Below are 121,896 nucleotides of genomic sequence, written 5' to 3'. Positions count from 1 at the left end.
GGAGGTGAACAAGGCGTTTGAGGAGTTTTATGAAAGGTTGTACAGATTGGAGTCCCTGGGGTTGAGGCAGGTATGAGGGACTTCTTGTGGGGTGTTGGAGTGTCCTCGAGTAGGTGAGGAGGAGAGGGCAGGACTGGAGGAGTCAGTGGGGATTGAGGAGGTTAGAGCGATGAAAAGGCTTTGAAATGGCTTGGAAAGCTGCACAGTTGTATTCAAGAAAGTGGCTCATCACTGCCTTGTCAAGGGCCATTTGGATGGGCAATAAATGTTGAACCTACCAGCAACATCCTGTGATTGAGTTAAAAAAATGGATCATTATTTTTCAAACTGCAATAATTGACACATTTCTGCGCTCTGTTAACTGGGACCATGCTAATAATCTCCTGCTCCAGTTTTAATATATATGCTATCAGAATATAGCTTATGATTCTTCTTCTTGTGCTTCCTTCGTCCTCTCCAAATTTCAACAGACACCGTAGACCATTTTTTAAACAATCACAGGATGTGGCTGGTAGGTTCAACATTTAGTGCCCATCCCAAATGGCCCTTGACAAGGCAGTGATGAGCCACCTTCTTGAATACAACTGTGCAGCGTTCCAAGCCATTTAAAAGGGTAGTTAAGACTGTTGTGGGTCTGGAGTCACACATAGACCAGACCAGCAGGGCCACAGATTTCCTTCCCTTGTGGATAGTGGTGAGCCGTATGAGTCTTTACAGCAATCTGATAGTTTCATGTCCACCATTACCAAGGTTTTAGATTCTTATTTCAGATTTTATTTCAGTAATTGAATTTAAATCCCCAGCTGCAATGGTGGGATTTGAACTGAAGTCTCTGGACCAATAGTCCAATAGCATAACCATTAGACTACTGTACTTCTGACCAATTGTTCTTCAATTCAAACTGTTAGAATTTTACCTGACTCCTGCACCTCTAACCTCAGAACGAGACAGTAAATTTGACCTACGATCCTGAGATGAGTTTCTGACCTCATATTTGTGCCATTGCCGATTACCACCTCTCTAACATTGCTCAACTTCTCTCTTTCTTAGCTCATCTGCTGCTGAAACCCACATTCTTGCATTTTTACCTTTAGACTTGACTATTTTTATCCTGGCTGGCCTCCCACATTAAACCCTCCAGAAACATGACATCATCCAAACCTCTGCTGCCTGTGTCACAATTGCAGCAAATCGTGTTCCCCTATCACCTCTGTGCTTGCTGACCTAATTGGCTTCATCAGGCAATGTCTGGATTTCAAAATTCTCATACATGTTTTCAAACCCCTCAGTGATCTTGGGCGAAATTCTCCGACCCCCCGCCGGGTCGGAGAATCGCCGGAGGCTGGCGTGAATCCCACCCCCGCCGGTTGCCGAAGTCTCCGGCACCGGATATTCGGCGGGGGCGGGAATCGCGCCGCGCAGTTTGGCGGCCCCCCCCCCCCCCCCCCCCGCGATTCTCCAGCCCGGATGGGCCGAAGTCCCGCCACTAAAATGCCTGTCCCGCCGGCGTAAATTAAATCACCTACCTTACCGGCGGGACAAGGCGGCGCGGGCAGGCTCCGGGATCCTGGGGGGGTCGCGGGGCGATCTGGCCCCGGGGGGTGCCCCCACGGTGGCCTGGCCCGTGATCGGGGCCCACCGATCCCCGGGCGGGCCTGTGCCGTGGGGGCACTCTTTCCCTTCCGCCTCTGCCACGGTCTCCACCATGGTGGAGGCGGAAGAGACTCCCTCCACTGCGCATGCGCGGGAATGCTGTCAGCGGCCGCTGACACTCCCGCGCATGCGCCGCCCGGAGATGTCATTTCCGCGTCAGCTGGCGGGGCACCAAAGGCCTTTTCCGCCAGCTGGCGGGGCGGGAATTCGTCCGGCGCCGACCTAGCCCCTCAATGTTGGGGCTCGGCCCCCAAAGATGCGGAGCATTTCGCACCTTTGGGGCGGCGCGATGCCCGTCTGATTTGCGCTGTTTTGGGCGCCAGTCGGCGGACATCGCGCCGTTTCCAGAGAATTTTGTCCCTTGTTCTTCCCTATCTCTGTAATCTCATCCAACCCCCAGCCCTCCTCTAATGTTGGCCTTATGCATTTCCAATCATTGTGGCCCCAATATTAGTAGTTGCACCTTCAGTTGCCTAGGCAACTAGGCCTAAGTTCCAAGCCCTGGAATTCCCTCCCTACGTCTCTTCATTCTCCACCTCATTTTCCTCCTTTAAGACACTTCTTAAAAGCTACCTCTTTGACCAAGCTTTTGGTCAAGATTGGCCAAGATTCTCTGTTGCAAGTTGCCCCACTAGCGCTGCTAGCGAGCGTGGAGAATTTGGTACTGAGGCAAATCTTCTATTCACTGCAGCGGGACAGGAGAATCCTGCTGTCATGAACGGTTGGAGAATTCCGCCCAATATCTCCTTTTGTGCCCCGGTGTCATATGTTGTTTTAAGTTGCTCCTATGCAGGGACTTGGGATATTTCATTACGTTAAAGGTGCTATGTAAATATAAGTTCTTATCAGAGTAAAGCTAAGTCTCCATCTGTTGTAGGTACAGGGCCAGCGCCAAACTGAGGTTCATACTCAGCAGTTAGCAGCACACTTCTTCCTTCCACTGCAGAATCATTTAGACAGAAGACTGAGGAACAGACATCATACTCTTTTGTAAAGGAGAGTATTAGTCCAACACAATGAGTGGTCAAGCACCTTGCACCATTAAATTAGTTTATTTTATTTCAACTGTGTCCTGCGAATTCAGATGCGAAGGGCGGCAGTGGCACAGTGGTTAGCACTGCTGCCTCACGGCGCCGAGGTCCCAGGTTCGATCCAAGCTCTAGGCCACTGTCCGTGAGGAGTTTGCATATTCTCCCTGTGTTTGCGTAGGTTTCACCCCCACAACCCAAAGATGTGCAGGCGAGGTGGATTGTCCACGCTAAATTGCCCCTTAATTAGAAAAAATGAATTGGGTACTCTAAATTTATTTTTAAAAAGCACTGCTGCCTCACATCGCCGAGGTCCCAGGTTCGATCCCAGCCCCGGGTCACTGTTCGTGTGGAGTTGCACATTCTCCCTGTGTCTCCGTGGGTCTCATCCCTACAACCCAAAAATGTGCTGGGCCAGTGAATTGGCCACGCTAAATTGCCCCTTAATTGTAAAAAAAAATTGGATACTCTAAATTTACTTTGAAAAAATAATTCAGTTGCGATATGGTGGAATAGGATAGGAACAGAGGAGTGATTAGGTGCCTGTGGTAGGGCAGAGGGAAAAGGTGTGAATTGGTCCACTGTATTAGGCCATTTTGTTGGTGCTTTTCATGCTATAGGCACTTGAGTTGCTTAGAACTGACTTTAAGTCAAATCTGGAGTGAAATTCAACTTTGGTTGTAGTGGGAGACAGTCAATAGCAAACCGACAGCCTCTGGTCACTTTCCACCTGATCTGTTCCAGTGAAGTTGGCTGTATTTCATGGGGAAATGAACATAGACGAACATAGAACATACAGTGCAGAAGGAGGCCATTCGGCCCATCTTATCTGCACCGACCCACTTAAGCCCTCACCTCCATCCTATCCCCGTAACCCAATAACCCCATCTAACCGTTTTGGTCACTAAGGGCAATTTATCATAGCCAATCCACCTAACACGCACACACGGGGAGAACGTGCAGACTCCGCACAGACAGTGACCCAGCGGGGAATCAAACCTGGGACGCTGGTGCTGTGAAGCCATAGTGCTATCCACTTGTGCTACCGTGCTGCCCAGTATGATAAGGAACTTGCTGTAGCAAGTGAGCCATGTTTTATTAGTCCTCTGGATGTAGATGATGTGGGTGACATTATCATGGTGAGGATACTCTCACGATGGCCATCGGTTGAGAATTCTGGGATATTAACCTAGGGATGATGAATGAACAGTGACATATGGCTAAGTCAGAATGATGTGTAACTTGGTTACTTTTGTCTTTCTTGATGATAAGATTCACAGGGATTATGTTCTTATCAAAGAAACGTGGGTGAGTTGCTGGAGTGTATTCTGCAGCATGTAAATACTGCAAGCATTGTCCACTAGTGATGGATAGACTAGTTGATGCCTCCAAAGTCAGGGGGTCCCTGTTTAACGAACTGTGAAGTTTCTTTAATGCTGTTGCAGTTACATACATTCAACTGAGTGCAGAGTATGCCTCCACATTCCTCCCTTGTGCCTTTTGGATGAGGAAGAGCGTCTGAGTCAAAAACTGGGCAGATTACACAGTCCCTGCCTTGATCTTGTAGCCATGCTGTTGACATCGCTAGTTCTGTTAAACTCCTGGCCAAGATTCACATTGAAACATGTTAATGTTGGGGCTCAGAAATTACAGATCCAGGAGAGATGACTGGATTAGCTTGCTACCAGATTTGCAAATACGTTATCAGTGGGCATTAGGACCCAGGTGCATCCTAAAGACATAACCCATTCACATATTGCCTTGATCAATTTTAATTTGTTATAATGCCAGGAAAATACATTAATTACTCAATATCAACTTAGCACACAGCTGTCAACCATTTCCTACCAGTCTGGGGGAGGGAGTTGGGGTACTGACCTTTCATCCATAAGTGCCCCAGTAACCATCTCTAAACTTAATCTTATGTAGAATAATTAAAATATGTAACAAAGGGATGACAGAATTTTTTTCTGGTTATTAAGACCTTTCAGAGGCTCCAACTCTAAGCATATTTAACCCTTTGTGCGGTGAGAATCAACATCTCTGCTGCATTTTGGAAAAAGGAAGTTTTGTCATTTCTTTCCATTTTTTAACAGGTGTCAAAGGAGATGGGCAATTGGGAAAATTAGGACATCACCATTTTACCAATCATTCTGCACTTAAAAAATAAACTTTGTTCAAGGACTGTAACACAAATGTAAGTCACACTCCCATGCTTTACAGGGCAGAACTGTTCCCATATCTGGCATGGCAGCTTTGATGTCCCCTTTACAGGGCAAGTTACTCTTGGGTATTCCAAGAGCTGCTCCTACCTGCAAACCCCCATTCGATGTTCGAGCTATTCTGATAACAGCCAATGTTGCTACAGGTGTGGCATTTACCCATTAAATTGCAGCATTGTGTTCCTGGTGAGATTGAGCAGTTGCTGCTTGACGCTGGTACTTCCTAAAACTGCAACTCATTCTGGGATGGATGAATGATTGTATCTACCTGGCCTGTGCCGAGGGGCCCCAGGCAAAAATGCAACTTCTGGTAAAATTCCCTCGATGCAAACAAAACTACATACTGGATCAGTTCCATTTAAGTGCAGTATATACTGATTTGCTCTACTATATCATTAAACCTGCATGTAAATATTTTATGGGCCTGTCTGTTCAAACCATGTGTGTTTAGTGTTTCAATGGGTCATGGTGGTGATGGTGGGAATGGGGGGTGAGGAGGGGATGTGTTTGAGGGAGTGAGAATGCTGGGGAAAAGGAGGGGATTGTGCATGGGGACCCTGTGAAGTGAGATTGTGTTGGAGGGAGCACTATGCGATCAGGACAATCATGCTGGGAAGATGGTGGGGGGAATTGGGAGGCGGTAATTGTGTCGGGGAAGATTTGCAGAGGGATAGTGGTGTGTACGGAGGGACTCCAAACATATTGTGCCCACTGCCACCAAGAAATATTAATCCAGACTTGAACACAGAAACCTTAATCCTCAGTCCCGTGTGATGCTACATGTTGAAGTTTATTTCAATGTTTAAAATTTGGGATGCTCATGAGGTAACAATTCGAGAAGCGCCAAGATTGTGAGGGTTTCAGGACGCAATAGAGATGAGGAGGAATGTGCCACGGAGAGATTTGCGAACAAGGATGAGAAATTTAAAATAGAAGTATTCCTTAACCAGAAGCCAATGTAGGAGCACACTGGTGATGGATGGCTGGGACTTTGTGCAAGTTAGGGCCCCAGCTGCCAAATTTTGGATGCTTTAACAGGAATATGGGAGGCCATCCAGGAGTGCGTTGGAATAAATAAGTCTAGAGATACAGAGGCATGGATAAGGCCTTCAGTTGCAGATAAGCTAAGGCTGGAGTGGAATTGGGTGGTATTATGGAGGTGGAAATAGGCACTCTTGGTGATGGCATGGAGGTATGGCCTGAAACTCGTCTTGGGATCAAATATGATTTCAAGGTTGTGAACTGTCTGGTTCAAAGTTGCCAGGGAGAGGGATGGATTCAGTGCTTAGGGAGTGGAGTTAATAGCAGGGACCCAAAGAAATGGCTTCACTCTTTCCAATATTTTGTTGGTGGAAAATTTCCACTCGTACTGATGTCAGACAAGTCGCATAATAATTTAGAGACAGTGGGTGCAAGTGATGCAGTGGTAGTTGTAAAATTGAACAATTAGCATTGAACACCTCCAAATTAGCTGACTCCTCCGCTTCCAGATCAAGTGAAGTTTTTAAAAATAAATTTAAGTACCCAATTATTTTTTCCAATTAAGGGGCAATCCACTTACCCTGCACATCTTTGGGTTGTGGGGTGAGACCCACACAGACAAGGGGAGAATGTGCAAACTTCACACGGACAGTGACCCGGGGCTGGAATCGAACCCAGGTCCTTGCCGGCATGAGGCAACAGTGCTAACCACTGAGCCGCCCAACCCCCCCCCCCAGATCTAGTGAAATGATGGATTTTCAATGGAATAGGTCCAGACTCCAACTGAATGAAAATGGGTGATTTGTTAACATTGCAGTATTTTTAATCTGATTGCACGTTTATAATAACTGTAGCCATTTTACCAGATTCATTCCCACACTGAGGTCATCTAGCGCAGTGGGTAGTGTCCCTGACTCTGACCCAGAAGCTTTGGGTTCAAATCCCACCCCAAGATGTAATAGCCAAGGGAGGTGTGTTCATAATGTGTTCAAACAGATATCAACTTGTAAACCCTACAAACATACATTTGGGACTCTGCCCTGTCTGTGGTGGGGGCTGTGGCACTGTCTTATTAATATTACATATTTTATCTTCTCTGAGTTAGGTAGCTTCTAAAAACCAGATTGGATTGTGGAGTGTCTGCAGTATTAATGTTTTATTTAAAGGCTTGGGTTGGACCTTCCTTCAGGCAGAGAACCCCCCCCCCCAGAAAATGAGACTCTTAAACTGTTGATAGTAGAATGACAATGACAGTGATTCAAGTATCAATAATTTGAGTTCAGCTTCTTTTAGAAGGCTTTGTGCAACCAAATGAAAAGTTGTATAATTGGATCAATATTAATAGTTCTTGTTAAGAACAAATGTTAAGTTAAATAATACTGAACTTATGTGAAACTGACCTGAAATAAAATACTGTCATAAACTCTTCCAGCTCGTAAAAGGATCAACGAGAGGGCACGGATTTAAAGTGATTTGCAAAAGAAGCAAATATGGGGTGAGATTCCCCACTCCCGCGCCGGTAGGGAGAATCGCCTGGGCCGCCAAAATTTCCCGGGACGCCGGTCCGAAGCCCTCCCGCGATTCTCCCAAGTGGCGGGAACGGCCCGGTCGAGTTCCGCGGGCCGCAGGATGGAGAATCGCCGGAGACACCCAAAATGGCGATTCTCCGGCACCCCCGCTATTCTCAGGCCCGGATGGGCCGAGCGGCCAGGCCAAAACGGCGGGTTCCCTCGGCGCCGTCCACACCTGGCCGCTGCCGTCGGGAACAGCACGCGAACGGTGGGGGGGGGCGGCCTGCGGGGGGGCGAGGGGGGATCCTGCACCGGGGGGTACCTCAAATGTGGGGTGGCCCGCGCGATCAGTGCCCACCGATCGTCGGGCCGTCCTCTCTGAAGGAGGACCTCCTTCCTTCCGCGGCCCCGCAAGATCCGTCCGCCATCTTCTTGCGGGGCGGACTTAGAGAGGACGGCAACCACGCATGCGCGGATGACGCCAGTAATGCGGCGCCGGCCGCGTCATCTATGTGGCGCCACTTTTACGCGGGCGACAAGGCCTGGCGCGTGTAGATGACGCGGCCCCGATCCTAGCCCATTGTCAGGGCCTGAATCGGTCAGGATCGGGGCCGTTTCGCGCCGTCGTGAACCTCGACGGCGTTCACGATGGCACGGCCACTTCGGCGCGGGAGTGGAGAATCCCGCCCTCGGTGTGAGAAAAAAAAACTTTTCACACAGGTAGTTTTTTTGGCTCTGGAATGACCTGCCTGGAAGTGTGGTAGAGGCAGGTTCAATCGAGGTACTCAAGAAGGCATGAGACGCTTATTTGAATAGAAAGTGTGCAGGGGTAAAGGGAAAAGGCAGGAGAATGGCACAATATGTTGCTCATTTGGAGGGCCAGTGGTGACATGATGGGTTGAATGGCCTCATTTTGTGCCGCAACAATTCTGTGATTCAGTGATATTGGGATTCTGAAAATGATATTTTTTATTACACATGGAGTGGGTTCAAGATTCCAGAGAAATAAATAGGGGATGTTAGCGTTTAATAAGTATGCAGTTATAGTCAAATCCTGCAACACAGATTTCTCCTTTAAACTAATTCATGACAATATCCTGAGCAGCAGATTATTATCAAGTCCCAGCGTTGCATCTTGCGTAAGAAATGTTACTGACTCGTTGGAAATACACACCTGACCCACTTTCGTGGTCCAAGTAACTCAGTCCACTGCAGTATTCTTTCAAAAGCTCATTCAATGTTATGGTGACCTATGTTTCGACTTGTGTTTCAATCGTTACATAATCTTTCAATAACTGCTGCTAACCGCAGTTGTTTCTAGTCTCTGTGTGTTTGTGTGTGGGGGGAGGGCACATTTGTTCACCTAGCGCCACATAAAGAGCTGCTGCGCAGACTTCCATCGAGTTCCTTGGGGGGCAGACAGGGCCGCAGGCTCATAGCGCCGATGGGGTAATACCTGCGCGGCGTTGCTCAATTATATCATTGCAGAAACACACATGGGCGGAGTGGGCAGGGGGGCCCGGGGCACTGCCTGTCCCCGGGGAATTAACGCACGATGTTTTCCCCCATAAACTTGCGCCATGGTATATTTTGTTCACTGATGACCATGTCCTCCCACTTCCTTTGTTGTGCGAGGCTGTTTATGTCAATGCATGGAGCCTTTAATTTTTTTCTGCGCAGCTGAGCACGCACGGTGTCTTAAAGGGGACACAGCTTGTCAGGAGCCTGTGTGCTAACTTCATGATGGGCTGTGCAGCCGTGTACGTGTGCAGCATTAGAAGAACGTTGCTGCTGGCCCAACTTTTCACTTAGTCTCACATCCAAGGTTTTGGCCTGATGAGGAATAACGACTATAACTTAAAGCCTTGGAAATAGAACATTAATACTGAAGACATTATTTTAGGAGCTGCCTAACTCAGAAAAGATAAAGAATGTAACATCAATAATTTAAGAAACAGGGGCCCATAAGTTTCTGGGATTCAGAGGTTGTCAAGGTTACATTGCTGATTGTAGGGAAATTATTGGGAAAACTTCTGAGGGACAGAATTAACGGCAGGACACTAGGAAGCACAGAGGACCAGAGCGACCTTGGTGTGCTTGTCCATAGGTCCTTGAAAGCAGGAGGACAGGTAGATGAGGTGGTCAAAAAGCAAGGCAGCACAATGGCACAGTGGTTAGCATTGCTGCCTCACGGTGCCAAGGTTCCAGGTTTGATCCTGGCTCTGGGTCACTGTCCGTGTGGAGTTTGCACATTCTCCCCATGTATGCGTGGGTTTCACCGCCACAACCCAAAGATGTACAGGGTAGGTGAATTGGCCACGCTCAATTGCTCCTTAATTGGAAAAAATTAATTTGGTCCTCTAAATTTATTTTTAAAAAGGCTTGTGGGATCTTGCCTTTATTAGCCGAGGCATAGAATACGAGAGCTGGGTAGTCATGATGGAGCTGTATAAAACATTCACTGGGCCACAGCTACAGTACTGTGTGCAGTTCTGGTCGCCACATTGCAGGAAAGATGTAATTGCACTGGAAAGGGCGCAGAGGAGATTCACCAGGATGTTGCCTGGGCTGGAGATTTTCAGCTATGAAGAGAGGCTGGATAGGCTGGGGTTGTTTTCCTTAGAGCAGAGAAGGCCGAGTAGGGACCTCATCGAGGTTATTAAAATTATGAGGGATACATATAGGGTAGATAGAAATAAACTTTTCTCCTTCGTAGAAGGGTTAATAACCAGGAGACATTTATTTATGTTAAAAGGCAGGATATTTTGAGGGGATTTGAGGAAAAACCTTTTCACCCAGAGGGTGGTGGGAATCTGGAACTCACTGCCCAAAAGGGTGGTAGAGACGAAAACCCTCACAACATTTATGAAGCATTTAGATGAGCACTTGAAATGCCATAGCATACAAGACTATGGACTTAGCGCTGGAGAATGGGATTAAAATAGATAGGTGCTTGATGGCCAGCACAGACACGATGGACCGAAGGGCCATTTTCTGTGCTTTAAAACTCTATGACTCTCCAAATTCGATATTTTTCCTTTTGCTGTGGGTAAGATCATCTTAATCTCCCACAGGAAAATAAACACATTTGGGGAAAAAGTAAGTTTAACTTGTGGGTTTAAAAAATTTAAAAATTGGAAGCAAAATGTTTACGCTTTTTAAAAAAACTATATTTTATGCGTTTTATAAAGATTGAGCAAAATGCTTTCTTCCAATGGCCCTTCAGCTTCACCCCTCCTCGATACTGTCATGTTAAATTCATAATTACAACACCATTGGAAATGCAGTGGCAATACATTTCACCTTAATGTATTCTCATTGTACTGTGCAATCATGTGCTCACCATAGGGTGGGCACATCTTGTGTTCGATTTTACCTTCAAACATCGATGCACGTGTAAGTGATGATGGTGTGTATATTCTTGTGTCTGAAATAGATCCCTTGGTAGATTTCTTTCGATTCAGTCTGCTGGCTTCTGACAATTGTTGCTTCTGTCACAGTGCACACCTACAATTTTCGTTTGGAACTATGAAGTACTTATTTTACTGACTAAACTAATCGGATAAATTATTGCTGTATTTGTACCCCCCACCACCCTTTTCCCCTGTTCCAGTTTCTAACTGCCTTTCAATCTGGTTATGCTTCCTGGCGGAGAGTATGCGTTGATTCATAGCATCACAGCTTTCTCCTGCTTAGAGGGCGGGACTCACTAAGGGGGCGTCATTCTCCGACCCCCCGCCGGGTCGGAGAATGGCCGCTGGCCGCCGTGAATCCCGCCCCCGTCGAAGTCTCCGCTCCCGGAGATTGGGCGGGGGCGGGAATCCGGCCGCGCCGGTTGGCGGGACCCCCCGCTGGATTCTCCGGCCCGGATGGGCCGAAGTCCCGCCCAGGAATTGCCTGTCCCGCCGGCGTAAATCAAACCTGGTATTTACCGGCGGGACCAGGCAGTGTGGGCGGGCTCCGGGGTCCTGGGGGGGGGGGGGGGCGCGGGGCGATCTGACCCCGGGGGGTGCCCCCACGGTGGCCTGGCCCGCGATCGGGGCCCACCGATCCGCGGGCGGGCCTGTGCCGTGGGGGCACTCTTTCCCTTCCGCCTCCGCCACGGCCTCCACCATGGCGGAGGCGGAAGAGACTCTCCCCACTGCGCATGCGCGGGAAACTGACAGCGGCCGCTGACGCTCCCGCGCATGCGCTGTGAAACTGACAGCGGCCGCTGACGCTCCCGCGCATGCGCCGCATTTCCGCGCCAGCTGGCGGGGCTACAAACGCCATTTCCGCCAGCTGGCGGGGCGGAAATCCCTCCGGCGTCGGCCTAGCCCCTCAATGTTGGGGCTAGGCCGCCAAAGATGCGGAGATTTCCGCACCTTTGGGCCAGCGCGATGCCCGTCTGATTGGCGCCGGCTTTGGCGCCAGTCGGCGGGCATCCCGCCGTTGGGGGAGAATTTCGCCCAGGGCTCAAGTAAGTCCAGTGATGAATTTTCTTTAACAGATGATGAGCTCTAAACGTTAGAGGACCAATAACTGGTGAGACCCATTGGCTGACCAATAACTGGTGAGACCCATTGATGGGTAAGCAGCGTTTCTTTGGAGTCAAATTTGCTCCCTGAAGATATGCTTGGAGATGGGAGGTCAGAACTGAATGCCTTCTTTGTGCTCAGACTCAGCAATCTCGCACTTGACCTAGGCAAGTCTACAGTAATACAATGATCCAACCAGCCAAGCTCATCAATGGGGATCAGGAGGTTAGTCCAGGTTTCTTTGCAACGTCACTGGATAATTCTGCAAGGCTAATGCTTTACATGGTAGTATTTGGTCAAGCATCAAATAGCTTACTGGTAAGATGTATGTATTCCAATGGCTAAGTTCCAGTAGTACCCTTGAGAATCCTTTTGCCCATGACTCCTAAGTGCTCTGGCCATAAATACTGTAACAAGAAGAGAAATGGGTAGACAGTATGCATTCTGTAACAGGCTTACACAAACTCAACTCACCAACTTTTCAATGGTTTGGATTAGGAGAGTCTTAAGCACCGAGATGAAGTCCCATATATAATGATAAAAGAGAAACTGCTTTACTGACACTGTGCTGTTGATAAATACAAATTCGCTGATAGTGCCTGGGACATTTAGTGTTAGGAGGCCTCTTTCTACCAACTATTGAATAGAGAAATGAAATGAGATAGAAAGAGGTGAGTGATGTTCAGAGTTTGCAGGTTCCATTTGATTGCTGATGTTCTGGAGCACCAGTTTAATAGTGGATTGACAGTAACATAATCCTTTCGACTGCAATACACAGGATTCATTGCCGCCAACAACACAAATGATCCAAGCTTTGCAAAACTGATGCAATTGGAAACACATATTTTAACACTTCGTGTGAGCTGCGTCAAACTTAACACAACTGGATTCCCTTGCCAAAGAGAAACTGCAGGCCTCTCTGCCATTGATAGGAGGATGGAAGGAGAAAGACAGTGGCTAAGGCACGTCTTCCCTGGGGGTCACTTAATATAAGATGTCTTTTAAAACTGGAATGTCAGGTTTGGAATGATATTTAGACTCGGGCTCACAAGTAACATCCTATCAGAGCTGGATACAGACTAAAACTTCTCAAGGTTTTAGCACAAGGAAGATGGATTCCAAGATACAAGTTTATTCAAGTTCAACTCAAAAATCTCCCCGCCCCCTAGATGTGCTTCTGACGCTGAATTAAGAGATATTTCCATCTTCTTCTGGTGGTAAATCCTAATGGTCAATAGACCGACTAGATCGGGTAGATTCAGAAAGAATGATCCCGATGGTGGGGGAGTCCAGAACTAGGGGTCATAGTTTGAGGTCATAGTGTAAATCCTTTCGATCTAAGGAGAAATGTCTTTACCTAGAGAGTGGTGAATCTGTGGAATTCACTACCACAAAAAGTAGTTGAGGGGAATATATTGTGTAATTCTAAGAAGGAATTAGAAAAAACTCTTGGGACTAAAGGAATCAATGGTTATGGGGAGGGAAAGGCAGGATCAGGGTATTGAACTTGATATCAGCCATGATCATAATGAATGGCGGAACAGGCTCGAAGGGCCAAATGGCCTCCTTTGTTTCTATTTTCTATGAGTGTTTCTATGTATCAGACAATTCATTTGTGAAGTTTGCGAGTGACAGATTATTTTGGAGTGACTGAGAACCTAGATTGTTCAGCGTTTGGTATTCAGCAGATTAGAACTATTCGGCTGCACCCAAGACTTTACTGAGCCGGAATTGACAGATAAGGACTCACATCCAGTCTCCTCTCCAGCAAGTTCCCTGGAGACCCAACATTATCAGCGAAGTAGAATAAGAGAAATTCACAAACTAGAGGGCTTTTAAACAAATATCCGCACAACTTAAAAATAATGACATCTTAGTTCTGTTCTGTGCTTTTTTGTTGTTTTATTCGACAATTGGAATGCCATTTGCATTAAATGTACCATATAGATTAAAAATGATACCAAAATCTAAGCTATCACTCAGGTCCCATTTCTTTCCTGACATCAGATTATTGGCAATTAATCTCTCTGAAGGCAGAAGCTCCTGTAGAGCCTTGATTTGGAAATAAATATGTGGGGGTTTGGAGGAGGTTCCTGTGACAGGGCCGCCAAGAGTGTTGGCAGTGAATGGTGATCTGTGACAGGCCAGGATTACCCTGTCATTCTGTGCTTCATTAAACTGGTAATAATACAGGTATTGTCAATGACCGAGTACCTCTGACCTCGACAATGGGGAGAGGCAGCTGACGGCTGCAGCTGTTTCCAAACACACGCACACCCTATCGAGTTCTAATCTGTCATCAACAATGCTATTTAACTGGAAAACTTCAGCGTTTAGAAAAAGAGGCTAATGCTTCGGGACCCAATGAATTTAATGTGTATAATAGAATTAAGGGACACAGTCACACGAGCGTTTAGTTTGACCATTGAATCATTTAGCCTGGCACTCCCTTAAACCAAGTGCCTTCTCCCGCTCTCCATTAACCTGACCTCGGATTTCCTCATGGTTTGGGAATTAAACATATGGTGCTGATTACAAGAGAAATCGAGGCAGCAAAGGCCAAGTATTACTAGTCGAGAAGAGCTAAATCTTACAAAATGTAAATGATCAGCGCTGTTAACTGTTTGAGAACCGAGGAATGTCTGAAGTCAGTTTACGTCGCTTTATTTTCTCATTGTTCCATTTGTATGGATGCAGTAGAGAAGAAAGAGTTGACGTTTTGGACTGTGGAATAAGAAAGCAATCACTATACAGTACTAGCAGCGAGTAAATATCCCATCTTCCAGTCTCCACTGAGTCAATTAATCATCTTTCAAGACAGCATTTCAGGTGTTACAATTGTCCTCAGAAGCACTGGCTCGAGAAATCATCCAGGGTTCTGACTCTTCATTGCTACTGACGATGCTGACAGCCTCCATAGACAATACCCTGGAGAAGTGAACACTTTCAGAGTCAGTGAGGAGGACACTGGAACAAAATAAGCAACATGCAGCTTTATTGGGCTGAAAATGTTATCCCAGTTGGGGTTGCTTGAAATGAGCAGATGGAATAAGGTCCTTAGGTCGGTACCTACATAACACGGAGACACAATCGATTTTCTTCAGATTGTTACCATAGAATCCCTACAGTGCGGAATGAGTCCATTCGACCCATCGAGTCCGCACCGACCCTCTGAAAAAGCAGCCTGCCCAGGCCCACTCTCCCACCGTAACCCAGTAATCCCACCTAACCTTTGGACACTAAGGGCCATTCAGCATGGCCAATCCACCTAACCTGCACATCTTTGGGCTGTGGGAGGAAACCGGAGCAGACATGAGGACTCCACAAACTTAACAAACCAAAGCAGTGAATATACATGTTAGTCAACATGGAGCATTAATGCAGATCATTCGCCAGTAAATTGCACTGATATAGACCCACTCCATTGTGATTTTAGTAATGACGTTGGATGAACGGTCTTGTCTAAAATAGTTTCATTTCTCCACTTTTATTCATTTTGGCAAATATCTCCTGGGAGATACTTCCAATGTTTCATACTTAGCGGATATAATCTTGGGAGCCATTGAGGAAACTCTTTTGTTTCATTTGAATCGTTTGTCATCTTACCATGAAAAAGACTGAAACATTATGGACATATTCTAGGTTTTTGGAGGCGTACAGTTACCGGGATAGAAGAGAATCCGCTAGTATCGTCCCTGTAATGAAACTTCTCAAGTCAACTGGAAGAAATTTGCCACTGACTCCCACTCTGTAAGATGTGATGCAACGAGAAGGCACCCTGTTTGGTATGAATGTGCAATTTATTAAATGTGAAAACGAATAATGTTGCGAACACGAAAAAAATATTGCTCAAGACATCTGTTGAATAGCGGACTGAGAAATGTTGGGGGAACGCTTTAAGCATTCGTCCATCGCCGGCAGACAGTCCCTGCCTCGTGTATTAACTGACTCCCACAAAAGGTGGATCGTGTTTGCCGGGTGGGGTGCTAACACATCATGGTTTAAAAAAAACCGAGTTGTCAGATTCAATTCGTGTCAGACATTAAGGGATTACATTTTCTGTCTGTTGGAAATTTCGTGGGAATTATTTGCAAATTCAAAAATAGCCAGCATCAGCTACACGCAAATAGATCGGAATATTGACTTTCATGTTTCGCTACTTTAACTCAAAAAAACCTCATCACTTTGTTTCTAAGATTCATTCGACTGGCAACAATAATAATCCAGAGAAGCACACTTTGAACAAAGTCCATCCAGATACAACAGCACTCTTTGTTGTGGGCAACTTCAGGAAAACAAACTGATCGCTGCTTAATATTTGCAACCGCTACTAATATCCTCAAAAGATACACCTTCCTGAAAGGAAGGCAAAATACTGCACATGCTGAAAACCCGAAATAAAAACAGAAAATACTGAAAATAATCAGCAGGTCAGACAGCATCTGTGGAGAGACAGAATTAACATTTCAGGTCTTGAAAACCCTTCAGAAAGCCTCTGAATTGGGTTTCAAGACTATTAGAACAGATGTTCCAATAAGCATAGATACTTTTCAATTGGATGTCAATGTGATAAACTCCTGTTTGCTAAACGTGAGTTGAACTTTAGCGTTAAGCTCCAAATTTCTCTTTCTTTCCAAGATAAGTAAAATGTGATCCTCATGCAGTTTTAGAGGTAAAATGCATTTTGCTCGACCGGTGGTTCAGTATCGCAACGTATGACTTAATATACCTCATGTGATATCGAATCGCACTGGCTACAATCGAGCTCAGTATCAATTCGGGCGAACAACAGTCTCTGAAATATAAAGTTGGAATTCATATTGTAAGGCTATTCGCTTTATTAGTTAGAATGAAATCTTATTTCACATTCGTATCAAAGTTTTAAATTTCTGGGAAAGTTTGTTGTAATCCGTCCATTTTCTGCAAAAACGATTAATGTGTCTCTCTCGCTGGTGGCGTTGTGGCTGTAAAGTCTCCAGACTTTGAACCATAAAAGCAATTTAGTAAGAGAAAACAATGGAATAATATCGTCCTCACTGCCTGAGCAGTAATGTGTTGGGACGAATTGCCTGCCCTTTATAGAATATGCATAATGTGCATCCTATTGATTTTAATGGATGGTGGGTTTTAAAAGGCCATGTTATCCCCCCGCCACATTAGCTCACAGACCATAAAGGTGAAATTTAAACTCCACTCTCGTCTTTATTTAATAATTACGATTGATTTTCGCCATTAAATGCTAACCATCTACACAAACGGCAGCCTTATTTACAGAATTAAATCAGATCAAATCTATAAGCGTCAATTTAGAATGACCAAGTTCTGATGAAAAGTCCTAACGTAATGTCATACATGCTGAATGACCTTGTCTATTTGCATATTTTTTAAACAACGCTCTATACCATAGACCCCCTGCAGTGCAGAAGGAGGCCTTTCGGCCCATCGAGTCTGCACTGGTCCTCCGAAAGAGCACCCGACCAAGGCCCACTTCCCTGCCCTATTCCCGTAACCCCTTAGCATGGTCAATCCACCTAATCTGCACATCTTTAGACTGCGAGAGGAACGAGGAGCATCATGAGGGAACCCAGACATGGCGAGAAAGTGCAAACTCCACACAGTCACCCATGGCCAGAATTGAACCCGTGTCCCTGGCATGTTGAGGCAGCAGTGCTATCCATAGTGCCTCCGTGCTGCCCCAAATTTACATTTTAATCAGTCTCAAAAGATCAAAGACCTTGGGGCTGATTTAATGACAACTTTGTGTAATGCCAACCCATTGAGTGTATCTATCCTGTGCATCAAATTTTTCTCCACAGTGGTATTGCAGTGCATTGGAGTAGGTGACATATATTCAGATTAGTAGGGTTTTTTTTGGATTAGTTTAATCAACAAATGCAGTCAGAAAAGTTAATTTCCTTAATAATGTCTTTATTAAATGACAGGCACACTAGAAAGATCTTAGCTATGAATATAGATCATCAAATTGAGTTGTAAAATACACCTTGTTGGTCAAAGATATGCAATTGATTAAAATTCCATTTATTTCCTGTATTTGCCTGCCAACCAAGAATGCCCTATTCAAAAGTAATTAATAGGTTTTAAGTGTTTTGAGTTCAGAAGGTCCAACTAGGCACTATACAACCTTTTGTCCTCACCATTCAGTTCAACAATTTTAGTTTCCTCCTCTGGTCCTATTTTGCTTTGTGTGATATGAGGAGAACGTGCAGACTCCGCATAGACAGTGACCCAAGCCGGGAATTGAACCTGGGAGACTGGAGCTGTGCAACAACAGTGCGACCGTGATGCCCATGATATTCTATGAGGTTATTCTGAGGAAAGGTTGGCCTGTATCCATTGGCATTTAGGAGGTTGAGAGGTGATCATATTGAAACATATGGGGCGGGATTCTCTAATAATGGGGCTATGTCCCCATGTCGGCGTGAAAAGCGGCGCCAACTACTCTGACATCAACGGTCCCCGATAATGGAGAATGCTCCCCTTCCTAGGGGGCTAGGTCGGCGCCGGAGTGGTCCCTGCAGCTCCAGCCGGCGCAGAACGGTCGGCATATTTCCACGCATGCACGGAACGGCCGGCGTGATTCCGCGCATGTGCGCGGTTTCCCCTCTCTGCGCTGGCCCCCGGGCAATATGGCAGAGCCCTACAGGGGCCCCCACAGAACCAGCCCACCCACCGATTGGTAGGCCCCGATCGCAGGCAGGGCCACGGTGGCCCGCGTCCCCCCCACCCCTCCTCCAGGATGGCCCCGCAGACTCACCTTCCAGGTCCCGCCATGTGGGACCTGAGTAACCCACGCTGGCGGGACTCGGCCAAACCCATCGGCCACTCGGGGCCCATAGAATCGCCGGGGGAGGGGGGCACTTTCAACGGTCCCTGACCGGCACAGCTTGAATTCTGCGGGCACCCGAGAATCGGGAAGCCGGCGTCGGGGCGTGAGAATCGTGCCCCCCGGGGATTCTCTGACCCAGCGCAGGGTCGGAGATTTCCAGCCATGAGATTCTGAGAGGACTTGACAGGATGGTTGACAAAAGAATGTTTCCCCTTGAGGGAAAGACCAGAACTAGGGGACACAGTCTAAAAATAAGGGGTCTCCCATTTCAGATGGAGATGGGGAGAATTTGTTTCTCAAGTGTTGGGAGACTTTAGGACTCTCTTCCCTGGAAAATAGTGGAGGCAGGGGCCATTGAATATTTTAAAGACAGAGCTAGATTCTTGATTCACAAGCGGGTCGAAGGGTGTAGTGGATAGGAAGGAAAGTGGAGTTCCAGTCACAATCAGATCTGCTATGATCTTATGGAATGGTCGGAATTGGCCTGAGGGGCTGAATGGCTCCTAATTCATCCTCCTTCCTGGTCCCATTACCTCTCCCTTGGTCTTTTGTATCATGAAACTATGTCATTAATCGGTCTTGCTCTCCACCCAATCGTAGACCTCCCCCGTTTCACACAAATTTAACTTTCCTAAGCTTTGATGAAAAGTCAAAGACCATTTCCCCACAGATGCTGGCCATTTTCAACATTTTCTGTTCATTTATTGGAATAATAGTCTGTTGCCATGGAGAAGCATGGATCAGAGTTCCTGCATCAGATGGGCTGAGGCTACTGGACTTTGCCAACATACATATGGAAACTGATGCAATGTTTACACATGTTGCCAAGAAGCAGCTTATGAAGAAGAGGGGACCAAAGATGGATCTATGGGGAGCTTCAGAGGCAACCATTGTTACAGATGCTCTGACTACAATTGGATAAGTAAACGGGTGAAACCAAACACGAGGAGTCCGACTAAAATTGGACATGGAAAAAGCATTGGGGGCGGGGTGGGGGGAGAGAAGAGGTTGAGGGTGTAGATTGTATTTCGGGAGAGAAACATGGAAGAACAATGATTTTTCTGCTGGAAGTCCAAGGGGGCAGTGGTAAATGGAGAAATTGGGACTGGAAATAATTAGCTCTCTATACAAAATTAAACTACTGTCATCAGTCTGCATCTTGTGTAAATAAGACAGGGACCATTTTAGGTTGCTTTAGGCTACAATTATTACTGTCCTTTTTGTATCAATGCAAAGTGGTTCTGAGTGCGCATCGGTCCAAACGTGGCAACATAACGCTGGTGTCAGGTTTGCTCTTGACTGCACTAAACATAAGTGATACAAGATCCTATTTGGGTGCTTATCTTGCACTTGAGATTCTTAGCAGGTGGAGTTTTAACTCCACTTCAGTTTGAATACAATTTCAAGTACTCAAAGATCTTTTAGATCCTATGCCAGTTATAAATACTTTGTTCACATTGAGTCAGTGGACATTGAAAATATTAGAGGAGCTGAGTTTTATGCATGTTAAGCCTGAGTACTCCCTCTTGTAGGTATGGTACAAATAATAGCAAGGCACAGCTTGTATCGTAACTCCAGTTCTGCTTGTGTTTCGCATTTTTAAGTTGATAATATACTTTGCAAGACATCTGCTTGCATTGTTGGGTCCCTATGTATAGGTTTCATGCAGCACATTCTTTAAAATTTTTTTTTTTTTTACAGTACCCAATTTTTTTCCAAGGGGCAATTTAGCGTAGTCAATTCACCTACCCTGCACATCTTTTTGGGTTGTGGGGGTGGGACCCACGTAGACACTGGGAGAATGTGCAAACTCCACAGTCAGTGACCCGGGGCCGGGATTGAACCTGGGTCCTCAGCGCCATGAGGCAGCATTGCCAACCACTGTGCCACCCTCATGCAGCATATTCTACCCCAATAACAGATTTGCTTAGCCTGGTGGAGATCTTCACGGTAGATGGCCTAAATGAATCTGGCAGATTTACCTTCAATCACCAAAGCAGAATAGATCAACCTGAAAGGTTAACTGTATCTCTTCACAGATGCTGCCTGACATGCTTAATATTTTAAGCATTTTCTGTTAAGCGAGCTGTGTTAGACCAGTGTCAAAAAAGGTGGTGCTCAGAGGTCTTGCATAGTATGACAACAGCTTTAGTTACCAGATTCATTTCACTAATTTTGTATCTATGTAGCCTGTATGCAAACCAGGTGCATGGACTAAAAATTCTTAAATGTTACATTGGGAACAGGACAATTTATGCCTAGTGTACCTTTAAACATTGCTCCATAACAGTTCTCAGTGGTATAATGTTTCCTTCTTGAATTTTTCAGACATCATTTATAAGTTTCAATAAATAATTCCACATTTAGCTTTGGAGAACTGATCAAAAACGTTGATTACAAAATATACATTTTAGGTGAATATCAATGATATTAAGATTAAATTATTGATGCAAAATAGTGAGTTCAGGTTGAATAGTTTGGTACAGGTATTGGGAACAAGCCATTCAGCCCCTCAGTTGGATCATGATTGATCTGTACCTCACTCCCTTTACCTAAAACACTTATTGTCCCCAGTCTTTAAAGCTTCTATTGACCCAGAATCCACTGTCTTCTGTGGAAGAGCTTAACTTTCACAAACCTTTGTGTGGAGAGGTGCTTTCTGATTTAATTCCGGAGTGGCCTGGCTAATTCTAAGATTATGCCCCCAGCAGCGGAAATATTTTCCTTTCATCTACCCTATCAAATCCTCTTATATTAAACAAGTTCCAAATGTTTTTTTTTTTTTAAAAAAAGCTTTATACAACAAACTCAATCAACATATTTTCTCCATTTCAAGAGTTTGAATGCCATGAAATTCTCAATGAAAGCTGCTGGCTGGTTGTGCGTCTGTGAAGAGTGCAGTAATACCCTTGCTGCCTCGCAGCCTCTCTCAGCGGGGAAGCCGGAGGGTCTGCAGCCTCAGGCGAAACATATGTTACTTTCAAACTGATTAATACGAGTTTATTTTGGAGCAATAATTATCAAATGTCTATTAATCACCTCTGTGCACATGAGCACCACTGAATAAAGATCACCTCATTGAGACAGAGGCACAGAGGCACAAAAAAAAACAAAGGAACAGGTGAACAGCCGAACAGCCAGAGAAGAGAATTTTGTTACATCTCCCGTATCAGCTTCAAGATGTCTCTGCTTGCTGAGCAGTTCAAATAAATGCAATGCAAATATAAACTAGAAAATATAGTTTTTGTTTCACAATTTTTAAATAATTAAAACTTTCGTACTTGTCCACTCCAATTAGCCACGTTAATTGGATACAGTACATTCACACAAGTGACCTTTCCTTTAGTGACAATTTCAAGCCACAAGGTTGGCTGCTAAAGACTCAATTTATAAGAGTAACTTTATAGGAGTTTCAGCATGAAATGGCTGAAATAATGGAGCTTGGTGAAAACCATGTTTCTTACTATCTGAATTAGTTATTGCAAAACCCATTTTCTTAGCAATGGAAGGGGTTATTGAGGGTCATGGGGTTAATGATGAATTATGAAAGCCTATGTTAATAGACAGGACAAAGCAGCAATAAAAGCCTGACTGCTGTTCCTATGGATATGGACAGCTGAAATTATGGTCATTGGTTCAGTTTAAAAATATGGTAAAAATATTATAGCTTCAACAATAAATGAACCTTCATTTATACTGCAGTCGTGTCAACAAACCTCAATTATACAGGATAAAGGAGGATACCAGTGATGAAAATTAATGGGAGATCCAAAATTCCATATTTTCTACTTTCAAAATTATAGTTCACATCAGAAAGCCCCAAATCCCTGAGCTACAAGAATGTTTTCATGATCCAATGAATGTTAGGATTACTCCAGTGATGTAGATTTACACTAAATAATAATCTTCATATCAGTAATGTAGAAAAATCATAATTTATAGATTAGCTTTTGACCCCTCACTCAGGGAATGATTTCACTTTACTACTTACAGGCTACATAAAGCTGCTGAGGTCAACCTCAAGACCCAATGCAAATTAATGGTGAATTGCAGTATTAGCTGATTGAGACTGTGAAAATCTTTCAATAATGACTGATTTTGATAATGGACGTATGTGATGCAATCAGTAGGATTAAATTAATCTTATTCGGATTCATATTCTATTGTAATGACAAGTGACAAGTCACAGCACAGGAGACTACTTGGCCGGGCGTGTCTGTGCTGGCTCTTTGCAATGAATCACTTCATTCAGAAAATAAGAATGAAATAAATTTTATTGGCAAGAATTCTGCACATTTCTATTAATTTCTATGAATTAGCAAAACAAAAACAAAAAAGTGTAACATTTTATGAATTTCAGCTAATAGAAAACAGGTGTTCAGAGCTTCGAAGTGGGTTAGATACATTGCAATACCGGGGAAATGGGGACAGGACAACATCCTTCTATCTAGACACGGAGCTTTGCAAATGTAAATAAAAATTATCTTGCCTAATGTGGTGAATTTCAGTTTCAAAAGCCTTTTTTTAGTAATATGAAAACTGCTTCCAGTTGATTACCTAAATGTTTGCGATAATGTATGCTAACATTTTAAAAATACATGAGTTACATACAAGTCAATGTTCAGCATGAAACATTACTTTTATCCACATCAAATCAAGCAGCATCCATCTGGTATGATTGCATGGATAGATAAAAGGTTCACCTCTTTTTATTGCTGCAACAATACTTATAAACACAAAAAATGCCGATTTGCTCATAAAATGCACTGAAGAAAGCATCCCTCCCTTCTCTTTTTTTTAAAATATAAATTTAGAGTGCCTAATTCATTTTTACCAATTAAGGGGCAATTTAGTATGGCTAATCCACCTACCCTACACAATTTTGGGTTGTGGAGGCGAAACCCACGCAGACACGGGGGAGAATGTGCAAACTCCACACAGTGACCCAGAGCCGGGATCGAACCTGGGACCTCGGTGCCATGAGGCAGCAGTGCTAACCATTGCGCCACTGTGCTGCCCTCTCCCTTCTCTGTTAATTTTATGTGAGCCAGTTTAAATAATTTAGCACATAAAATCAGATAGAAACAATAATCTGCCACACTTAGTTCGGAAACAATTCAGTGCACAGTATTTCAGCAATGTTCAAACTTCATATTTTCTGTAAATTGTTTAAGAATTTTCTACTTTCAAAATTCACATGGCCAATTAACTTATATTTTGTACCAATATAAATTTAAACTGTATGCAAATTTGAGACCACATTTTCAAATAAAGCTTATTAAAAACAGCTCAAAATTGGTGTGAATCTCAGCCTTTATTTGAGCTCATATACACAAATTTCAGAAAGTAACAAAAAAAGATGGCGGAAAGTAAAATTATAAATTTGACACAGAAATCTGCTCCATATCATGAACTCCATTGTTATCAATGATCCGGACAGTAAAGGAGGGAAGATTCAGAATAAATCGTTTTTGAATCTGAGAAAAGAAGAAACAAACATAAGTGAATCTAACAAATTAACATTCTAATTAACAGGGATGACAATTGAAGCATTTGATCCCACACAGGTTCAAGAGGGAAATAATTTAAAAGCAGAAATCGGCTAATTTGGATAAACTCAGCCGATCTGGCAGCATCTGTGGAGAGAAAAACAGAGTTAATTGCATGGGTCTCACTCCCACAACCCAAAAGATGTGCAAAGTAGGTGGAATGGCCATGCTAAATTGCTGTTTCGTTGGGGGGAAAAAAAGAAAAACAGAGTTAAAGTTTAACACCATATGACTCTTGGTAGGAGGGTCATATAGACTCAAAACATTGAATGTTTCTCTCTCCACAGATGCTGGCAGACCTGCCGAGCTCATCCAGCAGTTTCTGTTTTTATTTCAGGTTTCCAACATCTGCAGTCCTTGGCTTTTATTTGAGGGAAATAATTGGCTATTGCAATCTGTAAAGATAGGATGAAGTAGATAAAAGTAAAAGTTGCCAGAGTCCCAGATGACCATAGGCTGCTTTCCCCTTTGGAGGGGTGTGTGTGTGGGAGGGGGGGGGGAAAGCTGACTGGTTGTGATTTAACCTGAGGATCACCACACCACAGGTTGGGAAAGCGAGGCCTTCATGAATAACGTTAGTCAATACAGGAATTAACCTGTGCTTTTGGCCTTGCTCTGCATCACAAACTAGCTGTCCAGCCAACTGAGCTAAACCACCTCATTATAGGAAGGACGTGGAAGCTTTGGAACGGGTGCAGAGGAGATTTACCAGAATGTTGCCTGGTATGGAGGGAAAATCTTATGAGGAAAGGCTGGTGGACTTGAGGTTGTTTTCGTTAGAGAGAAGAAGGTTAAGAGGAGACTTAATAGAGGCATACAAAATGATCAGAGGGTTAGATAGGGTGGACAGTGAGAGCCTTCTCCCGCGGATGGAAATGGCTAGCACGAGGGGACATAGCCTTAAACTGAGGGGTAATAGATATAGGACAGAGGTAGGTTCTTTACGCAAAGAGTGGTGAGGCCGTGGAATGCCCTACCTGCAATAGTAGTGAACTCGCCAACATTGAGGGCATTTAAAAGTTTATTGGATAAGCTTATGGATGATAATGGCATAGTGTAGGTTAGATGGCTTTTGTTTTTTGACTTCCCATGTCGGTGCAACATCGTGGGCCGAAGGGCCTGTACTGCGCTGTATCGTTCTATGTTCTATGTTCTACCCGCAAAACAATGGCGCCCAACATAGAGTAACAGGAGACAAGTTCACGCTTGCTACAGCTGATGTCAGCTGTGATTTAAAAGGTTGAGGATACTGTAAGCATAATTCTGTTAAAGCAAGAACTTTCCTTTTATGCCTTGTTCACATACTTTAGAAAATCTGGCAATAGCAAAATACAGCAATGCTCTGGAGGAAAACGTGCTTCAGGTCAGGTGGAAATCCACATTCCCATTCTATGATGCCAGAGAACACTTACATAAAATTAAGGACGAACACACTGTTCCTTTCTTGGATGCCTATCCACAGAAGATTAATTTCAAAATCCTGTAACTGCCAAGCAGCACTCTTTAAAAGAGAACAAAATCTTGGTCTGTGATGAACATACCTATTGCTGCCTGATTAAAAAGCAGCAAAATACATTAGAAATGCAGGGGCCAGACTATTGTATTCTCATCTGCTGATGTCATGTGTGAAAATATAAACATATGCATCAATTTTCAGAAATCTCACAGCTGAATACTGTTCTTTGTATTGAACAAATCTTCCGAGACAATTTTATTCAGATTTGGACCTCACCTCTTGCAAGCACTTCTTCAGGAGCTCCACTGCCTCTTCGCGTGTGAGATCTGCAAACACACATTGTTTCAATTTTTGAAGTCTTCTCAAATAAAAACAATCCTCCGCTCCACAAAATTAAATAAAGTCCAGACTTGAAAACAGAAGTTATCTGACTCACAGCTGAATATAGTCCATATGTAAAGCAGGGTTTTTAAACAGAGTCAGTCCCACTCAAGCCACAAGCTGGAACGAATCAATTAGTTTTTGGAAATCGAAGCGCATCAGAATCCGCCTCCTTTTCCTGATCCAAACTCAGGAAAAGGACAGGCACCTCAGATTCAATTTATTATAAACAGTGTGAAAATGAGCACCATCTGCAGATGCCGGCTGCAGTTAGAGCACTTCTTTCACCAGCCTCCTGCCGAGCACTAGATTCATCAATTCGAGTGACACGTGCTTTTTACTTCTAAGAGTGCAGCCCTGTGCTTCCTCAACTATTAGTGTCTGTGATACAGTCAATTCCACTTAACACAAGTAAATTTACCACGCACGTAAAAAAGAAACTGCAAAGTTTTTAACCCTGTGAACACTAGCATTAGTTTTAAATGGAGTGTAAAACATGATCTTGGGTAGTTAAAAGTCCAGTAAAAGTACAATTCTTGTGATTCCAGAATTCAGTTTAATTGTACAAAATCCTTTCTGTACATTTTGCTAGCCAATACATTTGTTTTGGTCACATATGGTGTATACATTCACTAATCTAAAAAGTACTATTTATTTTAAAGCTGTTTCAGAAGGATTCACACTCATGAACATTTAAATTAATGGTCACACGTGTTTTGGAATTTACAAAGCAAGATGAAAATCTAATTCTCATGGGATTGGAAACTGTGTACAAGAGTGTACTGCAGCAGAAGAAAAAAATGCTGAGGGTATATTTCAAATTTGGTCTTTCTCTCTTTCTCCCTAAAGAGCAACATCCTAAGCTCCTCAAAGGAAAAAATATTCAAATGTCAGATTCAATTGATCTGTATTTAGGTAAAATTTTTATTCAAACCACTGACTGCAACCAATTCACTAAAACATTAACCAAATGATTCATTTCACCCAGATTTAGGAAACAGTTCAATTCTTAAATTATTTGGTACATAGAAAGTTAATTTCAATCATCTTTTCACAGTTGGCTTCACGAAATGTACATTGCCTGCTCCAGAGGAAAAAGGTTTGCTTCTTCTTGAATGTCTTTGGTCTGGCTCGAAGTTAACAACCATGTCCGAGAGTATTTTGACCACTGAATATTAAAACTGGGAATAAATCTTCAAACATGATTTGTCACGGGCCGACAGTTATTGTCCAACACCAGGAGGCTTTTGAATGTAGTCATGTCACCTGCTTGTGGAGCAGGTGCCGGAGGTAATCATCTCCATGAATGTGGAGAAGGCCTTTGACCGTGTGGAGTAGAGCTACCTCTTTGAGGTCTTGGGGCGATTTGGACCTACTTTTATTTCCTGGGTGAAACTGCTATATAAAGCCCCCACGGCTAGTGTCCGGAACAATGCTGAGAGCTCAGGGTATTTCAGATTGCACAGGTCACGAGATAGGGAAGCCCACTGTCTCCACTATTGTTCGTGCTAACGATTGAACCATTAGCCATGGTGCTTAGATCGTCAGGGGAATAGAAAGGAATGGGGGAGAACATGAGTGTCCCTTTACACGGACAATTTGTTGTTGAATGTTTCTGATCCTCTCACAGGTATGGGAGAAATTATGGAACTGTTGAAAAAATTTGGATCCTTCTCAGGGTTTAGATTTACCATGAGCAAGGGTGAGATGCTCCCGGTAAATTCCCTGGGGAAGAGGACAGATCTGGCGAGGCTGACTTTTAAGCTGGCCAAGACGAAGTTTAGGTATTTGGGGATTCAGGTGGCGCATGATTGGACACTGTTACATAAGCTGAACTTGACCAGTCTGGTGGAAGAGGTGAAGGGGGACCTGAGGAGGTGGAATAAACCTCCCACTAACCTTAGCTGGTAGAGTACATACGGTCAAAATGAACATTTTACCGAGGTTTTGATTCGTGTTCCAGAGTCATCCGACCTTCCTCCCCAAATCTTTTTTCGCAAGGGTTGATAAGACTAATCTCTCCTTTTTGTTTGAATGGGAAAGACTCCTAGGATTAGAAGAGCGTTCGTGCAGAAAGGGCGACAATTAGGTGGATTGGCGCTGTCGAACCTAATGCACGATTAGTGGGCAGCGAACATTGGGAAAGGTAGAAGATGGTTTGAGGAGCCTGGTCCGGGTTGAGGTCAGATGGAGGAGGCCTCTTGCATAGGGTTGTGTCTAAGGGCGTTGGTTACTGCCCCTCTTCCGTTCTCCGCGGCTAAACTCTCGATGAGCCCACTGGTAGTGGCATCGCTAAGAATTTGGAACCAGTTCAGACAACATTTTGGACTGAGGAACATGTCTTTACTGTCACCAGTCAGTGATAATCATAGGTTTGCACCAGCAAGGTGGATACAATATACAGGATATGGAGGAGAAGAGGGGTTGAGTGGTTCAGGGATTTATTTGTGGACGGTAGGTTTGCGAGTCTGGAGGAGATGGAGGAGAATTTTCAACTCCCGAGGGCGAGTGCATTCAGATATTTGCAGGTGAGGAACTTTATTCGTAAAGAGTTGTCCTCGTTCCCCCAGTTGCCGAGATCCACACTGATATTTAGGATGCTTTCACGGGGTGCAATGGGGCAAGAGAAGATCTCCGATATATATCAGTGTTTGCTGGAGACGGGGAAACCAACACTAGAAGTGGTGAGGGGGAACAGGGAATTAGAGCTGGGTCTAGGGCTATAGGGAGGAGTGTGGAATGAGATCTTGCATAGAGTGAACTTTATCTCCTCCTGTGCTAGGTTGAACCTGGTGCAATTTAAAATGGTACATAAAGTGGTACATAGAGTGCACTTAACTAAGACTCTTATGAGTCGGGTTTTCCCTGGGGTGGAGGACAGGTGTGAGCGTTGTTTAGGGGGGCCTGCAAATCAGTCTCACATGTTCTGGTCCTGCCCCAAGTTAGTTGGGTTCTAGGTCTCATTTTTTGAGATCATGGGGTCAAACCAGAGCCATGTCCGCTGGTGGCGATCTTTGGGTGTTAGACTCCCCGGAGCTCCTTGGAGGGGGAGGGGGGGGGGGGTCTGACATCTTGCCCTTTGCCTCCTTGGCGGCTCAGAGGCAGGTCCTGCTTAGGTAGAGATCGGCGGTGCCAGCCAGTGCCTTGGCATGGTTGAGTTGCTTGGCAGAATTCCTGCGATTGGCAAAAGATTAAATATACCCTGAGAGGGTCGGAAGGGCTAGGAGGGGAGGGCATAAGGGAGAGAGGATAGTGGGGTTGAGGGGTTATAGAGGATTTAGGGTGGTTGCTGTTACTTTGTTAAAGTAAAAATGACCAACTGTTTGTATGTTACAGCATGTAAGAATTTGATCACGTTTGGAATAAAATAGTGGAAAAAAAACTGGGAATAAATCTTGAAACAAATCAATAAGCCAAAGAAGAAGTAGATCGATTGTGTTGTTGCATCTAGGAGCCAACATTGACCGAAGAAGTATATGTGAGTGACCAAGACATTGAAGGAATATCAGTGACTGAAAGTGGCAAAATACAAGGCTGCTGGTACAGAGAGAACAATTGTGCATTATTGCAGTGTAAATCTAGGCTTTCACTTGGTCTGAAAAATACTTTCAATCCTGTGACGCAAATTAGCTGGAAAATAGGGCAAGCACATGAGGATCTGCATCACGATGCCAAGTTTCATTTCACCACAAATTACACCCACCTGGTTTATAGTATCGGTCCAAGATACTGAGTGTCAGAAAAGCTCCATATCCATGAGCAGCAAATGGAGCTTTTGCCAGAGCTGCGAGGTAGTCCATATAATACAGTGCAGGGCCCTCATGCTCATCGCAGCCAGCTAAAAGCATATTCACATGGTAGGGTGTCTAAAAAGTAAAATGAGTTAGACTCATGAGGAGGGTAATTACCACTCAAAACAAACTGACAAACTCTTCTGAACAGCAGTTTTTAATTTTATCAATAAACTCTGTATGGATTTGTTGCGTCCTGACTACTGATTGGCACTTGAAAATGGTTTCTTATAAAAGGAAATTCACTAAAATTGAGGATTACTATGATTTATTATCTGACAGATTAAATGTTGGCCACTTTTGTACCAGCAAACAACAACTGAATTAACTTAAGCAGATCAATTAAAACTGTTATACAAGTACCCTGAGCTGGCTTAAAATATCAATGACATTTCTTACATGTGGACATTTTGACATCTATATACTTACCGGTTTTCCAATCCTAATTTTTTTAAATGCTCAGTTCTTCAATATTCTGATACCTTATTGTTGTGGCATAAATAAATAAAATTGAAGCACTGATTTTCCTTTGATTCGTGTCAATGTCTGGCAAACATATACCTGGTTCCCTGTTAATTCATTGATGGGGTTAATCCTTGGCACTGTATTGTGGCTGTCTCAAGTACTTAAAAATAATACAATTAATATGAAGGTTAACAAACAACTAGCATTTAAAACAGTTTGAAACCCTTGGGTTTTGTTGATGGTCACTTCACAGTTTGAGCGTGAATTATGCTTCAATATCTGATCTCTCCAATTTTCTGGAAGGGAGAATATATATATTTTCTATTAAATAGATGGATCAGGAGCAGACTGATAACATGGCTCAGAGTTGTTTTAGACATGTGTATTGATAGATTACACAGCTACTTTTATATTTATTTATAAATTATAAACCAATGATTATGATTAATGGTCTGCTTAAGTTAAACAATCCCATGCATATAGAACTGAGTCTCATACACAGTCATTTTGCATTTGTCTTCAGTATTTTCCCTTCCCTGTCCAAACAGCTGATGGTGGACAACAGGACAGTGAATAACTTTGGTTTGCCAGTAATTAACAGTGAGGTTGTATTGCCAGTAGTTCGAACAATGCATCTCATGCAGAACAATAATTATACTGCATTTAGGAGCGAAGTGGAAAGGGGTGCTTAATTATTTTATTTTTTAGATAAATTTAGAGTACCCAACTCGTTTTTTTCCAATTTAGCGGGGCCAATTCACTTACCCTGCACATCTTGTGTGTTGTGGGGGTAACATCCATGCAGACACGGGGAGAATGTGCAAACTCCACACGGACAGAGACCCGGAGCCGTGATCGAACCAGGGTCCTCGGTGCCGTGAGGCAGCAGTGCTAACCATTGTGCCTCCATGCTGCCTTTAGGGGCTGCTTAATGTGCCACATTGAACAAACCCGTTTAAATGGACTCAAGTCATGGTCCTCAGGCTACACATACCATTGGCTTATTTGGTCACATGGGGTGAAACAACTAATGCCAATCTTAGACAAAAGGAAAGATGTTTCCTCCAAGATGTACCCACGGGTATATTAAATTTATCCCACTTATCAATTTTCAATAAAGACCAGCTCACTTTTCAAAAACGATTCTGGACTAGTTCCTCAATTTTCTATAATTTTAAAATAAATCTGTGATGTTAATTAAAGTTAAGACAGAAAGTTCTATTTCTTGGATGCTGGGATCAGTTGATCACGTGTCCTACTGATCTGGAATCGGCCCTAAATTTAGTGCATCCATATAATAAATGGATGCGGCTTGGGAGAAAACAAGACAGCATGTGAATGATGGTTAACTCAATCGGATGTTCAAGACATCATCAATTGAAACTCAAGCAAAGATTGAAATGATTGCTGTCATATCCAAATCTTATTGGATTATCAATGCATCAGTTTTTGGGCAGTATTATTTCTAATGGATTTATTATTCACAGACAGCTTTAAATAAACAAAAAACTTCATAACTGAGCTGTTGAATGTATTCAGTTTTAAAAAAACACTTTCATAATCAATTCTTCAACAAATCCAAGGATTTGTTAGGCTTGGTTCACGAAAAACAAACACTAGTGATTAAAAGTTAGCAAGTAAACTGTGTGAAATTACACATACGTGGCACTCAAGCTAACAGAGGTTAATAACAAAATTAAAAAAACAAATAGAGAAAAGGAGGCAGTTTACTGACGAGATTCTCTGCGACATCTGGTGAAACAAGCTCACAGTTCGGGCAGAGAGCAGAGAGTGAGGAAGTATCCTACTGAGCAGCGGAGCGGGAGCGTTAATCTCATATTGGACCTCTTCCAACCCCCAGCAGCCATAATTAAATCTTTAGAAACTTGCACCACAGCCGGCACAACTTGAGAAAGAATGAAATACTGAAGGGGGAACCCTAACTGACTGACTTCCTGACCAATCACAGCAAAACAATTCAACGTTGCAACAAACACCCAACCTGTGCCAACCTATTTACGTCCTAATTTATCTAACCCGGTAATCAAATCTTTGTTTGAAACAAAACAAAGGCGCATCAGATATTTATCTTCTGCCTTTTTTGGGGGAGAGGTAGGGAGAAAAAATAAAATCATAAGCTCAGCTTCAGGGAAAAACAAGTGACCAATGACAGATATGTGAAGCTGCTGGTTCACCTTTGAACAGAAGGCAATGAAATGTTTGAGGTATTGGCTCTCCAACATTGATTAATTTTGGTAGAAGAATTAGAATAATTATCTAATGTGTGCAGTGACAAAATTGCCACTTCAATCCAAAGCCCGAGTTACATATCTACATTATTCTTTTTGGTTGAGGCACATATATATTTACCGTTTGGATACAGTATCTCTTGGCTAACTAGCTGGCAAGAATACCCTGATGCAGTATCTAACAAGCCTAGTCTTTAGCCATCAGGGCCAGGCAAACCTATTTCCATGGAGAAGTTTGAGCGAACCTCCTGTTTAAAACCCAGAGGTTTTGCTTCATAATGAGCAAATTCCACATCTTTTGTCCCTCAATCTTTGGTGGGATAAGTGGATGAAAGACAAACTTGATATACTTCAGTTTTTTCCAGATAAATACAAGTAGTTATTAGATTGTTCAAAACCCAAATTAATTCTCAAAATAATGTATCTCCCGTAGTGGACTGGAAGCTCAATACAAAACTGCAGGGAATCGTTAAAGAGCCCCTAAACACAAGTCTTCCTGGCAGCCAGCTTTAACGAGCCCTTGCAGTGTACTATTTGCCTTGCAGCCAACTGCACAAGACTCAAGCTTCTGGGAATCTGTGACACTAGCAAAGGATCTCAAAACAAAGCACCTTCAATTTCAGCAGAGTGTACCAATTATATTGTGCTATTATTGTACAATAATTCTTTCCCAGAAAAGATCTACTCATCACTATTTGAAATTAGCACACAAGTTACAATGGATTTTCTGCACGAGTGACACTGCAGATACAAATGACCTATGTTCCCTGTAACCTGCATGTGCAAACAATTGTTTTTTTAATATAAACTTAGAGTACCCAATTATTTTTTTCCCCAATTAAGAGGCAATTTAGCATGGCAAATCCACCTAACTTACACATCTTTGGGTTGTGGGAGCGAAATCCACGCAGACACGGGGAGAATGTGCAAACTCCACACAGACTGACCCGGGGCCAGGATTGAACCCGGGTCCTCAGCGCTGTGAGGCAGCAGTGTTAACCACTGTGTTGCCCCATGTGCAAACAACTGTGTAGCAACCCGAAAGGTATAACACAGACAGCACAAAAGTTGCCCCATTTAAGATATTGCATGTTCATGTTGTGCAAAACTATTTGAAGACATTGTGACTTCAAGTAAACATGCGGTACACAACAAAACAGGAACATTGGAAATGATCTGTAGAAGCATGATCTTCCTTCAGTCGGAGCACATGGTGACTAACTAGCCATTAATGTGTGAAGAAATCAACCGTTGTAAAATGCTAACAAAGTTTGATGCTATTTATTATTGCATTAGCATCTTTTCCATTCTCCACAGAAGGAACTCACCCACATTTTGTTATAAAAAAAGCAAATTCTGCAGACTTAACAAAAATAAAACCCATTTTTTACCATTAGGGAATCACCTCCAGTCTGTTGGGATGGGGAAATGATAATAAATTGAAAATTCACAGAAACACACTTGCATACAAAAGTTCCGAGAACTGAGAGGATTCCGATAAAGACTGTTTATTCTATTTTGTACAATATATTGTCCTTCAAAAAGAAAATCTTTTGCTCACAGCACAAAATTTATAATAGTTGGGAAAAAATCTTCAAATTGTCATAAACTAAAAATCAATCTCGACAGTGCAGAAAGAGTACCTGATACTGAGTTAATACCTCTATAGCAATGTAACTAACTAACTGTACTCCTAAATAATTAAGCACACGGTAGTACTGACCGAGATCATTCTAAAACACCAGGGGCGAAATTCTCCCCCAACGGCGGGATGTCCGCCGACTGGCGCCAAAGACGGCGGCAATCAGACGGGCATCGCGCCGGCCCAAAGGTGCGGAATGCTCCGCATCTTTGGCGGCCTAGCCCCAACATTGAGGGGCTAGGCCGACGGCGGAGGGATTTCCGCCCCGCCAGCTGGCGGAAATGGCATTTGTTGCCCCACCAGCTGGCGCGGAAATGCGTCGCATGCGCGGGAGCGTCAGCGGCCGCTGTCAGTTTCCCGGCGCATGCGCAGGAGCGTCAGCGGCCGCTGTCAGTTTCCCGCGCCTGCGCAGTGGGGAGAGTCTCTTCCGCCTCCGCCATGGTGGAGGCCGTGGCGGAGGCGGAAGGGAAAGAGTGCCCCCACGGCACAGGCCCGCCCGCAGATCGGTGGGCCCCGATCGCGGGCCAGGCCACCGTGGGGGCACCCCCCGGGGTCAGATCGCCCCGCCCCCCCCCCCCCCCCCAGGACCCTGGAGCCCGCCCACGCCGCCTGGTCCCGCCGGTAAATACCAGGTTTGATTAACGCCGGCGGGACAGGCAATTTCTGGGCGGGACTTCGGCCCATCCGGGCCGGAGAATCCAGCGGGGGTTCCGCCAACCGGCGCGGCCCGATTCCCACCCCCGCCCAATCTCCGGTACCGGAGACTTCGGCGGGGGCGGGATTCACGGCGGCCAACGGCCATTCTCCGACCCGGTGGGGGGTCGGAGAATGACGCCCCAGATGTGTCATAGAACTTGTCCCCTATTGGTGATTTACTAAATATGACAGTTTCAAAATGACAGATTGGAAAGTTTAAACAAAAATCAGAAGTTTCAAATATGTCTCTGGTAGCTGTTAAACAAAGGAGGACTTTAAGAAATTGCATTTGGCTACTGCCAAACAAGTCACATTTTACTAAAAAGTGAATGCAAGTTTTATCTTCTACAATGGAATAGCTGCATTCAAGAAAAAGCAGGAGAAATGGTGCATCAAGCTTTGCAGGTCCAGGAACTCGTATTCTTGCCAAAAGCCATTGCAGCTCGCTCGTGCTGCACCAGTCATAATTTTGTAAACATAAAACAATCAGGGCCATATTTAGTACTGTATCACAAGGTTGGATTCTGAAGGAAGGAAACTGTCCTTCCTAGCCTTTGCAACAAGGTAGCATTTCACCTAGACCTTAGATGCACAAAAGCTCTGGCAGATAAAGTGGGAAGATATCGGTGATGCAGATAATGGATCTTCAAAATAATTTTATTAATGCATTCAATACCTTAATCTTCAAGTTAATTACTGTTAACTATATTGAATGAATAGCCATACAGCATCAAATCACACAGCAGCTGGTGGTGTGACAGTTTCTCCCGCTAAACATTCTTCCACTAACTCTGAACCTTTGTGTCATGGATTAAAGGTGCCTTGTTATCCTGACACTTTACACTTTCCAGTTGCTATGTATATCAAAATGGTTAATTTTAACAGTTTTTCTAAGAGAAAAGAGCCAAGTTAATAAATCTAATTTTATTATATATTATTTCCCAGTAAAGATTACAAAGTAAAGACTAAACATTCAAAGCTTAATCTGTTTCTCACTAAAAGATTTGTTTCTTAGAGGTCGGTTTGCAGGATTGAAGGAGCTGGAAGCGAAGTATGGGCTGGAGCAGGGGGAAAAGTTTAGAGACATGCAGGTTCGAGATTTTGCCAGAAAGGAGATACAGAGCTTCCCGGTGGAGCCTGCCTCCACATTGCTGGAGAAGGTGCTGACGACAGGGGGACTGGAGAAGGAGATAGTGTTTACGGTTTACGGAGCTATTTTGGAAGAGGAGGAGGCACCACTGTAAGGGATCAAAGCAAAGTGGGAGGAAGAGGTGGGAGAGGATATGGAGGAGGGCTTCTGGTGCGAGGTGCTCGGGTGAGTGAATGCCTCCACCTCATGCGCGGTTGGGTCTGATACAGCTGAAGGTGGTATACAGAGCACACCTCACAAGGGCGAGGATGAGCCAATTCTTTGAAGGAGTAGAAGATGTGTGTGAACGTTACGCGGGGGGGGGGGGGGGGGGGGGGGGGGGGGGCTAATCACGTTCATATGTTTTGGTCCTGTCCAAAGCTAGAGGATTACTGGAAGGAGGTTTTTAGGGTAATTTCTAAAGTGGTGCACATGAAACTGGACCGGGGCCCCCGGGACGCCATAATCGGGGTGTCAGACCTGCCAAGGTTGGAAACGGGTGCGGAGGCAGATGTTGTAGCCTTCGCCTGGTTGATCGCCCGAAGGCGGATCCTGATGGGTTGGAGAGCATCCTCTCCACCCTGTGCCCTGGCGTGGCAGGGGGACCTGTTGGAATTCCTGACTCTTGAGAAGGTTAAGTTTGAACTGAGGGGAAGGATGAAGGGGCTCTACAATTCATGGGCATTATTCATTATGCACTTTCAAGAACTGGATAACATCGAACATTAGTTGGGACGTGTGGGTGGGAGGGTTGTGGGGAGGGGGGCTGTATGTGTCAATGGCGACTATGGGTGATCCCTAATTCTTTTTTGTCATTTGTTTGTGTGAACATGCAGGCTAATGTTTGGGGTGTGGATGGGATTGTTGTTATTGAGATGGGGATTGGCATATTTGTTACTGATTATTGTTGGTGGGTGTAAATTTGGGAGAAAATGTGAAAAAGAATAAAAATATATTTTTTTAAAAGGTTCATCTGTTTCTGTAAATTATAGAGTTTATAGTCAGACTTCGAGCCAGATTCAAAATAAGATGAATACAACTGAAGCCTGCTAACGGGGACACAATGTTTGAAATTAAATAAATCTGTATCAGACAGTCATTGTTAAATAAAATCCATCAGTGCTCATTTTTGATTACGTAATTAAATTTGATCATTTTCACAACATTGAAGTTTAATAATTAAGCTACATTTTAAGCTTTGAATCTATTACCTGCTGGAAGCTTTGTAAAATCAGTTGTTCAGACTTTTAAAAACAAATTTTCCCTGGCATTTACTGTAAAACTCAATCGCTTGGAACTTTATGCTGTATTCAAGTGCTTCCTTGGAAGGGTCCAAGTAAAATATTTTACAACATTTTGGAGTCTTAAAAAAACATATCAGAGCTTCTTGCAGAAGCTGCAATGCTTCTCCCATTTGTGCCGTATAAAATAGGCTATTCATACCATCCACCAAGTGTATGAACTGTAAATAGCTCTCATTTTTCCAACCAGTAATATACATTTGGCAGTAGAAATTGGAACACCTTTCCTATATAGTCCTTCAGCTCACATAACTATGCACCCCCCCACCCCCCAGGTCTACTACTGCTGTAATCAAGTAGCCAGAGCGCACAAGGAATTTAAAGCACCAGATTCAATCTGAAAACATGTAGGCACAGTAAATTTGAACCCATCAGTTGCCACAAGGAAAATAAAACCCACGATCACCGCAGTCCGTAGCCACCCATAAAAATAGTACAAATGCTACCAAGTGCCAAATACTGATTTCTTGCACAATTCAACTTACAGCCCCATGCATTCCTAATGCTTTGCCACAGTGGCTGATGGTAGCCTTTAAAATGCATATTTTCTGAACAATCTATTAGCTTAGTGATACTCTGCTGAATGAAGTTCGACGTGGGTCTCAGACTCCCCATGCAACATAATCGTTGCCTTCCATCATGAAAATCTCCTGGCTTGAGCAATCAACTTTGAAGACCCAAAAAGCAGCTCAGAGTCCTTTGCAGTCATATTAATTTGGAAAAACATTAAAAATAGTTCAAAAAACTGGATAGAGCCCAGACTCCACTGGATGAGACCAGACAAAAATGGGAGGACGAACTGGGGACAGAGGTAGGCTGGGGATTCTGGAGCGAAGAACTGAGCAGGGTGAACTCCACCTCTTCCTGCGCAAGGCTAAGCCTAATGCAGCTCAAGGTGGTGCACAGAGCGCACCTGTCCAGAACCCGAATGAGCAGGTTCTTCCCGGAGGTGGAGGACAAATGTGAGAGGTGCCAGAAGGGCCCGGCCAACCAAACCCACATGTTTTGGGCTTGTCCCAAACTTGCTGGGTTCTGGGCAGCCTTCTCCGAGGCAATGTCAAGGGTTGTGGGGGTGAGGGTGAAGCCATGCCCAATAGTGGCAATCTTCGGGGTATCGGAGCAGCCAGAGTTCCACATGGGGAAGGGGGCCAACGCCCTCGCTTTCCTAATCGTACGCCGGAGAATCCTGCTCGGTTGGCGATCGACAGTACCACCCACAGCTGCTGACCTTTCGGAATTTCTCCACCTAGAGAAGATTAAGTATGTCATCCGAGGGTCAGAGGAAGGCTTCCTGGATACTTGGGGGAAATTTGTCGGGCTGTTCCAAAACCTGTTTGAGACCAGCAACGAGGAGTAACCTAATAAGAATCTTTTAAAAAAACACCAAGATAGATGAGGCACCAAAAGACTGCGCAACCCGGAGGGGGGGGGGGGGGCACAGCCGAAGCCAAGGAGGTGGGGGGGGGGGGGCAACAACAACAGGGAAGGGGGAGGAACCATAGACCGATCCAGAGGGCAACAAAATGCACATAGGGTCAGTTAAACAAAGGACAAATTAAACCTCTCTGTATAGTAAACAAAATTAGCGCGGGCGAGAAAAATGTGGCGTGTGTGTGTATATATATATATATATACATACATAACTGCTTTTAAATATGGGAAATGCCAAAATAAAGATTTATAATAAAAATAGTTCAAAAAATATTTAAATATGCTGCAAATCACATGAAAATTGTGTTAATATATCGTAACAAAGTGCTGAATAACTGACATTTTTAATCACAATTATCGTCCATTTCTCCTTAAAGCTGAAAATCTTGTAAAAGATTGAGTCAACTTGATGAATAATGGAAAACTGAAACTACTTTTCAGATGTCATGAAAATCAAGGTTATTTCATATATTGAACCTGCATGCAGAAGAAATCATGTTAAAATTGATCTTAAAGGTTGTCTTCAAATGTATGCTTAGATGCCACGGAGGGTGCATGAAATATAAAAATTAACTGGCATCAAATGTTAAGGGTACAGCCAGAGTAACTGCAGCATCAAGATATCTCAAGAAAGTGAACATGGCATTTGTGCACATAAAGACTGGACAATTTGCGATGAAGTCAATGGGTAATGACTTCTGCTATCTCTAACCATATAAGATTGACTCAAAAACAGCAATCGCATTGAAGGAGACAAACCTTTCTCGTGTAAAATATCGGTACAGTCCCAGAGGACCATAGGCTGCTCTTCCCTTTGAGCTGATGGTGGTGATTTAACCTGAGTGTCATCACACCTCAGGCGAGGACAAGGTTGAGAAGGCCCCAGCCACAATTACAAAGCTGGGAATTCAACTCAGATTGCACATGCATAATTGCTTTAAAGCTACATTCATCATTTCTGAGTAATTATGGTGTTGTCAATTCTGTTCCACGATATGGGGCCATTCGCCAGTGTGAACTTGCACAGGAACAGAACCAGTTTGAAAGAAGTTCCATTTAAATAAAAAACATCTGGTTCACCCTTTCACGAAGGAAATGTAGGTCCTTATATTGCCTAATCCACATGACTCCAGACCCACAGCAATGTGGTTGACTCTTCAACATCCTCTGAAACTGTGGCACAGTGGTTAGCACTGCTGCATCACAGCTCCAGAGACTAGGGTTCAATTCCAGCCTCGTGTGACTATCTGTATGGAGTTTGCACTTTCCCCCGTGTCTACGTGGGTTTCGTCCGGTTTTCTCCCACAGCTGAAAGATGTGCAGGTTAGGTCGATTGGCCATGCTAAATTGCCTCTTAGTGTCCAAAAGGTTAGGTGGGTGACTGGGTTATGGGGATAGGGTGGAGACGTGGGCTTAAGTAGGGTGCTCTTTCCAAGGGCCGGTGTAGACTCGATGGGCCGAATGTCCTACTTCTGCACTGTAGGGATTCTATGAAATGGCCCAGCAAACCACTCTGACCAAGGACAATTAGGGATGGACAATAAATACTGGCCCAGCCAGCGATGCCCACATCCATGCAAGAATGAAAAAAGGGCACTAAAATGACATTCCATTCTCTGAAATGAATGCCAAATCTAAGCTGTAGCATTAGAACAAAAGTTTCCTGCGTAGCCTTATATAACCAGTCCCTCAAATTTTAAATATTCCAGGAGTTAAATGATACCAGAGGAAAAGTGTTGCAAATAAGAAAACTATCCATCTACTTGGAATCAACATTTTCATTAAAAAGGTTCCATACTCCAAAAAGATCATATAGAAAAACGACACGCATGAGTATTAAATATCAGTCATAAAATAATTGGGATAAGTATGTTTTCCCTTTGCAATACATTTGATGATATTATAATTCTTCATATCTTAAATCAAAACATAAGACATTTTGTAGATTTATAAATAGGAGGCAAATGCTTCAATTATTGTCTCGTAAAAGTCAATGTTGCTCTATTATTTAATTTAAAAACTGTATACAGCAGGCAGAGATTACAATTTGTCATTACAAATTAGTGTTCCAGCTTCCAACAAGACATTATTCAAGTTTTACTTGCATCCCAAAGCAGAAGAGTGCTGAATACCACTCAGAAATTAAAGCAATGTGCTTGACTCTTAAATGCCCTCTGGCCTAGCAAACCATTCAGTTGTTTCAAACCATTATGAAGTCTCAAAAGGAATAACAAAACTGAACAGACCACTTGGCATTGACCCAGGAAATGGAAACCACAATGATACACCCAGCTCTGTGGACCCTGCAAGGTCCTCCTTACTAACATCCAGGGGTCTTGTGCCAAAATTGGGAGAGCTATCCCACAGACTAATCAAGCAACAGGCTGACAGTCATACCGTACAAACCATGTCCCAGCCACCACCACCATCCCTTGGTATGCCCTGTCCCACCAGCAGAGGTGGCAGCACAGTGGTATAAATAAAGAGGGGTTACCCTGGGAATGCTCGATGTTGACTCTGGACTTCATGAAGTCTCATGGCATCAGGTCAAAAATGGGCAAGGAAACCTCCCGCTGGTTATCACCTACCGTTTTCCCTCAGCAGATGAATCAGTACTTCTCCATATTGAACACCCTTTGGCGGAACCACGGAGGGTGACAAGGACAACGAATGTACTCTGGATGGGGAACTTCAATGTCTATCACCAAGAGCGGTTCAGTAGTACTACCACAGACTGAGCTGGCCGGGTCCTAAAGAACTGGGTCCGCGGCAGGTGGTGGGGGAACAAAAAAAAAAAAAAAAAGAGGTAAAACCTACTTGAACTCTTCCTCACCAACCTGCCTACCACAGATGCATCTGTCGATGACAGTACTGGTTGGAGTTACCGCCGCACAGTCCCATCGTCACACTGAGAATATCCTCCATCGTGTTGCTTGGCACTATCACCGTGTAAAATGAGATAGATTTCAAACAGATCTAGTAACTCAAAACTGGTCATCCACTAGTAGCAGCAGAACTGTATACAAACACAATCTGTAACCACGTGTCCCTGATATCTCCAACTCTACCGTTACCATCGAGCTGGGGGATCAATCTGGTTCAATGAAGACCGCAGGAGGGCAGGCCAGGAGCAGCACCAAGCAAACCTAACAATGAGGTGTCAACCTGGTGGAGCTACAACACAGTGCTACTTGAACAGCAGTGGAGGCAGCATGTGATCCCATAACGGATCAGATCGAAACTCTGCAGTCCTGCCACATCCAGTTTTGAATGGTGGGGATAATTAAAAACTAACTGGAGGAGGGTCCACAAAATGTCCCCCATCTCAATGCACGTCAGTGCAAAGATAAGGCTGAAGTTTTTGAAGCCATCTTCAGCCAGAAGTGCTAAATGAAAGATCCATCTTGGCCTCTTCCTGAGGTGCCCTACTCCATGTAATATCAAGGAACTGTTGAAGCAATGGATATTACAAAGATTCTGATAACATTCCGGCAATAGTACTGAAGACTTGTGCTCCCTAACTAGCCAAGCTGTTCCAATACACTACAACACTGGCATCTACCTGCAATGTGGAAAATTGCTCAGTTGTGTCCTGTCCACAAAAAGCTGGACAGAACCAAACTGCAATTACCACCCCAGCTGTGTACTCTTGATTATCAGCAAAATGGTGGAAAGTGTTAATCGTGCTATCAAGCAGCACTTAACCAGCTCCATGACGCTTTAGTTTGGGTTCTGTCAGGACCACTCAGCTCCTGACTTCAGTACAGCTAGCGGTGAGATGAGAGTGACTATCCATATCATCAACGCAGCATTTGACTGAATGTGGCCTCAAGGAGCCCTAGCAAAGCTGAAGTCAATTAGAATCAGGAAGATGGTTGGACTCCACTGGTTGGAGTCATACCTAGCATAAAGATGCTGTGGTTTTGGAAGTCAATCATCTGAAAATGAAAAAAATGAAAATCGCTTATTGTCACAAGTAGGCTTCAATGAAGTTACTGTGAAAAGATCCTAGTCGCCATATTCCGGCGCCTGTTCGGGGAGGCTGGTACGGGAATCGAACCGTGCTGCTGGCCTGCTTTAAAAGCCACCGATTTAGCCCAGTGTGCTAAACCAGCCCCAATCTGAGTCTCAGGACACTGCTGCAGGAGTTCCCTAGGGTAGTGGCCTAGGCCCAACTATCTTCAGCTATTTCATGTCACCATCCCGCCACCATAAGGTCATAAATGGGGATATTCACAGATGACTGCACAATGTTCAGCACTATTCACAATTTCTCAGACACTGAAGCAACCCGTGTCCATATGAAAGAAATCATGGATAATATCCAGACTTGAGCTGATAAGTGGCACATAACATTCACGCTACACAAGTGCTAGACATGACCATCTCCAAAGGGAGAATCTAACCACCTCCCCATAACATTCAATGGCACTACCATCACTGAATCCCCAACTATCCACATCCTGGGGGCTTACCATTGACCAGAAACTGAACCTGCCAAATAATTACATTGGCGACAAGAACAGGTCAGGGGCTGGGAATTGTGCAGACTCCCAAAGCTTGCGACTACCTGCAAGGCACAAGTCAGGAGCATGATGGAATACTCTCTACTTGCCTAGATGAATGCAGCTTCAACAACACAAGCTCAAAACCATCCAGGAAAAAGCAGCCTGCTTGATTGGCATTCCATCCACAAACATTCACTCCTTCCACCACCGACAGAGTGGCAGCCGGGTGTGCCATCTACAAGATGTACTGCAGCAACTCAATAAGGCTCCTTTGATAGCATCTTCCAAACTCGAAACTTCTGCTACCTAAAAGGATAAGGGCTGCAGATGTATAGTATTATCACCTACAAGTTCCCTTGCAAGTCACAAACCATTCAGACTTGGAACTATATTGTGTTCCTTCACGGTCACTGGATAGAAATTCTGAACTCCCTTCCTAACAGCATTGTGGGCGTTCCTACACTACATGGACTGCAGGGCTGAAGAAGGCTGCTCACCACCACCTTCTCAAGGGCAATTAGAGATAGGTACGCACATCCCATGAACGAATAATAAGAAAATTAAACATAGCAAATAGTGTAGTAGAAAGGTTCCTGTCATGTTTAAGATTGGTGTTGAAATCAAACACTGCTAAAATTTAGTACTTATTTATATTTAGTAGTCTAAGTTATTAACAATTGGAATTTTGGTCATCCAAATGCAAATCAGAAGTAACCACTTCACTGGTTTAAATTTTGTTCAGCGATGCTACTTAATTCGTACTTTTGAAGTATCTCAAGTTTTTGTTTATTTTGCTGAAGAGGTTTTCGGGAGGGAAACTAGGAAGCAATTAATTCCCCTGCTCACTTTGTTGCCCCAAATGTTCTTTCCTTCCCGATAATAATATGGATCACTGAATTCTCCAGTTCTACCATCACAACTGCATTCCTACCCAGTTGGAAGTTGGTAGGGTTTGTCTATTTTATCATAGAATTTACAGTGCAGAAGGTGGCCATTCGGCCCATCGAATCTGCACCGGCTCCTGGAAAGAGCACCCTACCCAAGGTCAACACCTCCACCCCATCCCCACAACCCAGTAACCCCACCCAACACGACTGGCAATTTTGGACACTAAGGGCAATTTATCATGCCCAATCCACCTAACCTGCACATCTTTGGATTGTGGGAGGAAACCCGGAGGAAACCCACGCACACACAGGGAGGATGTGCAGACTCCACACAGGCAGTGACCCAAGCTGGAATCGAACCTGGAGCTGTGAAGCAATTGTGCTATCCACAATGCTACCGTGCTGCCCTAATTTTCTAGCCTCCTAAAATTAGTTGGCCAGTTAATATGGCATTATATAAACAGAGTTCCAAAAAATCTTTGAGTAGACACAACTTATTTTAAGTAATGACTGAGATTAGAATTTTACATGGCCTCTACATGAAATTTAGCGCTCTACCATTCAACAGCCATTTGCCAATTTGCCGATTTCTCAATAGCACTTGTCTCACGTTTAAATATTCAATGGCAAATACACAATTATCTTTTTGGTCAAAAAAGCTATGATTTTCAGATATGGTCACAAGCATATCAATCACAGGCAAAGGTTTATGGCCAGCTCTGGAACTATTGTTACCTCAAAGCCCTGTTCATATAAGGAAGTGCACAGAACAAGTTTTCCCACCTGGAAGCCTGATGCACAGTTTAAAGTCAAGGTCATTGGAGTTCCAAGAACTTGACTTTACATATGGGAATTTAGAAAAAAAGATTGTAAACTTGTTCATTGCTAAATTTAATATTCCAGCTCCAATAGATGAAGATGAATTTGAATTTTCAGTTACCCATCTTATTAGCAATGGATTTGATTTTAAGGGGAAGGCATAAATTAATTGCAAAAAACACAACATTCTTGACTATTCAGTTCTAAATTGATTAAAAAAAATATTTTCAAGTTATGTTTGATGGAGTGATTTTTATTCCCCACAATATTTCCAATATGACAACTTAAATAAACATATTCACACATTACAACAATTTACTGCTCAAGATTTAGTTTTGACAGTATTATTCAAATTCACCTAAATAAAGTTCTAGAAATCTCTTTCCAAATTCCCCAAAAGCATACCCCAGATATTCTGGCCAGTTTCTGGACTGAGCCTTTGTTGTGTGTTTAACCCGGTTGCCACTGAGGCAAAATAACAAAATGAACAATGACATGTTTTTAACTACAGTGTATTAGCTGGAAGATTGACATATGTATGAACGGAGTAACATAATGTGAACGAGCTGGGACTTGTTCAGCGTGATGTCATCATGTTACTGCTCGCAACTCTGAGTGCACATTTAACGAGTGCCATTCTGTCAACAGATTCATGAAGTCTAAATATTTCACTGTTTGAATAAGGAATGGAATATTTAAATAACTGCCGGTCACCTCCTCAGAAAAATGTTATCACAAAAAGTAACTGAAATATAGATTTCACATAAAACCCACAAAATACTTAACTTGGATAATTGATATACTTCTTGGGGAAAGACTAGTGTTCAGACATTAATAATATTTCAAAAACTGCAAAAATATTAAAGCTTATGGTGCTGTTTCCAATCATGCGTACTATTTCAAAAATACAAATTTAAGACCCCAGAGGTTAAGACCCTGTCAAACATATTAAGCATCATGAATTTTATCACTTGAAGGGGTGGGGTCTGGTTAATAACTCCAGCTGGTTGTGGTGTCTAGAATCCAGGGCAGGCAGCGACCGCAGTTCTGGGAAATAAGTGTCGTTCCATCCTTTAGCTCACTTTAAACACATTCTTCCATTGAGAGCACAGTTCCAATCCACCCGGGAAAATTAAACAGCTGGCTAACTAAAAACGTTAGGTGTCAAGGGAGGGCAAGGTTCAGTGCCAATACAACATCATCAATTATGGATAATTTAATTGGGATGTTTTGCCCACCCTTCTGTGCAAAGTGCAATGGGGGGCTGATGAGACTAGCTGATTAGGTGTCTGACACTGATCATGTGATTAACAACATATGGCACAGGTGAATGCTGCAAATGGTTGAGTCTGTGTTCCCTTGCCAGAGCACTGCAATTGTGACTTGTTACAACTGATTAAAATAAATTCAGTAATAAGGTAATTAACAAGTTTTGGTTAGTGGAGGTCGCAAGGTGCAGCTGAGGTCCCCAGTATTTGATCCCCACAGTCTGTCCATGCCTGGACATGCCCAACAGCCTGCCTACTCCAGATGGACTACACAGCAGGGAGAGAGCTGGCATGGGCAGATGTGCTTTTTTGGAAAGGAGGGGGAGGGGTCACATGTGGTAAAAATACTTAACTCTTGCAGATGGTGACACCTTGAAACCAGTGCTAAAGTCTGCAGTAATAAAACTGGCAGTGACTACATCAAAAACACCAATTATAAAATAAGGGGTCTCCCATTTAAAACAGAGATGGGGAGGCGGGAGTAAGCTTCAATCAGAGGGTTGTTAGTCTTTGGAATTTTCTGCCTGAGAGCACTGGAGGTTCGGTCATTGAATATATATTCAAGGCTGAGTTAAGACAGATTTTTCATCCAGAAGAAAATCAAGAGTTATGGGAGCCAGAGTAATTGGACTTAGGCCAGAAGATAATCAGCCATGATCTAATTGAATGGTGCTGCAAGTTCGAGGGGCCAAATGTCCTACTCCTGCTCCTATTTTTTAGGTTGCCACAAAATTTCAGCATTTAATAAAATTAAAATTTTTGGAAGAGGCATAATAGATTTATTCCATATTTCCATTAGACCACGAAGAGTACTTTAGGATATCAAAATACTTACAATAACTTAATATTTTACAAGTAAATCTAGGCATTGCAATAGTTATTCCTTGAATATAGTCTTGGCACTAAAGAGCACATGAGGAGTCTATTGTCGTTATTTACATGGAGTTTCCCTTCTTCAAATGATAAACATCTGCCATGCACTATGCGAGAGAACCTACCATGATAGGTTCTTTAGAAATCACCTAATGAGCATGAAAATACCATCATGGCATTACAAATAGGCAGTGCAGCATGTGATCTCCTTCCATGTCTGACAAAGCCTTAGGATCAGAGTACAGCTGTGATAGTCCATTTTACCCTGGCAATGGACTGAATTTTATCTAAGCATAATCTTTCTCTCTCCAAAAAGCTAAATGCCTGCAGGGTTGCAAGAGTAAGATTATGTAAGGAGGGTGTACATTTTTCGTAGAATGAAGATGAATCTAATCTTCCTTTCTTTGTATCATAGCATATCGTCAGACAATTTTAAGATTCCAGAAACCACAAAATGTCATAAATGTTTAAACAGTGATACACAAACAGCAGTTCAATGGCTACAGATATATAATCATTTACCAGTAAATTGGCTGATAAAAAAAACTATAGCGAGGTAACACTGGGAAAAACAATTTGGAGTGATATTCAGCAATTCCATGGGATATGGACCAAAATATAACAATAATATATTGACACCCGTAATTTATTTTTGGTTGTTGCAGGGGAATGGAATACAAAAATAAAGTAAGTTGAAGATTTTATTTTAAGAGACTATCCCCCCCCCACCCAAATGCTTCATTCAGGGATGTTCAATGATCCAATCTTGTATCATCACTAGATACGTCAATGTTACTTCTCAGTCAACTCCCAAGGCAGTACATGTTTGAGAAGGACATCTTACACATCAATTTTCACTCATTTCCAATAACAAATCGTGCACCATTACCAAAAGTCAGCTCTCTGGGTAAGTAATCTTATCTGCATTGGGTACTGTAACACTTTATCATCCTCGCTACCAGTCAGACTATGCTGTAGCACTGTAGATAAATAAGGTTGCTCAAGCAATTCTGTGAATTCCCATAGGTTCACACTTAATGACAAAATGGAAATGACTTAAAGGGCTTAACTAGCTACAAGACCGGAAACAGAGAAAGGAGTCTCACACTCGCACATTAATGAACCCAGATCAGCTGATCATGAAAGAATGCTCTATCTACTCCAAACAAAAGTAACATCCCAGAGCAAGATCCTAGAATAAGTTACATAATATCCAAGTATTCTCTTATAACATTTGATTACCCAGGTCTTGTCATACATTATTCCTTTGTTTTTGCAGAATCAAGAGCAGCAATATGACTTCACCAACTTCTAGACAGGCCATGGTGTCACAGCTTCATTTAGAACCAAAGAATTCCTACAGTGCAGGAGGCCATTTGGCCCATCAGGTCTGCACGAGCCTCTGAAAGAGCACTCTACCCAAGCTCTCCCCCTACCCTATTCCCGTTAACCCCACCTAACCTGCACATTTTTGGACACTAGAGGGCAATTTAGCCTCGCAATCCACCTAACCTGCATATCTTTGGACTGTGGGAGGAAAGTGAAGCACCCGGAGAAAACCCACGCAAACACGGGGAAAAAGTGCAAACTCCAGTCACCCAAGGCTGGAATTTAACCCAGTTCCTTAGCGCTGTGAGACAGCAGTGCTAACTACTGTGCCATCATGCTGCCCTTTGCTTGAAAGAGGGAGGTTTTGGCCAGCACGTGGAGGACAGGTCACATTAAAAATTATTTTTATATGCTGAGATTTATAAGAAATGGATCTGAACATACAATGACATACATTATTTGTCTGAGCCTTAGTAGCTGCATGTATATAGAGAAATAAAAACATCCATCATGCAGTGTTTCGGAGGTTAAGTGAATACCTACAACCTTTTACTTGACAAATTCATGAATGCACCAAATAGAAATCAACAGTAGGATTTATGAAGAATCAAGATATAATGCACTGAATGGCACGCACAATTTCTTTCATCATCATCGACAGCTGATGAGGTGGAAAGAGGGCTGTCAATGCAGAAGTCGTGAGTTTAAAAAATTCTGCTTCAAGTCCTGTTTACCCATCGCTCCTGTTCTTGCTGACCTACAATTGCTTCTCGTTATAATAACAATCTAATAATAATCTTTATTAGTGTCACAAGTAGGCTTACATTCCAGTGCCTTTAATAAATTCTCATCCTGGTATTTAAATCATGGCTTTGTTCCTCCCCATCTCTGACTTCCTCCAGTCATAATATGTTACTCAGATTCTTGGCCTCTTTGTTATGGAAATCCCTCCCCACCCCCAACTTTTGGACTAAGCTTTTAGTTACTCCATCCATTGTGTCTATCTTTGGTTTTGCGTCCATTTTTGCCTGATTAAAATAAAGATGTTAAGAAGGCATAAAGGAACTACATATAAGAAAGTAGTTGTTGTTGATGATGATCACGTATCTTAAAAATACTACTGCTTTACCTGCAGTGTGTAGCACATATTGTGAACGGATAAATTTGGCATGTGAAGGCTGCCTGGTATCGAACATGAAAACCACTTGATAACCTAGAATCTATTTTGATGTTTCTCATCTTGTTTTATAAAGTGAACTAAATGATCAAGTGTGCTATTTTTGATCGTGTTCAGCTGACACAAAAATCATTTAATGATAACGTGAAATCTGCTCTATTTTGTGATGTTTTCTATAAAATTTAAAGTGCCCAATTCTTTTTTTCCAATTAAGGTGGCCATCCACCTACCCTGCATATCTTTGGGTTGTGGGGTGAGACCAAAGCAGCCACAGGGAGAATGTGCAAACTCCACATGGACAGTGACCTGGGACCGGGATCGAACACGGGTCCTCGGCGTCATGAGGCAGTGCTAACCACTGCAATGCCGTGCCGCCCTTGTGATAAGTTTTTCGTTATGAGATTGACTCCATAATCTGTAGGTTTAAAAATTAAATTCCTCACAGGAAGGGTACATCACCCTCCTCTTTATGGCCTCTTTTGGAAATGTAAGGGTTTGGGAACAGATTCTCAAATATCAGATATTTTTTCCAATTCCTATGCTGTAAAATGTGTTACTCTAGTTCATTGACCCATAAACGTTTGTCAACAATGTTCTACAATTAGTTGCTAAATGATGCAGAAGGGCGGCCGCAGATAAAATGTGTCGCCTCCTCTTCCTGTTCTCACTCAAGTGTACTTGGGATTCGATTTAGGGCCTTCCTATGGCAGGTTCTCCTACATTGGGAACTCAGTGCTTGGGATGCAAATAACAGGCACATGTCTATGTTTCATTATGTTATGCTACAACACACCATGATCAAAAATAATGCTAAATCTTGGTGCATTAAATTAAACTTAGGAGCTTTACCTTAAGCTATTTTTGTTTTAAATTTAGGGTACCCAATTCTTTTTTTCCAATTAAGGGGCAATTTAACATGGCCAATCCACCTACCTCGCATATCTTTGGGTTGTGGAGGCGAGGCCCACGCAGACACAGGGAGAATGTGCAAACTCCACATGGGCAGTGACTCAGAGCCGAGATCGAACCCGGGTCTTCGGCGTTGTGAGGCAGCAGTGCTAACTACTGCGCCACACCGCCGTCCGAGTTTACTTTAAGCTGGATATTGTGCTTGTGATTTTAACTTCCAGTTTTTGGGAAAGATGGTAAAATAATGTTGGATTTATAATATTTTCCGAGCAGCAATTTAAAAAAATTGATGTATTTTAGATAACCATTGCATCAGATTCTAAATGGGGTTGTGGGGAATCAGGGCTCCTCAGCAGGTATAAGGCAAATCAGAATGAGTACAAAAGACAAGGAGAACGTCTGTAAAATGGGCGCATACAGGAAACAGGCGAAGATTAACTTGGAAAAATAAGAAATGCATTTTGAAAGTAAGAATCGAAAAAAAAAGCATACAATTGTAAGATTTTAAACAAAGCAGAGGACAGGAATCTTGTAACAGTGATACATGGACGCATAAAAGGAGGTAGCAGCTCGAGCAGATCATGCTTGAGAATAAAATTGCACACCATGATATTATATCTAAAATATTGACATAAAAGCAATGCAAAGATTTGGGTACAGATGTTATTAGTGATTGGATAGGGGAAGCGGTTATATTTTGAAGACTTGAGAAATCAGGCTCTTCTATTAGTATTGGCACAATTCAGGGCAATTTGATGGATGTCTTCAAGGTTATGAACTGTTACAGTAGGTTAAGCAGTGATAGAGTGTACTCACTAGCTGACAAAACAGTAATGAGAGGACTCAAATTTAAGCTAGCACAATTCTAATGATCGTTAGAATTTTCTGACACATCGGTTAGAATTGGTATTCTCTGCTCGGAACTTTTAACAGTCCTTTTTTCAAAAATTGAATCTTATAGCTGCTTGTAAAAGGACAATATTAAAGATCATGGGGAACAAGCAGGAGATTAAGATTATAGACCAAGTTCTTCATGGGTAGAAAGACACCGGTACCGATGTGGTAGACCAAATTGTGTGTTTCTGTGCTGTAACATTCTGTTCTATGAATCACTGCAGCTTCAAAGTTGATATTATTATGGATGCATCTCCATTAACAAGAGTCCACATTCATTCTTGTAGGAAGTTTCTAACACCCTGCAAGTTATCCGTTCCAGTCACATTCTGTTCACTTACCCGACTTCGGAGGTACTCTGCCAGGTTTTTGCGAGTGAAGTTGGCAGCTGCTGAAGGGGACAGTTCATAACCTGTAATGATGAAATAACGATGATAAAATGTGCAATGTGGAACAAACTACACATGAAACCGTACTTATTGTAGTATACCCACACACGGTTCCAGTGGCATTCTTCATGGTAAATCAAAAGAGACACCATTTTCACCATGAAAGTAAGGTTATACCATCCAACGAACATTGTTTAATAATAAAGGGAGAATGGTATCTGTACAGCTCAGATGGTAAAACACTCTTGTCTGTTTGTGGGTTCAAGCATTTCTTTTGCACTTGAACATCATCTTGGTTGAAAGTCTCATGCAGCACGTTGTGGTTTGGATGAAATGGTCAACCTATATGTTCAGGTGGATGTAAAGGTTCCATGGCACTATTCAAAAAAGCGTAGTGTCCTGGCCTTCTAACACCCTGGCAAAAATAAGATTATAATTATATTAGAGTAATAGGACAGTGTTAGGACTCAAACCTATAGTTAAAGAGGCAAAATAAGTATTTCAGTCTCAAACAGAATCTGAGCAGAATTCAAGCAATTGGGTGGCCAAGGTAACAATTCATCCACACATAATTTATTAGCTCACAAATCTGAGCAGGAAGTTTACAATCTGAATATACTATGCAGTTTCTATATATAATGTGCTGAAAGGTTTCTACTTAAATCTCATGGAAAGCTACTGGGTGCACTTGATGCTTTATAGAAGCATTCTAAAATGATCACTGAGCAGGTGCAGAAATATGTTTTATTTCGGTAGAAGTGGAATTCATGGAAAAGACTAAATTAAAACAATGCGGCTATTGTACATGTACATTTCAGTTTTAATTTCACCTATCATCAGTAAGACAAGTTCAAGGACAGAGTTGAGAGATTTACCAATAGAGATAAAAACACAAGAAAAGTAACAGAATAGATCACAAAAGCTAGTTTTAATTGATCCTATTCATACTAATCTGTATTTGCGTTCGAACAAAATGATTGCTTGGTTAGAATTATCTTTGATTTCTGCTTGAATACAGATTTGATTTGTTTTCTTGCATCAAAATGATACAGTTGTGGTATTCCATAAAGGAAGTGCATAAAAAAGGTCAATAGGACATTTCAGTGATTAGAATAGCTACCCACCTACCCAGTAGGATCGAGTTATGGATAGCTATTCACTTAATAGAAACTCTCAAAGGCAAACCTGCACTGATACAAAAAGAGACAAAACATGAGACAGGCTGAATTAAGATGGCAATAGAATAACAAAGAGTTGCCACTTAGTTGAATATGGGGTTGAAGAGACTTAATCCAGAAGTTTTCCAAACTAGTTCTATCCAACAGCATGGAAAATAATCAAGTCAAAATTGACTTCACAAAATGTGGGACTATAAAGTGAAATTCAACATTTGCCGAATTGAGTAAAAAAATTATACATGAAAAATAACTTATTCAGCTTCCTTGACAAAGCTCATAAGCAATTTTTATTTCATTAAAAAAATTTTTTTTTAGAGAACCCAAATCATTTTTTCCAATTAAGGGGCAATTTAGCATGTTCAATCCACCTACCTTGCACATCTTTGGGTTGTGGGGGCGAAACCCACGCAACACGGGGAGAATGTGCAAACTCCACACGGACAGTGACCCAGAGCTGGGATCGAACCTGGGACCTCGGCACCGTGAGACTGCAGTGCTACCACTGCGCCACCGTGCTGCCCTGCAATTTTTAGTTCATAACTGTAACATATATTTGAATCAGACTTGATGACTCTAATGCAACCATATCCAGTGAAGGCACATGCTGTATCTACACTCCCCCAAATCACCCGAGTCTTGGCAAGCCTTTATGTGTTAATAAACCTTGAAACAGAATATTGCTAGCAGTTTAAAAAAACCCTCACCTTAAATATTGACAAACCTAACATTCTTTCACGGCAATAAGAACACAATGTGTAAATGCAAAAGAATGCCTGTGATTGTAACATAATTTGACACACTTCATGGCTGAGTTACTTTTCTTTTTATAATGAAATCTTTTTGGATAAAACATATACAAAAATAATTTCCCCATCAGGATAATGAGCCTGGAGGTTATTAAAAAATGTTCAGCCCTGAAAGTCCAGAAAAGGGTTTTGCATCACTGCAGTTGGACTACAATTCAAAGTTTTGACTGTGGTTGAGCACGGAGAAGGGCATGCCTTCCACACGTATATTCCAGATTTGCATAGTTTACTTTGATTCAGAGTTCAGGGGCGAAATTCTCCCCAAATGGCCCGATGTCCGCCGACTGGCGCCCAAAACGGCTCCAATCAGACGGGCATCGCGCCGCCCCAAAGGTGCGGAATGCTCTGCATCTTTGGGGGCCGAGCCCCAACATTGAGGGGCTAGGCCGGTGCCGGAGGGATTTCCGCCCCGCCAGCTGGTGGAAACGGCCTTTGTTGCCCCGCCAGCTGGCGCGGAAATGACATCTCGGGGCGGCGCATGCGCAGGAGCGTCAACGGCCGCTGAGTTTCCCGCGCATGCGCAGTGGGGAGAGTCTCTTCCGCCTCCGCCATGGTGGAGACCGTTGCGGAGGCGGAAGGGAAAGAGTGCCCCCACGGCACAGGCCTGCCCGCGGATCGGTGGGCCGCGATCGCGGGCCAGGTCACCGTGGGGGCACCCCCCGGGGTCAGATCCCCCCGCGCTCCCCCCAGGACCCCGGAGCCCGCCCACGCCGCCTTGTCCCGCTGGTAAATAGCTACTCTAATTTACGCCGGCGGGACAGGCACTTTCTCGGCGGGACTTCGGCCCATCCGGGCCGGAGAATCGAGCGGGGGGGGCCCGCCAACCGGCACGGCCCGATTCCCGCCCCCACCCAATCTCCGGTACCGGAGACTTCGGCAACCGGCGGGATTCATGGCGGCCAACAGCCATTCTCTGACCCGCTGGGGGGTCGGAGAATGGCGCCCCAGATGTCAACTCTGGCCATTTTGACATCCAGCAGCAAACAATGCCCAAAGCCGGCAAGCCAAATGTAAATTCCCCAATATGTTCCTTAATATTGTAAAAGATGGAATATGCTAATTTTTCACAATTAAACAAACCAATCAAGTCAATTCTCTCATTTTTGGGCATGTAGCAAATAACGGATTTGTGAACTACACCTGATTTAAATCTCATATTCCCTTCAGTTGCACATTTGTGGCATAAAAGTACCAGTACATAAGTGAACACTGACAAGGACCAAATCCAAGAGATGTTTCAAAGAACCGCACAAAATGCTGATTAGGAAAAGAAATGGTGAATCATCTCTATCCTATGTAGACCATAGCTCCAGAAATTAAATATTAGTCTGAGTTCACTGAATTTTTAAGTGACTTTTTCCTCATTCATACAAAAGCGAAATACTGCAGCTGCTTGAAATCGGAAATAAAAACAGAATGTTTTGGTCATTCATGTTCTTCTCGCCCTAATTAAATGAGATTATTTGTTAAATTAGTTAAATAGTTCTGAAAAGCAGCCAACAATAGCTGGTAATGGTGTATCACCACAATGTTTAGTTGATGGAAAAGATTGCTCCATGCGGTAAATATGCTAGCACTGTGTTTTTTTTCCAAAAACAAACCGTAGTGTGTAGCTATAGGAATATCTCCCTTCATACAGCCATCCAACAAATGGGCAAACTTTATACTGGAACTTAAGGTTTAAAAGTTTAACAAAAAAAGAACCGATCATAAATCACTAGTGATTACTTATGAATGACCAATTCTGAGGGCAGCACGGTGATGCAATGGTTAGCACTGGGACTGCAGTGCTAAGGACCTGGGTTCGAATCCCGGCCCTGGGTCACTGTCCGTGTGGAGTTTGCACATTCTCGCCCTGTCTGCGTGGGTTTCACCCCCATAACCCAAAAGATGTGCAGGTTAAGTGGATTGACCACGCTAAATTGCCCCTTAATTGGGAAAATAAAATTATTGGGTGCTCTAAATTTATTTTTAAAAATGAATGACCAATTCTGAATGATTGAGATAAAGATGACATTATGTAACAAAAAAGACACACCATGGGCTAGATTTAATGTATCCTGCCTTTGTAGAAACTACAGCGGCCAGGCCTCCATTTTGCAGGAGGGGCCTCACATCTGTCTCCAGGCTGCCCCATAGCTTCCCATGATGAAGTTGGGAGGGTAGAAGGGGTAGATGTGGCAGAGGGAAGTTAATTATGCTCTTGAGCTCAACGCAATTTAGTGGTGGCTCAAGGATTAAATGGGGGGAACCTGTATAGCTTTCCAGCACCACCGGAAGGCTGCCCAGCAACCTCCAATAGGTTTGCCAGTGGCCACTGTAGGGTGGTTTTGGCTTGTAGTCAGACAATCCGTGTCCAATCGAGGGACAAGATATTAAAAAGGTGGCAGGGGTGGCTGTGCTGAGGGCCACACTCCTTCCCTTGGCTTTCATTCTCCCAGCCCCATCCCACCTTTGGTCTGAGGTCCCATGACGATGCTGGCAGCTGCATCAACATCAGCTGCCACCACTTCCGCGGGTGGCATGAGAAGCTGTCAGCCCATGATTTGCCAGCAATGCTTAGCTGGCAGGATGTCAGTCATCGGGGACCTTACTCTGGGTAAGGCCCAATGAAGTGCCCAAAAGGCCCTTGATTCTGCTGGGCCATCCCCATGGAGCTATGGGTCTCTGATTCAATAATCAATTAAATATTCAATGAGTAAGCTAATTGGTTGATTCTGCCTTTATTTCAATTCCTGTGCATAGCAGCAATTCCATTTTGAATACCGTGCAAGTGCTGTGATGAACCCCTTATATTGCTCAGATTAATGTGTCAAATTACATTCTTTCCCTTCTTCCCTCAAACCTAATCTAGGGCAGCACGGTGGTGCAGTGGTTAGCACTTCAGCCTCACGGCGTCGAGGTCCAAGGTTCGATTTCAGCTCTGGGTCACTGTCCGTGTGAAGTTTGCACATTCTCCCCGTGTTTGCATAGGTTTCGCACCCACAACCCAAAAGATGTGCCGGGTAGGTGAATTGGTCACGCTAAATTGCCCCTTTTTTGGAAAAGTGAATTGGGTAATCTAAATTTATTTTTTTTAAAATAGAAACCTAATCTTGCAACTTCAGTTACTGTGCTGCAATGAATAATTGAAACAGACTTTTATTCCATCAACACATTCCTAAACTCGGAGAAAATCTTTATATTTAAGAGCTACAACTAAAAGGAGCAGCAACAAAAATAAATTACCAGAGCTTTGGCATGAAATAGTTTGCTGCACTTTCATCAAGAAAAGAAAAAACATACTGTTTGCATTCTATTACAGCAGGTTAAGACACAAAACATCTCATTGCTAAAATGTATGTATGACCTGAATCAATTTCAGTCCTGGCTGTTAAGATGCTAAATTACAAAATGTCTAAGAATGAACAGGCTTCAATGTAGCTTCAGTAACAGGACACAATTAGATTTGATAATTCTAAGACAGTGGTTAGCTAAAGCTAGTTCAATGACCATGAACAGTGTTTCCTTTGGCTGTTGAGTCTAGAACCAGGGGACAATCTCAGAATAAAGGGCAAGCCATTTAAGGATGAAACGAGGAGGAATTTCATTCACGCAAGGGTGGTGAATCTTTGGAATTTTCTGTCCCAGAGAGCTGTGGAAGCTCAAATATTGAGCCCCAAGTTCAAGACAGAAATTGATAAGATTTCTGGATACTAATGGCGGCAAGGAATATAGGAATAGTGGGGGAAAATAGCACAGAGGTAAGCGATCAGCCATGATCTGTTTGAATGGTGGAGCAGGCTCAACGGACTGACTAGCCTACACCTATGTTTCCAACAAGAGAAAATGTACACCGTAATAGTGTAGCTCAGGAAGTTACTAATGAGGCTTATGAACTCCTGTAGCTTCACAACAGTAGAGGTGGTCAAGAAATAGGTCATCTTGAGTAATAAAATAAGAATTTTTAAATTCTCAACAGAAAAAAGTCAAGCTAATAAATAAAACTATAGCAGATTGAATTGTGACTGGTTATGTGTCTAAAAAGGAGAAGATTGTGCATACAATGTTTCAATGATCCATGCTGATTGACTTGATGGTAATTTGTTGTTGAAGATTTGTTGCGTAAGATGAGCATACTTCATCTTTTACATTATTAAGGAATATATTGGGGAATTTACACTCATTTTGCCTGCTTTGGGCATTGCTGAATGTCAAATGGCCAGAGTTGACACCTGAACTCAGAATCAATGTAAACTGCAAATTTGGAATACACATGTAGAAGGTTACATTGATCAGCTTGTACTCAGACAAAAACATTATCAAAGCTTGCAAATTTGGCCTTTGAAACAGACAGAAACCTTGAAAGAACATACACAGCGATGCTGAACAATGCAAACTTTTTAAAAGTTTGTCTGAAGTTTGACAATAGTACTGATTCCATTGAGGGTAGGTACTATCTAAGAATTTGAAAAAAATCATCATTTTAGCACTCAAAACATTGGACCCAGAATAACTCTAAACAGACCATGCAGTTGCTGGTTAATTACAGAGGCAATACTGGCAACAAAACAAACACTGATCTTTAAATATTTTAGTTGCTCTCTATCAAACAAATACATAACTGCTGCTCATTAAAATGAAAATGTGATTTGAAATGCCATCTTGAAAAGTCCTGAAAGAGGTGAATAAGGCACACTGGCTACCCACCATTTCTCATTTTGTAAAGCTGTACATTTTTCTGAATGTACTCTGCAAATTGGACGGTGTCTCCAGCTTCTCCAACACATAGCAGCATGATCTTCTCACTCAGTTTAAACATTTTATCATAATCTAAATGAAACAAGGAAATGAAGGAATGAAGAAATTAAAACTCACAAAGCAATAAATGAGAACAGAATTTAAAGATCCACCCGTCTAAATCTATCCATTGTAATGAGTAGAGCAACTTTGCCACAGAATGATAAACTATGTGCAGAAAGGACAGAAAGTCTCATCACCATGAAGCCCTCTTCAAATTACAGCAAGTTAGTTATTCATTGCACATGCACACAACGGTTACTGACACTTGCAATGAATTATTCTACCTCCCAATTTTATGGCTACCTATAACGTTCGTTGGAGGTGGTGAGTAGTTAGCCAAATTCTAGGTTAAATTTAATAGTTAAAAAGAAGTCTGAACAATTCTGATTCTCGGGTATGGAGTCTGATTAGGTAGAAATAGCTATTAACACACAGAGATGAAAGGCATCAATAAGCCTTTACCTTTCATTCATTAAACATGTTGATTATGTGTCATGGCACATCACACAATGACTTCCGGAACCATCCCTTGATATTGCAGGGGAGGCAGTGGCACAGTGGTATTGTCACTGGACTAGTAATCCAGAGACACAGGGTAATGCTCTGGGAGTTCGAGACTCGGGTTTGAATCCCACCGTGGCAGATGATGAAATGTGAATTCAATAAAAATCTGGTATTAAAAGACTAATGACCATAATAATAATCTTTATTGTCACAAGGAGGCTTACATTAACACTGCAATGAAGTTACTATGAAAAGACCCTAGTCACCACATTCCGGCGCCATTTCGGGTACAGAGGGAGAATTCAGAATGCCCAAATTATCTAACAGCGCGTCTTTCGGGACTTATGGGAGGAAACCAGAACACCTGGAGGAAACCCACGCACATACGAGGAGAACGTGCAGACTCCACACAAACAGTGACCCAAGCTGGGAGTCAAACCTAGGACCCTAGAGCTGTGAAGCAACAGTGCTACCACCCATGAAACCATTGTTGATTGTCGTGACAACCCATATGGTTCACTGATGTCCTTTAGGGAAGGAAATCTGCCACCCTTTCCTGGTCTACATGTGACTCCACATCCAGAGCAATGTGGTTGACTCTCAACTGCCCTCTGAAATGGCCGAGCAAACTACTCAGTTCAAAGGACAATGAAGGATGGGCATTAAATGTTGGCTGAGCCAGAGATGTCCACATCCCCTGAATGAAGAAAAAAAAGAGATCCATCCCAGAGACAATTTGAATTCTAAACCCAAGGAAATAAGAATCATCAAAAAATGTGGGGTTAACCAGTACTTTTCCCCATCTGATTGGGGACAAGCATCGGGTAGTTTTGATAAAATATGTTCAACTCCATTTTGTCTCTTTGAAATTGGTAGTTCAATACTGCTCACTTATACTTTCACTTTCAGTTTGCTCAATAATGCTGAATAATACTGCTGGCAGGCCTGAAAGAGCAGATTTAAAAAAGGGAACTGTAGCTCTTATTTGAATGCAATGATTCTGGATGCTGTGGGATAATAGTTTGAATGTCTCTCTGAAAATGGTACACTTTGAGGACATTTTGTTGCACAAAGGATTCATCCATTTCTGCACTTAAAACGAGTATAATCTCGCAAGTATAAAACCATATTGTTTTATGTATCATGAACAGTAGTAACTATCCCTGGCAATATTAAAATGTTAGTTTCTTCGCAATGCTCAGATTAATTTTGAATATTATGGGAGAGAGCGCCAAACATGTTGCACTTTTTATTCTGATACATGTGTCCAAAAGGACTTTTAAGAGGGTTTAACAGGACTTATGTTACACTGTAATTGCTAATTAGATGGGAATTAGATTTAAGGTACATTTTAAAGTCACAGTGGATTGATAGCCTGCAGGTAATATTCCAATTTACTTCTCACTGCAGTACAGTAAACAGAACAGAGGATTCTGTATGCCATCACTGTGATTAATATTTTAATCCACTATTGGCAGTGAGAACACCCAGTTACTTAGTGACAGTTACTTTGTGCCTCTTGCGACATCCTCCATGACATGTCTGCAGCTACCCATTTGCTAAATCACAAGCTCACTTCCACCACCAAAATCTGTGCCTATGTTTCCAAATTCCACGTTTTGAATCTCTTCAATCCGGTTTCTGCTGCACAGGTATCAAAGTCACAAATAACCCCCTATGTGATTGTGACCATGATGAACTATCCCTCTTCTTTATTCTCTACCTGTCTGCAGCCTTTGACAGTTGACCGTACCATCCTTCTGCAATGCCCCTAAAGTCCAGTGGACTGAGACTGAACTGATATGGATCCTTTCCTTATCCATCCAGGTCATAGTCAGAGAATCACCTAGATTGATTTCCCACCCTGTTCTTGCAGATCCTTGTTCTCCCCAAGGATCTATATCTTTTTAAAATAAATTTAGCATACACAATTTTTTTGTCCCAATCAAGGGGAAATTTAACATGGCCAATCCACCTACCCTGCACATCTCTGGGTTGTGGGGGTGAGGTCCAAGGATCTATATTTTTAACACCCTCCTATTTCTCATCTACATGCTGCCCCTCGGTGATGTCATCCAAAAACACAGTAGGTTCTACATATATGCCGACGGCATTCGGCTTTCCCTCACCACATCTTTTGACCGCTCCACTATGTACAAACTGCTGGTCTGGCAGCCAGTACTGGGTGAGCAGCAGAAATGTGTCCCACCTAAAAATTATGAAGACTGAAGCCATTATCTACAATCACCACCACAAACCCTTCACCCGTGCCACCAACTCCATCCCAATTCTCTGGGCAGCTGTCGGAATCAGACTGTTCACAATCTTGGTGTCATATATGAATGTTATTTGGTCATGAACACTGTTTATTTCCACCTGTATAATTTTGCCCGACTTCATTATTGCCTCAACTTATCTGCTGCTAAAACTCTAATCTTTGCCTTTATTACCTCCAGACTTGACTATCTGAATGTTTTCCTGCCAGCCTCCCATGTTATACACTCCATAAACTTGAGGTTAGCTACACTTCAGTTGTTTACATCCTACCACAGAGTTTCATTTAGTAGCACCCAAGTACCCACTGGATAACCAATACTTGATTTTAAAATTTCTATCTTTGTTTTTAAATTCCTCCACGATCTCTGCCCTTCTTATCCTTGTAATCTCCAGCCATACAACCTGGAGGTATCAGAGCTGCTGCAATTTTGGCCTCTTGGTTTGATAAAAGCACCAACCTTAACATTCTCTCTCCCATCCCCCAAATCAAATCCCAGAAGAGCAGCTCTTCCAACATTCCTCAGTGCAGTAGGTCTTTCACGACACCTCACCCCCCCAACCAGTGGAGCAGCACTCTCGCCATCACCTGCCCCCAATAAAGCAGCATCCTCTGCAAATCACCCTTTAACAAATTGGAACATCTCTCCCTTCGTTCTCCCAAACCTCACAATGGAGCAGCTCCATCTCCTCTCTCCACCTCCCTAGAATGGGACAGGTCTCTCATATGTCTGCAAACCCCCACCACCCTATCATGGCGCCGTATCATGGGCCACTCTCTATGCATCCCGTCACCACAACAGGAAGCCTCCACCTCACTGGTCCCACAACAGGCCCCGCTGCCCCTCCACCCCACATGGGCTGTCCCCGCCGACTCACTTCCCCCACAATGGACCACCCCTTCCCCCAATAATGGGTTAGTTCCCTCTCCTCCCCCCACAATGGCGGCCCTCTTCTATCCCCCTAAATGAGGGTCCACTTCCCCACAATGGGGGTCCCCCCTGTCCCCCCCACTACAATGCCCCCCCCTCTGACCCCCCACACAATATAGCTCCCCCTCTGCCCCCCCCCAATGGGGGTCCTCCTCTGCCCCCTCAAACACACAATGGCGCACCCACTCTGCCCCCCCCCCAAACACACAATGGAGCTCCCCCTCTGCCCCCCCCCCCACAATGGGGGTCCCCTTCTGCCACCACCACCCCCAGAATAACCCTACCAATCACCCCACAATGGGGTCACCCCCTCCCCATACAATGGTGCCCCTCCATCCCTCACAATAAGCGAGCTCCCTCTCCTCTCCTTCCCCCCAACACCTGGGTCCCTCCGCCTCCCTGCAGTTCCCTTTCTCTCTCCATTCTCCCGGGCAGGGGAGGCCGCAGATCCCGTCTCCTCGGGCCTGCTGCCTCGTTCGGCCACCTCACCGTGTTTCATGGCGACGATGCTGCTGGCCGCCACTCTGTCCGACGACACCAGCACGAAATCTCTGCCCTGTATTCCTATCAAGTACTCCATTGCGGGCAGCTCGATCAAAAACCGGGATTCCCACACAGCAGCACCGGGCCTGAGACAGCAATTCCACACGGCGCCTGCGCGAGAGCTGAGAAAAACCGCGAGAACGCCGGCAGAGGACGTCATCCTAAGGGGCGGGGCTACAGAGTGAATGTCCAGTGAGAGAATGAACAGAGTGAATACACAGAGGGAGAATAAACACAGAGAGAATAAACACAGAGTGAATACACAGGGCAAAATTCTCCGTTAACGCCGCAAATCCGACTTGCGTCACGTCGGAAAAATGGGTCGAAAGTCTCCGGCCCGAATTGGGCTCGCAGCGACGTAACGGGATCCGCGCTTGCGCACGTGGTTCACGCCGTGCAGCGTCATACGCGCCGCACGGCATGACGGCTCATAAGGCCGCGCTGCTCCCCCCCACCCGACCGGAACACCCGACTGGATGGCTGGCCGCCGCTCAGCCCCGAGGTTCGAGTCACGGGATGTGGAGGCGCTCATGGACGCAGTGGAGCAGAGGAGGGACGCCCTGTATCCCGGGCACGGCCGCAGAGTTGCCCCACGCCACAGCCGGCGTCTGGAGGGAAGTGGCAGAGGCCGTCACCGCTGCGGCCCTGACACCACGGACAGGCACCCAGTGCCACAAGAAGGTGAACGACATCGTCAGAGCAGGCAGGGTGAGCCTCCCCCATATCCCCCTCCCCCATATCCCCCCTCCCCCATATCCCCCCGCCCCCATATCCCCCCTCCCCATATCCCCCCTCCCTATATCCCCCCTCCCCATATCCCCCTCCCCCATATCCCCCCTCCCCCATATCCCCCTCCCCCATATCCCCCTCCCCATATCCCCATATCCCTCCTACCCATATCCCCCCTCCCCCATATCCCCCCTCCCCCATATCCCCCTCCCCCATATACCCCTCCCCATATCCCCCATATCCCTCCCTCCCCAATACCCCCCTCCCCCATATCCCCCATTTCCGCCCTCCCCAATAACCCCCCTCCCCATATCCCCCCTCCCCATATCCCCCCTCCCCCATATCCGCCCTCCCCCATATCCCCCTCCTCCATATCCCCCTCCCCATATCCCCCAAATCCTCCCTCCCCCAAATCCCCCATATCCCCCCTCCCCCATATCCCCCCTCCCCATATCCCCCCTCCCCATATCCCCCCTCCCCCATATCCCCCCTCCCCCATATCCCCCTCCCCATATCCCCCATATCCCCCCTCCCCCATATCCCCCCTCCCCAATATCCCCCTCCTCCATATCCCCCCTCCCCCATATCCCCCCTCCCCCATACCTCCATATCCCCAAGTGAATCCAGCCCAAACCTTAACCTCTGCAATGCACGCGCAACCGATGGCGTGCATTCATATACCTGCCTAACAGTGTTGCCTTTTACCCTTGCCACCACCCCCACCCACCCCCCCCACAGGAGAAGCGCGTACACAACAATAGACGTAACGGGATCCACGCTTGAGCACGTGGTTCACGCCGTGCAGCGTCATACGCGCTGCACGGCGTGACGGCTCATAAGGCCGCGCTGCTCCCCCCCACCCGACCGGAACACCCGACTGGATGGCTGGCCGCCGCTCAGCCCCGAGGTTCGAGTCACGGGATGTGGAGGCGCTCATGGACGCAGTGGAGCAGAGGAGGGACGCCCTGTATCCCGGGCACGGCCGCAGAGTTGCCCCACGCCACAGCCGGCGTCTGTGGAGGGAAGTGGCAGAGGCTGTCACCGCTGCGGCCCTGACACCACGGACAGGCACCCAGTGCCACAAGAAGGTGAACGACCTCGTCAGAGCAGGCAGGGTGAGCCTCCCCCATATCCCCCATGACCCATATCCCCCCTCCCCCATATCCCCCTGCCCCCATATCCCCCCTCCCCCATATCCCCCCTCCCCCATATCCCCCTCCCCCATATCCCCATATACCCCTCCCCATATCCCCCATATCCCCCCTCCCCCGTATCCCCCTCCCCCATATCCCCCTCCCCCATATCCCCCTCCCCCATATCCCCCCACCCCCATATCCCCCATATCCCTCCCTCCCCAATAACCCCCTCCCCCATATCCCCCTCCCCAATATCCCCCCACCCCATATCCCCCCTCCCACATATCGCCCCTCCCCATATCCCCCCTCCCCATATCCCCCCTCCCCCATATCCCCCCTCCCCTATATCCCTCTCCCCCATATCCCCCATATCCTCCCTCCCCCAAATCCCCCATAACCCCCTCCCCCATATCCCCCCTCCCCCATAACCCCCCTCCCCCATATCCCCCCTCCCCATATCCCCCCTCCCCCATATCCCCCCTCCCCCATATCCCCCCTCCCCATATCCCCCCTCCCCCATATCCCCCATATCCCCCCTCCCCATACCCCCCTCCCATATCCCCCATAAACACAGAGTGAATACACAGGGCAAAATTCTCCGTTAACGCCGCAAATCCGACTTGCGTCATGTCGGAAAAATGGGTCGAAAGTCTCCGGCCCAAAATGGGCTCGCAGCGACGTAACGGGATCCGCGCTTGCGCACGTGGTTCACGCCGTGCAGCGTCATACGCACCGCACAGCGTAATGGCTCATAAGGCCGCGCTGCTCCCCCCCACCCGACCGGAACACCCGACTGGATGGCTGGCCGCCGCTCAGCCCCGAGGTTCGAGTCACGGGATGTGGAGGCACTCATGGAATCAGTGGAGCAGAGGAGGGAAGCCCTGTGTCCCAGGCACGGCCGCAGAGTTGCCCCACGCCACAGCCGGCGTCTGTGGAGGGAAGTGGCAGAGGCCGTCACCACTGCGGCCCTGACACCACGGACAGGCACCCAGTGCCACAAGAAGGTGAACGACATCGTCAGAGCAGGCAGGGTGAGCCTCCCCCATATCCCCCTCCCCCATATCCCCCTCCCCATATCCCCTCTCCTCCATATCCCCCCTCCCCCATATCCCCCCTCCCCATATCCCCCTCCCCCATATCCCCCATATTCCCTCCCCATATCCCCCCTCCCCCATATCCCCCTCCCCCATATCCCCCTCCCCATATCCCCCATATCCCTCCTACCCATATCCCCCATATCCCCCCTCCCCCATATCCCCCCTCCCCCATATCCCCCTCCCCCATATCCCCCTCCCCATATCCCCCATATACCTCCCTCCCCAATACCCCCTCCCCCATATCCCCCATATCCGCCCTCCCCAATAACCCCCCTCCCCATATCCCCCCTCCCCATATCCCCCCTCCCCCATATCCGCCCTCCCCCATATCCCCCTCCCCATATCCCCCTCCCCCATATCCCCCATATCCTCCCTCCCCCAAATCCCCCATATCCCCCCTCCCCATATCCCCCTCCCCATATACCCCCTCCCCATATCCCCCTCCACATATCCCCCCTCCCCCATATCCCCCCTCGCCCATATCCCCCCTCCCCGATATCCCCCTCCCCCATATCCCCCTCCCCCATATCCCCCATATCCTCCCTCCCCCAAATCCCCCATATCCCCCTCCCCCATATCCCCCCTCCCCCATATACCCCCTCCCCATATCCCCCCTCCCCATATCCCCCTCCACCATATCCCCCCTCGCCCATATCCCCCCTCCCCGATATCCCCCTCCCCATATCCCCCCTCCCCCATATCCCCCATATCCCCCCTCCCCATATCCCCCTCCCCATATCCCCCCTCCCCCATATCCCCCATATCCCCCTCCCCAATATCCCCCTCCCCCATATCCCCCCTCCCCCATATTCCCCCTCCCCCATATCCCCAAGTGAATCCAGCCCAAACCTTAACCTCTGCAATGCACGCGCAACCGATGGCGTGCATTCATATACCTGCCTAACAGTGTTGCCTTTTACCCCTGCCACCACCCCCACCCACCCCCCCCCCCACAGGAGAAGCGCGTACACAACAATAGACGTAACGGGATCCACGCTTGCGCACGTGGTTCACGCCGTACAGCATCATACGCGCCGCACGGCGTGACGGCTCATAAGGCCGCGCTGCTCCCCCCCACCCGACCGGAACACCCGACTGGATGGCTGGCCGCCGCTCAGCACCGAGGTTCGAGTCACGGGATGTGGAGGCGCTCATGGACGCAGTGGTGCAGAGGAGGGACGCCCTGTATCCCGGGCACGGCCGCAGAGTTGCCCCACGCCACAGCCAGCGTCTGTGGAGGGAAGTGGCAGAGGCCGTCACCGCTGCGGCCCTGACACCACGGACAGGCACCCAGTGCCACAAGAAGGTGAACGACCTCGTCAGAGAAGGCAGCAGAGCAGAGCAGTGTGAGCCTCCCCATATCCCCCCTCCCCCATATCCCCCCTCCCCCATATCCCCCATATACCCCTCCCCATATCCCCCATATCCCCCCTCCCCCATATCCCCCTCCCCATATCCCCCTCCCCCATATCCCCCATATCCCTCCTACCCATATCCCCCTCCCCATATCCCCCCTCCCCCATATCCCCCATATCCCCCCTCCCCCATATCCCCCACTTCCCCATATCCCCCTCCCCCATATCCCCCCTCCCCCATATCCCTCCCTCCCCAATAACCCCCTCCCCCATATCCCCCATATCCCCCTCCCCAATATCCCCCCTCCCCATATCCCCCCTCCCACATATCCCCCCTCCCCCATATCCCCCCTCCCCATATCCCCCCTCCCCCATATCCCCCCTCCCCCATATCCCTCTCCCCCATATCCCCCATATCCTCCCTCCCCCAAATCCCCCATATCCCCCCTCCCCCATATCCCCCCTCCCCATATCCCCCCTCCCCATATCCCCCCTCCCCCATATCCCCCCTCCCCCATATCCCCCCTCCCCATATCCCCCCTCCCCCATATCCCCCATATCCTCCCTCCCCATACCCCCCTCGCATATCCCCAATATCCCCCTCCCCCATATCCCTACTCCCCCATATCCCCAAGTGAATCCAGCCCCAAACCTTAACCTCTGCAATGCACGCGCAACCGATGGCGTGCATTCATATACCTGCCTAACAGCGTTGCCTTTTACCCCTGCCACCACCCCCACCCACCCCCCCACCCCCCCACAGGAGAAGCGCGCACACAACAATAGGGAGCATGTGAGGACTGGAGGAGGCCCCGCTGATGAGAGGCCACTGCCCGAACACGAGGAAAGGGCCCTGGAACTGGCTGGCGGACCTGAGGACCGGGAGGTTGCTGATGCAGAGGTCGGGGGCGTACTAGCAAGTGAGCCACCGACAGCCCGTCCCCATATCCCCCCTCCCCTATATCCCCCTCCCCCATATCACCTGATCACTGCCTGATGTCTAACCATGCATGCTTCATTGTGTATCGCAGGACCAAACGTCCAGACACCCATCCCCGCAGATGCAGACCGCCCGCAGGATGCCCCTCGGAGGCCACGGGAGACAGAGAGACCCGGACCCTCCAGCATGCGACACCCGCAGGATGCCCCTCGGAGGCCACAGGAGACAGAGAGACCCGGACCTTCCAGCATGCGACGCCCGCAGGATGCCCCTCGGAGGCCACGGGAGACAGAGAGACCCGGACCCTCCAGCATGCGACGCCCGCAGGATGCCCCTCGCACACCACGGGAGACGGAGAGACCTGGAGCAACAGGGAGACGACACCCCCGTCACGTGCGGGAGCGACCACCCAGCGACGAGGGGGGCAGCCACAGGCCCCCGTCACATCCGACCCAGGACACCACTACCCAGGACACCACTACCCAGGACACCACTACCCGGGACATCACTGCCCAGGACACCCCTACCCGGGACAGCACTACCCAGGAAGACGAAATACCGGACAGTGACTCAGAGTGGATGGGTGGAGACGAACCCCCACCCCAAAGTGCCATGGTCTCAGAGTGGGACGAAGAGCACGACACAACCCTCCACCATCGCAGAAACACTCACCTCGGTTGGGCACTTTAGTGATGAGGCGTCTGGTACACTCACTGGTGCGCACAACACAGCCGTCCCGGTACAGCAGGTGGAGGTAGGAGCAGCAGAGGGGCCTGGCGGTCGGAGGGCAGCCCAGCCCAAGCGAACATCTGCCGCCCAGATGGATCCCGGGTTCCTGGAGTTACCACACCCACACATAGATCCGATGCAACCACCGACCCGGAGACGAGCGAAGAGGGTGACGGGCGGCTTGCGGCGGCTGCAGTCGCAGGTGGAGGAGTCCACCCGCGTCCAGGAGCTGGGAGTGCTGCCGGTCATGCGTGCCACCCAGGCCGACACCGCACGGGTGGCGTCCGCGGTGGAGGCAATAGGTGCGACGGTGTCAGACATGGGGAACGGTTTGCGAGGCCTGTGGCTTTCCGTGCAGGCGGCGTCTGTGGCCCAGGACATGGCTGCCCTCTCACAGGAGGCCATGAGCCAGTGCCAGCGCCAGATGGCAGAGGCGCTCAACACCATAGCCCAGTCTCAGTAGGCCATGGCCCAGTTTCTGCAGGCCATGGCCCAGTCTCTGCAGGCCATCGCTGAGGGCATCGGCGCCAGTGGCCATGTGCGAGCCTGCGTCGCACTGTCACAGACAGGGGGCAAAATTCTCCCCCAACGGCGCGATGTCCGCCGACTGGTGCCAAAAACGGCGCCAATCAGACGGGCATCGCGCCGGCCCAAAGGTGCGGAATGCTCCGCATCTTTGGCGGCCTAGCCCCAACATTGAGGGGCTAGGCCGACGCCGGAGGGATTTCCGCCCCGCCAGCTGGCGGAAATGGCGTTTGTTGCCCCGCCAGCTGGCGCGGAAATGCGGCGCATGCGCGGGAGCGTCAGCGGTCGCTGTCAGTTTCCCGGCGCATGCGCGGGAGCGTCAGCGGCCGCTGTCAGTTTCCCGCGCATGCGCAGTGGGGAGAGTCTCTTCCGCCTCCGCCATGGTGGAGACCGTGGCGGAGGCGGAAGGGAAAGAGTGCCCCCACGGCACAGGCCCGCCCGCGGATCAGTGGGCCCCGATCGCGGGCCAGGCCACCGTGGGGGCACCCTCCGGGGTCAGATCGCCCCGCGCCCCCCCCAGGACTCCGGAGCCCGCCCACGCCGCCTGGTCCCGCCGGTAAATACCAGCTTTGATTTACGCCGGCGGGACAGGCAATTTCTGGGCGGGACTTCGGCCCATCCGGGCCGGAGAATCCAGCGGGGGGTCCCGCCAACCGGCGCGGCCCGATTCCCGCCCCCGCCCAATCTCCGGTACCAGAGACTTCGGCAGGGGCGGGGGCGGGATTCACGGCGGGGGGTCGTAGAATGACGCCCCGGGTTTACCAACCCCCTGGGCTCCATGGCTGCAAACCTGCAGACGCCTGTCGATACCAGCACGGGCCTCCAGGACTGGCAGCGCCAGATGTCAGGGGGGCGTCGGATGGCCAGTCCGTTCGCATCCCCCACCCATGTAGAGGCCTGGGGGCCATCGGGCACCCCGAGGGAGGAGGAGGTGGTGTGGTCCGTCCCGGCTCCCTCTGTAGGGGAGGTCCCGGTACACCGCGACACCTTCCGTCCCAGGTGCATCGGGTGGGCAACGGGCAGGACAGGCTGGCAGCTCGCCATCCCAGTCGCCCGGGCCGCAGCCTGGCCCATCTAGGCCAGGACGCCCCAGGAAACGGCCGCCAAAGGGATCCAGTGTCAGAGGGCAGGAATCACAGGAGTCCACCTCCAGTTCTGCTGTACCGTCTGGGGAACCACGTAGACGTAGTCAAAGGGCCTGTAAGGCCAAACAATTAGACACTGAGTAAGTTGGCACGGGTGCAGGGCACAGATGAGTTTTAGGGGCTAGGGCACGTGCATGAACTCGTTTGGTTATTAAAGTCAATGTTACACCTACAGAAGCTGCCTTTGTGCTCTGTCCAAAGCGTGCGGGGGTGTCATGTACGTTGAGCGCAAGTGTGTGTGTAAGGGGTGGTCTTACCTCAGCCCCAGGTGAGTCTGCCCCCTTCCCCCTGGACCGCCATCAACATCCCCCCGGGCAGAGGACGGGACCGTGCGCTGCAGTGTCACAGCCGCATGCAGGGATGGTCCGGGTGGATGGTGGTACTGTGGCCATGGGTCAGACATAGTCCAACGATGTGGAGCCAGGAGCTCACCGCAGGGCGGGTTGTCATCATCCTCCATGGCCTGCAATAGACACGCGTCCACCCGCAACTGTGTGAGCCCGGCCCGTTGTGCCGCAGGTGGATCGGCAATGGGGGGGGGGGTGGGGGGTGGGTGGTGTGCATGCGGGTGGGGTGGGTGGGGTTGGGGAGGGGGGTGAGCGTGCTGGGTGGGTGGATGGGTGGGGGGTGTGGGTGGTCGGCTGTTGCCATGGTGTGCGGTCTGTGGCCATACTACCCGATTCCCACGCCCATCTAGTCAGTGAAGCGGGCGGCTATCAGCCTGTCCCCTGCCCGCTGGGCCAGCCGGTAACGGTGGACAGCCACCCGCCTGTGTCTAGCCTGTCTGCCCTGACCATTGCCCCCATCCCCCTCATCTGGGGAGGACTGCGCCTCTTCCTGCTGCTCCTCCACTCCGCCCTCCTCTGCCTGCGGCACATCGCCCCTCTGTTGGGCTATGTTGTGCAGGACGCAGCACACAATGATGCGGCCGACCCTATCTGACCGATACTGGAGGGCGCCCCCAGAGAGGTCCAGGCACCTGAAACGCATCTTCAGCACGCCAAAGCACCTCTCTATCACTCCCCTTGTCGCTACATGGGCATCATTGTAGCGGTTCTCCGCCTCATTGCGTGGCCTCCGTATAGGCGTCATCAGCCACGATCGCAATGGGTAGCCCCTGTCGCCCAGCAACCAGCCCCTCAGCCGGGGATGGCATCCCTCGTACATGCCGGGGATGGATGACCGCGACAACACGTATGAGTCGTGTACACTGCCTGGGTAACGGGCGCAGATGTGCAGGATCATCATGCGGTGGTCGCAGACCACCTGTATGTTCATCAAATAGGTCCCCTTCCTATTGGTGAACACGGCCCTGTTATCTGCAGGTGGCCGCACAGCGACGTGCATCCCATCAATCGCGCCCTGGACCATGGGGAACCCGGCCACGGCAGAGAAGCACACAGCCCGGGCATCCTGGCTGGCCCGGTCCACAGGGAAGCGGATGTAGCGGTGCGCCATGGCATATAGGGCATCTGTCACTGCCCGGATGAACCAATGCACTGATATCTGCGATATGCCGGACAGGTCCCCACTCGGTGCCTGGAATGACCCCGTTGCATAAAAGTTCAGGGCCATTACGCTAGCTTGGGATCTAGCGGGGGGAGGGGGGGGGGGTTAACTGGGTTGCTGCTGCTGGGGAGAAGGGGGTGCTGGTATGGGAGGGGGGGTCGGGGCGGGGGGGCGCCGCCTGGGGGGGATACAGCTACGTGGGAACCGGGTGAGGAGCTGGATTGAAAAAGGAAACGGCTAGTCGTCAAGGGGGGGTGGGGTAAAGAGCCCCCCAACCCGGTAGATCACGTGGAATGTGAGAGGGCTGAACGGGCCGATTAAGAGGGCACGGGTACTCGCACACCTAAAGAAACTTAAGGCAGATGTGGTTATGCTTCAGGAGACGCATCTGAAGCTGACAGACCAGGTTAGACTTCGCAAAGGATGGGTGGGGCAGGTGTTTCATTCGGGGCTGGATGCAAAAAACAAGGGGGTGGCCATACTCGTGGGGAAGCGGGTAATGTTTGAGGCAAAGACTATAGTGGCAGATAGTGGGGGCAGATACGTGATGGTGAGTGGCAAATTGCAAGGGGAGGTATTAGTGAATGTGTATGCCCCGAACTGGGATGATGCCAACTTTATGAGACGTATGTTAGGACGCATCCCGGACCTAGAGGCGGGAAAGTTGGTAATGGGTGGAGACTTTAATACGGTGCTGGACCCAGGGCTGGACAGATCGAGGTCCAGGACCGGAAGGAGGCCGGCTGCAGCTAGGGTGCTGAAGGACTTTATGGAGCAGATGGGAGGAGTCGATCCCTGGAGATTTAGTAGACCTAGGAGTAAGGAGTTTTCGTTTTTCTCCTATGTACATAAAGTATTTTCACGAATAGATTTTTTTGTTTTGGGAAGGGCACTGATCCCAAAGGTGACGGGGATGGAGTACACGGCTATAGCCATCTTGGATCATGCTCCACACTGGGTGGACCTGGAGATAGGGGAAGAAAAATAACAGCTTCCACCCTGGAGAATGGACATGGGATTATTGGCAGATAATTAAGTGTTTAAGGGTGAGGGGGTGTATTGAAAGGTACTTGGAAATTAATGATAATGGGGAGATACAGGTGCGAGTGGTCTGGGAGGCACTGAAGGCAGTGGTTAGAGGGGAGCTGATATCTATTAGGGCACATAAAGGAAAGCAGGAGGGTAGGGAAAGGGAGCGGTTGTTGAAAGAACTGCTGAGGGTGGACAGACAATACGCGGAGGCACCGGAGGAGGGACTATACAGGGAAAAGCAAAGGCTACATATAGAGTTTGACTTGTTGACTACGGGTAAGGCAGAGGCACAATGGAGGAAGGCACAGGGTGTACAGTACGAATATGGGGAGAAGGCGAGTAGGTTGTTGGCCCACCAACTGAGGAAAAGGGGAGCAGCGAGGGAGATAGGGGGGGGTGAGAGATGAGGAGGGGGAGATGGAGCGGGGAGCGGAGAGAGTGAATGGAGTGTTCAAGGCATTTTATGAAAGATTATATGAAGCGCAGCCCCCGGACGGGAAGGAGAGAATGATGTGCTTTCTGGATCAGCTGGAATTTCCTAAGGTAGAGGAACAGGAGAGAGTGGGGCTGGGAGCACAGATTGAGATGGAGGAAGTAGTGAAAGGGATTGGAAGCATGCAGGCGGGGAAGGCCCCGGGACCAGACGGATTCCCAGTTGAATTCTATAAGAAATATTTGGACTTGCTGTCCCCGCTACTGATGAGAACCTTTAATGAGGCGAGGGAAAGGGGGCAGCTGCCCCCGACTATGTCAGAGGCAACGATATCGCTCCTCCTAAAGAAGGAAAAAGACCCGCTGCAATGCGGGTCATACAGGCCCATTTCCCTCCTGAATGTGGATGCTAAGATCCTGGCCAAGGTAATGGCAATGAGGATAGAGGATTGTGTCCTGGGGGTGGTCCATGAGGACCAAACTGGGTTTGTGAAGGGGAGACAGCTAAATACAAATATACAGAGGCTGCTAGGGGTAATGATGATGCCCCCACCAGAGGGGGAAGCGGAGATAGTGGTGGCGATGGATGCCGAGAAAGCATTTGATAGAGTGGAATGGGATTATTTGTGGGAGGTGTTGAGGAGATTTGGCTTTGGGGACGGGTATATCAGGTGGGTACAGTTGCTGTATAGGGCCCCGATGGCGAGCGTGGTCATGAATGGATGGGGGTCTGACTATTTTCGGCTCCATAGAGGGACGAGGCAGGGATGCCCTCTGTCCCCGTTATTGTTTGCACTGGCGATTGAACCCCTGGCCATGGCACTGAGGGGTTCCAGGAAGTGGAGGGGAGTACTTAAGGGGGAGAAGAACACCGGGTATCTCTGTATGCGGACGATTTCTTGCTATATGTGGCGGACCCGGCGGAGGGGATGCCAGAGATAATGCGGATACTTGGGGAGTTTGGGGATTTTTCAGGGTATAAACTGAACATGGGGAAAAGTGAGTTATTTGTGGTGCACCCGGGGGAGCAGAGCAGAGAGATAGAGGATTTACCGTTGAGGAAGGTAACAAGGGACTTCCGGTACCTGGGGATCCAGATAGCCAAGAATTGGGGTACATTACATAGGCTTAATTTAACACGGTTGGTGGAACAGATGGAGGAGGATTTCAAGAGATGGGACATGGTGTCCTTGTCATTGGCAGGTAGGGTGCAGGCGGTTAAAATGGTGGTCCTCCCGAGATTCCTTTTTGTGTTCCAGTGCCTCCCGGTGGTGATCACGAAGGCTTTTTTCAAAAGAATTGAGAAGAGCATTATGAGTTTTGTGTGGGCTGGGAAGACCTCGAGAGTGAGGCGGGGATTCTTGCAGCGTAGAAGGGACGGGGGGGGCTGGCACTACCGAGCCTAAGTGAGTGCTACTGGGCCGCCAATGTTTCAATGGTGTGTAAGTGGATGGGAGAAGGGGAGGGAGCGGCGTGTAAGAGAATGGAGAGGGCGTCCTGCAAGGGGACTAGCCTGCAAGCAATGGTGACGGCGCCGTTGCCGTTCTCACCAAAGAAATACACCACAAGCCCGGTGGTGGTGGCTACATTGAGAATTTGGGGGCAGTGGAGACGGCATAGGGGAGGGACGGGAGCTTCGGTGCGGTCCCCGATAAGAAACAATCATAGGTTCGTTCCGGGGAGAATGGATGGGGGATTTGGAGCATGGCAAAGAGTTGGGGTAGTACAATTAAGAGATCTATTTGTAGATGGGACATTTGCGAGTTTGGGGGCGCTGACGGAGAAATATGGGTTGCCCCAAGGGAATGCATTTCGGTATATGCAATTGAGGGCTTTTGTGAGGCAACAGGTGAGGGAATTCCCGCAGCCCCCGATGCAGGAAGTGCAGGATAGTGATCTCAGAGACATGGGTGGGGGACGGTAAGGTAGCGGACATATACAGGGAGATGAGGGACGAGGGGGAGATCATGGTAGATGAGCTGAAAGGGAAATGGGAAGAAGAACTGGGGGAGGAAATTGAGGAGGGGCTGTGGGCGGATGCCCTACGTGGGGTAAACTCATCGTCCTCATGTGCCAGGCTAAGCCTGATACAATTTAAGGTGCTACACAGGGCGCATATGACTGGAGCACGGCTTAGTAAATTTTTGGGGGTAGAGGATAGGTGTGCGAGATGCTCGAGAGGCCCAGCGAATCACACCCACATGTTCTGGTCATGCCCGGCACTACAGGGGTTCTGGGTGGGGGTGGCAAAGGTGCTTTCGAAGGTGGTGGGGGTCCGGGTCGAACCAAGCTGGGGGTTGGCTATATTTGGGGTTGCAGAAGAGCCGGGAGTGCAGGAGGCAAGAGAGGCTGACGTGTTGGCCTTTGCGTCCCTAGTAGCCCGGCGCAGGATATTGTTAATGTGGAAGGAAGCTAAGCCCCCGGGGGCGGAGACCTGGATAAACGATATGGCAGGGTTTATAAAGTTAGAACGGATTAAGTTCGTGTTAAGGGGTTCGGCTCAGGGGTTCACCAGGCAGTGGCAACCGTTCGTCGACTACCTCACAGAAAGATAGAGGGAATGGAAAAGAAGTAGATAACAGCAGCAACCCAGGGGTGGGGGGGGGGGTGGGGGGGGGGGGGGGGGGGGCGGTGTGGGGAGGAGGAATCGGACGGACTCTCAGGGATGTTATTGTACATGTATAGGTATTTGGTATATGTAATTGTATATTGGACTGTTGGACTGTAATTTTGGAGAGTATTTATTTTGGACAAGGCAGTTGCCATTTAGTTTTGTTTTTCTTTTGTTTTTGTTTATATATATTATTTATTTATTTGTTTAAAACTGGCCACGGCTATTTATATTGCTTTAGTGTTGTGTAAAAGAAACACTACGTATTGTTATGTTTGGCCAAAAAACTCGAATAAAATATATATTTTTTAAAAAGTTCAGGGCCACCGTAACCTTGACGGACACGGGGAGAAGGTGTCCCCCGTCAGTGCCACGCGGTGACAGGTGTGCCAGCAGGTGGCAGATGTGTGCCACGGTTTCCCGCCTCATCCGGAGTCTCCTCCTGCATTCCCGGTCCGTGAGGTCCTGGTATGACTGCCGGGGCCGGTACACACGGGGCGCCCACGGGTGCCTCCGTTGCCGTGGGGCCGCGACGTCCTCCTCCCCCTCCTCGTCCTGTCGGTCAGGTGTCCCTCCAGCCTGGGCGGCTGCCGCCTGTCCCTCTGCGGCAGCCTGCGCCGCCTCTCTGGCACGCTCCTCCTCCTCCTCCTCTTCCTCCTCCTCATCCAGGGCAACATAGACATTAGCGGCTGCCGCCACGGCGGCCGACATCGCTAGATGATCGGAAAACATGACGGCCTGGTGGGGGGGAGGGGAACGACGACATGTCATCATTGCCCATATCCCCTCCTCCCCCCAGCCAGGTGGCATGGACCGCATGGGTCCAACTGTTGGAGGCTGGCACCTGGCCAGGTGGACCAACTCACTTGCCCTTGCATCCCCCTCCCCGGCACGGACCCCCCCCAACCTCCTCCCCGGCATGGACACCCCCAACCTCCTCCCCGGCACGGACCCCCCCAACCTCCTCCCCGGCACGGACCCCAACGTCCTCCCCGGCACGGACCCCAACCTCCTCCCCGGCACGGACCCCCCATCCCCCTCCCCGGCACGGACACCCCCAACCTCCTCCCCGGCACGGACCCCAACCTCCTCCCCGGCACGGACCCCCCATCCCCCTCCCCCGCACGGACCCCCCCCCCAACCTCCTCCCCGTCACGGACCCCCCCGAAACCTCCTCCCCGGCACGGACCCCCCCCAACCTCCTCCCCGGCACGGACCCCCCCCCCAACCTCCTCCCCGGCACGGACCCCCCCAACCTCCTCCCCGGCATGGACCCCAACCTCCTCCCCGGCACGGATCCCCCATCCCCCTCCCCGGCACGGACCCCCCCAACCTCCTCCCCGGCACGGACCCCAACCTCCTCCCCGGCACGGACCCCCCATCCCCCTCTCCGGCACGGACCCCCCCCCAACCTCCTCCCCGGCACGGACCCCCCCAACCTCCTCCCCGGCACGGACCCCAACCTCCTCCCCGGCACGGACCCCCCATCCCCCTCCCTGGCACGGACCCCCCCAACCTCTTCCCCGGCACGGACCCCAACCTCCTCCCCGGCACGGACCCCCCATCCCCCTCCCCGGCACGGACCCCCCCCAACCTCCTCCCCGGCACGGACCCTCCATCCTCCTCCCCGGCACGGACCCCCCCCCAACCTCCTCCCCGGCACGGACCCCCCAACCTCCTCCCCGGCACGAACCCCCCTCCCGGCACTCCCCCGGAGCCCAGCCCACTCTAACCACCCCCCCCCCCCCCGCCGCACACACACACACACAACCCGAGACACACCTCTCCTCACACATTCAGACTGCGGCCACGCCATCGCCTGCCCAGAGCCAACCCCCCAGGCCGTCACTCACGTCCACGCTGGTCGGCGTGACCCTGGAGCACAGGGTCACGCCGATGAAAAGGATGTTTAATTTACGTCGACGTGAACGGTCATCACGTCGACAGGGCTTCGGCCCATCCGGAAGGGAGAATATCGGCAGGCCGAAAATCGGCTGCCTTGCGCAGACCCGTGCCGTTCTCCGACGGCAGCGGCGCCATTAACGTCCCGCAGACTTTTCTCCCTTCGGAGACTTCGGCAACCGGCGGGGGCGGGGTTCACGGCGGCCAACGGTCATTCTCCGACCCTCTGGGGGGTCGGAGAATGACGCCCACAGTGAGAGAATAAACAGAGAGAGAATAAACAGAGTGAATACACAGTGGGAAAAAACAGAATAAACAGAGAATAAATAGAATGAATACACAGAGAGAATAAACAGTGAATACACAGAGAGAGAATAAATGGAGAGAATAAACAGAGTGACTGCACAGTGAGAGAATAAACAGAGAAAATGAACAGAGTGAATACACAGAGGGAGAATAAACAGAGAGTGACTACACAGTGAGAGAATACGCAGAGGGAAGACACAGAATAAACAAAGAGAATAAACAGAGTGAATACACAGTGAGAGAATAAAAAGTGAATACACAGAGAGAAAATAAAAAGAGAGAATAAACAGAGAGTGAATACACAGAGAGAGAATAAAAAGAGAGAGAATAAACAGAATAAACAGAAAGTGAATACACAGAGAGTGAATGAACAGAGAGTGAATAAACAGGGAGTGAATAAAGAGGGAGTGAATAAACAGCGAGTGAATAAACAGAGAGTGAATAAACAGGGAGTGAATAAACAGAGTGAATGAACAGAGAGTGAATAAAAAGGGAGTGAATAAACAGTGAGTGAATAAACAGGGAGGGAATAAACAGGGAGTGAATCAACAGAGAATGAATGAACAGGGAGTGAATGAACAGAGAGTGAACAAAGAGGGTGTGAATAAACAGAGAGCGAATAAACAGAGAGTGAATAAAGAGGGAGTGAATAAACAGGGAGTGAATAAACAGAGAGGGAATAAACAGGGAGTGAATCAACAGAGAATGAATAAACAGGGAGTGAATGAACAGAGAGTAAATAAACAGGGAGTGAATGAACAGAGAGTGAATAAACAGGGAGTGAATAAACAGGGAGTGACTAAACAGAGAGTGAATAAAGAGGGAGTGAATAAACAGAGAGTGAATAAACAGAGAGTGAATAAAGAGGGAGTGAATAAACAGGGAGTGAATAAACAGAGAGTGAATAAACAGAGAGTGAATAAAGAGGGAGTGAATAAACAGGGAGTGAATAAACAGAGAGTGAATAAACAGAGAGTGAATAAAGAGGGAGTGAATAAACAGAGAGTGAATAAACAGAGAGTGAATAAACAGGAAGTAAATAAACAGAGTGTGAATAAACAGAGAGTGAATAAACAGGGAGTGAATAAACAGGTCGTGAATGAAGAGGGAGTGAATAAACAGAGAGTGAATAAAGAGGGAGTGAATAAAGAGGGAGTGAATAAACAGAGAGTGAATAAACAGAGAGTGAATAAAGAGGGAGTGAATAAACAGAGAGTGAATACACAGAGTGAATACACAGAGAGAGAATAAACAGAGAGTGACTACACAGTGAGAGAATACGCAGAGGGAAGACACAGAATAAACAAAGAGAATAAACAGAGTGAATACACAGTGAGAGAATAAAAAGTGAATACACAGAGAGAAAATAAAAAGAGAGAATAAACAGAGAGTGAATACACAGAGAGAGAATAAAAAGAGAGAGAATAAACAGAATAAACAGAAAGTGAATACACAGAGAGTGAATGAACAGAGAGTGAATAAACAGGGAGTGAATAAAGAGGGAGTGAATAAACAGCGAGTGAATAAACAGAGAGTGAATAAACAGGGAGTGAATAAACAGAGTGAATGAACAGAGAGTGAATAAAAAGGGAGTGAATAAACAGTGAGTGAATAAACAGGGAGGGAATAAACAGGGAGTGAATCAACAGAGAATGAATGAACAGGGAGTGAATGAACAGAGAGTGAACAAAGAGGGTGTGAATAAACAGAGAGTGAATAAACAGAGAGTGAATAAACAGGGAGTGAATAAACAGGGAGTGAATAAACAGAGAGGGAATAAACAGGGAGTGAATCAACAGAGAATGAATAAACAGGGAGTGAATGACAGAGAGTAAATAAACAGGGAGTGAATGAACAGAGAGTGAATAAACAGGGAGTGAATAAACAGGGAGTGACTAAACAGAGAGTGAATAAAGAGGGAGTGAATAAACAGAGAGTGAATAAACAGAGAGTGAATAAAGAGGGAGTGAATAAACAGGGAGTGAATAAACAGAGAGTGAATAAACAGAGAGTGAATAAAGAGGGAGTGAATAAACAGGGAGTGAATAAACAGAGAGTGAATAAACAGAGAGTGAATAAAGAGGGAGTGAATAAACAGAGAGTGAATAAACAGAGAGTGAATAAACAGGAAGTAAATAAACAGAGTGTGAATAAACAGAGAGTGAATAAACAGGGAGTGAATAAACAGGTCGTGAATGAAGAGGGAGTGAATAAACAGAGAGTGAATAAAGAGGGAGTGAATAAAGAGGGAGTGAATAAACAGAGAGTGAATAAACAGAGAGTGAATAAAGAGGGAGTGAATAAACAGAGAGTGAATACACAGAGTGAATACACAGAGAGAGAATAAACAGAGAGTGACTACACAGTGAGAGAATAAGCAGAGGGAAGACACAGAATAAACAAAGAGAATAAACAGAGTGAATACACAGTGAGAGAATAAAAAGTGAATACACAGAGAGAAAATAAAAAGAGAGAATAAACAGAGAGTGAATACACAGAGAGAGAATAAAAAGAGAGAGAATAAACAAAATAACCAGTGAGTGAATACACAGAGAGTGAATAAACAGAGTGAATGAACAGAGAGTGAATAAAAAGCGAGTGAATGAACAGTGAGTGAATAAACAGGGAGGGAATAAACAGGGAGTGAATCAACAGAGAATGAATGAACAGGGAGTGAATGAACAGAGAATGAATAAACAGGGAGTGAATAAACAGAGAGTGAATAAAGAGGGAGTGAATAAACAGGGAGTGATTAAACAGAGAGTGAATAAACAGAGAGGGAATAAACAGGGAGTGAATCAACAGTGAATGAATAAACAGGGAGTGAATGAATAGAGAGTGAATAAACAGGGAGTGAATGAACAGAGAGTGAATAAACAGGGAGTGAATAAACAGGGAGTGAATAAAGAGGAAGTGAATAAACAGACAGTGAAGAAACAGAGAGTGAATAAAGAGGGAGTGACTAAACAGGGAGTGAATAAACAGAGAGTGAATAAACAGAGAGTGAATAAACAGAGAGTGAATAAAGAGGGAGTGACTAAACAGGGAGTGAATGAACAGAGAGTGAATAAAGAGGGAGTGAATAAACAGGGAGTGAATAAACAGAGAGTGAATAAACAGAGAGTGAATAATGAGAGAGTGAATAAACAGAGTGTGAATAAACAGGAAGTAAATAAAAAGGGAGTGAATAAACAGAGAGTGAATCAACAGGGAGTGAATAAACAGAGAGTGAATAAACAGGAAGTAAATAAACAGTGTGTGAATAAACAGAGAGTGAATAAACAGGGAGTGAATAAACAGAGAGTGAATAAACAGGGAGTGAATAAAGAGGGAGTGAATAAACAGAGAGTGAATAAACAGAGAGTGAATAAACAGGGAGTGAATAAACAGAGTGAATGAACAGAGAGTGAATAAAAAGGGAGTGAATAAACAGTGAGTGAATAAACAGGGAGGGAATAAACAGGGAGTGAATCAACAGAGAATGAATGAACAGGGAGTGAATGAACAGAGAGTGAACAAAGAGGGTGTGAATATACAGAGAGTGAATAAACAGAGAGTGAATAAAGAGGGAGTGAATAAACAGGGAGTGAATAAACAGAGAGGGAATAAACAGGGAGTGAATCAACAGAGAATGAATAAACAGGGAGTGAATGAACAGAGAGTAAATAAACAGGGAGTGAATGAACAGAGAGTGAATAAACAGGGAGTGAATAAACAGGGAGTGACTAAACAGAGAGTGAATAAAGAGGGAGTGAATAAACAGAGAGTGAATAAACAGAGAGTGAATAAAGAGGGAGTGAATAAACAGGGAGTGAATAAACATAGGGTGAATAAACAGAGAGTGAATAAAGAGGGAGTGAATAAACAGGGAGTGAATAAACAGAGAGTGAATAAACAGAGAGTGAATAAAGAGGGAGTGAATAAACAGAGAGTGAATAAACAGAGAGTGAATAAACAGGAAGTAAATAAACAGAGTGTGAATAAACAGAGAGTGAATAAACAGGGAGTGAATAAACAGGTCGTGAATGAAGAGGGAGTGAATAAACAGAGAGTGAATAAAGAGGGAGTGAATAAAGAGGGAGTGAATAAACAGAGAGTGAATAAACAGAGAGTGAATAAAGAGGGAGTGAATAAACAGAGAGTGAATACACAGAGTGAATACACAGAGAGAGAATAAACAGAGAGTGACTACACAGTGAGAGAATAAGCAGAGGGAAGACAAAGAATAAACAAAGAGAATAAACAGAGTGAATACACAGTGAGAGAATAAAAAGTGAATACACAGAGAGAAAATAAAAAGAGAGAATAAACAGAGAGTGAATACACAGAGAGAGAATAAAAAGAGAGAGAATAAACAAAATAACCAGTGAGTGAATACACAGAGAGTGAATAAACAGAGTGAATGAACAGAGAGTGAATAAAAAGCGAGTGAATGAACAGTGAGTGAATAAACAGGGAGGGAATAAACAGGGAGTGAATCAACAGAGAATGAATGAACAGGGAGTGAATGAACAGAGAATGAATAAACAGGGAGTGAATAAACAGGGAGTGAATAAACAGAGAGTGAATAAAGAGGGAGTGAATAAACAGGGAGTGATTGAACAGAGAGTGAATAAACAGAGAGGGAATAAACAGGGAGTGAATCAACAGTGAATGAATAAACAGGGAGTGAATGAATAGAGAGTGAATGAACAGAGAGTGAATAAACAGGGAGTGAATAAACAGGGAGTGAATAAAGAGGAAGTGAATAAACAGACAGTGAATAAACAGAGAGTGAATAAAGAGGGAGTGACTAAACAGGGAGTGAATAAACAGAGAGTGAATAAACAGAGAGTGAATAAACAGGGAGTGAATAAAGAGGGAGTGACTAAACAGGGAGTGAATAAACAGAGAGTGAATAAAGAGGGAGTGAATAAACAGGGAGTGAATAAACAGAGAGTGAATAAACAGAGAGTGAATAATGAGGGAGTGAATAAACAGAGAGTGAATAAACAGGAAGTAAATAAAAAGGGAGTGAATAAACAGAGAGTGAATAAACAGGGAGTGAATAAACAGAGAGTGAATAAACAGGGAGTGAATAAACAGTGTGTGAATAAACAGAGAGTGAATAAACAGGGAGTGAATAAACAGAGAGTGAATCAACAGGAAGTAAATAAGCAGAGAGTGAATAAACAGGTCGTGAATGAAGAGGGAGTGAATAAACAGAGAGTGAATAAAGAGGGAGTGAATAAACAGGGAGTGAATAAACAGAGAGTGAATAAAGATGGAGTGAATAAACAGAGCGTGAATAAACAGAGAGTGAATAAAGAGGGAGTGAATAAACAGGGAGTGAATAAAGAGGGAGTGAATAAACAGAGAGTGAATAAACAGAGAGTGAATAAAGAGGGAGTGAATAAACAGGGAGTGAATAAACAGAGAGTGAATAAACAGAGAGTGAATAAAGAGGGAGTGAATAAACAGGGAGTGAATAAAAAGGGAGTGAATAAACAGAGAGTGAATAAACAGTGAGTGAATAAACAGGGAGTGAATAAAGAGGGAGTGAATAAACAGAGAGTGAATAAACAGAGAGTGAATAAGGAGGGAGTGAATAAACAGGGAGTGAATAAAGAGGGAGTGAATAAACAGAGAGTGAATAAACAGAGAGTGAATAAAGAGGGAGTGAATAAACAGGGAGTGAATAAAGAAGGAGTGAATAAACAGGGAGTGAATAAACAGGGAGTGAATAAAGAGGGAGTGAATAAACAGAGAGTGAATAAACAGAGAGTGAATAAAGAGGGAGTGAGTAAACAGGGAGTGAATAAAGAGGGAGTGAATAAACAGAGAGTGAATAAAGAGGGAGTGAATAAACAGAGACTGAATAAACAGAGTGAATGAACAGAGAGTGAATAAAGAGGGAGTGAATAAACAGTGAATGAATAAACAGGGAGGGAATAAACAGGGAGTGAATCAACAGAGAATGAATAAACAGGGAGTGAATAAACAGAGAGTGAATAAACAGAGAGTGAATAAACAGGAAGCAAATAAAAAGGGAGTGAATAAACAGAGAGTGAATAAACAGAGTGTGAATAAACAGGGAGTGAATAAACAGAGAATGAATAAACAGGGAGTGAATAAACAGAGAGTGAATAAACAGGGAGTGAAGAAACAGAGAGTGAATAAACAGGTCGTGAATGAAGAGGGAGTGAATAAACAGCGAGTGAATAAAGAGGGAGTGAATAAAGAGGGAGTGAATAAACAGAGAGTGAATAAACAGGGAGTGAATAAAGATGGAGTGAATAAACAGAGCGTGAATAAACAGAGAGTGAATAAAGAGGGAGTGAATAAAAAGGGAGTGAATAAAGAGGGAGTGAATAAACAGAGAGTGAATCAACAGAGAGTGAATAAAAAGGGAGTGAATAAACAGGGAGTGAATAAACAGAGAGTGAATAAACAGAGAGTGAATAAAGAGGGAGTGAATAAACAGGGAGTGAATAAAAAGGGAGTGAATAAACAGAGAGTGAATAAACAGTGAGTGAATAAACAAGGAGTGAATAAAGAGGGAGTGAATGAACAGAGAGTGAATAAACAGAGAGTGAATAAAGAGGGAGTGAATAAACAGGGAGTGAATAAAGAGGGAGTGAATAAACAGAGAGTGAATAAACAGAGAGTGAATAAAGAGGGAGTGAATAAACAGGGAGTGAATAAAGAGGGAGTGAATAAACAGGGAGTGAATAAACAGGGAGTGAATAAAGAGGGAGTGAATAAACAGAGAGTGAATAAACAGAGAGTGAATAAACAGGAAGTAAATAAACAGAGTGTGAATAAACAGAGAGTGAATAAACAGGGAGTGAATAAACAGGTCGTGAATGAAGAGGGAGTGAATAAACAGAGAGTGAATAAAGAGGGAGTGAATAAAGAGGGAGTGAATAAACAGAGAGTGAATAAACAGAGAGTGAATAAAGAGGGAGTGAATAAACAGAGAGTGAATACACAGAGTGAATACACAGAGAGAGAATAAACAGAGAGTGACTACACAGTGAGAGAATACGCAGAGGGAAGACACAGAATAAACAAAGAGAATAAACAGAGTGAATACACAGTGAGAGAATAAAAAGTGAATACACAGAGAGAAAATAAAAAGAGAGAATAAACAGAGAGTGAATACACAGAGAGAGAATAAAAAGAGAGAGAATAAACAGAATAAACAGAAAGTGAATACACAGAGAGTGAATGAACAGAGAGTGAATAAACAGGGAGTGAATAAAGAGGGAGTGAATAAACAGCGAGTGAATAAACAGAGAGTGAATAAACAGGGAGTGAATAAACAGAGTGAATGAACAGAGAGTGAATAAAAAGGGAGTGAATAAACAGTGAGTGAATAAACAGGGAGGGAATAAACAGGGAGTGAATCAACAGAGAATGAATGAACAGGGAGTGAATGAACAGAGAGTGAACAAAGAGGGTGTGAATAAACAGAGAGTGAATAAACAGAGAGTGAATAAACAGGGAGTGAATAAACAGGGAGTGAATAAACAGAGAGGGAATAAACAGGGAGTGAATCAACAGAGAATGAATAAACAGGGAGTGAATGACAGAGAGTAAATAAACAGGGAGTGAATGAACAGAGAGTGAATAAACAGGGAGTGAATAAACAGGGAGTGACTAAACAGAGAGTGAATAAAGAGGGAGTGAATAAACAGAGAGTGAATAAACAGAGAGTGAATAAAGAGGGAGTGAATAAACAGGGAGTGAATAAACAGAGAGTGAATAAACAGAGAGTGAATAAAGAGGGAGTGAATAAACAGGGAGTGAATAAACAGAGAGTGAATAAACAGAGAGTGAATAAAGAGGGAGTGAATAAACAGAGAGTGAATAAACAGAGAGTGAATAAACAGGAAGTAAATAAACAGAGTGTGAATAAACAGAGAGTGAATAAACAGGGAGTGAATAAACAGGTCGTGAATGAAGAGGGAGTGAATAAACAGAGAGTGAATAAAGAGGGAGTGAATAAAGAGGGAGTGAATAAACAGAGAGTGAATAAACAGAGAGTGAATAAAGAGGGAGTGAATAAACAGAGAGTGAATACACAGAGTGAATACACAGAGAGAGAATAAACAGAGAGTGACTACACAGTGAGAGAATAAGCAGAGGGAAGACACAGAATAAACAAAGAGAATAAACAGAGTGAATACACAGTGAGAGAATAAAAAGTGAATACACAGAGAGAAAATAAAAAGAGAGAATAAACAGAGAGTGAATACACAGAGAGAGAATAAAAAGAGAGAGAATAAACAAAATAACCAGTGAGTGAATACACAGAGAGTGAATAAACAGAGTGAATGAACAGAGAGTGAATAAAAAGCGAGTGAATGAACAGTGAGTGAATAAACAGGGTGGGAATAAACAGGGAGTGAATCAACAGAGAATGAATGAACAGGGAGTGAATGAACAGAGAATGAATAAACAGGGAGTGAATAAACAGAGAGTGAATAAAGAGGGAGTGAATAAACAGGGAGTGATTAAACAGAGAGTGAATAAACAGAGAGGGAATAAACAGGGAGTGAATCAACAGTGAATGAATAAACAGGGAGTGAATGAATAGAGAGTGAATAAACAGGGAGTGAATGAACAGAGAGTGAATAAACAGGGAGTGAATAAACAGGGAGTGAATAAAGAGGAAGTGAATAAACAGACAGTGAAGAAACAGAGAGTGAATAAAGAGGGAGTGACTAAACAGGGAGTGAATAAACAGAGAGTGAATAAACAGAGAGTGAATAAACAGAGAGTGAATAAAGAGGGAGTGACTAAACAGGGAGTGAATGAACAGAGAGTGAATAAAGAGGGAGTGAATAAACAGGGAGTGAATAAACAGAGAGTGAATAAAGAGGGAGTGAATAAACAGAGAGTGAATAAACAGAGAGTGAATAAACAGGAAGTAAATAAACAGAGTGTGAATAAACAGTGAGTGAATAAACAAGGAGTGAATAAAGAGGGAGTGAATGAACAGAGAGTGAATAAACAGAGAGTGAATAAAGAGGGAGTGAATAAACAGGGAGTGAATAAAGAGGGAGTGAATAAACAGAGAGTGAATAAACAGAGAGTGAATAAAGAGGGAGTGAATAAACAGGGAGTGAATAAAGAGGGAGTGAATAAACAGGGAGTGAATAAACAGGGAGTGAATAAAGAGGGAGTGAATAAACAGAGAGTGAATAAACAGAGAGTGAATAAACAGGAAGTAAATAAACAGAGTGTGAATAAACAGAGAGTGAATAAACAGGGAGTGAATAAACAGGTCGTGAATGAAGAGGGAGTGAATAAACAGAGAGTGAATAAAGAGGGAGTGAATAAAGAGGGAGTGAATAAACAGAGAGTGAATAAACAGAGAGTGAATAAAGAGGGAGTGAATAAACAGAGAGTGAATACACAGAGTGAATACACAGAGAGAGAATAAACAGAGAGTGACTACACAGTGAGAGAATACGCAGAGGGAAGACACAGAATAAACAAAGAGAATAAACAGAGTGAATACACAGTGAGAGAATAAAAAGTGAATACACAGAGAGAAAATAAAAAGAGAGAATAAACAGAGAGTGAATACACAGAGAGAGAATAAAAAGAGAGAGAATAAACAGAATAAACAGAAAGTGAATACACAGAGAGTGAATGAACAGAGAGTGAATAAACAGGGAGTGAATAAAGAGGGAGTGAATAAACAGCGAGTGAATAAACAGAGAGTGAATAAACAGGGAGTGAATAAACAGAGTGAATGAACAGAGAGTGAATAAAAAGGGAGTGAATAAACAGTGAGTGAATAAACAGGGAGGGAATAAACAGGGAGTGAATCAACAGAGAATGAATGAACAGGGAGTGAATGAACAGAGAGTGAACAAAGAGGGTGTGAATAAACAGAGAGTGAATAAACAGAGAGTGAATAAACAGGGAGTGAATAAACAGGGAGTGAATAAACAGAGAGGGAATAAACAGGGAGTGAATCAACAGAGAATGAATAAACAGGGAGTGAATGACAGAGAGTAAATAAACAGGGAGTGAATGAACAGAGAGTGAATAAACAGGGAGTGAATAAACAGGGAGTGACTAAACAGAGAGTGAATAAAGAGGGAGTGAATAAACAGAGAGTGAATAAACAGAGAGTGAATAAAGAGGGAGTGAATAAACAGGGAGTGAATAAACAGAGAGTGAATAAACAGAGAGTGAATAAAGAGGGAGTGAATAAACAGGGAGTGAATAAACAGAGAGTGAATAAACAGAGAGTGAATAAAGAGGGAGTGAATAAACAGAGAGTGAATAAACAGAGAGTGAATAAACAGGAAGTAAATAAACAGAGTGTGAATAAACAGAGAGTGAATAAACAGGGAGTGAATAAACAGGTCGTGAATGAAGAGGGAGTGAATAAACAGAGAGTGAATAAAGAGGGAGTGAATAAAGAGGGAGTGAATAAACAGAGAGTGAATAAACAGAGAGTGAATAAAGAGGGAGTGAATAAACAGAGAGTGAATACACAGAGTGAATACACAGAGAGAGAATAAACAGAGAGTGACTACACAGTGAGAGAATAAGCAGAGGGAAGACACAGAATAAACAAAGAGAATAAACAGAGTGAATACACAGTGAGAGAATAAAAAGTGAATACACAGAGAGAAAATAAAAAGAGAGAATAAACAGAGAGTGAATACACAGAGAGAGAATAAAAAGAGAGAGAATAAACAAAATAACCAGTGAGTGAATACACAGAGAGTGAATAAACAGAGTGAATGAACAGAGAGTGAATAAAAAGCGAGTGAATGAACAGTGAGTGAATAAACAGGGTGGGAATAAACAGGGAGTGAATCAACAGAGAATGAATGAACAGGGAGTGAATGAACAGAGAATGAATAAACAGGGAGTGAATAAACAGAGAGTGAATAAAGAGGGAGTGAATAAACAGGGAGTGATTAAACAGAGAGTGAATAAACAGAGAGGGAATAAACAGGGAGTGAATCAACAGTGAATGAATAAACAGGGAGTGAATGAATAGAGAGTGAATAAACAGGGAGTGAATGAACAGAGAGTGAATAAACAGGGAGTGAATAAACAGGGAGTGAATAAAGAGGAAGTGAATAAACAGACAGTGAAGAAACAGAGAGTGAATAAAGAGGGAGTGACTAAACAGGGAGTGAATAAACAGAGAGTGAATAAACAGAGAGTGAATAAACAGAGAGTGAATAAAGAGGGAGTGACTAAACAGGGAGTGAATGAACAGAGAGTGAATAAAGAGGGAGTGAATAAACAGGGAGTGAATAAACAGAGAGTGAATAAACAGAGAGTGAATAATGAGAGAGTGAATAAACAGAGTGTGAATAAACAGGAAGTAAATAAAAAGGGAGTGAATAAACAGAGAGTGAATCAACAGGGAGTGAATAAACAGAGAGTGAATAAACAGGAAGTAAATAAACAGTGTGTGAATAAACAGAGAGTGAATAAACAGGGAGTGAATAAACAGAGAGTGAATAAACAGGGAGTGAATAAAGAGGGAGTGAATAAACAGAGAGTGAATAAACAGAGAGTGAATAAACAGGGAGTGAATAAACAGAGTGAATGAACAGAGAGTGAATAAAAAGGGAGTGAATAAACAGTGAGTGAATAAACAGGGAGGGAATAAACAGGGAGTGAATCAACAGAGAATGAATGAACAGGGAGTGAATGAACAGAGAGTGAACAAAGAGGGTGTGAATATACAGAGAGTGAATAAACAGAGAGTGAATAAAGAGGGAGTGAATAAACAGGGAGTGAATAAACAGAGAGGGAATAAACAGGGAGTGAATCAACAGAGAATGAATAAACAGGGAGTGAATGAACAGAGAGTAAATAAACAGGGAGTGAATGAACAGAGAGTGAATAAACAGGGAGTGAATAAACAGGGAGTGACTAAACAGAGAGTGAATAAAGAGGGAGTGAATAAACAGAGAGTGAATAAACAGAGAGTGAATAAAGAGGGAGTGAATAAACAGGGAGTGAATAAACATAGGGTGAATAAACAGAGAGTGAATAAAGAGGGAGTGAATAAACAGGGAGTGAATAAACAGAGAGTGAATAAACAGAGAGTGAATAAAGAGGGAGTGAATAAACAGAGAGTGAATAAACAGAGAGTGAATAAACAGGAAGTAAATAAACAGAGTGTGAATAAACAGAGAGTGAATAAACAGGGAGTGAATAAACAGGTCGTGAATAAAGAGGGAGTGAATAAAGAGGGAGTGAATAAACAGAGAGTGAATAAACAGAGAGTGAATAAAGAGGGAGTGAATAAACAGAGAGTGAATACACAGAGTGAATACACAGAGAGAGAATAAACAGAGAGTGACTACACAGTGAGAGAATAAGCAGAGGGAAGACAAAGAATAAACAAAGAGAATAAACATAGTGAATACACAGTGAGAGAATAAAAAGTGAATACACAGAGAGAAAATAAAAAGAGAGAATAAACAGAGAGTGAATACACAGAGAGAGAATAAAAAGAGAGAGAATAAACAAAATAACCAGTGAGTGAATACACAGAGAGTGAATAAACAGAGTGAATGAACAGAGAGTGAATAAAAAGCGAGTGAATGAACAGTGAGTGAATAAACAGGGAGGGAATAAACAGGGAGTGAATCAACAGAGAATGAATGAACAGGGAGTGAATGAACAGAGAATGAATAAACAGGGAGTGAATAAACAGGGAGTGAATAAACAGAGAGTGAATAAAGAGGGAGTGAATAAACAGGGAGTGATTGAACAGAGAGTGAATAAACAGAGAGGGAATAAACAGGGAGTGAATCAACAGTGAATGAATAAACAGGGAGTGAATGAATAGAGAGTGAATGAACAGAGAGTGAATAAACAGGGAGTGAATAAACAGGGAGTGAATAAAGAGGAAGTGAATAAACAGACAGTGAATAAACAGAGAGTGAATAAAGAGGGAGTGACTAAACAGGGAGTGAATAAACAGAGAGTGAATAAACAGAGAGTGAATAAACAGGGAGTGAATAAAGAGGGAGTGACTAAACAGGGAGTGAATAAACAGAGAGTGAATAAAGAGGGAGTGAATAAACAGGGAGTGAATAAACAGAGAGTGAATAAACAGAGAGTGAATAATGAGGGAGTGAATAAACAGAGAGTGAATAAACAGGAAGTAAATAAAAAGGGAGTGAATAAACAGAGAGTGAATAAACAGGGAGTGAATAAACAGAGAGTGAATAAACAGGGAGTGAATAAACAGTGTGTGAATAAACAGAGAGTGAATAAACAGGGAGTGAATAAACAGAGAGTGAATCAACAGGAAGTAAATAAGCAGAGAGTGAATAAACAGGTCGTGAATGAAGAGGGAGTGAATAAACAGAGAGTGAATAAAGAGGGAGTGAATAAACAGGGAGTGAATAAACAGAGAGTGAATAAAGATGGAGTGAATAAACAGAGCGTGAATAAACAGAGAGTGAATAAAGAGGGAGTGAATAAACAGGGAGTGAATAAAGAGGGAGTGAATAAACAGAGAGTGAATAAACAGAGAGTGAATAAAGAGGGAGTGAATAAACAGGGAGTGAATAAACAGAGAGTGAATAAACAGAGAGTGAATAAAGAGGGAGTGAATAAACAGGGAGTGAATAAAAAGGGAGTGAATAAACAGAGAGTGAATAAACAGTGAGTGAATAAACAGGGAGTGAATAAAGAGGGAGTGAATAAACAGAGAGTGAATAAACAGAGAGTGAATAAGGAGGGAGTGAATAAACAGGGAGTGAATAAAGAGGGAGTGAATAAACAGAGAGTGAATAAACAGAGAGTGAATAAAGAGGGAGTGAATAAACAGGGAGTGAATAAAGAAGGAGTGAATAAACAGGGAGTGAATAAACAGGGAGTGAATAAAGAGGGAGTGAATAAACAGAGAGTGAATAAACAGAGAGTGAATAAAGAGGGAGTGAGCAAACAGGGAGTGAATAAAGAGGGAGTGAATAAACAGAGAGTGAATAAAGAGGGAGTGAATAAACAGAGACTGAATAAACAGAGAGTGAATAAACAGAGAGTGCATAAAGAGGGAGTTAATAAACAGGGAGTGGCTAAAGAGGGAGTGAATAAACAGAGAGTGAATAAACAGAGAGTGAATAAACAGAGAGTGAATAAACAGAGTGAATGAACAGAGAGTGAATAAAGAGGGAGTGAATAAACAGTGAATGAATAAACAGGGAGGGAATAAACAGGGAGTGAATCAACAGAGAATGAATAAACAGGGAGTGAATAAACAGAGAGTGAATAAACAGAGAGTGAATAAACAGGAAGCAAATAAAAAGGGAGTGAATAAACAGAGAGTGAATAAACAGAGTGTGAATAAACAGGGAGTGAATAAACAGAGAATGAATAAACAGGGAGTGAATAAACAGAGAGTGAATAAACAGGGAGTGAATAAACAGAGAGTGAATAAACAGGTCGTGAATGAAGAGGGAGTGAATAAACAGCGAGTGAATAAAGAGGGAGTGAATAAAGAGGGAGTGAATAAACAGCGAGTGAATAAACAGGGAGTGAATAAAGATGGAGTGAATAAACAGAGCGTGAATAAACAGAGAGTGAATAAAGAGGGAGTGAATAAAAAGGGAGTGAATAAAGAGGGAGTGAATAAACAGAGAGTGAATCAACAGAGAGTGAATAAAAAGGGAGTGAATAAACAGGGAGTGAATAAACAGAGAGTGAATAAACAGAGAGTGAATAAAGAGGGAGTGAATAAACAGGGAGTGAATAAAAAGGGAGTGAATAAACAGAGAGTGAATAAACAGTGAGTGAATAAACAAGGAGTGAATAAAGAGGGAGTGAATGAACAGAGAGTGAATAAACAGAGAGTGAATAAAGAGGGAGTGAATAAACAGGGAGTGAATAAAGAGGGAGTGAATAAACAGAGAGTGAATAAACAGAGAGTGAATAAAGAGGGAGTGAATAAACAGGGAGTGAATAAAGAGGGAGTGAATAAACAGGGAGTGAATAAACAGGGAGTGAATAAAGAGGGAGTGAATAAACAGAGAGTGAATAAACAGAGAGTGAATAAAGAGGGAGTGTGTAAACAGGGAGTGAATAAAGAGGGAGTGAATAAACAGAGAGTGAATAAAGAGGGAGTGAATAAACAGAGACTGAATAAACAGAGAGTGAATAAACAGAGAGTGAATAAAGAGGGAGTTAATAAACAGGGAGTGGCTAAAGAGGGAGTGAATAAACAGAGAGTGAATAAACAGAGAGTGAATAAACAGAGAGTGAATAAACAGAGTGAATGAACAGAGAGTGAATAAAGAGGGAGTGAATAAACAGTGAATGAATAAACAGGGAGGGAATAAACAGGGAGTGAATCAACAAAGAATGAATAAACAGGGAGTGAATAAACCGAGAGTGAATAAACAGAGAGTGAATAAACAGGAAGCAAATAAAAAGGGAGTGAATAAACAGAGAGTGAATAAACAGAGTGTGAATTAACAGAGAGTGAATAAACAGGGAGTGAATAAACAGAGAGTGAATAAACATGGAGTGAATAAACAGAGAGTGAATAAACAGACAGTGAATAAACAGGGAGTGAATAAACAGAGAGTGAATGAACAGAGAGTGAATAAACAGGGAGTGAATAAACAGAGAGTGAATAAAAAAGGATGTGAATAAACAGGTCGTGAATAAAGAGGGAGTGAATAAAGAGGGAGTGAATAAACAGAGAGTGAATAAATAGAGAGTGAATAAACAGAGAGTGAATAAAGAGGGAGTGAATAAACAGAGAGTGAATAAACAGGGAGTGAATAAAGAGGGAGTGAATAAACAGAGAGTGAATAAACAGAGAGTGAATAAACAGGAAGTAAATAAACAGTGTGTGAATAAACAGAGAGTGAATAAACAGGGAGTGAATAAACAGAGAGTGAATCAACAGGAAGTAAATAAGCAGAGAGTGAATAAACAGGTCGTGAATGAAGAGGGAGTGAATAAACAGAGAGTGAATAAAGAGGGAGTGAATAAACAGGGAGTGAATAAACAGAGAGTGAATAAAGATGGAGTGAATAAACAGAGCGTGAATAAACAGAGAGTGAATAAAGAGGGAGTGAATAAACAGGGAGTGAATAAAGAGGGAGTGAATAAACAGAGAGTGAATAAACAGAGAGTGAATAAAGAGGGAGTGTATAAACAGGGAGTGAATAAACAGAGAGTGAATAAACAGAGAGTGAATAAAGAGGGAGTGAATAAACAGGGAGTGAATAAAAAGGGAGTGAATAAACAGAGAGTGAATAAACAGTGAGTGAATAAACAGGGAGTGAATAAAGAGGGAGTGAATAAACAGAGAGTGAATAAACAGAGAGTGAATAAGGAGGGAGTGAATAAACAGGGAGTGAATAAAGAGGGAGTGAATAAACAGAGAGTGAATAAACAGAGAGTGAATAAAGAGGGAGTGAATAAACAGGGAGTGAATAAAGAGGGAGTGAATAAACAGGGAGTGAATAAACAGGGAGTGAATAAAGAGGGAGTGAATAAACAGAGAGTGAATAAACAGAGAGTGAATAAAGAGGGAGTGAGTAAACAGGGAGTGAATAAAGAGGGAGTGAATAAACAGAGAGTGAATAAAGAGGGAGTGAATAAACAGAGACTGAATAAACAGAGAGTGAATAAACAGAGAGTGCATAAAGAGGGAGTTAATAAACAGGGAGTGGCTAAAGAGGGAGTGAATAAACAGAGAGTGAATAAACAGAGAGTGAATAAACAGAGAGTGAATAAACAGAGTGAATGAACAGAGAGTGAATAAAGAGGGAGTGAATAAACAGTGAATGAATAAACAGGGAGGGAATAAACAGGGAGTGAATCAACAGAGAATGAATAAACAGGGAGTGAATAAAGAGGGAGTGAATAAACAGAGAGTGAATAAACAGGGAGTGAATAAACAGAGAGTGACTAAACAGGGAGTGAATAAAGAGGGTGTGAAGAAACAGAGAGTGAATAAACAGAGAGTGAATATACAGGGAGTGAATAAAGAGGGTGTGAATAAACAGAGAGTGAATAAACAGAGAGTGAATAAACAGAGAGTGAATAAAGAGGGAGTGAATAAACAGAGAGTGAATAAACAGGGAGTGAATAAAGAGGGAGTGAATAAACAGAGAGTGAATAAACAGAGAGTGAATAAAGAGGGAGTAAATAAACAGGGAGTGAATAAACAGGGAGTGAATAAAAAGGAAGTGAATAAACAGAGAGTGAATAAACAGTGAGTGAATAAACAGGGAGTGAATAAAGAGGGAGTGAATAAACAGAGAGTGAATAAACAGAGAGTGAATAAACAGAGAGTGAATAAACAGGGAGTGAATAAACAGAGAGTGAATAAACAGGGAGTGAATAAACAGAGAGTGAATAAACAGACAGTGAATAAACAGGGAGTGAATAAACAGAGAGTGAATGAACAGAGAGTGAATAAACAGGGAGTGAATAAACAGAGAGTGAATAAACAGGATGTGAATAAACAGGTCGTGAATAAAGAGGGAGTGAATAAAGAGGGAGTGAATAAACAGAGAGTGAATAAATAGAGAGTGAATAAACAGAGAGTGAATAAAGAGGGAGTGAATAAACAGAGAGTGAATAAACAGGGAGTGAATAAAGAGGGAGTGAATAAACAGAGAGTGAATAAACAGAGAGTGAATAAACAGGAAGTAAATAAACAGTGTGTGAATAAACAGAGAGTGAATAAACAGGGAGTGAATAAACAGAGAGTGAATCAACAGGAAGTAAATAAGCAGAGAGTGAATAAACAGGTCGTGAATGAAGAGGGAGTGAATAAACAGAGAGTGAATAAAGAGGGAGTGAATAAACAGGGAGTGAATAAACAGAGAGTGAATAAAGATGGAGTGAATAAACAGAGCGTGAATAAACAGAGAGTGAATAAAGAGGGAGTGAATAAACAGGGAGTGAATAAAGAGGGAGTGAATAAACAGAGAGTGAATAAACAGAGAGTGAATAAAGAGGGAGTGAATAAACAGGGAGTGAATAAACAGAGAGTGAATAAACAGAGAGTGAATAAAGAGGGAGTGAATAAACAGGGAGTGAATAAAAAGGGAGTGAATAAACAGAGAGTGAATAAACAGTGAGTGAATAAACAGGGAGTGAATAAACAGGGAGTGAATAAACAGAGAGTGAATAAACAGAGAGTGAATAAGGAGGGAGTGAATAAACAGGGAGTGAATAAAGAGGGAGTGAATAAACAGAGAGTGAATAAACAGAGAGTGAATAAAGAGGGAGTGAATAAACAGGGAGTGAATAAAGAGGGAGTGAATAAACAGGGAGTGAATAAACAGGGAGTGAATAAAGAGGGAGTGAATAAACAGAGAGTGAATAAACAGAGAGTGAATAAAGAGGGAGTGAGTAAACAGGGAGTGAATAAAGAGGGAGTGAATAAACAGAGAGTGAATAAAGAGGGAGTGAATAAACAGAGACTGAATAAACAGAGAGTGAATAAACAGAGAGTGCATAAAGAGGGAGTTAATAAACAGGGAGTGGCTAAAGAGGGAGTGAATAAACAGAGAGTGAATAAACAGAGAGTGAATAAACAGAGAGTGAATAAACAGAGTGAATGAACAGAGAGTGAATAAAGAGGGAGTGAATAAACAGTGAATGAATAAACAGGGAGGGAATAAACAGGGAGTGAATCAACAGAGAATGAATAAACAGGGAGTGAATAAAGAGGGAGTGAATAAACAGAGAGTGAACAAACAGGGAGTGAATAAACAGAGAGTGACTAAACAGGGAGTGAATAAAGAGGGAGTGAAGAAACAGAGAGTGAATAAACAGAGAGTGAATATACAGGGAGTGAATAAAGAGGGTGTGAATAAACAGAGAGTGAATAAACTGAGAGTGAATAAACAGAGAGTGAATAAAGAGGGAGTGAATAAACAGAGAGTGAATAAACAGGGAGTGAATAAAGAGGGAGTGAATAAACAGAGAGTGAATAAACAGAGAGTGAATAAAGAGGGAGTAAATAAACAGGGAGTGAATAAAGAGGGAGTGAATAAACAGAGAGTGAATAAACAGAGAGTGAATAAAGAGGGAGTGAATAAAGAGGGAGTGAATAAAGAGGGAGTGAATAAAGAGGGAGTGAATAAACAGAGAGTGAATAAACCGAGAGTGAATAAAGAGGGAGTGAATAAACAGGGAGTGAATAAACAGAGAGTGAATAAACAGAGAGGGAATAAACAGAGTGAATAAACAGAGAGTGAATAAAGAGGGAGTGAATAAACAGAGAGTGAATAAACAGGGAGTGAATAAAGAGGGAGTGAATAAACAGAGAGTGAATAAACAGAGAGTGAATAAAGAGGGAGTGAATAAACAGGATGTGAATAAACAGGTCGTGAATAAAGAGGGAGTGAATAAAGAGGGAGTGAATAAACAGAGAGTGAATAAATAGAGAGTGAATAAACAGAGAGTGAATAAAGAGGGAGTGAATAAACAGAGAGTGAATAAACAGGGAGTGAATAAAGAGGGAGTGAATAAACAGAGAGTGAATAAACAGAGAGTGAATAAAGAGGGAGTAAATAAACAGGGAGTGAATAAAGAGGGAGTGAATAAACAGAGAGTGAATAAACAGAGAGTGAATAAACAGGGAGTGAATAACAGAGAGTGAATAAACAGGGAGTGAATAAACAGAGAGTGAATAAACAGAGAGTGAATAAACAGAGAGTGAATAAAGAGGGAGTGAATAAAGAGGGAGTGAATAAACAGAGAGTGAATAAAGAGGGAGTGAATAAACAGGGAGTGAATAAAGAGGGAGTGAATAAACAGAGAGTGAATAAACAGAGAGTGAATAAAGAGGGAGTGAATAAACAGGGAATGAATAAAGAGGGAGTGAATAAACAGTGAGTGAATAAACAGAGTGTGAATAAACAGAGAGTGAATAAAGAGGGAGTGAATAAACAGAGAGTGAATAAACAGAGAGTGAATAAACAGACAATGCATAAACAGGGAGTGAATAAAGAGGGAGTGAATAAACAGAGAGTGAATAAACAGGGAGTGAATAAACAGAGAGTGACTAAACAGGGAGTGAATAAAGAGGGAGTGAAGAAACAGAGAGTGAATAAACAGAGAGTGAATATACAGGGAGTGAATAAAGAGGGTGTGAATAAACAGAGAGTGAATAAACAGAGAGTGAATAAACAGAGAGTGAATAAAGAGGGAGTGAATAAACAGAGAGTGAATAAACAGGGAGTGAATAAAGAGGGAGTGAATAAACAGAGAGTGAATAAACAGAGAGTGAATAAAGAGGGAGTAAATAAACAGGGAGTGAATAAAGAGGGAGTGAATAAACAGAGAGTGAATAAACAGAGAGTGAATAAAGAGGGAGTGAATAAAGAGGGAGTGAATAAAGAGGGAGTGAATAAAGAGGGAGTGAATAAACAGAGAGTGAATAAACAGAGAGTGAATAAAGAGGGAGTGAATAAACAGGGAGTGAATAAACAGAGAGTGAATAAACAGAGAGTGAATAAACAGAGTGAATAAACAGAGAGTGAATAAAGAGGGAGTGAATAAACAGAGAGTGAATAAACAGGGAGTGAATAAAGAGGGAGTGAATAAACAGAGAGTGAATAAACAGAGAGTGAATAAAGAGGGAGTGAATAAACAGGATGTGAATAAACAGGTCGTGAATAAAGAGGGAGTGAATAAAGAGGGAGTGAATAAACAGAGAGTGAATAAATAGAGAGTGAATAAACAGAGAGTGAATAAAGAGGGAGTGAATAAAGAGAGAGTGAATAAACAGGGAGTGAATAAAGAGGGAGTGAATAAACAGAGAGTGAATAAACAGAGAGTGAATAAAGAGGGAGTAAATAAACAGGGAGTGAATAAAGAGGGAGTGAATAAACAGAGAGTGAATAAACAGAGAGTGAATAAACAGGGAGTGAATAACAGAGAGTGAATAAACAGGGAGTGAATAAACAGAGAGTGAATAAACAGAGAGTGAATAAACAGAGAGTGAATAAAGAGGGAGTGAATAAAGAGGGAGTGAATAAAGAGGGAGTGAATAAACAGAGAGTGAATAAACAGAGAGTGAATAAAGAGGGAGTGAATAAACAGGGAGTGAATAAACAGAGAGTGAATAAACAGAGAGTGAATAAACAGAGTGAATAAACAGAGAGTGAATAAAGAGGGAGTGAATAAACAGGGAGTGAATAAAGAGGGAGTGAATAAACAGAGAGTGAATAAAGAGGGAGTGAATAAACAGGGAGTGAATAAAGAGGGAGTGAATAAACAGAGAGTGAATAAACAGAGAGTGAATAAAGAGGGAGTGAATAAACAGGGAATGAATAAAGAGGGAGTGAATAAACAGTGAGTGAATAAACAGAGTGTGAATAAACAGAGAGTGAATAAAGAGGGAGTGAATAAACAGAGAGTGAATAAACAGAGAGTGAATAAACAGACAATGCATAAACAGGGAGTGAATAAAGAGGGAGTGAATAAACAGAGAGTGAATAAACAGGGAGTGAATAAACAGAGAGTGACTAAACAGGGAGTGAATAAAGAGGGAGTGATGAAACAGAGAGTGAATAAACAGAGAGTGAATATACAGGGAGTGAATAAAGAGGGTGTGAATAAACAGAGAGTGAATAAACAGAGAGTGAATAAACAGAGAGTGAATAAAGAGGGAGTGAATAAACAGAGAGTGAATAAACAGGGAGTGAATAAAGAGGGAGTGAATAAACAGAGAGTGAATAAACAGAGAGTGAATAAAGAGGGAGTAAATAAACAGGGAGTGAATAAAGAGGGAGTGAATAAACAGAGAGTGAATAAACAGAGAGTGAATAAAGAGGGAGTGAATAAAGAGGGAGTGAATAAAGAGGGAGTGAATAAAGAGGGAGTGAATAAACAGAGAGTGAATAAACAGAGAGTGAATAAACAGGGAGTGAATAAACAGAGAGTGAATAAACAGAGAGTGAATAAACAGAGTGAATAAACAGAGAGTGAATAAAGAGGGAGTGAATAAACAGAGAGTGAAAAAACAGGGAGTGAATAAAGAGGGAGTGAATAAACAGAGAGTGAATAAACAGAGAGTGAATAAAGAGGGAGTGAATAAACAGGATGTGAATAAACAGGTCGTGAATAAAGAGGGAGTGAATAAAGAGGGAGTGAATAAACAGAGAGTGAATAAATAGAGAGTGAATAAACAGAGAGTGAATAAAGAGGGAGTGAATAAAGAGAGAGTGAATAAACAGGGAGTGAATAAAGAGGGAGTGAATAAACAGAGAGTGAATAAACAGAGAGTGAATAAAGAGGGAGTAAATAAACAGGGAGTGAATAAAGAGGGAGTGAATAAACAGAGAGTGAATAAACAGAGAGTGAATAAACAGGGAGTGAATAACAGAGAGTGAATAAACAGGGAGTGAATAAACAGAGAGTGAATAAACAGAGAGTGAATAAACAGAGAGTGAATAAAGAGGGAGTGAATAAAGAGGGAGTGAATAAAGAGGGAGTGAATAAACAGAGAGTGAATAAACAGAGAGTGAATAAAGAGGGAGTGAATAAACAGGGAGTGAATAAACAGAGAGTGAATAAACAGAGAGTGAATAAACAGAGTGAATAAACAGAGAGTGAATAAAGAGGGAGTGAATAAACAGGGAGTGAATAAAGAGGGAGTGAATAAACAGAGTGAATAAACAGAGAGTGAATAAACAGGGAGTGAATAAACAGGGAGTGAATAAAGAGGGAGTGAATAAACAGAGAGTGAATAAACAGAGAGTGAATAAAGAGGGAGTGAATAAACAGGGAGTGAATAAAGAGGGAGTGAATAAACAGAGAGTGAATAAACAGAGAGTGAATAAAGAGGGAGTGAATAAACAGGGAATGAATAAAGAGGGAGTGAATAAACAGTGAGTGAATAAACAGAGTGTGAATAAACAGAGAGTGAATAAAGAGGGAGTGAATAAACAGAGAGTGAATAAACAGAGAGTGAATAAACAGACAATGCATAAACAGGGAGTGAATAAAGAGGGAGTGAATAAACAGAGAGTGAATAAACAGGGAGTGAATAAACAGAGAGTGACTAAACAGGGAGTGAATAAAGAGGGAGTGATGAAACAGAGAGTGAATAAACAGAGAGTGAATATACAGGGAGTGAATAAAGAGGGTGTGAATAAACAGAGAGTGAATAAACAGAGAGTGAATAAACAGAGAGTGAATAAAGAGGGAGTGAATAAACAGAGAGTGAATAAACAGGGAGTGAATAAAGAGGGAGTGAATAAACAGAGAGTGAATAAACAGAGAGTGAATAAAGAGGGAGTAAATAAACAGGGAGTGAATAAAGAAGGAGTGAATAAACAGAGAGTGAATAAACAGAGAGTGAATAAAGAGGGAGTGAATAAAGAGGGAGTGAATAAAGAGGGAGTGAATAAAGAGGGAGTGAATAAACAGAGAGTGAATAAACAGAGAGTGAATAAACAGGGAGTGAATAAACAGAGAGTGAATAAACAGAGAGTGAATAAACAGAGTGAATAAACAGAGAGTGAATAAAGAGGGAGTGAATAAACAGAGAGTGAATAAACAGGGAGTGAATAAAGAGGGAGTGAATAAACAGAGAGTGAATAAACAGAGAGTGAATAAAGAGGGAGTGAATAAACAGGATGTGAATAAACAGGTCGTGAATAAAGAGGGAGTGAATAAAGAGGGAGTGAATAAACAGAGAGTGAATAAATAGAGAGTGAATAAACAGAGAATGAATAAAGAGGGAGTGAATAAAGAGAGAGTGAATAAACAGGGAGTGAATAAAGAGGGAGTGAATAAACAGAGAGTGAATAAACAGAGAGTGAATAAAGAGGGAGTAAATAAACAGGGAGTGAATAAAGAGGGAGTGAATAAACAGAGAGTGAATAAACAGAGAGTGAATAAACAGGGAGTGAATAACAGAGAGTGAATAAACAGGGAGTGAATAAACAGAGAGTGAATAAACAGAGAGTGAATAAACAGAGAGTGAATAAAGAGGGAGTGAATAAAGAGGGAGTGAATAAAGAGGGAGTGAATAAACAGAGAGTGAATAAACAGAGAGTGAATAAAGAGGGAGTGAATAAACAGGGAGTGAATAAACAGAGAGTGAATAAACAGAGAGTGAATAAACAGAGTGAATAAACAGAGAGTGAATAAAGAGGGAGTGAATAAACAGGGAGTGAATAAAGAGGGAGTGAATAAACAGAGTGAATAAACAGAGAGTGAATAAACAGGGAGTGAATAAACAGGGAGTGAATAAAGAGGGAGTGAATAAACAGAGAGTGAATAAACAGAGAGTGAATAAAGAGGGAGTGAATAAACAGGGAGTGAATAAAGAGGGAGTGAATAAACAGAGAGTGAATAAACAGAGAGTGAATAAAGAGGGAGTGAATAAACAGGGAATGAATAAAGAGGGAGTGAATAAACAGTGAGTTAATAAACAGAGTGTGAATAAACAGAGAGTGAATAAAGAGGGAGTGAATAAACAGAGAGTGAATAAACAGAGAGTGAATAAACAGAGAATGCATAAACAGGGAGTGAATAAAGAGGGAGTGAATAAACAGAAAGTGAATAAACAGGGAGTGAATAAACAGAGAGTGACTAAACAGGGAGTGAATAAAGAGGGAGTGAAGAAACAGAGAGTGAATAAACAGAGAGTGAATATACAGGGAGTGAATAAAGAGGGAGTGAATAAACAGAGAGTGAATAAACAGAGAGTGAATAAACAGAGAGTGAATAAACAGAGTGAATGAACAGAGAGTGAATAAAGAGGGAGTGAATAAACAGTGAATGAATAAACAGGGAGGGAATAAACAGGGAGTGAATCAACAGATAATGAATAAACAGGGAGTGAATAAACAGAGAGTGAATAAACAGAGAGTGAATAAACAGGAAGCAAATAAAAAGGGAGTGAATAAACAGAGAGTGAATAAACAGAGTGTGAATAAACGGGGAGTGAATAAACAGAGAGTGAATAAACAGGGAGTGAATAAACAGAGAGTGAATAAACAGGGAGTGAATAAACAGAGATTGAATAAGCAGGAAGTAAATAAACAGAGAGTGAATAAACAGGTCGTGAATGAAGAGGGAGTGAATAAACAGAGAGTGAATAAAGAGGGAGTGAATAAAGAGGGAGTGAATAAACAGAGAGTGAATAAACAGAGAGTGAATAAAGAGGGAGTGAATAAACAGAGAGTGAATAAACAGGGAGTGAATAAAGATGGAGTGAATAAACAGAGCGTGAATAAACAGAGAGTGAATAAAGAGGGAGTGAATAAACAGGGAGTGAATAAAGAGGGAGTGAATAAACAGAGAGTGAATAAACAGAGAGTGAATAAAGAGGGAGTGAATAAACAGGGAGTGAATAAACAGAGAGTGAATAAACAGAGAGTGAATAAAGAGGGAGTGAATAAACAGGGAGTGAATAAAAAGGGAGTGAATAAACAGAGAGTGAATAAACAGTGAGTGAATAAACAGGGAGTGAATAAAGAGGGAGTGAATAAACAGAGAGTGAATAAACAGAGAGTGAATAAAGAGGGAGTGAATAAACAGGGAGTGAATAAAGAGGGAGTGAATAAACAGAGAGTGAATAAACAGAGAGTGAATAAAGAGGGAGTGAATAAACAGGGAGTGAATAAAGAGGGAGTGAATAAACAGGGAGTGAATAAACAGGGAGTGAATAAACAGGGAGTGAATAAAGAGGGAGTGAGTAAACAGGGAGTGAATAAAGAGGGAGTGAATAAACAGAGAGTGAATAAAGAGGGAGTGAATAAACAGAGCCTGAATAAACAGAGAGTGAATAAACAGAGAGTGAATAAAGAGGGAGTTAATAAACAGGGAGTGGCTAAAGAGGGAGTGAATAAACAGAGAGTGAATAAACAGAGAGTGAATAAACAGAGAGTGAATAAACAGAGTGTGAATAAACAGAGAGTGAATAAACAGGGAGTGAATAAACAGGGAGGGAATAAACAGGGAGTGAATCAACAGAGAATGAATAAACAGGGAGTGAATAAACAGAGAGTGAATAAACAGAGAGTGAATAAACAGAGAGTGAATAAACAGAGTGAATGAACAAAGGGTGAATGAAGAGGGAGTGAATAAACAGTGAATGAATAAACAGGGAGGGAATAAACAGGGAGTGAATCAACAGAGAATGAATAAACAGGGAGTGAATAAACAGAGAGTGAATAAACAGAGAGTGAATGAACAGGAAGCAAATAAAAAGGGAGTGAATAAACAGAGAGTGAATAAACAGAGTGTGAATAAACAGAGAGTGAATAAACAGGGAGTGAATAAACAGAGAGTGAATAAACAGGGAGTGAATAAACAGAGAGTGAATAAACAGAGAGTGAATAAACAGGGAGTGAATAAACAGAGAGTGAATGAACAGAGAGTGAATAAACAGGGAGTGAATAAACAGAGAGTGAATAAACAGGATGTGAATAAACAGGTCGTGAATAAAGAGGGAGTGAATAAAGAGGGAGTGAATAAACAGAGAGTGAATAAACAGAGAGTGAATAAAGAGGGAGTGAATAAACAGAGAGTGAATAAACAGGGAGTGAATAAAGAGGGAGTGAATAAACAGAGAGTGAATAAACAGAGAGTGAATAAAGAGGGAGTGAATAAACAGGGAGTGAATAAAGAGGGAGTGAATAAACAGAGAGTGAATAAACAGAGAGTGAATAAACAGGGAGTGAATAACAGAGAGTGAATAAACAGGGAGTGAATAAACAGAGAGTGAATAAACAGAGAGTGAATAAATAGAGAGTGAATAAAGAGGGAGTGAATAAAGAGGGAGTGAATAAAGAGGGAGTGAATAAACAGAGTGAATAAACAGAGAGTGAATAAAGAGGGAGTGAATAAACAGGGAGTGAATAAACAGAGAGTGAATAAACAGAGAGTGAATAAACAGAGTGAATAAACAGAGAGTGAATAAAGAGGGAGTGAATAAACAGGCAGTGAATAAAGAGGGAGTGAATAAACAGAGTGAATAAACAGAGAGTGAATAAACAGGGAGTGAATAAAGAGGGAGTGAATAAACAGAGAGTGAATAAACAGAGAGTGAATAAAGAGGGAGTGAATAAACAGGGAGTGAATAAAGAGGGAGTGAATAAAGAGGGAGTGAATAAACAGAGTGAATAAACAGAGAGTGAATAAAGAGGGAGTGAATAAACAGGGAGTGAATAAACAGAGAGTGAATAAACAGAGAGTGAATAAACAGAGTGAATAAACAGAGAGTGAATAAAGAGGGAGTGAATAAACAGGCAGTGAATAAAGAGGGAGTGAATAAACAGAGTGAATAAACAGAGTGAATAAACAGAGAGTGAATAAACAGGGAGTGAATAAAGAGGGAGTGAATAAACAGAGAGTGAATAAACAGAGAGTGAATAAAGAGGGAGTGAATAAACAGGGAGTGAATAAAGAGGGAGTGAATAAACAGAGAGTGAATAAACAGAGAGTGAATAAAGAGGGAGTGAATAAACAGGGAGTGAATAAAGAGGGAGTGAATGAACAGTGAGTGAATAAACAGAGTGTGAATAAACAGAGAGTGAATAAACAGAGAGTGAATAAACAGAGAATGCATAAACAGGGAGTGAATAAAGATGGAGTGAATAAACAGAGAGTGAATAAACAGGGAGTGAATAAACAGAGAGTGACTAAACAGGGAGTGAATAAAGAGGGAGTGAAGAAACAGAGAGTGAATAAACAGAGAGTGAATAAACAGGGAGTGAATAAAGAGGGAGTGAATAAACAGAGAGTGAATAAACAGAGAGTGAATAAACAGGGAGTGAATAAAGAGGTAGTGAATAAACAGAGAGTGAATAAACAGAGAGGGAATAAACAGAGAGTGAATAAACAGAGAGTGAATAAAGAGGGAGTGAGTAAACAGGGAGTGAATAAAGAGGGAGTGAATAAACAGAGAGTGAATAAAGAGGGAGTGAATAAACATAGAGTGAATAAACAGAGAGTGAATAACGAGGGAGTTAATAAACAGGGAATGAATAAAGAGGGAGTGAATAAACAGAGAGTGAATAAACAGAGAGTGAATAAACAGAGAGGGAATAAACAGAGAGTGAATAAACAGAGAGTGAATAAACAGGGAGTGAATAAAGAGGTAGTGAATAAACAGAGAATGAATAAACAGGGAGTGAATAAACAGAGAGTGAATAAACAGAGAGTGAATAACGAGGGAGTGAATAAACAGGGAGCGAATAAAGAGGCAGTGAATAAACAGAGAGTGAATAAACAGAGAGTGAATAAAGAGGGAGTGAATAAACAGGGAGTGAATAAACAGAGAGTGAATAAACAGAGTGTGAATAGAGAGGGAGTGAATATGCAAGGAGTGAATAAAGAAGGAGTGAATAAACAGAGAGGGAATAAACAGGGAGTGAATAAAGAGGGAGTGAATAAACAGGGAGTGAATAAACAGAGAGTGAATAAACAGAGAGGGAATAAACAGAGAGTGAATAAACAGAGAGTGAATAAACAGGGAGTGAATAAAGAGGTAGTGAATAAACAGAGAATGAATAAACAGGGAGTGAATAAACAGAGAGTGAATAAACAGAGAGTGAATAACGAGGGAGTGAATAAACAGGGAGCGAATAAAGAGGCAGTGAATAAACAGAGAGTGAATAAACAGAGAGTGAATAAAGAGGGAGTGAATAAACAGGGAGTGAATAAACAGAGAGTGAATAAACAGAGAGTGAATAAGCAGAGAATGAATTAAGAGGGAGTGAATAAACAGAGAGTGAATAAACAGAGAGTGAATAAAGAGGAAGTGAATAAACAGGGAGTGAATAAACAGAGTGTGAATAAAGAGGGAGTGAATAAACAGAGAGTGAATAAACAGAGAGTGAATAAACAGAAAGTGCATAAACAGAGAGTGAATAAACAGAGTGAATGAACAGAGAGTGAATAAAGAGGGAGTGAATAAACAGTGAATGAATAAACAGGGAGGGAATAAACAGGGAGTGAATCAACAGAGAATGAATAAAGAGGGAGTGAATAAACAGAGAGTGAATAAAGAGGGAGTGAATAAACAGAGCCTGAATAAACAGAGAGTGAATAAACAGAGAGTGAATAAAGAGGGAGTTAATAAACAGGGAGTGGCTAAAGAGGGAGTGAATAAACAGAGAGTGAATAAACAGAGAGTGAATAAACAGAGAGTGAATAAACAGAGTGAATAAACAGAGTGTGAATAAACAGAGAGTGAATAAACAGGGAGTGAATAAACAGGGAGGGAATAAACAGGGAGTGAATCAACAGAGAATGAATAAACAGGGAGTGAATAAACAGAGAGTGAATAAACAGAGAGTGAATAAACAGAGAGTGAATAAACAGAGTGAATGAACAGAGAGTGAATAAAGAGGGAGTGAATAAACAGTGAATGAATAAACAGGGAGGGAATAAACAGGGAGTGAATCAACAGAGAATGAATAAACAGGGAGTGAATAAACAGAGAGTGAATAAACAGAGAGTGAATAAACAGGAAGCAAATAAAAAGGGAGTGAATAAACAGAGAGTGAATAAACAGAGTGTGAATAAACAGAGAGTGAATAAACAGGGAGTGAATAAACAGAGAGTGAATAAACAGGGAGTGAATAAACAGAGAGTGAATAAACAGAGAGTGAATAAAGAGGGAGTGAATAAACAGAGAGTGAATGAACAGAGAGTGAATAAACAGGGAGTGAATAAACAGAGAGTGAATAAACAGGATGTGAATAATCAGGTCGTGAATAAAGAGGGAGTGAATAAAGAGGGAGTGAATAAACAGAGAGTGAATAAACAGAGAGTGAATAAAGAGGGAGTGAATAAACAGAGAGTGAATAAACAGGGAGTGAATAAAGAGGGAGTGAATAAACAGAGAGTGAATAAACAGAGAGTGAATAAAGAGGGAGTGAATAAAGAGGGAGTGAATAAAGAGGGAGTGAATAAACAGAGAGTGAATAAACAGAGAGTGAATAAACAGGGAGTGAATAACAGAGAGTGAATAAACAGGGAGTGAATAAACAGAGAGTGAATAAACAGAGAGTGAATAAATAGAGAGTGAATAAAGAGGGAGTGAATAAAGAGGGAGTGAATAAAGAGGGAGTGAATAAACAGAGAGTGAATAAACAGAGAGTGAATAAAGAGGGAGTGAATAAACAGGGAGTGAATAAACAGAGAGTGAATAAACAGAGAGTGAATAAACAGAGTGAATAAACAGAGAGTGAATAAAGATGGAGTGAATAAACAGGGAGTGAATAAAGAGGGAGTGAATAAACAGAGTGAATAAACAGAGAGTGAATAAACAGGGAGTGAATAAAGAGGGAGTGAATAAACAGAGAGTGAATAAACAGAGAGTGAATAAAGAGGGAGTGAATCAACAGGGAGTGAATAAAGAGGGAGTGAATAAACAGAGAGTGAATAAACAGAGAGTGAATAAAGAGGGAGTGAATAAACAGGGAGTGAATAAAGAGGGAGTGAATAAACAGTGAGTGAATAAACAGAGTGTGAATAAACAGAGAGTGAATAAAGAGGGAGTGAATAAACAGAGAGTGAATAAACAGAGAGTGAATAAACAGAGAATGCATAAACAGGGAGTGAATAAAGATGGAGTGAATAAACAGAGAGTGAATAAACAGGGAGTGAATAAACAGAGAGTGACTAAACAGGGAGTGAATAAAGAGGGAGTGAAGAAACAGAGAGTGAATAAACAGAGAGTGAATAAACAGGGAGTGAATAAAGAGGGAGTGAATAAACAGAGAGTGAATAAACAGAGAGTGAATAAACAGGGAGTGAATAAAGAGGTAGTGAATAAACAGAGAGTGAATAAACAGAGAGGGAATAAACAGAGAGTGAATAAACAGAGAGTGAATAAAGAGGGAGTGAGTAAACAGGGAGTGAATAAAGAGGGAGTGAATAAACAGAGAGTGAATAAAGAGGGAGTGAATAAACAGAGAGTGAATAAACAGAGAGTGAATAAAGAGGGAGTTAATAAACAGGGAATGAATAAAGAGGGAGTGAATAAACAGAGAGTGAATAAACAGAGAGTGAATAAACAGAGTGAATGAACAGAGAGTGAATAAACAGGGAGTGAATAAAGAGGGAGTGAATAAACAGAGAGTGAATAAACAGAGTGGGAATAGAGAGGGAGTCAATATGCAAGGAGTGAATAAAGAAGGAGTGAATAAACAGAGAGGGAATAAACAGGGAGTGAATAAACAGAGAATGAATAAACAGGGAGTGAATAAACAGAGAGTGAATAAACAGAGAGGGAATAAACAGAGAGTGAATAAACAGAGAGTGAATAAACAGGGAGTGAATAAAGAGGTAATGAATAAACAGAGAATGAATAAACAGGGAGTGAATAAACAGAGAGTGAATAAACAGAGAGTGAATAAAGAGGGAGTGAATAAACAGGGAGCGAATAAAGAGGCAGTGAATAAACAGAGAGTGAATAAACAGAGAGTGAATAAAGAGGGAGTGAATAAACAGGGAGTGAATAAACAGAGAGTGAATAAACAGAGAGTGAATAAGCAGAGAATGAATAAAGAGGGAGTGAATAAACAGAGAGTGAATAAACAGAGAGTGAATAAAGAGGGAGTGAATAAACAGGGAGTGAATAAACAGAGAGTGAATAAACAGAGAGTGAATAAACAGAGAGTGAATAAACAGAACGTGCATAAACAGGGAGTGAATAAAGAGGGAGTGAATAAACAGAGAGTGAATAAACAGGGAGTGAATAAACAGAGAGTGAATAAACAGGGAGTCTTTTATCCCAAAGTGACTAACTAGCTCGGACAGGGGTACAATCGGAGTGGGAGACTGGAGAATGAACAATAACAGCTTGTACACACCCAATAACCTACCATAAAACATGTTAAAGTGCATTTCGAAAAATGAATCTGGACGATGCTGTTCTATAGAATGTGTGTGAGTGACTGATTATTCTTCACAGGCAGTCTGTATCTGTGAAAGAGTTATTTGAGCGTAATATTGCAAAGGAAACAATGAGAAATCGATTTTTATTTGAAGGTGAAAATGGACTGCAGCTTACTATCTGCTGAAACAGCCTATGCGATTATCGCTAAGTTTATTTCGTAGCGATTGATCTGTAGGCGTGAATGGAGCAGAAAATAGCTGGCAAATCAGGAGATACTTGAAGAATAGCACACTATCTCAAACGTCAACCAATAGATCACAAGCAGTCATAAAATAAAACCCGCAATTTGAACTTGTATCCATCGAGAATGGCTTTTAAAATGTGTACAAAGTGTTTTTTTTAAAATAAATTCAGAGTACCCAATTCTTTTTTTTCAATTAAGGGACAATATAGTGTGGCCAATCCACCTAACCTGCACATCTTTGGGTTGGGGGGGTGAAACCCATGCAGACACGGGGAGAATGTGCAAATTTCACACAGACAGTGACCGGGGTCGGGATCAAACCCGGAACCTCAGCGCCATAGGCAGCAGTGCTAACCACTGCACCACCGTGCCGCCCCACAAAATGTTGTTTAAACGCACCCCACTTCATTGTGTTATCCTTGGGAACAGAATTAGTATATAATGTGTACGTTAAGGTCTGTGGGTGAAAACTTCAGCTCAGTGCTGCCAGTTGTTTGGTGCTCTCGGTGCCATTTGAGGACCAAAACTGTGAGTGTGGACACTTCTTTAAGCTGTAACAGTGTCATCTTGGCGAACTTAATACTTGTACCCTGATGTTCACTGAAAATGTATGGAATAGTAATTATGAAGTCAATCAGCATGCAATGCTGATTTGATGCCAGCACTGTGGAGCTCAACGGTTCAAGCAATGCCCTCTCATAACCTTGCACAGCTGGACATGCTTTAAGCAGTAGGATGAAACCACCATCAACATTATTTAAAGGAACCATTAACCACTTACAGATTAGTTGTATCTTGGTGTCTAGTGTCCGCGATGATTGTACAATTGTTTAGTGCCTTCCATAGTTCTTTATGGTGCAAAGATTTGCAGGGAATGCTGTGGCAGGTGTTAAAGGACTTTTTCCTGACTTCAAGGTTTCAGCACAAATCAGTTGTTCCCAGTTATTGATGTATTACTCGGCATTTCCCTTGGAATAGAGCATGACTAGAAGAATGAACAGAGGTCATGCAGTGAAAAAAAAGCTGCTTGAGATGGGGAGGGATAGAAGTGCTCTCAGCAGAATGTGATGTCCTTCCAGGACATTGATGGAACAACACTCCTACCTTATCTTCAGCAATAAACAATATGCACAATATCTGCACTTCACTTAAGGATGTCCTCTCTCTGAAATCTGTCATCTGCTCCAGCCACAACTTCCCGGGCACTTCTGGTCCTCAGCTCCATAAACTAGAGTAGTGTTTTTCAAACTTTTTTTCTGGGGGCACATTTTTACCAACCAGCCAACCTTCGGGACCCAACCCGGCCGACCTTCGCGACCCACGCCGGCCGACCTTTGCGACCCACGCCGGCCGCGACCCACGCCGGCCGACCTTCGCGACCCACGCCGGCCAACCTTCGTGGCCCGCGAAGGTCGGCCAGCGTGGGTCGCGAAGGTCGGCCGGCGTGAGTCGCAAAGGTCGGCCGGTAAGGTAATTTCCTCCCGAAGCCCCTGGCCCTCTACCATCTCCCCGTCCACCTTCGGGAACTCCAGCCCTCCAAAAACTGCCTCATCCCCTCTTCTCTGGCTGGGGGTTCCGATTTCTACAGCTTGCTGTAGAAATCTCAAAACACTCCATTCACCCCCACCGGATCCAAGAGCTCCTTCCCCCCTGTACCTCTCACTGTCCTGATCTGTCTCGCAGCCTCCTGCTTCCTCAACTGATGCGCCAGCAAGCTACTCTCTTTCCCCCTGTACTCATAAACTGCCTCTCTCACCCTCCTCAGCTGTCTCACTGCCTTGCCCGTGGATAGGAGACCAAATTTCAATCATAGCCTCTGGTGCTCCTTCAAAAGCCCTTCCTCTGGGGTCTCTGCGTGCTCCTGTCCAGCTGCAGGATTTCTCCCACCAGCCTATCTATCTCCAACCGCTCCGCCTTCTCCTCGTGTGCCCGAATAGGAATAAATTTCCCCTGATAACTGCCTTCAGTGCCTCCCAGACCATCATCATAATATACACCAGTATATCATGGTGCAGACACACACTGATGGACACACAGTGGGACCAATCAACATACACAACACCGCAGCCAATCACCAGTGAGACCACACGCACGAAAAAGACAGGGGGCATCAGAGTTCCCGCTCATTCGAGTAGCAGCTAGCTAGGAGGACAGAGCTCACAGCCTGCAACACAGACATTCACCATGTGCTGCGTGCATTGACTGGTTAGGACAAGGCAAAGATCTTTAGCTAAAGCTAGTATTGTATCAACCCACAGTCTGAGTATGTTTAAACAGTTAATGGTTCAATAAAAGAGTGTTGCACTACCTCAAGTGTTGGTGACCTGTATGTGATCCAGAACACCCAACACATCAACCATACCAGCTGATCGATGAGTGGGCACGCATGCTCAGTGCGGCCGCATTTTTTTTTACGGTCGCACCTTCTTGAAGGCCGCTCGCAGCCTGCATTGTTAAGAGCCGGCTGCTGCGGCTCGGCTGTTGTGCGCAAATTTGCGCTATCGAGAGCGCCGCGACGTACATCTCCGCGACCTTCCCGACACCCGTCCTCAGGTCGCGCCTTTGAAAATTCCTGAACTAGAGGGTCAATCTCCTCTACTCACCCTCCTGCACCTTTTTCCGTCTCACTTCCACTTGAAAACCGGGGGAAAGGCCCAAAAAAGGTCCACGAGCGGGAGCTACCAAATGTGCGACCACTCACTCCATGGCCACCACGGAAGTCCACTGATTGCATTTACATTTCTGTTACCAGAGCCTGAGCAAATACATGGCTTTTTTAGGATTGCACAACCTCACCACCATGGGGAAAAAACCCTCATCAGCAGTTATATGGGAAGGCGGGGAGGGGGTGGAGAAGAGGAGGAGACCTATCTAGACAACTGGGGTGCGATTTTCCGACCCACCGCTAGGCCGGAGAATCGGCAGGGGCCGCACGAATCGCGCCATGCCGCCCTGATGCCGGGTCCCCATTCTCCCGCCCGTGAAAAAACGGGCGGGCGCGCATGGCGCCGGGCCACATGGAGAATCACTGCAAACGGCCGTAGCGGCGATCCTCCGATGGCGCCGCGATTGTCCGGCGCGATTCGTGCGGCCCCCCGCCGATTCTCTGGCCCGGTGGGGGGTCGGAGAATCGCACCCCAGTTCTAACATGCTCTGGGCCAGCGGGACCTCGGGGTTGAAGGGTCCGGGGGTGGACTGTGGGGGGGGGGGGGGAGGGAGGGTCCAACCCCGGGGAGGGCCTCCGTAGTGGCCTGGTCCGCAATAGGGGCCCACCGATCGGCGGGCCGGCCTCTCTGTCGGGGGGCCTCCTTTCCTCCGTGCTGGCTCCTGGATCCCTGCGCCAATTGGCGTTGGGGCCAGCGAGGGGAAGAAGGCCACTGCCCATGCGCTAGTTGGCGCCGGTCCAACTACGCATGCACTGACCCCCGCGGTGCCGGGTCGATGCCGGGATCGGCAGCTGGAGCGTGTGGGCCACTCCAGCGCCATGCTGGACCCCCCAGGACCCGAGAATCGGGTCTCGGAACCGGTGCCGGATTAAAGTACTCCCGTTTTGGCGCCGGCATTCTGGCCCCGGACCAGAGAATCGTGGCCCTCATTTCAAATGGGCTGTCTGTGAAGAACTCACCCTAATGTGATATTATTAACTCCTCTGTAACTGACAATGCACAGTGGAATACAGTTGGGAGGGAATTGCCCTGGGAGGCCTCAACATTAACTCTGGGTCCCATGAAGACTCATGGCATCAGGTGAAACATGGGCAAGGGAATCTCAATGTTTTTAAAAAATATATATATTTATTAAAGTTTTTTAACACAATTTTTCTCCCTTACAAACAATAACCCCCCTCCCCCTCGTAACAAAAAAAAATGAGAAATCGCGCAGAGCAAGATATATACATGGCAAAATGATATATTTACACAGCTTTGTACACTGGCCCTCACCCGTATGTGCCAGTTTCCCCAACCCTTCATGTTATCTCTTGCTCATCCACCCTCCCAGGCAGTCCCCCCTTCCCCCCCCCCCCACCCCCTCCAAGGACGTCCCCACCACCACCCCCCCCAAGGTTGCTGCTGCTGCTGACTGACCTTCCTCTAATGCTCCGCGAGATAGTCTAGGAACGGTTGCCATCGCCTGTAGAACCCCTGCGCAGACCCTCTCAAGGCAAACTTAATCCTCTCCAACTTTATGAACCCAGCCATATCATTTATCCAGGCCTCCAGGCTGGGGGGCTTCGCCTCCTTCCACATTAGCAAGATCCTTCGCCGGGCTACTAGGGACGCAAAGGCCAGAATGCCGGCCTCTTTCGCCTCCTGCACTCCCGGTTCGTCCACTACTCCAAATATTGCTAGCCCCCAGCTTGGCTTGACCCGGACTTTCACCACCTGAGATATTGCTCCCGCCACTCCTCTCCAGAACCCCTCCAGTGCCGGGCATGACCAAAACATGTGGATATGGTTCGCTGGGCTCCCTGAGCACCTTCCACATCTGTCCTCCACCCCAAAGGACCTACTCAACCTCGCCCCCGTCAAATGCGCTCTGTGGACCACCTTAAATTGTATCAGGCTGAGCCTGGCACACGAGGAGGAGGAATTAACCCTACCTAGGGCATCAGCCCACAGACCTTCCTCGATCTCCTCCCCCAGCTCCTCCTCCCATTTACCCTTCAACTCTTCTACCAGCGCTTTCCCCTCTTCTTTCAACTCCTGGTGTATTTCCGACACCTTGCCCTCCCCGACCCATACGGAAATCTCAATGTTGAACATAACTTGGAAGAAGCAATGATGGTGGCAAGAGCGCAGAATACACTGAGTGGCAGACTTCAATGTCCATCAAGAGTAATTCAGCACTACTACTGATTGAGCTGGCTGCGTCCGATTGGACATAGCTGATGAGTTGGGAGTTCTGGATCACATACAGGTCACCAACACTTTAAATAGTATATCACTATTTTATTGAATCATTAACTGTTTAAACATACTCTCACTGTGGGTAAATACGATACTAGCTTTAACTAAAGACCTTTGCCTTGTCCTAACCAGTCGATGCGCTCAGCACATGGTGAATGTCTGTGTTGCAGGCTGTGAGCTCTGTGCTCCTAGCTAGCTGCACCTTGAATGAGCGGGAACTCTGATGCCCCGTCTTTATAGTGCGTGTGCTCTCACTGGTGATTGGCTGCGGTGTTGTGTATGTTGATTGGTCCCATTGTGTGTCCATCAGTGTGTGTCTGCACCATGATATACTGGTGTATATTATGACATCCCCCCTTTTATAAAAAAAATGTACCTGCGTGACAATAAATAGTGTATGGTGAATGTTCCTGACTACGTGTGTGCGAAATATTTACAGGACTATGTACATGAAAACTAAGCTATTTATATGGGAAGGTGCCTGGTGCAGAAAAACAGTGTGTCACAAGAATAACGAGATGAAAACTATATACAAACCACTTGAACGATTAAACGGAAGAACAGAACAGATCAGAAAGTCCATAAGTCCACAAAGTTCACAAATTAAGTCTCTGAGGTGGGCGACGAATTCTGGTTGACCGCCTCAAGGGTGGGTTGGGAGCCGCCGGCTGAGGAGCGGGCTGGACTGCGTCAGAGTGAGGAGGATGCAAAGTGACCGGAATCTCTGCATAGTCCAGGTCAGGGGCAACAGGAGGGTGTGGCAATGGTGGAGGATCACGTAGTGAGCGTAGAACGAGACGAAGGGCACGTCAATTGTGGCGCAGAATGGAGCCGTCCTGCAGATGAACCAGGAACGAGCGGGGAGCCACCTGCTGAAGAACCACAGCGGTTGCAGACCAGCCACCATCCGGAAGGTGGATGCGGACATTGTCATCTGGAGCCAGAGCAGGGAGATCAGCTGCATGGGAGTCATGAGCCGCCTTGTGCTGTGCACGAGACAGTTGCATTCGTTGAAGGACCGGAACGTGGTCGAGGTCTAGGACGTGAATGGACGGCACCGTCGTCGTCAGGGTGCGACCCATGAGCAGCTGGGCTGGCGACAGGCCAGTGGACAGTGGGGCCGAGCGATAGGCCAGCATGGCGAGGTAGAAATCGGACCCAGCATCGGCAGCTTTGCAGAGGAGCCGTTTGACTATGTGGACGCCCTTCTCCGCTTTGCCGTTGGATTGTGGGTACAGGGGACTGGATGTCACATGCACAAAGTTGTACCTCCTGGCAAAGTTGGACCATTTCTGGCTTGCGAAGCAGGGGCCATTGTCCGACATCACAGTGAGTGGGATGCCGTGTCGAGCAAAGGTGTCCTTACAGGCACGGATGACTGCAGACGATGTGATGTGTAAACGTACCACCTCCGGGTAGTTTGAAAAGTAGTCTACAATCAGAACATAGTCCCTGCCCAGCGCGTGGAACAGGTCGATGCTGACCTTGGACCAAGGGGACGTGACCAACTCATGGGGCTGTAGGGTCTCACGTGGTTGGGCCGGCTGGAAACGCTGACAAGTGGGGCAGTTGAGCACTGTGTTGGCGATGTCGTCATTGATGCCGGGCCAGTACACTGCCTCTCGGGCCCGTCGGCGGCACTTCTCCACACCAAGATGGCCCTCGTGTAGCTGTTCCAAGACAAGCTGGTGCATGCTGTGCAGGATGACAATGCGGTCCAGTTTCAGGAGAACCCCGTCTACTACCGCCAGATCATCTCTGATGTTGTAGAACTGCGGGCATTGGCCCTTGAGCCACCCGTCTGTTAGGTGGCGCATGACACGCCGTAGCAGGGGGTCAGCCGCTGTCTCGCGGCGAATTTGGACGAGGCGTTCATTCGTGGCAGGTAGATTGGCGGCCACGAAGGCCACATGGGCGTCAACCTGGCAGACGAATCCCGCTGGGTCACACGGAGTGTTGACTGCCCTGGAGAGGGTGTCGGCTATGATCAGGTCTTTGCCCGGGGTGTATACCAGCTGGAAGTCATATCGTCGGAGCTTGAGCAGAATGCGCTGGAGACGAGGGGTCATGTCGTTCAAGTCTTTCTGTATTATATTGACCAGCGGGAGATGGTCGGTCTCGACGGTGAATTGGGGAAGGCCGTACACATAATCATGAAACTTGATGACACCGGTCAAAAGGCCCAGGCACTCCTTTTATTTCTGCGCGTAGTGCTGCTCCGTGGGGGTCATGGCGCGTGACACATATGCAACGGGGGCCCATGATGAGGTCTCATCGCGTTGCAGGAGCACTGCCCCAATGCCGGATTGGCTGGCATCGGTCAAAATTTTTGTCTCTTTCGCTGGATCAAAAAAGGCCAATACCGGGGCCGTGGTGAGTTTGGTTTTGAGTTCTCTCCATTCGCGCTCGTGGGCAGGAAGCCATTGGAAGTCTGTCGTCTTCCTGACCAGGTTCCTGAGAGCCGTGGTATGAGAGGAGAGGTTAGGGATGAACTTCCCTAGGAAGTTGACCATGCCCAGAAATTCTTCTTGTCCTCTGGAGTTTTCATGGCAGTGATAGCAGCCACCTTGTCCGCATCCGGCCGCACACCCAACTGGGAGATGTGATCCCTTCGGAACTTGAGTTCCGTCTGACCAAAGGAGCATTTGGCTCTGTTGACGCGTAGGCCCTGCTCATGTATGCATTTGAACACGCGCTGGAGGCGACTGATATGCTCCTGCGGGGTGGTGGACCAAATGATTATGTCGTCGACATAGACGCGAACACCTTCAATACCTTCCATCATTTGTTCCATGATCCTGTGGAACACTTCTGAAGCCGATATGATCCCAAACGGCATCCTGTTGTAACAATATCTGCCAAAAGGGGTGTTAAAGGTACACAGTTTCCTGCTGGATTTGTCGAGCTGGATTTGCCAGAATCCTTTCGAGGCGTCAGGTTTGGTGAAGAGCTTGGCCCAAGCCATCTCGCATGTGATCTCTTCGCGCTTGGGGATTGGGTAATGCTCCCTCATGATATTGCGATTCAGATCCTTGGGATCATTACAAATTCTGTGCTCGCCGGAAGGCTTTTTTACGCACACCATGGAACTCACCCAGTCGGTTGGTTCCATAACTCTGGAGATCACTCCGTGGTCTTGGAGGTCCTGCAGCTGCTGCTTGAGGCGGTCCTTGAGGGGTGCCGGGACTCTGTTAGGTGCCTGCACCACAGGCGTGGCGTTCTGTTTGAGTAGGATCTTATATGTATATGGGAGCGTGTCCATGCCTTTGAAGACGTCGCGGTGCTGGTCGATGATGGCGTCGAATTGTGCCCTGAAGTCAGCGTCCTGGAAGGCAGGCGTGTCATCAGGAGAGAGAGAATGAACTCTTTGAACGAGGTTCAACAGCTTGCACGCCTGTGCGCCAAGCAGGGAATCCTTCGAGGAGCCCACGATCTCGAAAGGAAGGATGGCTTTTCATGACTTGTGCGTCACTTCAAGTTGGCACGAGCCAGTAGCAGGAATGATGTTGCCATTGCAGTCCAATAGCTAGCAGGCCGATGGAAGGATGGCTGGTTTGACCAGAAGGCTTTGGAAAGCAGACCACGCCATGAGATTGGTGGAGGCACCAGTGTCCAGGCGGAATCGTATTTGGGACCGGTTGACCGTCAGGGTGGCACACCGCTCATCGTCTGGATCGATGCTGTATACCGACAGCGGCTGGTGTCTTTGCTTCAGGGACAGCCTGTTATTCATTACGACACCGACTCGAAAAGGTGGCTTCGGGTCCTCGGTGTCACTGCTTTGTGGGAGGTCCGCATCGGACTCGGTGACTGTGGGTTGAATTGCCCGACCATTCCTGCAAGGCTGGCTGAAGCGATATGAGTTGGTAGGCTGAGCTGCTCGACAGCAGGCAGCATAGTGGCCAAGTCTTCCACATCGTAGGCATTGTCGAGATTTTGCGGGGCATTGCCGCTTTAAATGGGCGGAGCCACAGTTGCCGCACGTCGTGATGTCAGCACGTTTGTGCATGGTGCGCGCCTGCGCATTACGTTCCTCAATGCCGCCATCCCCTCGTTTGGTGCGTACAAGTGCGGGAGTCCGCGAAAAGCGCACAAAATGGCCGCCCTCGTCCAGGTTGAGGCCCTGGAGGTGCTCAATCACTTGGACCCGTTCTGCCTTGTGGGGACCTTGCTGCGCCGTTTCAGCCGCTTGTATATGGGAATACCGACTCGTGGCGTTTTCATGTAAGACACAGGTCTCGATGGCGGTCGCTAGGGTGAGTTGATTTACTTTGAGGAGCTGCTGACGTAGGGGGTCCGACTGAACACCGAAAACGATCTGGTCGCGTATCATGGAGTCGGAGGTGGGCCTGTAGCTGCAAGATTGCGCAAGGAAGCGGAGGTACGTTAGAAAGGATTGGAATGGTTCATCCTTACCCTGCAAACGCTGCTGGAACACGTAGCGTTCAAAACTTTCATTCATCTCTATGCTGCAGTGAGTGTCAAACTTGAGGAGGACCGTCTTGAACTTCGTCTTATCTTCGTCATCTGCAAAGGTGAGAGAGTTGAAAATGTGGATGGCATGGTCCCCGGCCGTGGAGAGGAGAAGAGCAATCTTTCTGGTGTCCAAGGCGCCCTCCCTGTCCGTGGCTTCGAGGAAGAGCTGGAAGCGCTGTTTCCAGTTGGCCCCGAGGTTGCCGGCAATGCGGAGCGGCGGCGGCGGGCTGATGTTGTCCATATTGCAGGATGACGGAATGCTGGCGGAAGGCAGATCACTTGTAGGTAGGTCTAAGAAGTGCTAGTATCCCACCACTTCTGGTATCATGATGTGTTGGGTGTTCTGGATCACATACAGGTCACCAACACTTGAAATAGTGCAACACTATTTTATTGAATCATTAACTGTTTAACATACTCTGACTGGGTTAACACGATACTAGCTTTAACTAAAGACCTTTGCCTTGTCCTAACCAGTCGATGCACTCAGCACATGTTGAATGTCTGTGTTGCAGGCTGTGAGCTCTGTCCTCCTAGCTGGCTGCACCTCGAATGAGCGGGAACTCTGATGCCTCCTGTCTTTATAGTGCGTGTGCTCTCACTGGTGATTGGCTGCGGTGTTGTGTATGTTGATTGGTCCCACTGTGTGTCCGTCAGTGTGTGTCTGCACCATGATATACTGGTGTATATTATGACAATAGCTGCTAGACTGGGACTGCGACAGATGGTGATGGAACCAATAAGAGGAGAAAACATACTTGACCTCCTCTTCATCAATGTGCCCGCCGCAAATACATCTGCCCATGACAGTATCCGTAGGAGTGACCACCACATAATCCTTGTGGAGACAAAACCCTGTCTTCACATTGAGGATAAGCTCCATTGTGTTGTGTGGCACTGCCAACGTACTAAATGGGGTAGACTTTGAACAAGTCGAGTAAGTCAAGACTGGGCATCCATGGGGCGCTGTGGGCCATCAGCAGCAGCAGAATTGTACTTAACCACAATCTGTAACCTCATGCACTAGCATATCCTCCACTCTATTGTTATTACCAAGCCAGGGGATCAACCCGGGTTCAATGAAGAGAGTATGCCAGGAGCAACATCAGGCATACCTAAAAATGAGGTGTCAACCTGGTGAAGCTACAACACAGTAATACTTGCATGCCAAACAACATAAGCAGCAAATGATAGACAGAGCTAAGCAATTCCACAATAAATGGATCCGATCTAATTTCTGCCACAACCAGCTGTGAATGATGATAGACAAATAAACAACTCACTGGAGGAGGAGGTTCCACAAGTATCCCCATCCTCAATGATGGGTGATCCCAGGACATCAGTGCAAACGATAAGGCTGAGGCATCTGCTACAATCTTCAGCTAGAAGTGCCGAGTGGATGATCTATCTTGGCTTCCTCCAGAGGTCCCCAGCATTACAGGTGTCAGTTTTCAATGTGATATCAAGGAATAGCTGAAGGTATGGGATACTGCACAGGTGATGGGCCCTGACAATAGTATTGAAGACTTAAGCGCTAGAACTTTCCGCGCCCCTAGCCAAGATGTTGCAGTACAGCCACAACACTGGCATCTACTCGGCAATGTGGAAAATTGTCCAGGTATATACTTCACATGAAAAGCAGGGCAAATTACCTGGCCAATTACCTTCCCATCAGTCTGCTCGCGATCATCAGCAAAGTGATGGAAGGGGTCATCAACAGTGTATCAAGAAGCACTCTGCTCACTGGAACCCAGTTTGGGTTCCGCCCGGGCCACTCAGCTTGTGACTTCATTACAGCCTGGTTCAAACATGGACAAAAGAGCTGAACTCCAGAGGTCAGGTGAGAGCGAATGCCCTTGACATCAAGGCAGCATTTGGGTGAATGGGACATCAAAGACTTCAAGCAAAACTGGAGTCAATGGGAATCAGAGGGAAACTCACCACTGGTTGAAGTCATACCTGGAACAAAGGAAGATGGTTGTGGTTGTTGGAGGCCAGTTAGCTTAACTCCAAGAAATCATTGCAGATGTTCCTCAGGATAATGCCCTTGGCTCAACCACCTCCAGCTG

The 121,896-nt window shown here is 44.7% G+C and overlaps 1 protein-coding gene across 1 annotated transcript; it reads right to left on the bottom strand.

The window, feature by feature from the left end:
• Positions 1–24,054: 24,054 nt before the first annotated feature.
• On the bottom strand, positions 24,055–63,047 carry psmb2 (proteasome 20S subunit beta 2). The gene is made up of 6 exons (XM_072501148.1): positions 62,868–63,047; positions 58,576–58,698; positions 51,855–51,925; positions 29,849–30,011; positions 26,041–26,090; positions 24,055–24,236 (listed from the first exon to the last, which is right to left on the bottom strand). Exons 1-6 carry the CDS (start codon positions 62,956–62,958, stop codon positions 24,135–24,137), a joined length of 600 nt encoding a protein of 199 aa, XP_072357249.1. The 5' UTR covers positions 62,959–63,047; the 3' UTR covers positions 24,055–24,134.
• Positions 63,048–121,896: the final 58,849 nt, after the last annotated feature.

This window comes from Scyliorhinus torazame, chromosome 1 (genome assembly GCF_047496885.1).
Source record: "Scyliorhinus torazame isolate Kashiwa2021f chromosome 1, sScyTor2.1, whole genome shotgun sequence".
NCBI lineage: Eukaryota > Metazoa > Chordata > Chondrichthyes > Carcharhiniformes > Scyliorhinidae > Scyliorhinus > Scyliorhinus torazame.
This window is presented reverse-complemented; position numbering and strand designations above follow the sequence as displayed.

Coding starts and splice junctions, on each gene's coding strand:
- psmb2 (XM_072501148.1), bottom strand. CDS start 62,958: ATGGAGTACTTGATAGGAATACAGGGCAGAGATTTCGTGCTGGTGTCG. Junction 51,926..58,575: donor GCTTTACAAAATGAGAAATG/GTGGGTAGCCAG, acceptor TCATCATTACAG/GTTATGAACTGTCCCCTTCA. Junction 24,237..26,040: donor TGAAGAAGTGCTTGCAAGAG/GTGAGGTCCAAA, acceptor TTCTTTTCTCAG/ATTCAAAAACGATTTATTCT.